The sequence below is a fragment of the Sorex araneus genome, chromosome 2, assembly GCF_027595985.1.
Source record: "Sorex araneus isolate mSorAra2 chromosome 2, mSorAra2.pri, whole genome shotgun sequence".
NCBI lineage: Eukaryota > Metazoa > Chordata > Mammalia > Eulipotyphla > Soricidae > Sorex > Sorex araneus.
In genome coordinates, this window is record NC_073303.1 from 532304 (window position 1) to 665976 (window position 133673).

The 133673-nt window shown below is 67.3% G+C and overlaps 5 protein-coding genes and 1 long non-coding RNA gene across 10 annotated transcripts; 3 read left to right on the forward strand and 3 right to left on the reverse strand.

The window, feature by feature from the left end:
• Window positions 1–14780: 14780 nt before the first annotated feature.
• DSP (desmoplakin) lies at window positions 14781–45406 on the forward strand. Of its 2 annotated transcripts, none has more exons than XM_055129265.1 (24): window positions 14781–14983; window positions 22586–22688; window positions 22929–23077; window positions 23947–24115; window positions 27052–27180; window positions 27697–27747; window positions 28222–28383; window positions 28532–28636; window positions 29181–29276; window positions 29562–29687; window positions 29767–29919; window positions 30745–30899; window positions 31523–31649; window positions 32680–32881; window positions 33256–33482; window positions 34757–34923; window positions 35006–35144; window positions 35378–35571; window positions 35818–35980; window positions 36274–36357; window positions 36735–36842; window positions 37117–37215; window positions 38980–41265; window positions 42069–45406. In XM_055129265.1, the coding sequence occupies exons 1-24, from the start codon at window positions 14781–14783 to the stop codon at window positions 45321–45323; spliced, it is 8652 nt and encodes a 2883-aa protein (XP_054985240.1). In that variant the 3' UTR covers window positions 45324–45406. The 2 variants fall into 2 exon arrangements, with proteins under 2 accessions (XP_054985240.1, XP_054985241.1); XM_055129266.1 differs by having other exon boundaries at window positions 38980–39477.
• LOC129402494 (uncharacterized) lies at window positions 18819–28388 on the reverse strand. The gene is made up of 2 exons (XR_008628675.1): window positions 28249–28388; window positions 18819–20104 (listed from the first exon to the last, which is right to left on the reverse strand). It is a non-coding gene; the product is annotated as an uncharacterized LOC129402494 (long non-coding RNA).
• A 3046-nt stretch (window positions 45407–48452) lies between the features above and the next one.
• Window positions 48453–55914, forward strand: SNRNP48 (small nuclear ribonucleoprotein U11/U12 subunit 48). The gene is made up of 9 exons (XM_055126313.1): window positions 48453–48640; window positions 49933–50043; window positions 50222–50282; window positions 50867–50941; window positions 53100–53288; window positions 53385–53506; window positions 53595–53680; window positions 53785–53952; window positions 54379–55914. The coding sequence occupies exons 1-9, from the start codon at window positions 48491–48493 to the stop codon at window positions 54425–54427; spliced, it is 1011 nt and encodes a 336-aa protein (XP_054982288.1). The 5' UTR covers window positions 48453–48490; the 3' UTR covers window positions 54428–55914.
• A 16809-nt stretch (window positions 55915–72723) lies between these two features.
• BMP6 (bone morphogenetic protein 6) lies at window positions 72724–104572 on the forward strand. 4 transcript variants are annotated; one of them, XM_055128406.1, is made up of 7 exons: window positions 72730–73619; window positions 90530–90722; window positions 102098–102246; window positions 102319–102513; window positions 103625–103670; window positions 103919–104029; window positions 104121–104260. In XM_055128406.1, exons 1-6 carry the CDS (start codon window positions 73226–73228, stop codon window positions 103995–103997), a joined length of 1056 nt encoding a protein of 351 aa, XP_054984381.1. In that variant the 5' UTR covers window positions 72730–73225; the 3' UTR covers window positions 103998–104029; window positions 104121–104260. The 4 variants fall into 4 exon arrangements, with proteins under 4 accessions (XP_054984380.1, XP_054984381.1, XP_054984379.1 ...); XM_055128403.1 differs by having other exon boundaries at window positions 72796–73619; window positions 103625–103701; window positions 104121–104572; XM_055128405.1 differs by lacking the exon at window positions 102098–102246 and having other exon boundaries at window positions 72724–73619; window positions 104121–104572.
• A 147-nt stretch (window positions 104573–104719) lies between these two features.
• Window positions 104720–114810, reverse strand: TXNDC5 (thioredoxin domain containing 5). Its single transcript, XM_055128408.1, is given in 11 exon segments — window positions 104720–105759; window positions 105848–105977; window positions 106752–106834; window positions 107228–107371; window positions 107549–107635; window positions 109400–109515; window positions 110443–110545; window positions 112440–112504; window positions 112507–112544; window positions 112681–112830; window positions 114558–114810. Coding segments are annotated over 11 exon segments (1242 nt in total). The 5' UTR covers window positions 114761–114810; the 3' UTR covers window positions 104720–105636.
• Window positions 114811–129272: 14462 nt separating this feature from the next.
• Window positions 129273–133098, reverse strand: BLOC1S5 (biogenesis of lysosomal organelles complex 1 subunit 5). Its single transcript, XM_055127193.1, has 5 exons — window positions 132958–133098; window positions 132257–132339; window positions 130460–130586; window positions 130233–130291; window positions 129273–129670 (listed from the first exon to the last, which is right to left on the reverse strand). The coding sequence occupies exons 1-5, from the start codon at window positions 133058–133060 to the stop codon at window positions 129491–129493; spliced, it is 552 nt and encodes a 183-aa protein (XP_054983168.1). The 5' UTR covers window positions 133061–133098; the 3' UTR covers window positions 129273–129490.
• Window positions 133099–133673: the final 575 nt, after the last annotated feature.

The window sequence follows — 133673 nt, forward strand, 5'->3', positions numbered from 1 at the left end:
TCATCCCGGCCACCCTGGGACACGACCCCACTGTCGCTGCTTCCAGGGAGCCCCTGGGCTTGCCGCCCGGGGAGGTCTCAGGCCCCCGGGCTCCCCCTCGGCCCCCCACCCCGGGGCCGGCGCAGTCCCTGAGCCGGGCCGTGTGGCCCAGCCCACGGTGCATTGTCTGGACACGGTCCCCGCTGGGCGACTGTGTCCACGGGGTCTGCCACGCCCCCGCCCAGCGCCCCCCCAGGCCCACGCTCCCCGGAGCTGCCCCCGCGGGGACCCCGGCTCTGACTCTCGCTTCTGTAGTGGGGACGGGGCCTGGAGCCGGGACCTGGTGACGGCTCTCGGCCTGCTGGGCCGCTGGCTCCACGTGTAGGCCTGAGCCGGGGCAGGGCTGGGCGGGGGGTCCCGGTCACCTCGGAGCTGCCGGAGCGTCCAGGGCGGCACTGGCCGTGCTCGGGCGACCACCAGGTGCTGGGGACCAGTGGGGCCAGCTGCACAGGGCCTTTGCCCGTGCTACGGCTCCGACCTTGCCTGCTGCGAGGGTCACGCCGCTCCCGTGGTCCTGTCCGTGGGCACTCAGGGCTCTGGTCAGTGCTCGTGGACGTGGACGGGGGCCACGGGGCAGGGCCGCACCCTCCCCTGGAGAGGGCTCGGGCCTGGCACCTGGAGCCCGATTTCCATCTCGCTGGTGCCACCGCGAGTTGCCCGGGGGGACAGTCCAGACGCTCTGCTGGGCCCCGCCCGGAACAGGTGAGTCAGAATCCCTGGAAACAGCCAGCGCCGTGCTGCCCGTCCCCGCCCGGGCCTGCTGGGCGCCAGGGGTGCTGGGCAGGGGAAGGGGTGTGAGGGGCAGACACCGCAGCCACGAGCCCGCTGTGACCACGCCACCGTCCCTCCCGCCGCGAGCCCGCCACGCCAGCCCGCCCGCTCCAGGGTGCCCCCGCTGCCCCGCAGGCGTCCCCCGCCGCCCCGCTCCTCCGGGCCTGCTCTGACGGCAGTGGAGGAAACATTGTAGCACGGCCGCTGTTCCAGCCAGGAGCTTGGCAACAACCTGCTCTCAGCAGAGTCCTGGGGGCAGAGAGGCGGCAGGTCGGCTCGGCCTTGCCTGCACGCGGCTGACCCAGGTTCAATCCCCGGCAGCCTGTGTGGTCCCCCGAGCACTGCCAGGACTAGCTCCAGGAGTGGCCCCAAAACAGACAAAAGAGACTCGGGCTGGCGCAGCCGAGCAGCGGGCAGGCACCCGTCCTGCACATGGTCAGCCCGGGCTTGATTCCCACACACCATTGGTCCCCCAGAAGCGAGGGAGGGAGGGAGGGAGGGAGGGAGAGGGAGATGGAGACTGAGAGGGGGGAGGGAGAGAGGGAGAGAGAGAGGGAGGGGGAGAGGGAGAGGGAGAGAGAGAGGGAGGAGGAGAGGGAGAGGGAGACAGAGAAGGAGGGAGGGAGAGAGGGAGAGGGAGACAGAGAGGGAGGGAGGGAGAGAGGGGGAGAGAGGGAGGTAGGGTGAGGTGAGAGGGAGGGGGAGAGGGAGGGAGGGAGAGAGAGAGGGAGGGGGAGAGGGAGAGGGAGAGAGAGAGGGAGGGGGAGAGGGAGAGGGAGAGAGAGAGGGAGGAGGAGAGGGAGAGGGAGACAGAGAAGGAGGGAGGGAGAGAGGGAGAGGGAGACAGAGAGGGAGGGAGGGAGAGAGGGGGAGAGAGGGAGGTAGGGTGAGGTGAGAGGGAGGGGGAGAGGGAGGGAGGGAGAGAGAGAGGGAGGGGGAGAGGGAGAGGGAGAGAGAGAGGGAGGGGGAGAGGGAGAGGGAGACAGAGAAGGAGGGAGGGAGAGAGGGAGAGGGAGACAGAGAGGGAGGGAGGGAGAGAGGGGGAGAGAGGGAGGTAGGGTGAGGTGAGAGGGAGGGGGAGAGGGAGGGAGGGAGAGAGAGAGGGAGGGGGAGAGGGAGAGGGAGAGAAAGAGGGAGGGGGAGAGGGAGAGGGAGAGAGAGAGGGAGGAGGAGAGGGAGAGGGAGACAGAGAAGGAGGGAGGGAGAGAGGGAGAGGGAGACAGAGAGGGAGGGAGGGAGAGAGGGGGAGAGAGGGAGGTAGGGTGAGGTGAGAGGGAGGGGGAGAGGGAGGGAGGGAGAGAAGGAGAGAGAGGGGAGAGAGGGAGAGGAAGACAGAAAGGGAGGGAGGGAGAGAGGGAGGGAGGGAGAAAATGAGGGAGGGAGGGAGAGAGACAGAGAGACGGAGGGAGAGAAAGAGAGGGAGGGGAGAGAGGGAGGGGGAGAGGGAGAGAGAGAGGGAGGGGGAGAGGGAGAGGGAGAGAGAGAGGGAGGAGGAGAGGGAGAGGGAGACAGAGAAGGAGGGAGGGAGAGAGGGAGAGGGAGACAGAGAGGGAGGGAGGGAGGGAGAGAGGGGGAGAGAGGGAGGTAGGGTGAGGTGAGAGGGAGGGGGAGAGGGAGGGAGGGAGAGAAGGAGAGAGAGGGGAGAGAGGGAGAGGGAGACAGAAAGGGAGGGAGGGAGAGAGGGAGGGAGGGAGAAAATGAGGGAGGGAGGGAGAGAGACAGAGAGACGGAGGGAGAGAAAGAGAGGGAGGGGAGAGAGGGAGAGGGAGACAGAGAGGGAGGAGGGAGAGAGGGGGAGAGAGAGAGGGAGTTAGGGTGAGGTGAGAGGGAGGGGGAGAGACTGATAGGCAGACAGACAGACAGAGAGACAGACAGAGTCCCCCAAAGCCACAGGCAAAGGACCCGCGGGGAGGGGAGAGGTCCGGCCCGAGACCCTGCAGGCCCGTTGCTTCTCGGAAGGAGCAGGCTGTGGGCCCACGATGCCGGTGGCCGGAGACATCAGGCAGGACACGATGGCGGACGCGGAAACTGGGGCTCACGGGACTGGCCTGAAGCTGCAGCCCCGAGAAGGACCCTCGGAGGGCAGGAGCCCGGCCAGAAGAAGGAGAAGACCACAGCCCAGCTCACCCCCACCCCTTGGCGACACTCAGGCAACGGCCAGCCCCGAGTGGGGGCCCTCATGAGGCCAGCGGGACCCTCCCGCTCCCTGTCACCCCGGCCCTCCCCTCTGGAGAATTCCCTCTGGGACACGCCCCTTCCCCCCGACCTAGCGGTCCAGGGCCCAGTGCTCAGGACCCTCCTGTGTCCAGGGCCCAGTGCTCAGGACCCTCCTGTGTCCAGGGACGGGCCTGAGACCCTCCTGTGTCCAGGGCCGGGCCAGGGACCCTCCTGTGTCCAGGGACGGGCCTGAGACCCTCCTGTGTCCAGGGCCGGGCCAGGGACCCTCCTGTGTCCAGGGATGGACCTGGGACCCCCCTGTGTCCAGGGCCGGGCCAGGGACCCTCCTGTGTCCAGGGATGGACCTGGGACCCTCCTGTGTCCAGGGCCGGGCCAGGGACCCTCCTGTGTCCAGGGACGGGCGGGGCTGGCTCGGGGCCAGCAAGCGCCCTGCCCCCCGCCCCGCCCCCTGCCCACGCCTGGAGAGGTCTCGCCTGCGGCTCTCCGAACAGCTCTGCAGCCCCCCCTCAGTTTGCTGGAAGAGGCTGGGTCTGTGCAGCCCCGGCGCGCACTCCTTAATTCACTCATTCATCCAATCACTCCTGGCCTCAATCACTCATTCACTCCCGCACTCACTCACTTGCTCATTCACTCACTCACTCACTCACTCACTCACTCACTCACTCACTCACTCACTCACTCACTCACTCACTCACTCATTCTTCACTTGCTTATGCATTCACTCATTGATTCACTCCCTGCCTGCCTCCCTCCCTCCCTCCCTCCTTCCCTCCCTCCCTGCCTCCCTCCCTCCCTCCCTCCTTCCCTCCCTCCCTGCCTCCCCCCTCCCTCCCTCCCTCCCTTCCCCCATCCATCTCTCACTCCTCCACTCGTTCCCTCCCTCACTCACTTGTCCGTTCAGTCCCTCTCCGTCCATTCACTGCCCGCACCCGGAGGCGAGTGGGCATGGGGGGGCAGCCCAGCCCGGCCTGGCCTAGAGCTGAGCCGCAGGTGCCCCGGGGCAGATGTCTTTGGGCTGTTTCTGGGGTCGGTGAACAGGCCCCCAGCCCCACCTCTCTGCGGACAGGGCTGCTGGCAGTGCCCTGCCTGTCCCACTCTGCCCTGGGCCGGGGGCGAGCGGGCGGCCCTCTGGGCACCAGGAAACGCTCTCCAACTGGACAGGGCAGGGCGAGCCTCAGGTGGCTGCCAGACGGCTCCTCGCACCCGTGTTCCCCCGAGGCGCCCGCCTGCAGCTCCCTGTCAGCCCAGGGGCTCGCCCCGGCCCTCCCTGTGACGCGGAGGCCGACCTGGGCCGTGACCTCACCCTCCACGCGCAGCCTGGGGTCGGCAAGCCCTGACTCAGGGGTCTCCGCGCCTGGCCGGGACGAGGGCTGGGGGCGGTGCCCGGGACGGCCGTGAGCCGGGCGCCCACACACGCTGCCTCCACAGCCACGGCGTGAGGACACGCTTTCGGGACACGCTGCCAAGTGCATGCCCCGTGCTGTGGGCGGCTGCCGGGGCCTCACGACATCCGTGCAGACCTGCAGCCCTGGGGGTGGTGCCGGCGCGTTTGGGCCACGCCGGGGGTGCGGGGGGACGCGGGCAGAGCCTGGGCAGGTGCAGGCTGCCTTGCAGCCCCCGCCCTCCTGCGCCTCCCGGCAGGCCCCACCGGCAACCCTGGGCAAGGCCTGGGGGCGGGCACGTGCTGCTGGGACGGGCCCGGGGTCTTCCTGGGCGGGGCCATGCCCGGCAGGCCCTCTCCCAGGTCACCATGCGTCACCGGTGGGCGCTGGGGCCTCAGCCAGGGGGGGTGCAGAGGGGATGGTCAGCCCCTCCTCAGACGGTCGCCCAGGCTGTGAGGGAACACACAGGGCGGACTCAGACCTCATCTCGGGCCTCGTGATCGCACGAGGGGCCTGGGTCCAAGCATGTCCCAGGGAGAGCAGAGGGGACACGCGGGTGGCCCCAGGACCTTAGGAAATGGCCTTAGGGCAGGGGAGATAATACAGCGGATAAGGTGTTCTCCTGGCATGTTGTTGGCCCAGGAGTGACTCCCGACATCTCACATGGTCTCCTGAGCACCACCAGGTGTGATTCCTGAGGGCAGAGATGGGAGAAACCCCTGGGCATCACCAGGTGTGGCAGGCAGGGGCACGTGCACACACACACACACACACACACGCACACACACATACACACACGCACACACACGTACACACACACATGCACACACGCACACACACATACACACACATGCACACACATATACACACACGCACACACACATGCACACACACGCACACACATACACACACACGCACACGTACACACACACACACATGCACACATTGTTTTAAAGGAGGGCTGGAGCAATGGTGCGATGGGTAAGGCACTTGCCCTGCACATGGCTGACTCGTGTCCGGCCCCCAGTGGACGGTCACCACGTACAGTCTCCCAAGCCCTCCCAGGAGGGATCCCTGAGCTCAGGGCCAGGAGTAAGCCCTGAGCACTTCTGGGTGTGGCCCCAAAATCAAAATTAAAACAAGCAAAAAGGTTTTGGGGCTGGAGCGATAGTGCAGTGGGGAGGGCGTTTGCCTTGCACACGGCCAACCTGGGTTCAATCCCCAGCATCCCACAGGGCCCCCCCAGCCCGCCAGGAGTGGCTCCAGAGTGCAAAGCCAGGAGTCACCCCTGAGCATTGCCGGTGTGGCCCCAAACAGAACAAAAAAACCCCAAAGATTGTTTGAAAAGAGAGAGGCTGGGGGCTGGAGCGATAGCACAGCAGGGAGGGCGTTTGCCTTGCACGTGGTCATCCCGGGTTCGATTCCCAGCATCCCATATGGTCCCCTGAGCACCACCAGGAGTGATTCCTGAGTGCAGAGGCAGGAGTCACCCCGGTGCATCGCCGGGCGCGACCCCCCCAAATGAGAGTGGGAAAGAGAAGCTGGGGAGTGTGAACAGGAGCTGTGGAGACTGGGGTGGACTCCGTGGTCAGCGGCCAGGTCCTCTGGGGCGGGAGAGGGGGTGTGGGAGGGACACCGAGGCGGGAGGGTCACCGAGGCGGGTTTTTATGGCCCCTGCTAATTGCCCCAGTGACCGCGGAGGCCTGCAGCGCCCTGTAACCGGGGTGACACCGCTCGGCGCCCTGCTGTGAGCCCGCGGTGAGCAAGCCCCACTCGCCCTCGGAGGAAGCGGCTGCGTCTGCCGCGCGCGGTGCCCGGCCGGGAGGGACAGTCCTGCCAGAACCGAGCCCAGCATCTGCCGCCTCACCGGCCTGAGGAGGAGTGAGCTGGGTGGACGGGAGGAGGGAGAGCGGACGGGACCAAGGGGGAACAAGCCAGGGGCCAGGGAGAGGGGAACTGCCTCCCGCCCCCGAGGACCCCGAGCACCTCTAGGAGGGGCCCACCCCGCAGGCGTGCCCCTAACGGAGCCTAAAAGAGACAGCAAAACTGGCAGAAAGCAGAGCAGGGGCGGGCGCGCGGGCAGGGGCAGGGCGCTGGGTCCCCGGAGTCGGCCCATCCCCCATCCCCCGAGAGAAGGAAGCAGAGCTCTGGGGGTCCCGGGAGAGAAGTGTGGGGGTGCAGGGAGAGGGGTCTGGGGGGCACGCGCCACGGGGGCCGTGCCCGTGGCTGGGTGCTGGCGGGATCAGGCTGAGTCCTGCTGAACTCTCAGGAATTTGGCATGAAAGACAAAGTCTACACCCCGTGGTTTCCGGAGCTGGTCACCTGGGGCCTTCGGGCTTGCAGTGACCCAGCCCCAAACCCGTGGCCGGCTCCCGCGCCCCCGTCACCCCCACGCTCCCGTCCACCCTCAGGCCAGCTGCTGAGGATTCGCTTCTCGGTTCCTCCCAACTCGTGCCACGTTGGCTGAGGTGCCTGGGGGTCTCCCTGCACCCCCGGCCCCCCAGGCCCTGCCCCCTGCTCAGGCAGCCCCCACCACTGGGGTTCTTGGAATCGAGACCCAGGGGGGGACGTGTCATTTTCAGCACGTCGGACCAGGTCACTAAGAATATGTGGCTGAGGGCCTGCCGTGGCGGAGGCTTAGGCGTGGTTGGAAAATGGGAGAGAACAGCAGGGGAAGGTGCCGCGGTGGAGCGGTGGGGTGGGAGTATTGAATGCAACAAATTGCTAAACCACAGTGTTCACATGAGGTGTGGGGGAAAATAAAATTTAAAAAATTTAAAAATAAACTGCAGCACACCTACACAATGGAATAGTATGCAGCTGTTAGAAAGGATGAAGTCATGAACTTTGCATACAAGTGGATCAACATGGAAAGTATCATGTTAAGTGAAATGAGGCAGAAAGAGAGAGACAGAACACAGAAAGGTTGCACTCATCTGTGGAATATAAAGTAACAGAATAGGAGACTAACACCCAAGAATAGTAGAGATAAGTTCCAGGAGGTTGGCTCCATGGCTTGGAAGCTGGCCTCACATGTTGGGGGAAAGGCAGCTCAGAGGGAGAAGGGAACACCAAGTAAAGGGTGGTTGGAGGACCCGCTCGGGAAGGGAGATGTGTGCTGAAAGTAGACTACAGATTGAACACAATGGCCACACAATACCCCTACTGCAAACCACAACACCCAGTCGGAGAGAGAGAACAAAAGGGAATGCCCTGCCACAGAGGTGGGGTGGGGTTGGGGGGTTGGGGTGGGGGGTGGGAGGGATACTAGGTTCATCGGTGGTGGAGAATGGACACTGGTGGAGGGATGGGCTCTCGAACATTGTATGACGGAAAAACAAGCACGAAAATGTGTAAATCTGTAACTGTACCCTCATGGTGATTCACTAACTAAAAATTAAAAATAAAAATTAAAAATAAATGTTTCTCACGAGGGAAAAAAAAGAATGACTTAAATTTTGTTTTTTAAAGTGGCTAGAGAGATATGACAAAATATAAGGCCCTTTATTTTATCTTTTTGCTTTTTTTTGGGGGGTCATACCCTGCGATGCACAGGGGTTACTCCTGGCTCTGCACTCAGGAATTACTCCTGCCGGTGCTCGGGGGACCGTATGGGATGCTGGGACTCGAACCCGGGTCGGCTGAGAGCAAAGCAAATGCCCTCACTGCTGTGCTATCGCTCCAGCCCCAGGAATATAAGGCTTTTGCCTGGCATGCAGCTGATCCCAGTGTGACCCCTGAGCACTGCTGGGAACGATCCCTGAGCACAGAACTGGGAGCAGCTCCCAGCACCGCTGGGTGTGGCCCCCAAACCAAAGAAACAATGGCTCTTTAAACCATTATGGCGTGTTTGCCGTCTCCACATCCATCTCTCTCGACACACCCATCTACTAACTTACATTTATTTAGTTTTTGGCACGGGCGACCCGGGGCTCGGACCGACAGAGGAGGGGCTTCCCACGGAGCCGCATTCCAGGTCTATGAACATTTATTTTTATGCTCATCGTCACTAATTAGCAGGGGAATGTGAATCAGGCTGACGGTGTAATATCACCTCACTCCAGAAAAATGCCTCCGTCAAGAAGGCCAGGTGCTGGGGGTGGGGGGAAGGCCCCTCGTCCCGCGGGTGCCGGGCGGGCTGGTCTGGCCACGGGGAGGACATTCGGGGCTGTCTCGGAAAATCCGAGGGAGACCCGACCAGAGTCCCCTCCAGCAGCCCGGGCCCCGCTTCGGAGCACAAACGTGGTAGCTCGAAGGGTATCTGCACACTCGAGCTTGCTGCAGTGCTGGGCCCAACCCCACGGCCGGGGAAGAGCCCGCCCACCGCCCAGGTGGGCCGAGGGGGATGGAAATCCTGCCTTTTGGGGAGTCCAGGGTGGTGCTGAGTGGAGTCAGTCGGAGGAGAAAGAGATACTGTGACCTCACCCGTCTGGGACGGGAGAAACCGAGGCGGAACAGGGCCAACAAAAGCAGGGAAGCAGGCCTGGACTCTGGCTGCGGGGCTGCGCTCACCAGGGCCCGGGCGACTGGGTGCGAGGGACAGTGGTGGGGGACAGGGAACCCAGCGGTGGGCGTGGCCAGCTGACATTGCACGCCTCAGACACACAGACCTTTGCGTTTCCGTGACCAGTGTGACTCCAGCGTTTAGGATACAGGCGTCAAGAAAACAGAACGACTTCACCCAGGTGCATTTCCTAACAGTGGAAATCCCACCTGTGAGGACAAGTCCCTTGGTGGCCGAGGGGCTTCAAGACCCCCCTTCAAACCAGGAGACAGTACCAGGTTTAAGGCACGCATCCTGGCTGACAGTCAACCATAACACTGCACGGGGTTCCCAGAATCCTAAGGATTCTCAGAGCCCTGAGCACTGAGCCGGGAGTGAGCCCTGAGCACAGAGCCAGGAGTGAGCCCTGAGCACAGAGCCGGGAGTGAGCCCTGAGCACAGAGCTGGGAGTTATCCCTGAGCACAGAGCCGGGAGTGAGCCCTGAGCACAGAGCTGGGAGTCATCCCTGAGCACAGAGCCGGGAGTGAGCCCTGAGCACAGAGCTGGGATCAGGCCTGAGCACAGAGCCGGGAGTGAGCCCTGAGCATAGATCCAGGAGTGAGCCCTGAGCACAGAGCTGAGAGTGACCCCTGAGGACTGAGCGGGGAATGACCCTGAGCACAGAGCCGGGAGTGAGCCCTGAGCACAGAGCTGAGAGTGACCCTGAGCACAGAGCCGGGAGTGACCCCTGAGCACTGAGCCGAGAGTGACTCCTGAGCACTGAGCCGGGAGTGGCCCTGAGCACAGAGCTGGGAGTGGCCCTGAGCACAGAGCAGGGGTGACCCCGGCCGCGCGTGGCTGCTGCCCCTGCGCTCTCCGTTGGCTCGGGGAGGCTCACGTGGCCCCACAGGATCGGGGCTGTACCACGTGGGGCAGCTCTGAGGGGCCTTCGGGCTGGGACCGGCCGGGAGCCAGGGGACGGGGGACAGGTGCTGGCTCGCACCTGAAACCAAACTGCTGATCCTTGGGCCCGGGCGAGCGGCTGGACCGGCCGGGCGGGCAGGACCTGTCTGCCCACGCCCGCCTGCCCTCCGCCCGCCTCCCGCTCCGCCGCGCGCCCGGCGTCCTGCTCTCCTGCTGGACGCGTTTCCGCCTGACGTCAGCGCACGTCCCTGCAGAGGAGGACAGCGGCCGGCGGGGTCGGGGGTCGCGGGGTCGCGGGGTCGCGGTCAGCCCCCCTTCCCCGGCTCCCAGCAGCAGCTGGTGGACCCCAGGGCGGCTCTGAGCCTGGCTGGGGGGGCCGCGGCCCCTGGGCCCTGCTTCCCCCTGTGCCCTCGCGGGTCCCCTTCTGCGGCCTCCCTCTTGCTGTGCCCCCTCTCGCGGCCCCGTCCCCCCCCCTTTGACAGCCTCTCAGGGAGCCCCAGGGGGGCGGGGAGAGCTTCTCCCCGCCCATTGCCGGCTTTCGGTTTCCTTTGACACCTGGGAGAACAGGGGCGGGCACTGGCCTTACCCCAGCCCCAGTCAACCCTCTCATCCCCCGAGCCCGCCAGCTGTGACCCTGAGCACAGAGCCAGGAGGGAGCCTCACGGCCCCTGGGTGTGGCCCCCTGCCCGCCCCGCCCCCGCTGGTGACCGTGAAGGTGTCCAGGAGCAGAGTCCCGGAGTCCTTAGGTCCAGCTTCTGTGGGGACACGGGACTGGACAGTGTCCTGCAAGCAGGCGCAGGGCAGCGGGGCAAGGATCTGGGTGGGGGTTGTTTCTTTTCACACCTGGCAGAGCTCAGGGCTACTCTGGGCCCAGTGCTCCCGAGAATGCGTGGTGCTGGGGATGAGAGCTGGGTGGTGCGTGCTTGCCTGCCCCCAGCGCACTGCGCTCTGCCCCACCCTGCCAGGGGTCTGTGTTTCTGGTGTGTGTGTGCATGCATGTACATGTGTGCATGTGTGTGCATGTGTGTGCATGTGTGCATGTGTACATGCATGTGTGCATGTGTATGCAGTACATGTGTGTGCATGTGTGCACATGTGTTTGTGTTTGTGTGTGCGCGTGTGCATGTGTATGTGTGTAAGTGTGCATGTGTGTGCACATGCATGTGTACATGTGTGTTTGTATGTGTGCATATGTGTGCATGTGTGTGTGCATGTGTATGCATGTGCATATGTGTGTGCATGTGTATGTGTGTGCATATGTGTGCGTGTGCATGTGTGTGTGCTGGGGATGGGAGCCTCATCTTGCGTGGTGCAGGACGGGCGTGGCACAGCACTGGGTCCCGGCCGAACTCTGCTGGGATGCGGGCACAGGCGCACAGAGCCCCAGAGCACTGCGGGGGGCCCTGGAGGTGCCGTGTGCCCAGCACCGTGTCCTCGGGTCCCGAGGCAACCGCTGGCCTGCTGGCCTGGGAATGGCCGGAGGGACCCCCGAGCGCAGCTTGGGGGCTCCTGAGACGAGCGAACGGGCGACCCCCGCTGAGCTGAGCGTGCGTGCAGGAGGGGGCCGGGCTGGCCTCTGCGGTGGCCGCTGCCCAGGCCTGCGGGTCCGGGCGAGGGGCAGGAGCGCGGCAACGCCTCCCCTTTGCTGGGCTGCCTGAGGAAACTGGGGCCGGGTCCACACGGGGCCCAGGGAGGGGCAGGGATGTGCCCGAGCCGGGGGTGCCCCCGTCCCGCCCTGCGGACCCCCCCCCCATCTACACCACAAGGGTCTCCGCGTCTCTGCTGTGTGGGGGTCGGGAGGTGGTGTCCGGTCAGACTGGCCGGAGAGCCGGGGAGGGCGGGGTAAGCCGCCCCTGGCACCATGCTGGGTTCACTGGGGCCTCCGAGCAGTGCCAGGTGGGCCCCGAGTGCCACCAGCTGGGGCACACGCAGGAACTAGTAGCTACACGTGTGCGAGCTCTGGAGGCAGCTTCCAGCTCCAGGATCCCTCAGAAACGCGGATTTTGAATTTTCCTTTTTTTTTTTCCGAGGGGGGGGCTCAGGGCTTCTCCTGGCTCTGCTCAGGGCTCACTCCTGACGGTGCTTAGGGGACCGCAAGTAGTGCCAGGGATCAGACCCAGGTCAGCCGCGTGCAGGGCAAGCGCCCCCCACCCGCCCCGCTGTGCTCAGCGGCCGTGTCCCCCCCGCCCAGCTCCGACCAGCTCCGGCCCACACTCCCCGCAGAAGGACTCAGAGGCTGCCGGTCTCTGCTGGGCCCAGGGATTCCACCAGCCCTGCAGAGGAGGGAGCCCCTCGGAGCCCCCCCCGCACCGGGCCCTCTGCTGAGATCTAACGCAGGCCCAGGACGTGCCGGGGGGCCTCGAGGCAGCTGGAGCGGGCGCCGCATGTCACGGAGCTGTTCCCGACAGCTCAGCTATCTACAAGTGGGGGAAAAAATAGCCGCTTTCCCGGGTCAGCTGGGGCGAGGGGCCGGGAGAGGCAGTGCCCCTCCCCCGCCCACTGCACTGGACTCCTGGGTGGGCGGGGCCCTCAGAGGCCCCTGTGCAGATGCCAAGACTTCAGGGGGGTTCTCAGTGATTGGACACAGGCCCTGCATCTTGAGAGCGGCCACTCTCTCGCGGCACGCAGATGAAAGCGGCAAGGGTCACGAGGTCACCTCTGCCAGGAGCGGTGGCCTGGTGGGGTGGCACCATCCCCGCTTGCAGCCCGTGTGACCTGTGCGCCCTGGGGCCATCTGCATGGCGGGCCAGCAAGTCGCACAGGCCCACCAGCACGGAAGGAAGTTGGGCTCTTGCCCAGCGACCCGCGGTTCTGGACTGGGAGCCTGTGAGCTGCTGTCTTCGGGGACCCGGGCCTGGCCGAGGGGCTCCGGCCGCCTGCCCGCCTGCCCGCATTCCTTCGCGCCTGTCGATCTATTTATTGCGTCTCTTATCTTGATCATCCGGAAGGAGCCTTGCTTGAAAGTGGCGTCCCAGTCCTGACGTGTTAGTAGCTGGAGGCCACTGCATTCCCGGGAATCGCGGACAGCCGCCCGCTGCAGCTGTGGGCAGCGTGCCCTGCCACGCACCGCTGGGGAGTAGTGCGGTGGGGGTGTCGGCGCAGAGGGCCCCTGACTGCCCCCCACCGTGAGGCTCAGTACTCGGGTGACAACAAGAGGGTCCCCGCTGGGGTGGTCTGCAGGAGAATCCCAGCGACCACGAGGCCCCTCGGACGCCCAGTGCACTAACAGGACCACCAGGGAGCACAGCTCTGCGAGTTTAAACCAGCGCCTGGGCCCTCCCACGCTGCATTTTCCACCTCTGCCACCTCCCGCCTCCCACCCCCCCCCCCGCCCCGCTCCCGGTGATTTGCCAAACAAATGAAGACCAAATGCTCTCCGGACTGTGGTGACGCACCCCCAGAGACCCCTCCCTCCAGCGGGTGGGTGTCTGTTTCTGCAGCCAGCCCTGGTGCTCGGCGGCCTTTGCTCAAGAGGGGAGACTGAGGCAGGGCCCGGCAGCAGCAGGTACCAAGGGTGCCGCTGGCTCCCTCTCGGGGTCTGGAGCTGAGCAGACTGACTCTGGCAAGCGGCAAGGACGGACGGGCCGATGTTTGAGATCTGACCCCGAAGCACCAAGTGTGAAGGTGGGGCAGTCAGGCTCGGACCGAGCACCTGCGTCTGTGCTTTGGGCCTGCCCGTCTCCGAACTGGCTCCTGAAGAAGGGACGCAGGCTGACCCCGTTGGGGGAAACAATGAATATTTATCCCAAACACCTCTGTGTGTGGACACACCCAGGGTAGTCAGGGCTATTTCTGGCTCATCCTGGTGGGCTCATCCTGGTGGGCTGTGTGGAGGACCCTGCCCCCTCAGGCAAAGTGAGTGCTCCGGCTGGCTGGCGCGGAGCCCCTCCCCACCCCAGCTACAAACGGTGTCTGTCACCTGGTAATAGTCCCCGTGTTCCAAGCCACGGAGACAGCTTTTTATGGACGGTGTGATTAGGTCCCTACACCCGACTCCAGGGTTGTTCCCACTCAGTCACTCACTGGGAGGGGCCCAGGAGAAACTTCTGGAATGTTCTAGCTCACAGTTACTCATCTGTAACCAAGGATGATCTCTTCGCTGCCCAGGAGAGACTGAAGTCCCCGGCAGGGCCCGTCCTGGGGCGGGGCGGGGCGGGGCACCGGGGGTACCCAGTTTCTAGGGGGTCCTGGGGCAGGATTTCAGCGGTACCATCTGGAGGCTGGATTTGGGGGTTAACAATCATTGCAGTTTGTCATTTTAGTGGTTACCCCCCAGACCCCCCCCCCCCCCCGCCGACGCAAGAGGCACGAAATAGTGTCTGCTGCGTGGGGAATGGCCCAGCAGGAGCCAAGGAGGGGGACTCGTCCCCACAAGGGCCGGTTCTCTGGAAGAACTTTTGCACACTCCCCCCGCCCCCGGCCCCGGGAAAACGGGGTTCCCTGGGAATCCGCCCGAGCCCTGGGGGAGACGAGCGGCGACCGCCCCCCTGCAAGGCCTGCAGGGCACTGCGAGCGGCGGCGAGCCGGGCTCGGCGTCTCCCGGGCCGGGGAATCCTGAAAAGCAGGGCCGGGCCGCGCCGCGCTGAGCCAGCCGCCCCCCGAGCGCGAAGGCGCGGCCGGCGCGGGGCGGAGCGCGCGGCGCAGGTGGGGAGGGGCGCGGGCGCGGCGGCGACACCGGGGGGCGGGGACGCGCCCCGCCCGGGGCCGAGCCGGGCCAGGTGTGGCCGGGCGCCGCGGGCCGCGGGGAGGAGACTCGGCGCCGCCGACCCACACCAACACCCCGACGCCGCCCGGCGTCTCTGCGCTCCGGCCGCCCCGCGCGCCACTGCTCCGCTCCCCGCGCTCCCGCCCGGCGCAGCCCCCGCGGACCCCGAGCGCACGGCCCGGCCCGGCCCGGCCCGGCCCAGACCCAGACCCAGAGCCCGGAGAGCGCGGCCCGGCCCGGCCCCCCAGCGCCCAGTCCGGCCCGGCCCGGGGACCCCCGGCTGCCCAGCGCGCCGACATGAGCTGCAACGGCGGGTCGCACCCGCGGATCAACACGCTGGGCCGCCTGACCCGCGCCGAGTCCGGCCCCGACCTGCGCTACGAGGTGACCTGCGGCGGCGGCGGCGGCGGGGGCGGCGGCGGCGGCGGCACCACCACCACCAGCAGGATGTTCTACTCGCGCCGCTGCACCGTGGCCGACCAGAACTCCGACGGCTACTGGTGGGTCCGGGGGCGCGGGCGTCGGCCCCCGGCCGCGGCCGGCCAGCGCGGGGGGGGGACCCGGGAGCGCGGGGGGCGCACCGGACACTTGGGGCGCGCGGGACAACTGGGGCGCGCGGGACACTTGGGGCTCACGGGGGCGCGGGGGCGCACGGGACGCGCGCGGGGGGCGCACTGGGACCTCCCGTGCCGTCGCGCGGCGCTGTCAGACCCGGGTTAGAGCCCAAAGGAAAACCTTGAAAGGCCGCGGCGGGGTGCGGCGGGGCCCCGGGTGTGGGCACGGCGGGCTCAGCGCGCTCTCGGTCCCCCCAGCTCACCCGCCCCCGGGGCGCGAGGCCGCGCGTGCCCGAGGGCCCTACCCGGCGCCCTTCGCACGCCCCTCCGGGCTTGCCTAGGAGCCCGGGCTGGTGGCACAGCGAGGGCGCAGGGGCGTGTTGCCCGTCCCAGCGCCTGAGCAGGTGGGAGGCGCGCGCCTCCGCCTGGGCGGGGGGAGTGAGAGCCGGGCAGGGGGCGGTCCGACCGGCAGAGTCGCCCCTGCAGTCCGGGGCAGGAGGTTGCAATTCCTTCCCAGCGAGGGCTCCAGCTGGCTGCTTCTCCCAATGACGTTATCAAATCAGGACCTAGTCAAGCCCCGAGTGGGCCTTTGAACCCCGACCCTGCCCTCTCTGAGCGCAGTTTTGGGGGAGTACGGGGGCTTCTGTGCTCGTCCTGGCTCTGAAACCCGGGCAGGTTTGGGGCAGTGGTTCTCGGGGGCATGTTTATGGACCAAGTGGCTTGGTTTAATTTTCCTTCCTGGCTTTGGGGCTGCAACTGCCTGTCCTCAGGGCTGGCTCCTGGCTCTGTGCTCGGGGATTGGTGCTGGTGGTGTCCCTGGGACCAGGTGGGGCCTTACCTGCCCGCTTCTCTCCCCAGCCCCTGACCTGTGTTTCTGAAAGCGTGCTGGGTGGCCCCTGGAGGCGCTCCCTCAGTGCCTCTTCTCAGGGCGGGTTTGATTGGTGGGTGAGCTGGGTGCGGGCACTGGGTGTGTGGGGCGCGGGGCGGGCCCTGTCCCCCACGAAGTCCTGCCCGGATGCCTGTCGGGTTTCGCTTCCCCCGGGAGAGAAAACAGGAGAGCGCCCGTCTGCGCATGGAGGCCGGGGTGCCAGCCCGGTGCCAGGCTGGGCTTGAGTCATCCTGAGCGGAGCCCGGCTTCCGGGCCTTGCCTGGGCCTGCTGGGCACGGCCCCCTCCTGGGGGGCAGGGAGCACCCACACCGCCAAGCGCTGACTTCTGCGTTTCCCAGGGCAGGCGCTCGGGCGGGGGGCACGCCCACCTGCCAGGGCCCGCGGGAGCCCCTCACTGCTGGCCTCCAGCAGAGCGGGCCAGGCCCTGAGTACAGGCTCTCTGGCGCTCGGGCTGTGCTCGGGAGCACTGTGCTGTTTCTGCGTGTCTGTGTGAAAAGCCGCCCAGCCCTTGGTGGGCCGGGTCGGGCGATGTTCCTGGGGGCGGGGGCGTCTCGGGGCCTGGGAGGCCTGTGTCCCGCCGCCCTTGGGGCCGCTGAGACGCCGTCCCCTGCCGCCCTTGGCTGGAAGGACACATGCCCATTTTAGGACAGGGCATCTGCCGCGGCCCCCTCCCCCGCCGGCCGTGTGTCCTCGCCCACACGCCTCTTCTCACGCTCCGCCCGGCCGGGAGCGCCTGCGGGACCAGGTGCGTCTCCGGACCTCGGCCCTGCTGTCTGGGCCATCCCGAGAGGCGAACGCGTGTCCCGGTCGGGGGCCGGGGCCGGCAGGCCACTCGTGGCACTTGGCGGCCCGGGCCAGCCCCGGCCGAGATCAGAGCGTGGGTCTTGGGGTGACAGGAGCCAGGACAGGGCCTCAGGGGCGTGCGTGCCGGGACGCTCCCCCACTCGCCCAGGGGTGGGGTTTCGGCTCGTTCTCGGGGGCCTGTAGACTCCCCGCGCCCGCTTGCTCCTGCCCTTCGGAGTGGGGGGAGCAGCCCCAGGAGGCGGCTGAGGCCTGGCAGCCGCCTGTGCCCGCTGGCCACTGCTGTCCCGTGTGTGCATGTGTGTGTCCTGCACACGCGTGTGGGGGGGCTCTGCAGAGATGATGGGGTGGGGGGTGGCACCGGGGCGGTGCAGCGGGGGCCCTGAGAAGCCTGCAAGGGCGGGACCAGGGGAGACTCTTGACCCCGGGTGGGCCGTCTGAGCACTGGGGGCTGATGGGGCGTCTTCCCTGGGGACCAGGAGCCCTGCAGCGCCTTGGGCACGCAGAGACCCCCGTGGCCCTGCAGGCCTGCTGGGCGCGGCCAGGAAGAGGCTCCGCCCTCTGCTCGGTGGCGGCTGGGGGGGGTTGAGGAGGCGTCCGGGGTGGCGGCCGTGGGAACGGTGGACGGACAGTGGAGTTAGCTGGGTGGGGCGGGAGAGCAGGAGCGGAGGGAGGGTCTGAGAAACAGGCTTCCCGGCGGTGATTCATCCAGGAGCACCGCGTGTTTTCTTTCTGGGGCAGATGGCGGGGGAGATGCCCGGGGCGCCCCCGGGCAGATAACCGGCCGTGTCATTAAGTTTGAGTCAGTTCTGTGTCTCGGGGAGACTTTCGGGGGAACTTGGATCACAGCTGCCCCGTGGGACTGGAGAGGTAGCTCAGGGGCTTCACCTGGGCGCTGCTGGCCCCGCAGTGGTCCCCGCGCCCCCCTGAGGGCCCCCAGCACCGCCAGGAGTGATGCCTGAGTGCGGAGCCAGCGTCAGCCCTGAGCACCCCTGGGTGTGGGCCCCAAACCAGAAATTAAAAAATAAATAAATTGCAGGGGGCCTCGGGGTGGCCCCCGGGGTGGGGGTGGGGAGTGTCCTCTGCTGGACACGGGGCTGCTGTGCACCCTGTGAGTATTCGCCCGTAACCCTTGCCCTCTTTCCCAAGAGCTCCAGAGGAGGGGGCTGTCAGGGACCCTGGTGTGTGACAGGAGCCGTGGGTCGGGGTCTCCTGGGCAGCCTCCTCTCTGCAGAGCCGGCTGCATCTTGGGAAAGACAGAAACTGCTGATGCCCACCTCCGCCTGCCCCCGGCCCGGGCGCCTGGAGAACCAGTCTTTCCTGCCCGAGGAGGGGGCTGTCCTCCTCCGGGGGGTGTGGTCTACTGGCAACCCCACCTGCTCGGCCCATTGTGCGTGCTGGTGCTGGCCGGCGGGCCCCAGGCTCCCAGCAGGGCTGCCACGCCCTGTGTGTGCCCCTGACTCTGCCCCAGAGGGGCCTCGGGGTTCACCCCCAGCACTTGCAGCCCACTCTGGGGTGAGGCTGCTTCAGAATGAAATGTTCACCGGGGAAGTAGTTCAAAATAGGAACTGCAGTTTGGCTTTGACTTTTGTAAGCCCCAGACACTCCTGCGGGACCCCCTGGGCACCAAGGGCAGGAGCCCCTGCTGGGAATGCTCTGCCTGGTCCCGTGTCTCCGCACGGTGGGTGGGTTCGAGTGGGTGCCCCCGGGGGCGTCGTCAAAGCTCGCTCCGCTTCCCAGCACTTCTCTCTGACCCTCGTCTTCAGTGCTGGTTTTGTTTTGCTTCTCGACTCGCCCTCTTCTTTATTTCTTAAGAAACAGAAAGGAGTCTTTATTAACGGGCAGCACAGTCATATGCGTGGACGTTCCTGTAGCATTCACACACAGAGAAGGTTCCTGTAGCATTCACACACAGAGGCTGAGTGAGGGTGTCTCCCTGCGAGACGCTGTCCCTACATCAGCTTTATTTGAGAGGAGCAGCGAGTACTGGAAGATGAGAACATTTAAGCAAAATTTTACAGCAGTAAAGACAGTACCTAACACAGTCCCACCTGACACACAGAAGACACCAGTAAACAAGTGTCGTGTGGCTGTTGTGGAAGCGCGGTGTATCTGAGCTATCGATTTATTGCAGGATATGGTTAACATTCAAAGACGGGGCAAAGTCCAACGTTCTGCTGGGCAGAAAAACACCCAGCCAGCTCAGGAGGCTGCCCGGGCCCGTGGCTCGGAGGACGGCCCTCCCGGGGGGCGCCACTGGGGTGGGCACACCCCACACTGCAGGGCGGCTGGACTCTGGGCCTGGGGGTGCCTCCGCCATTCCCCGGGAGTTAATGATTCGCCGGCAGCTGCCTCCCTAGCATAGTTTACACGGCGTGGAGGCCGGCGCGGCTTTCGGAGTTCCCCCAGAGACAGGCTCAGCGGAGGAGAAACTGTCTTTCTGAACCGCGCAGGGGCAAGAAGCCCCTTTCTGCACCGGGAGACACAGTCCCTGATGGGGTCTTTGTGAGGGTCCCGATGGCCCTATGGGCCCGGGCGTGGTGCTGAGGTCCTGTCCGACTGAGCCGGCAGGCCTGGAAGGGTGACTTCCGGGTGTGAGGCTGTCGAGGGGAGGGGGTCTGCAGGTGGGCGCAGGACGGGGCCGGGGGCCTCCCCACTGGGCAGTGTAGGCAGGGGCTGGAGGCTGGGAAACGGCAGCTGATGAAGAAGCAAAACCTCCTGGGGGAAATAGTCACGGTGCTGTTTCCCACCTCTCCTGGGCCCTTGAGTGGGACTCCCGAAGTCAGCCCATGTGACAAGGCCCTGGGGCCCCCAGCAGCTGTCTGTGCCAGGGCAGGGGGACGCGGAGGAGCCTGTGAGGGGGTGGGGAGGGAGGAGCAGGCGGCTGGGAGGGCGATGGAGGGGAAGAACTCCTGCGCGGTGGATGTGTGGATGACCGCGGGCGGCTGGATGGACGGATGGACACTGAGGAGGGCGGGAGAGAGGACAGGGGGAGCCGGAGGGGAAGGATGGGCACTCAGCCAGGAGGACCAAGTCTTTCTCCAAACTGAGCAGTTAGACTGAGTATTTCAGGTGTCTCTGGCCTTCTGGGTGTCCCCCACCCACGCCCCGCTGAGAGCCGACGAGTGTGTGGGCTCTCTTCCCAGCAGCCCCCTCTCCCTCTCCCCTGCAGGTGGTGGGCTGCTGTCAGCCCCCAGAGGTGGGCACTCTGCCCCCCGGCTCCCTCCGGGGACGCGACTCCGCTTCGGGTTTTCCAGGCGCCCGCCCCGCCTTGCCAGCGAGCCGGGAGTGATCCTTGTCCAAACAGGCTCAGAGTGAACTTCCAGAGCCGGGTCTGTGCAGGCTCTTTGTTGTGTGAGTCACCCAGTGCTCGTGAGCTGGAAGATAAAACGTGGAATTTCAGAAGAGCGGAAGAGCGGAGTGCTCCTGAGGCCGACGCTCGGGCTCCGGGGGCTCGTTAGCTTAGCGGGCACTCTTCCCTCCCGCCCGACCGGGCTTACGGGGGGCGTCACCGTGTGGAGCAGCTCCCCGGGCTCCGGGAAGGGTTCTCGGAGGAATGAACATCGGGCACGCCTTCACCTGAGCCGAGTTGCCCCCCTCAGCCCGGACGCCCCGCGGGGGGCCTGGGCTGGGCTGGCTTCTGGGTTGTTCCGCTGAGAACAGGGTCTCAAGGCACGCAGCCAGCAGCCACCCGCGGGCAGTGCTCGGAGTCGTTAGGGCCCCAGGGAAGCAGGTGGTCTCCAGACGCCCCACTTCCCGCAGGGCCTCTGCACCCTGAGACCCCCGGGGGGCCCCTGGGTGCCCCCCAGCCCTGCTCCTGCAGGCAGAGACGGGTGTGGATGGCTGGGCCCTCCCCCCCAGGGTCTCTGGGAAGTGGCCAGTCAGCGATGCCCCAAGCAAGCAGGCCCCCGGGGGAGTCGGGGCCTCGAGCAGACGGAGCCCCTGAGCCCAGCCCCGGCCTGAGACCACGTGCTGCTCCCTGGAGCCAGCCGGTGCCCGGGCAGGGGGTCCACATCCTTGTCCTCCTCTCGCTCCCCTACTCCGCTGCCAGACCCAACTTCACCCTCCACAGCTGCAGGGCGTGGCCGGCCGCTGTCCCTTCCCTGTGTGTTCGGGCTGGGGAGACCTGGGGGCGCCCCAGGGCTCGCTCCCCTGGGCTGCGTGTCTCTCGGCCCCTCCAGGGCGCCTTCCCCCTCAGGGGCCACCCTGCCGTGCATCTCCCCCCCCGCCCCCCCCCGAGGGTGCCGGGCCCTGGCTGGGGCTCAGGTGAGGGCGCGGCGTGTCCTGGCCCGGCACCCCGGGCGTGCCCCCTGCAGCGAGTGACGGAGGCTTCTGTGTGTCTTCCCACCCTTTTGTCCCGGTGTTTTGGAAAGGGGCCTGGCCCGGAGCCCGCTGGGATCCTGCACAAGTTCGGACAGCCGGCCCGGCCCGGCCCGCCCGCGTCAGCAGGGCCCGCTCCCGGGAATTCCACGGCGGCATTCACGGCGGCGGGCGGGTGTGCCCTGCTGGGTGGGCAGTGAGGTGCCCAGGCCTGCCTGGGGAGTGGTGGCAGGTGGGCGCGCCCAGCCACAGGGGAGGAGCCGGAGGGGCGGGGCCCGCCCAGCCTGCAGGGGTGGAGCCGGAGGGGCGGGGCCCACCCAGGGCTTTGTATTGGAAAAGACCCATTTCGATTTTTCGACTTTGGGGGCCACGCCCGGTGGTGCCCGGGATGGAGCTGGCACCCCTGCCAGCCTCGCCGGGGCCCGTCCCCCGAGCCGCCTCCCAGCCCCCCCCCTCGCCTCAGGGGGCTTGACACGCGCTCCCTAGCACCCGCCAGAGCCAGGCTGGGGAGCCCCCCACTCCTGGCCGCAAGGAGGGCCGGGCCTGGCCGTGGGGCGGGTGGGCCCCGTTGGTAGCCCACCCTCCGCAGAGCCGCGTCCTCGTCCTCGTGGGGCTGCTGAGGGAGGAGGCGTCGTCTCTGGCCCTCTCCCTACCCGCCGTCGCCGGGTTCGCCTCTGGGAGGCCGTAGGCGGAAGAAGCACGTTTGCTGCCTTACGTGGAGACGCCGCGGCCCTGCTCTCGCCGCGGGCACCAGGGTCCCGCGGGGCAGAGGTGCCGTGTGCACACCACACCTGGGCACGGGGCGGGGCCCCTCTCTCGCTCCCTCGCCCAAGTCCAGGGGCCCCTTCCCGGGACCCGTGGACGTCTCCTGCAGGCCGCGGGGCTGGTCTCCCGGCCCGGGACACCTCTGCCGTGGGTCCCGGAGACACTCCGGGGGGGAACTTCTCTCTCCCGCCCCCGGCTTCCCGCAGGGCCACGCTCGGCTGGGCTCCGGCCCTGGGCGCGGGGTTTGTTGGGCAGCACGGAGCACTGTCTTGGGTGTCTGTGGGACCGGGAGGGCCGGAGCCGCCCCATCCAGGGTCCACTTGCGCCCAGGTCCACACGCACCTGGGGGGCTGCTGGCTGGGCCTGTGGCATAAAGACGCATAGAGCTGGCCAGAACGTTGGGGAAACTGTCGGCCAGAGAATCGTGTGCTCAGTGGGGAACAGCCGTCTGGCCTCCGGGGGGTCTGTCCGGGGGTCTGTCCGAGGGTCTGTCCGGGGGTCTATCCGAGGGTCTGTCTGGAGGGTCTGTCCCAAGGGTCTGTCCGCGGGTCTGTCCGGGGGTCTGTCCCAAGGGTCTGTCTGGAGGGTCTGTCCGGAGGGTCTGCTGGGGGTCTGTCCGGGGGTCTGTCCGGGGGTCTGTCCGGGGGTCTGTCCGGAGGGCCCTTCTTGGGGGTGGGGCCCAGCCGCCCTCCGGTGCCCTCCAGGGCCAGGCGGGGGGCGGGCGCGTCTCTCTGCAGTCTGGGGTGACGCTGGCTTCTGTGCTTGCCCCACAGCCAAACCGGGACCATGTCCCGTCACCAGAACCAGAACACGATCCAGGAGCTGCTGCAGAACTGTGCCGACTGCCTCATGCGGGCGGAGCTCATCGTGCAGCCGGTGAGCACGGGGGGAGGGGCGCCAGGCCAGCCGTCCGCAGTGACCGCTCCTCACGGCTGGCCAAGGCCCCACTACCGGGAACTGCGGGTGGCTTCCGGCTAGTGCTGGGGCCGGGGGCGGGGCCGTGTTCTCTGCCTGTCCGTCCGTCTGTCCGGCTGTCTCTGTGGGCTCCGGCCCCTCGCGGCTGTGGGGCAGCGCATGCCGGACACGTGTCCCAGCCCCGTGCGTCCCCGCCCCCAGGAGCTGAAGTACGGCGACGGCGTGCAGCTGGGCCGCAACAGGGAGCTGGACGAGTGCTTCGCGCAGGCCAACGAGCAGATGGAGATCACGGACGGCCTCATCCGGGAGATGCGGCAGATGGGCCAGCCCTGCGACGCCTACCAGAAGAGGTGCCGGGGCCGGCTCTCCCGGGGGGCCCTGACAGATGTGGGCCACGTCCTTGCTTAAGAGAGTTAGTGAGACTAGGAAGGAGGCTCGGGGCCAAGGCAGAGGGGCCCCCGGGGGCCACCAGCAGCTGTTCCCGAGCACAGAGCTGGGAGCAGCCGAGGGGTGTGGGCCAGAACCAAGAGAAAGAAAAGGAAGATGAAGCGGGGATTGAGGGAGCACTGTGAGTTGGAGCACAGCTGGTCCACCCTGAGGTGGGGCTGGAGGGAGCACTGTGCCTTGGAGCACAGCCAGTCCTTCCCAGAGCGCCCACCAGCTGCAGGGCCCACAGGGCATCTGCTTGTGACCCCTGTGTGTGGCTGGGCGGCCGCCCCAGCCCTCACACCCTGGCACGTGCCTTCCCACCTACCAGCTCCCACCCCTGCCTCGGACACTGGGTCCGGCCGCCCGAATGGGCCAGAAAGCGGCTCTGAGAGTCAGCTGTGCCACAGCCTCGTTTGGCGCCCACAGCAAACCCGGGGGTTCCAGAAAGTTCCAGGGGGAAACCGAGGGAAAGTGTAGGTGCCCCCAGGTCAGCTAAAGGTCTCGGGACTGTCCAGGCCATTCCGGCTCTGGAGGTCAGAAACGGTCCCAACAAGGCCCTTCCCGGGAGACCCGGCCAGCTCCTGCTTACTGGTGCGGAAGCTTCTGGAAGCTCAGGCAAGGCCCGGGGAGGGACCAGCGGGGAGGGTCGCGTGTGCCGACCCGGTTGGATCCCCGGCACCCGCATGGTCCCCCGAGCAGCGCCAGGAGTGACCCCTGAGCGCCACCGGTGTGACCCCAACGCAGACGGGCCAGTGCGCAGGCAGGCGGGCAGTGACCGTCCCTCCCGCAGGCTGCTGCAGCTGCAGGAACAGATGCGGGCGCTCTACAAGGCCATGAGCGCCCCCCGCGCGCGCAGGGCCAGCTCCAAGGGCGGCTACACCTGCCAGAGCGGCTCGGGCTGGGACGAGTTCACCAAGCGCCTGACCGGCGAGTGTCTGGGCTGGATGCGGCAGCAGAGGGTGAGTCGGGCCGAGTCTGGGCCCGGGGGCAGCACGAGGGGTCCTGGGGTGGGGGGCAGGGGCCAAGCCCGCGTTCTCCACCCGCCTCCTCCTGGCCCCCGGGGTGGCGACCGTGCTCGGCTGCTCCAGAGCCGGAATGGCCTGGACAGTCCCTCTGTCCGCTGAGGGACTCAGCTCGGGCTCCCGCCCGGGGCCGGCCCGACACTTTGTCCCTGAACTCCAGCACCGACCCTTGGCCCTGTGTCCGGGCCTGTGCCCTCAGCCCTGCGGGGGCCGGGGCGTGACCCTCGTGGGCCCTGGGCCTGCTCATCCTCAGCATGAGCCAGAAGGCGCCCGTCAGTCCCTTTAAAGTGCGAGGGGGGGCTGGAGCGGTGGCACAGCCGGGAGGGCGTTTGCCTTGCACGCGGCCGACCCGGGTTCGATTCCCAGCATCCCCTGGGGTCCTCTGAGCACTGCCAGGAGTAACCTGTGTGCATGGCCGGGTGTGACCCAAAAAGCAAAAACACAAAACAAAACACAGTGTGAGGGACTGGGCTGGAGCCAGGGCTGGGCGGGGGGCACTCGTCAGGGCAGACCAGGGTCCCCCGAGCCCACCAGCGGTGACCCCCGAGCACAGAGCCGGGACTGAGCCCGGAGCATCACCGGGTGTGGCCCAAACACTAAAGAGGAGGGAAAAATGCAACGGACAGAGAGTCCAGGAGGAGCATGTGGCCACGTCCCGTGACCACAGCAGGACCCCGAGCACTGCCAGGGGTCGCCCCAGAGCACGGACAGGTGTGACCCGAGCCCCGCCCCCCTGAAAACAAGAGTGAGCGGCGAGTGGGCGTCTGCTGTGGGCGGGAGGAGAGCGGGTGTGGAGCAGCCGGGAAACTGGTCCTTCCGCTCCGACCGCAGGGCTGAGCCGGCCCCCTGGCTGGCTGGCGGGAGGCGGGACCGAGGCGCCCGCGGGGGCAGGGCGTCCGGCTGATTAGGGCCTCGTCCTGGGTGGCGATTAGGCGCCCTAATGAACAGGTGCGGCTTCCCCCGTGGGAGCGCGAGGGATCCCAGGCCTGGGGGGATGTGTCCCGGGCGCTGGGTGAGACGTTCTGGCCTGAAGCACAGTGGGGGGCGCTTGCCCTGTGCTGGCCGACCCGGGCTTGACCCTGGCCCCCGTGTGGTCTCCCGGGCCCACCAGGAGTGATCCCCGAGCACAGAGCGGGGAGTCAGCCTGCACGAAGGCAGGAGTGCCCTCCCCCGGGAGTAAAGAAACAAACCCCATAAGGACACCGGGTGCCTCTGCGGGATGGGGCGTCGGGGGCGGACACGGGGGCTGCCCCCCACCCCTGCACGCAGACACGCTCCACTGCATAACCCAGCCTTCCCTGCTGGACTCTCAGGCCAGTTCCCTCGCCTGGAGGGGCCCTCAGTGGGAGCACTGGTTCGGAGGGATGGTGGGCGGCCACTGACGTCCCGGTCCCCAGTCAGGCGCTGGCCGGGGGCCCTGAGCACCGGAGGGAGAGGAGCCTGGGCAGAGCTGCCAGGGGCGGACCCTTGTCCAGGGCCAGTCAGAGGTGGAGGCACCTTCAGACCAGATCATGGGCGAAATATCCTCTCCCCTCCTTTCTCCCTAGTGGGATGGAGGGGGAGATGCTGGCTGTGCCCAGCTGTGCTCAGGGCTGACTCCTGGCTCTGTGCTCAGGGCTCATTCCTGGCTCTGTGCTCAGGGCTGACTCCTGGCTCTGTGCTCAGGGTCACTCCCAGCTCTGTGCTCAGGGCTGACTCCCGGCTCTGTGTTCAGGGCTCACTCCTGGCTCTGTGCTCAGGGCTCATTCCTGGCTCTGTGCTCAGGGTCACTCCCTGCTCTGTGCTCAGGGCCACTCTCGGCTCTGTGCTTAGGGGTCTCCCCGGCAGTGCACTGGGGACCACCTGTGCTGGGGTTCACACTAGGTCCATCACGTGCAGGACAGGTGCTCTGACCCCTGCCCTAGGTCTGCACGCCGCCCCTGGGTCACTGTTCCATCCCTCGCCCCGCCCTGCACTCGAGCTGGCTCGGCCGCACGCAGACCCTTTGCTGCAGACGTCTCTGCCTTCCCCAGCGTCCGGCCCCTGGCCCCCTGCCTGTGTCCGTGTGACAGGTGGCCGCCGGCCTCTGAGCGTGCTGGGGTTATCAGAGTGTGCGGGCCCCGACAATGGCCGCGCCCCGTGTCCTCCCAGGAGAGTCGGCTGCCTATGGGCACTCGGCCAGGCGCTCTCTCTCTCTCTCTCTCTCTCTCTCTCTCTCTCTCTCTCTCTCTCTCTCTCTCTCTCTCTCTCTCTCGTCTCCGGCCAGCGGGAATGAGTCCCGCCCACCCGGGCGCCCGGCTCTGCAGGGGCCCTGGAGCTTAGACCCGGGCGGGAATGTGCAGGGCTGGGCTGGGGGGGCCAGAGCGGCACCAGCCCAAGCGTGTGGGAGACAGCGGGGAGGGGGCTCCGGGGCCCAGCTGAGCCCAGGCTCCTGCTCGCTCTCGCACAGCCACGCTGGGAGCCCGGGGGCTGGAGCCTCGGCACGCGGAGGGTGCGTGGCTGCCGGCTCCCCCGCCGGGATCCCCGAGCGCAGGGCCGGGGACGCCCTCGCCGATGTGGCCCCTAAGCCAGAGAAGCCAAACAAGAAAAGGAAGTCCCTAAAGAGAAGGCCACACGTCACGTATGTGCACACACGTGCTGCCTGTACATACGTGCACGTGCATATGCCGTGCATGGAGCACACGCGTGTCTAGGAGCGTGTGCTCGTGCATCTGGGGGCCCTCACAGCCCTGGCGGGGTTTCTCGAGGCCCGTCCTGAATCGTGTCCGGCCGGGGCCAGCGGGGATGGGCGGAGACACACGTGGGCCCACAAGCCGGTCGGAACTGGGTCCGTGCCGCCTGGGCCGGGAAGCCGGGCTGCGAGGGCGCCCGTCCTGACAGCTCTCTCCGCGCAGGCGGAGATGGACGCGGTGGCCTGGGGCGTGGACCTGGGCTCCGTGGAGCAGCACATCAACAGCCACCGCAGCATCCACAACGCCATCGGGGACTACCGCTGGCAGCTGGACAAGATCAAGGCCGACCTGGTACGGCACCGCAGGGCTGCGGGGCGTGAATGGAGTGTGTCCCCGGGAGGGGGGGGGCGTCCACAGAGCGTGTCCTTGTCCCTGGGAGATGGGGCGTCCACGGAGCATGTCCCCAGGAGATGGGGGCGTCCACGGAGCGTGACCTCGGGAGTATGACCTTGGGGAGCCCCAAGGTGACCCCCAGCGGTGTCCTTGCCCGCCCGCCCTGGTGGCCTGGGCAGCGTGTGCCTGCACCCCTTTCTCCGACTCTGGGCGGTGTTTTCCTGCCCTTGCCTTGGCGGGACGTGGGGTGTGATGGGTTTGTGAGGGACGCGTCCCCCTTCAGGGGGGCGGTGGGCAGATGGGGGCTCCCGGGCTGTGGGCTCTCGTGGAGGGAGGAAGGTCACCGTGTGAGGCAGGCTGGGCCCGGGCGGGCGCCAGGGGTCCCGGCGGCCCCCCTGGCCCTGCCCCGGGGTCGGGGTCACAGCGGGGTGGGGGGCTGCGTCCTCAGACCTCACGGCCCTGCTTGTCTTCCAGAGGGAGAAATCCGCCATCTACCAGCTGGAGGAGGAGTACGAGAACCTGCTGGTAGGTCGGCCCCGCCCCGGGGCCCCGTGTCACCCCGCCTGGCCTGTCCCTCCCCTCGGCCCGGACGTCACGCTCCAGCCGGCAGGGGTCCGGGTGCTCTAAGGTCCAGGAGAGCCCGAGGGACAGTGCCGGGGTCAAGGCGCTGGCCTCGCACACGGCTGGCCTGAGTTTGGCCCCCGGCATCCCACAGGTCCCCCGAGCATCCCACAGGGTCCCCCGAGCATCCCACAGGTCCCCCGAGCATCCCACAGGTCCCCCGAGCATCCCACAGGGTCCCCCGAGCACCGCCGGGTGTGACCCCAAAGGAAAAACCCAACCCCCCCCAAACCAAGACGCAGGCCAGGAAGATCCACCCTCCCACGAGGGTCGCAGACTTTAGCACGAGCACCCGGCCCCAGGGCCCCCCCCCCGCCCCCCTTGCCCCGGGCTGTGGCCTGCCTGCGCCCGCGCCCACCGCCCGCGCCCGCCCTGCAGAAAGCGTCCTTCGAGAGGATGGACCACCTGCGCCAGCTGCAGAACATCATCCAGGCCACGTCCCGGGAGATCATGTGGATCAACGACTGCGAGGAGGAGGAGCTGCTGTACGACTGGAGCGACAAGAACACCAACATCGCCCAGAAGCAGGAGGCCTTCTCGGTGAGCCCCGCCCCGCGCCCCGCGCCCCCGGCCCCGCCGGCCCCGCCGGCCCCGCCGGCCCCGCCCCCGCGCCCCGCCGGCCCCGCCCCCGCGCCCCTGGCCCCGCCCCCTGCGCCCCCGCGCCCCGCCCTGAGGCTCTGCTCTCCAGGTCCGCATGAGCCAGCTGGAGATGAAGGAGAAGGAGCTCAACAAGCTGAAGCAGGAGAGCGACCAGCTGGTCCTCAACCAGCACCCGGCCTCGGACAAGATCGAGGTAGGCGGGCCCCGGGCGCGCCCCGCGACGAGGCTGGTCGGCCCTGCCGTTTCGGGATGGGCACCGGGACCGGGCGGCCGGTGTCTTTCCCGATTCTGCCAAGCGGCCGGCCGGAAGCTCGCAGCCCTCGAGGGCTGGGTTGGACGGGTGGGAACCAGCCGTTGCCCCACCGGAGCCACCGCCCAGGGCCCAGGGAGCGAGCGGGCACCCCGCGTGCCCGGGAAACTTGGTTTATAGACACAGGCGGGGGCGGCCACCTCTGCCCCAGCCTCCCTCTCTGGGCCCTCAGTGGCCTGCAGTGAAGCTTCCCGGGCCCTCGGGCAGGGCGTCCCGGGCGGAGGAGCCCAGCCTTGGCGCGGGGCGTGGGGGGGCTCCGGCCTCAGCGAGGGTCTGTCACAGCGGGGGCCTGGGGCCAGTCCTGCTGGCACCTGTTTGGGTGGTGGCACCACGCCTGCCCCGTGGGCAGTTCTGTTCCCCGCGCGGGGCCGGCCGGGGTCAGCGTTGGCTCTGGCCGGCTGGACACGGGCGGGCACTCTCACCGCAGGCATACATGGACACGCTGCAGACGCAGTGGAGCTGGATCCTGCAGATCACCAAGTGCATCGACGTGCACCTCAAGGAGAACGCCGCCTACTTCCAGGTCAGCCGCGGCCCGGCCCCGTCCCGGCGGGCTCTGCAGTGCCCGCGGGTGGCCCGCTAACTGGCCGGCGGGGGGCAGTTCTCAGGGTCCCAGCGTCATGTGACGCACGTGGTCGTGCCACAGGGCCTCCGGAGCGGGCACGGCTGTGCCGGGTTCTGTGACCGTCTCTGTCGGGTGGGGTGGACCCGGGCCTGGCCGGTGCCCCTCTGTGCTGCGTCACGGGCGCCCGGTCAGCCCGAGCCGCTGTCCCTCGGGGCGGGGCCGTGACGGGTCTGTCGCTGGCAGTTTTTCGAGGAGGCGCAGTCCACGGAAGCCTACCTGAAGGGGCTGCAGGACTCCATCCGGAAGAAGTACCCGTGCGACAAGGGCATGCCCCTGCAGCGCCTGCTGGACCAGATCAAGGAGCTGGAGGTGGGCCGCCGCAGACCCCGCCCGCTGCCCGGGCCCGCCCGCCCCAGCGCCAGTCCTGAGCCCCCCGCTGTGCCCGCAGAAAGAGCGTGAGAAGATCCTGGAGTACAAGCGGCAGGTGCAGAACCTGGTGAACAAGTCCAGGAAGATCGTGCAGCTGAAGCCGCGGAACCCCGAGTACCGCAGCAACAAGCCCATCATCCTCCGGGCGCTCTGCGACTACAAGCAGGACCAGGTGCGGCCCGGGCCGGGGCGAGGGCGGTGGCCGTCTCTCGGGGGCCCTCCGCGCGCACCTGGGGCGAAGGGACGCGGGCGGAGCAGGAGCAGAGCAGAGCCGAGCTCGGGCTCCTCGCAGAGGCCAGAATTCAGGGCTCTGGAGTGTGGGCCGGAGAGACAGCACAGGGGCCGAGGTGCTGCCCTGCAGGCGGCCGGCCCGGGTCGATCCTGGATTCCGTATGGTCCCCCGAGCACTGCCAGGAGGGATCCCTGAGTACAGAGCTGGGAGTGAGCCCTGAGCACAGAGCCAGGAGTCAGCCCTGAGCACAGTGCCAGGAGTGAGCCCTGAGCACAGAGCCAGGAGTCAGCCCTGAGCACAGTGCCAGGAGTCAGCCCTGAGCACAGTGCCAGGAGTCAGCCCTGAGCACAGAGCCGGGAGTCAGCCCTGAGCACTGTCAGGTGTGGTGTGAGCCCGGAAGAACCCTAAAATCCCCTCAGCTGCCCAGAGAGGCCACTGCCCTCTCCGTGGGTGGCACTCGATGAACGCACACGTGTGGAAGAGACACACATGTGGCCCCTAGCAGTGGTGTCACCCGGCGTCCCCGGCCAGGGGCCTCCCGGGACAGGCCGGTCGGGCCGGTCGCTCTGTCGGGGGCTCCCGGGCCCGGCTCCCCTCGTCCGCTCAGCTTGTCCGCAGGGGCCGGGGTCCCACAGGCTCGAGGCCCCGTGGGGGCGACGGTGCCACGGCCCTGCCTTTGGGAGAGGGACACAGAGGCCCCTGGGCTGGGGAGAGCCCGCCCGGCTCCTGCCCGTCGCCCTAAGGGCCGCCGCTGCCCCCCTGCAGAAAATCGTCCACAAGGGGGACGAGTGCATCCTGAAGGACAACCAGGAGCGAAGCAAGTGGTACGTGGCCGGCCCGGGCGGCGTGGACATGCTCGTGCCCTCCGTGGGCCTCATCATCCCGCCCCCCAACCCCCTGGCCGTGGACCTCTCCTGCAAGTGAGTGACCCTGGGACCCTGCTCCCCCAGTCCACGACCCCCGCCCCCCGCCGTGCCCACTCGCCAGAGGCCTGGGTGCCCTGGCCCTTCAGGGGCGGCCCTTGGGCCCTTGGTGCAGGCCACAGGGGCAGAGGGATGGACACGTGTCACGGACGGGAGGGGCCCAGGAGTCTTGAGGCTGTGTGTGTGTGTGAGAGAGACACTAACCTCTATGCATAACACAGCAGGAGGGCCTGGGAGGTGGCTCAGTGGTTAGCACAGCCTTGCATGTGTGAGGCCCTGGATTCTAATCCAAGGGCTGGAGCCATAGTACAGCAGGCAGAACAGCGCTGGCCTTGCTGTTTGGTCCGGGTTTGGTCCTCAGCACCTCATATGGTCCCCTGGGCCCTGCCAGGACTAAGTGCAGCACCAGGAATAAGCCCTGCGCTCAGCTGGGTGCGACCCGACACCAAACTGAAGGAAAAATGAGTCAGTCCTGTCCCGTATCGCTGGGGGAGGTGCGGTCGGGCCCTCGTGCGTCTTGGAGCCGTGTGGCTCGAACACTCGGGGACAGGCCGAGGGGCGTGTGTGGCGCCCGGCGTGGCGAGAGGGGCCCGCGGGTTAGCAGTGGCCTGTGTCCGCAGGATTGAGCAGTACTACGAGGCCATCCTGGGGCTGTGGAACCAGCTGTACATCAACATGAAGAGCCTCGTGTCCTGGCACTACTGCATGATCGACATCGAGAAGATCCGAGCCATGACCATCGCCAAGGTGCGCCGGCCCCCCGCGCCCCCGCGCCCCCTCGCCCCCGCCTGACCCAGGGGTGTGGCCTGCAGGGTCTGTGGGAAGCACTTGGCCGCTGCTGGCCTGGGCCTTCGGGACACGCGTGGGCTGGGGCAGTCAGGAGACGTCTCAGCGCGGCTGTTTCCTGGCGGGTCTGCAGCCCCCTGAGGGCCCCGGGGGCGGGGAGTGGGGACCCCCAGGGCTCAGGCTCTCGGGGTTGGCTCCAAACCCCAGACCTTTCCCCCACAGCCCTGCCTCGGCCCAGGGTGGGCCAGCAAGTCCCTCTGTCCCTCACTCATACACGGTCAGTGTCACGCGTGGTTTCACATGCTCACACGTGGTCACCCATCAGTCTCACATACTCATATGTGGTCATACATCAGTCTCACATGCTCACACATGGTGATTGTCACAGTCTCACATGTTCACACGTCACTGTCAGTCTCACATGCTCACACGTGGTCACTGTCACAGTCTCACATGCTCACATATGGTCACTGTGTCTCACATGCTCACACATGGTCACTGTCTCACATGCTCACACGTGGTTACTGTCACAGTCTCACATGCTCACACGTGGTCACTATGTCTCACATGCGCACACATGGTCACTGTCTCACATGCTCACACGTGGTCACTGTCAGTCTCACATGCTCACACATGGTGATTGTCACAGTCTCACATGTTCACATGTGGTCACTGTCTCACATCCTCACATGTGACTGTCACAGTCTCACATGCTCACACGTGGTCACTGTCAGCCTCACATGCTCACACGTGGTCAGTCAAATGGGGTCACACACAGTTGCGTGTGGTCACAGGCCCACACAGTGACGATCACCTAGTCACAGTCACGTGGTCGCACGTGGTCTCCATCACGTGGCCTCAGCCACAGATCACGCGTGGTTGCATTTGGCCGCAGCGGTCAGCCGCAGGCTGGCTGTGTGACTCCGGCCAGTGTTCAGCGTCACGTGGGCGGGCGTGTTGTGGCCGTGCACCCATGCCCCGCCCCCCGCAGCTGAAGACCATGCGTCAGGAGGACTACATGAAGACCATCTCGGACCTGGAGCTGCACTACCAGGAGTTCATCCGCAACAGCCAGGGCTCCGAGATGTTCGGGGACGACGACAAGCGGAAGATCCAGTCCCAGTTCACCGACGCCCAGAAGCACTACCAGACGCTGGTCATCCAGCTGCCCGGCCACCCCCAGCACCAGACCGGTGGGTCCCGGGTCCTCCCCCAGGGCTCGACTCTCCCCGAGGCCACCGCGGTGGCCGCCAGTGGCCCCGGAACCCAGCGGCCCCCGCGACCCCCGTGCCCATGGCTGGTGCGGGCGTGAGTGCACCGGACTCGTGGCCTCGCGCCTCGCGGTGGGCCCGGCCCTCCCGGCCCTCCCCGCCCTGCGCGCTCCGAGCTGTGCGGCCATTGCCCAGCTGTGTGGTTCCCCCCCCCCCCCGGAAAGCCCGAGGCACCAATTCCTGGCCCCCCGCGCGGGCGGGCGGCCCTGCAGCCCGAGGAGACGGGAGCCGCCGCGGCCGCCAGTCCCTCCCGCGGCCCCGGGGGCGCTGAGCCGCGGTCTGCCGTGTCCCCGCAGTCACCACCACCGAGATCACGCACCTCGGCGCCTGCCAGGACGTCAACCACAACAAGGTGCTGGAGGCCAACCGCGAGAGCGACAAGCAGGAGGCCTGGCTGCTGCTGGAGCTGCAGAAGGTGCGCCGGCAGATGGAGCACTGCGAGGGCCGCACCGCGCTGAGGAGCACCCTGCTGGCCGACCAGAGCTCCTGCCACCACATCACCGTGAAGATCAACGAGCTCAAGGTACCGTGGCACGGGCGGCCGCACGGGCGCTCAAGGCTCACTCGACTCAGTGCTCAGGCTCATGCCCGGCTCAGTGCTCAGCATCATGCCCAGCTCAGTGCTCAGTATCACTCCCAGCTCAGTGCTCAGTATCACTCCCAACTCAGTGCTCGGTATTACTCCCGGATCAGTGCTCAGTATTACTCCTGGTCAGTGCTCAGTATCACTCCTGGCTCTGTGCTCAGGGATCATTCTTGGGTCAGTGCTTAGGACTCACCCTCAGCTCAGTGCTCAGGGCTCACTCCTAGCTCAGTGCTCAGTATTATTTCCAGCTCAGTTCTAGGTCACTGTCACTGTCACTATCACTGTCGTCCCGTTGCTCATCGACTTGCTCGAGCGGGCACCAGTAACGTCTCCATCGTGAGACTTGTTGTGACTGTTTTTGTCATATCGAACACGCCACAGGGAGCTTGCCAGGCTCTGCCGTGTGGGCGGGACACTCTTGGTAGCTTGCCGGGCTCTCCGAGAGGGACGGAGGAATTGAACCCGGGTCGGTCACATGCAAGGCAAATGCCCTACCTGCTGTGCTATCGCTCCAGCCCCAGTTCTAGGCATTACTCCCAACTCAGTGCTGAGTATCACTCACAACTCAGTGCTCAGTATTACTCCTGGATCGGTGCTCAGTATCATTCCCAGCCCTGAGCTCAGTATTACTCCTGGCTCAGTGCTCCATATCACTCCCTTCTTTGTGACCTGAGGTCACTCCCGGCAGTGCTCAGGGACCATATGGGGTGCCAGGGACTGAACCCCAGTATGCCACGTGCACAGTGAGTGCCTTGACCCGGGTGCAGTCTCAGCCAGTGGGCCCGGGTCTCTAGGAAAGGGCCGCAGGGCCTCAGTTTCCTTCCCACACACCCGCCTTCGTGGAAGGTCCGTCGGCTGCCGGGGCCGAGTCTGGCCCTTTGTGGGTCCCGGGCTCAGTGCTCAGTATCACGCCCAGCTCAGTGCTCAGTATCACTCCCAGCTCAGTGCTCAGTATCACTCCCAGCTCAGTGCTCAGTATCACTCCCAGCTCAGTGCTCGGTATTACTCCCGGCTCAGTGCCGTCTGCATGCTCTGTCGGCACGGGGGGACACGGCCGCACCCCGCCCGCTGCTGGCTCGGGCCCGCGTTGCCCTGCGGGTACCGCCTGAGGCTCTGAGCCCCGGGGGCTTCCCCTCGCGCTCAGTGGCTCGGGGAGGGGCGGCCTCGGCCCCGCCGCCTCCCGGGCACCCACCGCCTCCCCCCGCCGCCAGAGCGTGCAGAACGACTCCCAGGCCCTCGCCGAGGTCCTCAACCAGCTCAAGGACATGCTGGCCAACTTCCGCGGCTCCGAGAAGTTCTGCTACCTGCAGAGCGAGGTGATGGCGCTCTTCCAGAAGCTGGAGAACATCAACGGCGTGACGGACGGCTACCTGAGCAGGTGACGGCGCGCCCCGCCCCCGCCCCCCCATCCCCCCCGCTCCCCCCCCCCGGGCTGGCGCGGCTGACGCCCTCCCCTGCAGCCTGGGCACCGTGCGGGCCCTGCTCCAGGCCATCCTGCAGACCGAGGACATGCTGAAGGTGTACGAGGCGCGGCTCACCGAGGAGGAGACCGTGTGCCTGGACCTGGACAAGGTGGAGGCCTACCGCTGCGGGCTGAAGGTGAGCGGGCGCGCGGGGCGGGCGCACTCGCGGGGGCTCCGGAGTCCGCTTCCTGCCAGTGCTCGGGCCCTCCCAGTCGGCCGCGAGTGCCCGGCTCCCTTCTGAGTGGCAGGAGGCCCAGGTGTCCTTGCGGGTCCTGGCACGGGCCTCGTCTCTGCGCGGGGCGGGGCCGTGTCCGCCTCGGCCGTGACGCTGACCGGCTCCTGCTCCTGCTCCTGCTCCCGCCCGGGCAGAAAATCAAGAGCGACCTGAACCTGAAGAAGTCGCTGCTGGCCGCCATGAAGACGGAGCTGCAGAAGGCGCAGCAGACGCACGCGCAGGCCAGCCAGCAGTACCCGCTGTACGACCTGGACCTGGGCAAGTTCGCCGAGAAGGTGACCGTGCTCACGGACCGCTGGGGGCGCATCGACAAGCAGATCGACTTCAGGTGAGGGGCACGGGGGACGCCCCATGCAGAGACGGGTCTCCCCTGGCTGCAGCTGGGCGGGGGCTGCCCTCCCCGGCTTCCAGGGCTCGGCCCGGCGGGTACCGGAACGTTCTGCATTCTGGAACGCTCCGTCCCGTGGCCCTCTGCTCCGTGCGGGATGGGGCCACGACGCTCCCTCCCTGGGCGGGTGGGGGGCGGGCGAGGGCTGAGTGCCGGGGCCCTGGTGACGCCCGTGCGCCCGCCCAGGCTGTGGGACCTGGAGAAGCAGATCAAGCAGCTGCGGAACTACCGGGACAACTACCAGAGCTTTTGCAAGTGGCTGTACGACGCCAAGCGCCGCCAGGACGCCCTGGAGTCCATGAAGTTCGGGGACACCAACACGGTCGTGCGCTTCCTCAACGAGCAGAAGGTGGGCGTCCCCGTGCCCCCGCACCCTGTCCCCCACCTCGGGGGGCCGGGCAGCGTCCCAGCTGCCCGCCTGGGCCTCCCCGGGAGCATCACCAGCTCCTCACGGGCTGCGGGGTGGAGCCCGACGGCTTCCGGGGTCCCCGGGACGGGCCTCGGGGAGAGGGGGGCCCCAGCTGGAGACCCCTGGAGACCCCTGGAGACCCCTGCCGAGCCTCTCCGGGAGGGCCCGGCAGCGGCGTGGCATGGCCGGGCGTGTGTGCTGCCCACGCCTGACCTTTGCCCCCGTCCTTTCAGGCCTTGCACAATGAGATCTGCGGCAAGCGGGACAAGTCAGAGGAGGTGCAGAAGGTGGCCGAGCTCTGTGCAAACTCGATTAAGGTGCGAGGGTCTCGCGGGGCCGTCGCTGCTGGGGGGTGGGGTGCAGCCGCCGCCTTTCCGTGCTCACTTTGTGAAAATATATAGAGAGAGCGGTTTGTTTGGAGGCCTCACCTGGCAGTGCTCGGGCCTCCGCCGGGGTCTGTGTCCAGGGTCTGGGGGCCCGGAGCGGCTGCGCCCCCGACTCCCACACCCGCGCTGGGTCCTCCAGCCCCTCCCGAGCCCCTCCGGGTCCCCCCAGCTGAGGCCAGAGCCACGACCCTGCTCGGCCACTGCTGAGAGCCGGCCCGTGTGGGCGCCGCCCCGGGGGTGCTGGGGTGACCCGCCCCTCTGCCCTCCGAGGTGGCCCAGCCCCCGACCCCAGCCGCCCCCTCCCGCAGGACTACGAGCTGCAGCTGGCCTCGTACACGTCCGGGCTGGAGACGCTCCTGAACATCCCCATCAAGAGGACCATGGTGCAGTCGCCCTCGAGCGTGATCCTGCAGGAGGTGACGGCCGGCCCTGACCGGGGCGGGGGGGCCGAGCCTGGGCCTGCTGTGGGCTCGGGACTTGCAGAAACGGGGCTGGTGGGCTCGGTTTGCCGAGGAGTCTTCCGAAGCAGGGTCTCGGGCTTCCTAAGGAGACCCCCCCCCGCGTGCCCGAGGCCCCGCCGGGTGCTCTGGGGGGCACGGAGAGCAGGGCTGGGGGATACCGCCACCAGGCTTCGGCGTTGGCCCTCGGGCGAGGGGCCGTCCACTCAGGCTGCCCGCTCCCTCCCCACAGGCGGCCGACATCCACTCCCGCTACGTGGAGCTGCTGACCAGGTCCGGGGACTATTTCCACTTCCTCAGCGAGATGCTCAAGAGCCTGGAGGACCTGAAGGTGCGTCCCCCCCCACCCCTGCCTGCAGCCCCGGGCGCCCTGGGCCTCGGGTAGGGCCGACTCGCCTGGCCCACGCCCCCACGGACACGCGGCTCTGGGCCCTGCCTGCCCGCACTGCTCACTCCGGTCAGCCTCAGTCTCCGGTCAAGCCCCGGGCGGGCTGTCCGCTCCGCGCCGAGGGCTGCGTCTGCTCTCATGTCCAGTGCTCCCCTGGATGCTTTCCACTGTGAAAGGGAGGGAGCACGGGGCGGGCAGACGCTCAGGGAAGGGAGGGAGCACGGGGTGGGCAGACGCTCAGGGAGGGGAGGGAGCACGGGGGGCAGACGCTTAGGGGAGGGAGCACGGGAAGGGCAGACGCTCAGAAGCGTCGCAGCTTGGGGCTTCCAGACGCAGGGGCTCAGCGGTGACGCGTCACTGCCTGCACCATCCAGCCGAGGGACACTGGCGAGATACCAGGGTCTTGGGTTTGGTCTAGGTTTCCCCTCATGCCTTTGTGTGTGTATGCCTGCATGTGTGTGCACATCTGTGATGGTGTGTACGTGCATGTGTGTGTAGTCAAAGGGCGAGTATATGCACACGTGTGTCCATAAAAGCATCTGTACCGCATGTCTATGCACGTGTGTCCATAAATGTGCATGTGTGTCTGTGTATCTGTGTTGTGTGTCTATGCACATGTGTCCATATAAGTGTGCCTCTGTATGCATGTCTATGCACGTGTCCATATAAGTATTTGTATCTGCTGTGTATTTATACACACGTGTCCATGTGTGTATCTGCATGTGTGTCTATGCACATGTGTGTCCATGTAAGTGTGTATCTGTGCTGTCAATGCACATGTGTCCACCTGTGCATGCGTGTCTGTGCACATGTGTCCATGTATCTGTGCATGTGTCTATGCACATGTGTCTGTGTAAGTGTATCTGTGCATGTGTGTCAGTGCACAAGTGTGTACACCTGTGTGTCCATGTAGGTGTACATCTGTGCATGTGTGTCCATGCACATGTGTGTCCATATAAGTGTGTATCTGTGCTGGTGTCTATGCACATATGTGTCCATATATTTACATACATTTGTGCATGTGTGTCAATGTACACGTGTGTCCATATAAATATGTGCATCTGCATGCGTGTTTATGCACACGTGTGTCCATGTGTGTACATATGTGCATGTGTGTCTGTGCACACTTGTGTACATGTAAGTGTATCTTGCTGTGTCTATGCACACATGTCCATATAAGTGGGTGCATCTGTGCATGTGTGTCTGCACATGTATCCATATATATGCATACATCTGTGCTGCGTGTTTATGCACATGTGTCCATTAAGTGCAAAAATCTGTTCTGTGTCTATGCACACATGTCCATGTGTGTACATCTGTGTATGCGTGTCTGCACATGTGAGTCCATGTGTGTATATTCTGTGCTGCGTGTCTATGTACATGTGTCCATATAAGTGTGTGCATTCTGTGCTGCGTGTCTATGTACATGTGTACATATAAGTGTGTGCATTTGTGCTGCGTGTCTACGCACACGTGTGTCTGTGTGCACGTAGCCACATGTGGGTGTGAATGGCATATCCTGCAACACGTGTCCATGTGTGCACACGGAAAGGTGGGTCTGCACACACGTGTCCATATGCATGTGTCCCTCCCGTGTACACACATGCCTCGGTGCACGCGTGGGGTGTGCGAGCCCTGGTGTGAGTGGGGAGGCGGCTCCCCCTGGGGCGTCCCTCCTCCCGCCCTCACTCCTGTTTCCGCCCGCAGCTGAAGAACACCAAGATCGAAGTCCTGGAGGAGGAGCTGAGGCTGGTGCGGGACGCCAACTCGGAGAACTGCAACAAGAACAAGTTCCTGGACCAGAACCTGCAGAAGTACCAGGCCGAGTGCTCCCAGTTCAAGGCCAAGCTGGTGAGCCTGGAGGAGCTGAAGCGGCAGGCGGAGCTGGACGGCAAGTCGGCCAAGCAGAACCTCGACAAGTGCTACGGCCAGATCAAGGAGCTCAACGAGAAGATCACGCGGCTGACCTACGAGGTGGAGGACGAGAAGCGGCGGCGCAAGGTGGTGGAGGACCGCTTCGACCAGCAGAAGAGCGACTACGACCAGCTGCAGAAGGCGCGGCAGAGCGAGAAGGAGAGCCTGGGCTGGCAGAAGCTGGAGTCGGAGAAGACCATCAAGGAGAAGGAGTACGAGATAGAGCGGCTGCGGGCGCTGCTGCAGGAGGAGGGCGCGCGCAAGCGGGAGTATGAGAGCGAGCTGGCAAAGGTAAGAACCCGCTATAACGAGGAGATGAGTAATTTAAGGAACAAGTATGAGACGGAGATCAGCATCTCCAAGACCACCATCAAGGAGATCTCGCTGCAGAAGGAGGACGACGCCAAGGCCCTGCGGGGGCAGCTGGACCAGCTGTGCAGGGAGAACCTGGGCCTCAAGGACGAGATCGTGCGGCTCAACGACAGCATCCTGCAGAGCTCGGAGCAGCGGCGGCGGGCCGAGGAGCAGGCGCTGCAGCAGCGGGCCTGCGGGTCGGAGCTGGCGCAGCGGCAGCAGCAGCTGGAGGCCGAGCTGAAGCAGCTGACGCAGCAGCGCGCCCAGGACAACGCCCGCCACAAGCAGTCGCTGGAGGAGGCGGCCCGGACCATCCAGGACAAGAACAAGGAGATCGAGCGGCTGCGGGCCGAGTTCCAGGACGAGGCCCGGCGGCGCCGGGAGCACGAGCGCGAGCTGGCGCAGGTGCGGAGCAGCCACGACGAGGAGATCATCAGCCTGCGGAACCAGTTCGAGGCGGAGATCAACGTCACCAAGACCACCCTCCACCAGCTGACCCTGCAGAAGGACGAGGACACCAGCGGCTTCCGCGCCCGCATCGACGGCCTCACGCGCGAGAACCGCGGCCTGGCCGAGGAGGTGCAGCGGCTCAAGGCCACGCTGGCGCAGAGCTCGGAGGCGCTGCGGCGGGCGGAGGAGAGCGCCCAGCAGCACAGGGCCAGCGGCTCGGAGCAGGCGCAGCGGCGGCAGCAGCTGGAGGCCGAGCTGCGGCAGGTGGCGCAGATGCGGGCCGAGGAGGGCGCCCGCTACAAGCAGTCGCTGGACGAGGCGGCCAGGACCATCCAGGACAAGAACCGCGAGATCGAGCGGCTGCAGCAGCTCGTGGGCACGGAGGCCCAGCAGCGCAAGGGCCTGGAGGAGGAGAACGCGCGGCTGCAGCGCGTGCAGCAGGAGCTGCAGAAGGCCCAGAGCAGCGCCGCCGAGAGCCTGGGCCGGCTGAAGGGGCAGGAGCAGGAGCTGGCGCGGCTGCGGCTGGACTGCGAGCGGGCGGCCCAGGAGCGGGCGGCCCGGGACCAGGACGTGGCGCGCCTGCAGGCCTCCGTGACGGAGCTGCGGGCCCAGAAGGCGGAGGCGGAGGAGGAGCTGGGCCGGCTGCAGCGGGCGGCGGCCGAGGACAGCGCCCGGCGGCGGCAGCTGGAGGCCGAGCTGGAGGCCCTGCGCCGCGCGGCCCAGGAGCAGGCGCTGAAGGTGTCCGGCCTGGAGCAGCAGCTGGAGCAGGCGGCCGCCGGGCAGCGGCGCAGCGAGGACGACCTGCGGCAGCAGCGGGGCGCGCTGGACGGCCACGTGCGCGAGAAGCAGCGGCTGCAGGAGGAGCTGCGGCGGGCGGCGGGCGAGCTGGAGGCGCTGCAGCGGCAGCTGGCGCAGGAGCAGGACGCGGTGCGGCAGGCGCAGGCCCGCAGCGAGCACCTGCAGCGCGCCATCGAGGACAAGAGCCGCGGCCTGAACGAGAGCAAGATCGAGATCGAGCGGCTGCAGTCGCTGACCGAGAGCCTCACCAAGGAGCACCTGCTGCTGGAGGAGGAGCTGCGCAACCTGCGGCTGCAGTACGACGAGCTGCGGCGCGGGCGCGGCCAGGCCGACAGCGACGCCGTCGCCGAGCTGCGCGCGCAGCTGCAGACCAGCGCCGACCGCACCCTGGAGCTGCAGGGGCTCATTACTGAGTTACAGAGAGAGAGGGCAAACTTGAGACAGGAAATTGAGAGATTCCAAAAGCAGGCGTTAGAGGTACTCACAAATATTTGCTCCGCCTCGCCCCGCCCCGCCCCGCCCCCGCCTGCCACCCGCCCCGGCTGGCACGGCCCCGCCCCTCTCCGCACTAACCACTCCGCTCCCACGGTGGCCGGACCCCCGCCCGCTCGGCGCCCACCCTGGCCCTGGGGAATCGCTCTTGCTTCGGGGCCCGAGACCCGCACCGCCATGCACGAGTCCCCCCCCCCCGGGAGTCAGGATGACCTCCCCCTCCCGCCCCTTGCTGCGCCCCCAGCTCCCCCCCTCCCCCCGGCATGCGCCCTGGTGGTCTCCCGGCTCTGCTTCTCCTGCGTCTGCTCCTCCTCCCTCCCCGCCCGGGTGCGAATCCCCTTCCTTGACTCCTAATCCGTGTGATTTCTGTAGACAATATTTGTGTGTGGGCAGGGCGTGGGGGCGGGGGCGGGGCGCGTGTCCCGGGGGGGTCACGTCGGTCCATCTGACGTGCACGTGTGGACGTCTGTGCGACGCGGATGTGGGCACAGTCGGTCTCGTGACCGCCGACCCCGTGGTCTCCCAACCGTAACGGCCGTTGGAGGCCGAGTGGGCCCACGTTCTAGTGCCTTCCGGGGCGGGGGGGGGGGGCAGGAGGTGTCGGCAGGAGCCGTTTCTCGAGGTGGCAGCGGACACACACCGTCTCTGGGCGTCTGCGAGACGCGAGAAGCCTGGGGGGCGGGTGGGCACGGGGGGCCGGGGCCGGGTGGGCACACGCGCGCGCAGGGGCCTGGCGGACGCGCCCCAACCGCCCCGCGCCTCTCTCCTCCCTCTTCTCGCCCCTGCAGGCCTCCAACAGGATCCAGGAGTCCAAGAGCCAGTGCTCCCAGGCCGTGCAGGAGCGGGAGAGCCTGCTGGTGAAGATCAAGGTCCTGGAGCAGGACAAGAGCCGGCTGCAGCGGCTGGAGGACGAGCTGGGCCGCGCCAAGGCCGCGCTGGAGGCCGAGGGCCGGCTGAAGCAGCGGCTGGAGAGCGAGAAGCAGCAGATCCAGAACGACCTGAACCAGTGGAAGACGCAGTGCTCGCGCAAGGAGGAGGCCGTGCGCAAGAGCGAGACGGAACGGGAGCGGAGCGAGCGGGAGAAGAACGGGCTGCGCAGCGAGGTTGAGCGCCTGCAGGCCGAGGTCAAGCGCATCGAGGAGCGCTGCCGCCGCAAGCTGGCCGAGTCCTCGCGCGAGACGCAGACGCAGCTGGAGTCGGAGCGCTGCCGCCTGCAGCGGGAGATCGAGCGGCTGCAGCAGCGGCCCTACAGCTCGCACCGCGAGACGCAGACCGAGTGCGAGTGGGCCGTGGACTCGGCCACGCTGGTCTTCGAGGGCCTGCGCAAGAAGGTGACGGCCATGCAGCTGCACGAGTGCCAGCTCATCGACAAGGCCACGCTGGAGCGGCTGCTCAAGGGCAAGAAGTCGGTGGAGGAGCTGGCGGCCGAGATGCAGCCCTTCCTGCGAGGCGCGGGCGCCATCGCGGGCGCCTCCGCCTCGCCCAAGGACAAGTACTCGCTGGTGGAGGCCAAGCGCCAGAAGCTCATCGCGCCCGAGGCGGCCGTGATGCTGCTGGAGGCGCAGGCGGCCACGGGCGGCATCATCGACCCCCACCGCAACGAGCGGCTGACGGTGGACAGCGCCGTGGCGCGGGACCTCATCGACTTCGACGACCGGGAGCGGATCTACACGGCCGAGAAGGCCGTCACCGGCTTCGACGACCCCTTCTCGGGCAAGACGGTGTCGGTGTCCGAGGCCGTCCGGAAGAATGTCATCGACCGGGAGACGGGCCTGCGCCTGCTGGAGGCCCAGCTGGCCTCGGGCGGCGTGGTGGACCCCGTCAACAGCGTCTTCCTGCCCAAGGACGTGGCGCTGGCCCGCGGGCTGCTCGACCGCGACCTCTACCGCTGCCTCAACGACCCCCGGGACGGCCAGAAGAACTTCGTGGACCCCGTGACCAAGAAGAAGGTGAGCTACCTGCAGCTGCGTGAGCGCTGCCGCGTGGAGCCGCACACCGGGCTGCTGCTGCTGTCCGTGCAGAGGCGCAGCATGTCCTTCCAGGGCATCCGGCAGCCCGTGCCCGTGTCCGAGCTGGTCGACTCGGGCATCCTGCGCCCGTCCACCGTCAACGAGCTGGAGTCGGGCCAGATCTCCTACGACGAGGTGGGCGAGCGCATCAAGGACTTCCTGCAGGGCTCCAGCTGCATCGCCGGCATCTACAACGAGACCACGCGGCAGAAGCTGGGCATCTACGAGGCCATGAAGATCGGCCTGGTGCGCCCGGGCACCGCGCTCGAGCTGCTGGAGGCGCAGGCGGCCACCGGCTTCATCGTGGACCCCGTGAGCAACCTGCGGCTGCCCGTGGAGGAGGCCTACAAGCGGGGCCTGGTGGGCATCGAGTTCAAGGAGAAGCTGCTGTCGGCCGAGCGCGCGGTCACCGGCTACAACGACCCCGAGACGGGCAGCATCATCTCGCTCTTCCAGGCCATGAACAAGGAGCTCATCGAGAAGGGCCACGGCATCCGCCTGCTGGAGGCGCAGATCGCCACGGGCGGCATCATCGACCCCAAGGAGAGCCACCGCCTGCCCGTGGACATGGCCTACAAGCGCGGCTACTTCAACGAGGAGCTCAGCGAGATCCTGTCCGACCCCAGCGACGACACCAAGGGCTTCTTCGACCCCAACACGGAGGAGAACCTGACGTACCTGCAGCTGAAGGAGCGCTGCATCAAGGACCCCGACACGGGGCTCTGCCTGCTGCCGCTCAAGGAGAAGAAGCGGCCGCTGCAGACGTCGCAGAAGAACACGCTGCGCAAGCGCCGCGTGGTCATCGTGGACCCCGAGACCGGCAAGGAGATGTCGGTGCGGGAGGCCTACAAGAAGGGGCTCATCGACTACGACACCTTCCGGGAGCTGTGCGAGCAGGAGTGCGAGTGGGAGGAGATCACCACCACGGGCTCCGACGGCTCCACGCGCGTGGTGCTGGTGGACCGCAAGACGGGCAGCCAGTACGACGTCCAGGAGGCCATCGACAAGGGCCTGGTGGAGCGCAAGTTCTTCGAGCAGTACCGCTCGGGCGGCCTCAGCCTCACGCAGTTCGCCGACATGATCTCGCTGAAGAACGGCGGCGGCGGCGGCGGCAGCCTGGCGGGCGACGACGTCTTCAGCTTCTCCCGCCACGAGGCGTCGGCGTCCTCGTCCTCCTCGTCGGCGTCCAAGGTGGTGTCGGCGTCCAGCGTGCGGAACCTGACCATCCGCAGCAGCTCGCTGTCCGACACGCTGGAGGAGGCCGGCGGCCCCATCGCCGCCATCTTCGACACGGAGAACCTGGAGAAGATCTCGGTGACCGAGGGCATCGAGCGCGGCATCGTGGACAGCATCACCGGCCAGCGGCTGCTGGAGGCCCAGGCCTGCACCGGCGGCATCATCCACCCCACCAGCGGGCAGCGCCTGTCGCTGCAGGACGCCGTGGCGCAGGGCCTCGTCGACCCCGACATGGCCACGCGGCTGAAGCCGGCGCAGAAGGCCTTCCTGGGCTTCGAGGGCGTGAAGGGCAAGAAGAAGATGTCGGCGGCCGAGGCGGTGAAGGAGAAGTGGCTGCCCTACGAGGCCGGGCAGCGCTTCCTGGAGTTCCAGTTCCTGACGGGCGGCCTGGTGGACCCCGAGGTGCACGGCCGCATCAGCACGGAGGAGGCCATCCGCAAGGGCTTCATCGACGGCCGGGCGGCCCAGCGCCTGCGCGACACCGGCAGCTACGCCAAGATCCTCACGTGCCCCAAGACCAAGCTGAAGATCTCCTACCGCGACGCGCTGAGCCGCTGCATGGTGGAAGACGTGACCGGGCTGCGCCTGCTCGAGGCCGCCTCCGTCTCCTCCAAGGGCCTGCCCAGCCCCTACAACATGTCCTCGGCCCCCGGCTCCCGCGCCGGCTCCCGCTCCGGCTCCCGCTCGGGCTCCCGCTCCGGCTCCCGCGCCGGCTCCCGGAGGGGAAGCTTCGACGCCACGAGCAATTCCTCCTACTCCTACTCCTACTCCTTCAGCAGCAGCTCCATCGGGCATTAGTCCCGGGGCCGCCTTCCTGCCCCGGCCGCTGCTTAGTGAGTAAGGGAACAGAGAGAGAGAGAGAGAGAGAGAGAGAGAGAGAGAGGGAGGGAGAGAAAGGGAGAGAGAGAGGGAGGGAAAGAGAGGGAGAGAGAGGGAGAGGAAAGAGAGAGAGGGAGGGAGAGGGAGAGAGGGAGAGGGAGAGGGAGAGGGAACCTAGTGCTTGCAGTAGAACTTCCTGTGCTTCAGAAGATAGGGCCTGCTGACGTTGCGTAGGAAAAGCCTCTTCTCCTCGGCATCCTTCCCGAGCCGAGTCCTGGGTGGGGGTGGGGGGTGGGGGGGTGCCTGCGGGGGGAGGGGGGTGGGTCCCGAGCCAAGTCCGTCTACTCCGTGTCCCCTGGGTTTAGATTTCTGGTAGGTGCTTCCCCAGCCTCTCCGGCCTCGCCGTGCAGACCGTGCTGTTCTCGGAGCTCAAGATCAAGCGAACGTCCGAGTCGGAGTGGTTCGCTCTCCGGGCCAGGAAACGTCTCTCCTGCGTGGCCCGCGCCGGCTGCCCCCACCGGCTCTGCCGCCCGTGGCCGTGTGCTTGGCAGCTCCCGCTTTTGCTCTCCCGCTGGGTTTTCCATGTGCCTTAGGAAGAGCCTCTGTGAAGTCGCGATTCCGGCAATAAACTTGCAGATGGCAGCCGTGTCCGTGTCTGACTTCTCTGTCCCGTGTCTGTGTCTGAGTTCTCTGCCCCGTGTCCGGGGGCTCCCTGGGTCGTGTGCAGGAGGCTGGTGGCTCCTTCCCCACCGCAGTGAGCCTGAGACTCCGTGCTGGGCCCCCAGAGGTGGGTCTCCCGTGTCCCTTCCCGACACTTGTCCCGTCCGTCTTGAGCAGGGCCCTGGGCAGTGCCGGGTGGTGGGCACAGGTGGGCGCCCGTCACAGTTTCTGATCCCCCCTGTGCCCAGGGTCTCCCGGAGCCCAGGGGCCGCTGGCTCTTCCCTCGGGGGACAGGCAGGGCCGATGCACCAGAGCCTCCCTGCGGGCTCATCAGGACCCCCACCCCCACTGCATCAGGACCTCAGCCGGGGGCCTGACCTGGGGCTGCTACGTCTCCCAGGGGCCCCATCACAGAGGGGGGACCCCAGTCTGGGACGGGGCGGGGGTGGTCCCTGCAGTGACACTCAGAAGCGGGGCTGAGGGCGTTCTCCAGCTGGAACTGCACCGAGAGACGTTCCCTTAAGCAGCGGGCAGAAGGGCGTCCCGGGGGAGGCGGTGCCTGAGCCGGGCAAAGGGAACCCGGCAGCTGTTCACTGCTGCACCCCAGGGCAGCCCTGGCTCCGTGAAGCTGAGCCGCCCGTGGGGTGCCTGTGTGCAGCTGCCCCCGGCCCCCCACCCCGGCGCTGAGAACCCGACGGTGAGTGAGGTCCTGCCTGCAAAGACAGCCTGACTGTGCCAGGGGAAACGTGGGAGGGAGCTGGGGACAGGGCAGGGCAGGGCGCCTGCCTTGGGGGGGCCGGCCTGGGCTTGGCCCTTGTGCCCGATGTGGTGTCTGAGGCAGAGCCAGGGCTGGCCCCTTGCACTGGCTGAGGCGTCGCACACGCAGGATCACGCTGCCTCGGGGTCACCATCTGGGTGACCTTTGCAGAGGGCCGGTGGCTGCAGGTCCCGGGTGGGAAATGACCACGTGCCCGAGGGTGCTTCAGAGGCAGGACAGAGCCAGCATCTCACACGGGGGGCGGGTGGGTCACCGGCAACCCCGAGTGTAGAGGACGGGCTCTGGGCCGGGATGCCCGAGTCGGGCACGGCCACCCCTGGGCTCTGGCTGCTCTCACAGGGGAGGAAGGACGGGTCAGTGCTCCCTGGGATCCGCCTCCGGGGCTGGACTAACAACACCCACGCCAAGCACTCAAGCCCCCCACTCGTTTCAGCACCCGAGAGGGGCTGTCCCGCCCACGGGGAAACAGCAAGGCGGGGACAGACCCCCGGGGGGCGGGCACGGGGGGTCACAGGCGGGCACAGGGGGCACAGGCGGGCACGGGGGGCACAGGGGCCACAGGCGGGCACAGGGACCACAGGCGGGCACGGGGGCACAGGCGGGCGCGGCAGACACAGGCGGGCGTGGGGGGCACGGGGGACACAGGCGGGCGCGGCGGGCATGGGGGACACAGGGGCCACAGGCGGGCACAGGGGCCACAGGCGGGCACAGTGGGCACAGGGACCACAGGCGGGCATGGGAGCACAGGCGGGCACGGCAGACACAGGCGGGCGCGGGGGGCACGGGGGACACAGGGGCCACAGGCGGGCACGGGGGCACAGGCGGGCACAGGGGCCACAGGCGGGCACGGGGCACAGGCAGGCACGGGGGGCACAGGTGGGCGCGGGGGCACAGGCGGGCACGGGGGACACAGGGGCCACAGGCGGGCACGGGGGGCACAGGGACCACAGGCGGGCACAGGGGCCACAGGCGGGCACGGGGGCACAGGCGGGCACGGGGGACACAGGGGCCACAGGCGGGCACAGGGGCCACAGGCGGGCACGGGGGCACAGGCGGGCATGGGGGACACAGGGGCCACAGGCGGGCACAGGGGCCACAGGCGGGCACGGGGGCACAGGCGGGCACGGGGGACACAGGGGCCACAGGCGGGCACAGGGGCCACAGGCGGGCACGGCGGGCACAGGGACCACAGGCGGGCACAGGGGCCACAGGCGGGCACGGGGGCACAGGCGGGCACAGGGACCACAGGCGGGCACGGGGCCACAGGCGGGCACGGGGGCACAGGCGGGCGCGGGGGGCACAGGCGGGCACGGGGGGCACAGGCGGGCACGGGGGCACGGGGGGCACAGGCGGGCGCGGGGGGCACTGCCCCCCCGGCGCGCCCCTGCAGCAGGGGAGCCGCGCTCGGGGCGAGGCCGCGGCGCGCCCGGCGGGGAAGGGGCGCCGAGAACCTTCCAGACTAAAGAGCCGCTCGCGGCGCAGGGGACCCCGACAGGCGAACGGACCCGCGGGTCGCGCGCGCGGAGGGTCGCGGGCGGCCGGCGCGGCCGGCGCGAGAGTAACAGGCGCGGGGCGGGACGGCAGCGCGCGCTTCCGGCCACGTGACGCAGGCCCCGCCCCGACACCGCTCTGTCCCGCCACGTGACCTCCCGGCCCGCCCCTTCCGCTTCCGCTCGCGCGTGCGCGCCGGGGGCCGGGCCGGGCAGCCATGGCGGACGCGCTGCCCCCGCTGGAGGAGCGGCGGCGGCTGCAGGCCGAGCTCGGGGACTTCGCGGACAGCTGCCGCCGCTCGCTGGAGCAGGTCGCGGCGTCCCTGGGCTGGAGCCTCGACCGGCTGGACTCGGAGGAGGCTGCGGCGGTGCGGACGCGCGGGCCGGCGGGCCGGGGTCGGGGTGGGGGTGGGGGTGCAGGGCCGCGGGATGCGGGGTCGGGGTGCGGCGTCCCGGGGTCGGGGTGGGGGCGCAGGGCCCCGGGGTCAGGGTGGGGGTGCAGGGCCCCGGGGTGGGGGTGCAGGGCCGCGGGGTTGGGGTGGGGTGCAGGGCGTCGGGGTGGGGGTGCAGGGCCCCAGGATGCAGGGTGGGGGTGCAGGGCCCCGGGGTCGGGGTGCAGGGCCCCGGGATGCAGGGTCGGGGTGCAGGGCCCCGGGGTCAGGGTGGGGGCGCAGGGCCCCGGGGTGGGGGTGCAGGGCCGCGGGGTTGGGGTGGGGTGTAGGGCGTCGGGGTGGGGGTGCAGGGCCCCAGGATGCAGGGTGGGGGTGCAGGGCCCCGGGGTCGGGGTGCAGGGCCCCGGGATGCAGGGTCGGGGTGCAGGGCCCCGGGGTCGGGGTGGGGCTGCAGGGCCCCAGGATGCAGGGTGGGGGTGCAGGGCCCCGGGGTCGGGGTGCAGGGCCCCGGGATGCAGGGTCGGGGTGCAGGGCCCCGGGGTCGGGGTGGGGCTGCAGGGCCCCGGGATGTAGGGTGGGGGTGCAGGGCCCCGGGATGCAGGGTCGGGGTGCAGGGCCCCGGGGTCAGGGTGGGGGCGCAGGGCCCCGGGGTGGGGGTGCAGGGCCGTGGGGTTGGGGTGGGGTGCAGGGCGTCGGGGTGGGGGTGCAGGGCCCCAGGATGCAGGGTGGGGGTGCAGGGCCCTGGGGTCGGGGTGGGGCTGCAGGGCCCCGGGATGTAGGGTGGGGGTGCAGGGCCCCAGGATGCAGGGTGGGGGTGCAGGGCCCCGGGGTCGGGGTGGGAGTGGGGGTGCAGGGCCCCGGGGTCGGGGTGGGAGTGGGGGTGCAGGGCCCCGGGGTCGGGGTCGGGGTGCGGGCCCCTGTCCCGGCCATGGGCCGCCGCAGAGGGATGCGGGGGGTCCATGGGCCTCCCGGGTCTTGGGTCCTGCTCGCGGGACACAGCCCTGGGCTCTCCGCGCTGGGCCTGGTTCTGCCTGTTTCGGGCGGGGCAGGGGGGGCGGGGAAGGGGCAGGGAAGCGTTTGGGCCGCAGCAGCGCCCGGGGATGCGTGTCAGCCCGCCCTGTCGGGGGGCCGGCTCGGCTGTGGGCAAGGCCCCTGGAGGCGGCCGTGGGGTGCTGGGGCCCTGGGGGAGGGGCAGGGGCCGGCGTGGGAAGGGGGAGGGCCGGGCACCACCGGGGCCGAGGGTCACTGCCCGCCCTGCCGCCCTGCAGGAGGTCGTGGTGTGCCCGTTCGACCCCAACCACCACATGCCCCAGACGGCGCTGGCCAAGCACGTGGCGTCCTGCCGGCTGCGGAAGCTGGGCTACTCGCGGGAGGAGGAGGTGAGCGGGCCGGGCGGGCTGGGGGGAGCCTGTGCCCAGCCCAGAAACCAGCAGTTGGAGGTTTGTGCCGGGCAGCCCTTTGGGGGAGCCATCGACTGCCCGGAAGTTTCAGGCTTTCCCTGTCGCTGGTCTTGTAGGGTGTGTCGGGAACACTGATCTTTTGTTTTCCCTTTTTCAGGACAAAATGTACGATTCTGAATTTTTCTACGAGAACGCGAACATCCCCTCAGTTACTCTGAGTAAGTGTCTGTCGGTTGGAGCAGAAACGTCTTCACGCAGGAATTGACTTCTCGCTTGTGAACCAGTAGAGTTTGAGCTGTGTGTGTGTGTGTGTGTGTGTGTGTGTGTGTGTGTGTGTGTGTGTGTGTCTGGACGGTGCCTGTCGTGCCATGAGGGGGTGAGGCGCGAGTGGCAGTAGCTTTAAACCAGTCGGGACATCTGAGTGTTGTCCCCGGCCCAGGTACTTGAGCAGCGTGGGCACCGTGGCCCGCCTGCCTCGGCCTGGCACAGTGAGCCCCACCCTGCGGGCGAGCGGCCTGTGCATCTCCTTCGCTCGGTGGGACTCGGTGCTGCCATCGGTGCCGGAAGGCCGAGCCTGCCCGCTGCCCGCGCCCGTCTCTAACGTGGTGACAGCTGCGGGTCCGTGCAGCCGACAGCCCCTGACCTTCCTGGCCTGTGGGGGGCGCTGCCTTTCCCGTCCCTGAGGCGGTGTCTGAGCTGAGGGGAAGGCAGGGGGGCTGCTGGGGCGTCTCCTCTGCCCCGCCCCTGGACCCTGGTCTGAGAGACGCCCTGACGGCCCCGTGTGTCTCTCCTCTCTCGGCAGATAAGGACTTGCAGTTCCAGATCCTCGAGCAGGCGCGAGCGGCCGCGGGGCAGGATGCTGGCTGTGGGCACCAGAGTGAGTGGCCGCGAGGGCTGAGCTGACTGACCCGCCCGCCTTTCTCCCCGGAGCTCGTGGCAGGAAAAGGTCTCACTCCCGAGGGAAATCGTAGGAAGGTGGTTTCTTCTGGGACGCGAGTCTCGGGGGCGACACCGTCTGCCACAGCTCAGGCTCCCCCGGTCACGCTGACCCGCCCTTCCCCGGCACAGTTCCCACGACCACCCCGTGCGCGACCTCACGCTGGGGCCTCGGGCCCGGTGGGAGGGGGAAGTACAACAGCAAGGAACAGCCTCGGCACGGCCCCACACACGCATGTACCACGTACACCCGGCACGGACACACACACATACCCACGTGCACCATGCGCATCTTCACACACATGCACCATGCACGCCCCATGCACTCACACACACCCCCACACACACTCATGCACACGCACACCAGCTCCCCTGTAGCTCACACAAGTCCCCAGGCCCGGGGGACCCTGCTTCAGAGCCTGAGCTCAAGGGGAGGAGGGAGCCAACCCAAGCAGCCCACCCCCCCGCCCCCTCCCCCACCGGGCCCCGGCAGGCCCCGGCGGCTGTCCAGGCCCTGCACCGTGACCGACAGTCCGATAGGCCGCTCCTGCCCAGGGGCCTGGTCTGGTGGAGCGCAGGCCGTCAGCGGCCTCCTGGGCATGCCGGCGTCCCCCGGGAGAGCCGGGGGCTGCGGTTGGGGGTGTCGTGCGAAGCTGCCTCTGTCTGTGCTCGCCCAGAGAGGGTTCCCTGTGTGTTCGCCGCTGGGCTCGGGGTGCAGATGTTTTGAGATACTCCCGAGGGGCTTCTCGACACGAAGGGACTCGTGGCGCTGAGCTGGCGCAGACTTGGCGATGGCCTGGACAGTGCGGTTCACGCCGGGGGCCTTGCGTCGCTCAGAAACCTGAAGAAGCGCTGTTGAGGGTGATCCTGGAACTCGGGTTTACCGCTGAGCCTGCTGGGGTTTGCACCCGGGAATGCGCGTGGTCAGGGGTGTGGGCGTTTCCACGCAGGCCGCTTGTGTGCTGGCCTCAGCCACCGCGTGTGGGCAGATGGAACCTGAGAGTCTTGTGAAGGGCACGCCGTGTCCTTTCACGGAGAAAGGCTTGGAAGGGGCTCAGACTCCTGAGCCTGCCTCTGGTCACTGTCACGGTATCATAATCTCGGTCTGGAATCTGGTTGGTTCTCAGGAGCTTCATCCTGAAACATAAGCTCGGAACACTCCGGAAGCAGCCGGCCGGGGTGGGGGGCTCCGGAGCTGGGGTGGGGGTCTCGAGGTGCCGCGGGGCTTCTGCTCTCACCCCTATCCTGAGCTGTCGGGCTCACCAGGCCGGCTCATGTCACAGTCCAAGTTTGGCGGTTCAGGCAGCTGCTTTCGCGGGGCCTCGAGTGCGAGTGAGCGGGAAGGCTGGTCCTCCTGGGCCGGGGGCCGGCCCCGTCCCGCTGCCCTGCCCAGTCTGTCCCTGCTCAGCGTGTACCCGGGTCAGCCTTGTTCTTGGCCTGCATTGGTGAACACAGAGTCTAGAGTCGTCTTGAGTTTGCGGTTACAGTCTTTTGAGGTTTAAGAATTTTTTTTTATTATTTTTTTTTTTGCTTTTTGGGTCACACCCAGCGATGCACAGGGGTTACTCCTGGCTCTGCACTCAGGAATCACCCCTGGCCGTGCTCAGGGGACCCTATGGGATGCTGGGATTTGAACCCGGGTCGGCCGCGTGCAAGGCAAACGCCCTACCCGCTGTGCTATTGCTCCAGCCCCGGTTTAAGAAAATTTGAATTAAAAAAAAATTTTTTTTTCCCCTCTGGAGTTCAGTACGCTGCCTCTGTGTGTTGTCTCCATGTTCTCGAGCAACAGACCCTCCTGCAGCTCCGGGCGGGCTCCAGGCTGGGTGCTGGGGTCTGCTTCCCGCCCAGACCCAGCATCTCGGCCTTGCGCTGGGGTCTGCGCGGTCAGCCTGGCGTGGCGGGTACCGGCCTCGGCGCCCTGGGGGTCCCTGTCTCAGCTCTCTCCCGACCCCGGGGCCGCTGGCCCCTGCAGAGTTCCGGGGGGGGAGGGGGGCCGCCCTCAGCCCCTGCTGGACGCGGCTCCCTTGCAGGGGTGGGGCGGGGGGTGGGCGTGCGTGTGGACCCGGGACATCGCCCGTCTTGTCCTCCCCCGGGCGCAGGGCCTCCCTCCTCGCTGCCCGCCGAGGTCCCCCTGAACCACAAGCGCTGCGTGTGTGACCTCAGCCAGGCGGACCGCCTCGCCCTCTACGACTTCGTGGTGGAGGAGACCAAGAAGAGGCGCTCGGGCTCCCAGATCTCGGGGAACGACAGCGACCTCTTCGTGGACTTGGCCGCCAAAGTCAACCAAGGTCAGGCGCCTGGGCGGGGGGCCGGGGGGCCGAGGGTGGGGGCCGGGCCGCGTGTGCTGCTGGACGCCGGCCTCAGCGCTGACCTTCTCCGCCCAGACACGAGCCGGAAGAGCCCCAAGTCCTACCTGGAGATCCTGGCCGAGGTGCGGGACTACAAGCGCCGGCGCCAGTCCTACCGGGCCAAGAACGTCCACATCACCAAGAAGTCCTACACCGAGGTGCGGGGGGCTCCTCTCGCCCGGGACGCGCCAGCCCGCGGCTGGTTCCCGCCTGAGCCCCTCTGCTCCCCCCACCCCTCCCCCGCAGGTGATCCGGGACGTGATCGAGGTGCACATGGAGGAGCTGTGCCGGCACTGGCAGGAGGAGCCGCGGGCGGAGGGGGACGCGGGCAGGTGAGGGCGGGGTGGGCGCAGGGCGGGGCGGGGCCAGGGTGGGCAGGTGAGGGCAGGTGAGGGCGGGGCGTGGCGGGCCCTGACCGTGTCCACCCCCCCCCCAGGAGCGAAGGGCGGCGCTCGGCCTCGGTGGGCTCGCGGCCGTCGGGCGGGAGCGACGCGGAGGCCGAGGGCTCGGGGCACAGAAGGAACCGCAGCCGGAGCCCACCGCGGCGGAAGCGGGCGCGGGACAAGGACAAGAGCCGGGACGCCTCCCGCAGGCGGAAGGAGAGGTGCGTGGGCCCTGCCCCTCGCGCTGACCCCGACAGACACTGGGGCCCCCCTCGGCCTGCACAGACCCTCTGTGCTGGGGGCCGCCCCTTCCCCCGCCCCCGCCCCGTCCTGTGGTGTCTCCACACGCCCCTGCAGCCCGGCCCCCAGCGCCCCCCCCCCCCCCATACCCGGCTGTGGGCCTGCAGGAGCGGGTGGGGCCGGGCGGGGTCTGGGGCGCCGAGTTGTTGGTGGGGCCCACTGGCTCCTCCTTGGACTCGGGACGTTGAGCCGCGAACTCGAAGCTCGTGGCAGAGGCTGGAACTGGCCACTTGACCCCCGTCCCCGTGTTGACCCTCCGCCGTGGTCACTCCCAGGTGGCGTCTCCCCAGTCCTGCTCTCTGCTGACCGTCCCGGCCTGATGCTCCTGTTTCTCTTCCCTGCTGCAGGGACGGGGAGCGACACCACAGTCACAAGAGGAGGAAGCAGAAGGCGTGAGTGGGCCCGGGGGCAGGTGGCCGCCCAGCCCTGCCCAGACCCCGGCCCTGCCCGCGCTGCGCGGGCCGCTGCTTCCTCCAAGGATCCGGGCTTCTGGCGGACGGTGCGTGTGCGAAGGTTCTCTGAGCGCCAGGACTGAAGTCGTGGACGGCTGCGCCCCGTGGGGTCACCACTCCGGCCCCCCATCCCTGGGAGGACGCTGCCCCTCCCGCCTGCTTCTGGGCCTGCAGTGTCCGCTCCGTGTGCCCCCCGGCCCGGGACAGACCCACTGGCTGATGCTCCCCCGGGAGGCGCCTGTCCGTGCCACCTCCTCCGGGTAGTGCCCAGCTGGGTGCGTGGCAGGGAACGGACTTGGGGACGCTCGGCCTAACCGAAGGCAGAGTCCAGGTGCCCTGTGGCCAGTCTGAGGCCCTTCTGTGTGGGGCCTGGGCAGCTGTGTGCTGCCACCTTGTGGCCACGGGCACAGGCCGTGTCTGTTCGTCTCCGTCCCTTGGGTCCCCCCTCCTTGGCCCAGCACCTCCCTGACGGTCCCGTGCGCGCGTGTAAAAACACAAAAAGGAAAGGGGCGAGGAGGGGAGCACCTCACCGCACCGGGCACTGGGCACAGGGCAGCGGCGCTGTCTCTCCCGCCGCCCGCGTCCGGTAGTCTCCGGCCACTTCCCCCACCCCGGGGAGGTTGATGGCGATGACGAGGCAGGCGAAGGAAGGGACGGAGCCAGGCTGGTGGTCTCAGTTGCAGTTTATTCCATTCCCGTCTGCATGCTCCTCTGAGTCTCCTCCTGCTTCTTCTTCTCTCTCCCCCAGGCTACTTCATTCTTCTCGCTCTGGGTCTGGGTCTGGGTCTGGATCTGGATCTGGCTTCTCCAGATCTGGCCCTGGGACTGGGGGTGGGGGGGCGCCCACTCTCGCAGCCTAGTTAAATCCCCCAGCATCAGGGATCAGGGCTACACATAAGTGTGGTCACCATCAGTAGGGGTAAAGTTCTTTCCCTCAGGGGATGCTCCTTCTAGGACAGAATCTCTCAGCAGGACACGCACCCAAGAGCGGAATCCCATGGGTGTGTTTCTCTCCTCATCCAACTAACATAAGTATTCATATTAATCATTTTGTATGGACATAGCAAGAGATGCATTAAGCTTATAGAATTGCTCTCCTGGGGTCATCTCGATCTCAGACTACAGTGCTCAGCCCAGATTAGTCTTTCCTATCCCTAGCAGGGTCCTAGTCTCGTTGCTTTTGGATCATGACATGACATGACCATGACCAAGCTCTTAACATATAGTTAAGCATTAGGCGCTTTGGCCAGGCCCATCTTGATGCCAGGGTAGCACACAACTCACCGCTTGCCCTGGCTCCGTCCCGTCCCTCGTTGGGACCCTGCTTTTGGGGGTGCTAGGAAGTAAGGGCAGCTGAGGCTTAAGTCGAGAAAGCAGATGCCTGGGAGTGAATAATATTTAAAGCCAATTAAATCCCATGTTACCAAAGCATATTAACAATTGTCTTTCTTTGCCCGTACAAAAAGGACATTGTTTTAAAGTAAACTATTCAAAAGACACGAGGGGAGGAGAAAGGCAATATTAACTCACAATACAAGTTCAGTGTCCTAGCAAGGTCTGACCTTACAAATTAACAGTGATGAGGGGAAGAGCTGATTGACTAGTGGGGAAGGGAGCATGGAAGTGACGACATACAGACAAAGGTGTAAGCCCAAACCCTGGCAAGGGAGAAAGGACAAACCAATGATACCCAGCACCCGGGGTCTGACCTGGGCTGACACGTGGAGCACCTCTGCCCTGGGGGGTGCTGGCTGGGCAGGCTGCCCTCCTGCAGCTGCACACGGGGCGGGGGGCTCAGGCACCCGAGTCACACCGTCCCCTTGGGGTCCTGCCCTGAGCCGCCAGCCTTCTGGCCCTTAGGGAAGGGGGAAGGGGTTGGGTGCCCCCCCCCCAGGGCTGTGCAAGCTGAGGCACCCGGGGCGGGGGGCGAGTCTCAAGTCCCCCAGCCCCAGGGTCATCGGGTCAGTGCTGGCCCGGACGTGCCCTCCACGGTGCCCGCATGGCCCTGCAGGAGGTGCAGCACCCTCAGGGATCAGAGTGGCCTGGTGCAGGGGTGAGGGCGGCAGGCACCCGGCCCGGTGCCGTGCGAGAGCCCGTTCCTAGCTCAGCCTGGCTGGGTTGGGGGGTGGGGAGGCCCCAGGACGGTTCGTGTGAAACACCCGTGAGAATGACCAGGGGCCGTGACCTCACGGGTCCCTGAAGGTGTCAGCCCTGGGCACGACCCTGCCCTGTCCTGCTCGGTCGGAACCTTCAGAGAATTCCTGGGAGCATAGAAGCTTCTGGGGCCACCCGCGGGTCAGACCGTCTCCCCTCAGCAGGTGCCCCTCAGGCCGCCCCCCGGAAGCTCCAGGTAGCCCTGGGGCCCGCGGTGGCCTCGCCCTTGTAGGCGCCTTCTCGCTCTCGAGGCTCAGCCACACCATGAGGCCAGGGGACGGGTGCCAGGGTGGCCGTGGCAGGCACCTGGGCAGAACACGGGAGAGAGCCGTCGGCCCCGTCGTGACACGGGCGTGTGCATGCATGAGCAGGTTTGCACACCTGCATGAGGATGGCTGTACACGTGTGTGCACCTGCACGAGGATGGCTGTACACGTGTGTGCATCTGCATGAGGATGGCTGTACACGTGTGTGCACCTGCACAAGCATGGCTGTACACATGTGTGCATCTGCACGAGGATGGCTGTACACGTGTGTGCACCTGCACGAGGGTGGCTGTACACGTGTGTGCATCTGCACGAGGGTGGCTGTACACGTGTGTGCACCTGCCCGAGGGTGGCTGTACACGTGTGTGCATCTGCAGGAGGATGGCTGTACACGTGTGTGCACCTGCCCGAGGGTGGCTGTACACGTGTGTGCACCTGCCCGAGGGTGGCTGTACACGTGTGTGCATCTGCAGGAGGATGGCTGTACACGTGTGTGCATCTGCAGGAGGATGGCTGTACACGTGTGTGCACCCGCACGAGGATGGCTGTACACGTGTGTGCACCCGCACGAGGATGGCTGTACACGTGTGTGCACCTGCATGAGGATGGCTGTACACGTGTGTGCATCTGCAGGAGGATGGCTGTACATGTGTGCACCTGCACGAGGATAGTTTTACACGTGTGTGCATCTGCATGAGGGTGCTCACGTTAGTGTACGCAATGCATGTTCGTGTGTGTGCCCTGCATGAGTGCGCGCACATGTCCACACCGAGCGTGTGAGCACACGTGTTCATGTCGGGCGTGTGGGCGCACAGGTGTCCGCGCGAGGGCCCTGTGCTTGTGTGCACAGTCCCGGCTGTGTGTGCGGGTGAGACATCGCCCCCACCCTCCTGGCTCGAATCCTCAGGGTCTATTTTCCCGGGGAAGGTCAAAGCCTGAGGCTCCCCCTGGGCGGGTGGTCTGGCCGGGGCTGCCCCTCCAGCCTTGTCCTGTGGCCTTGGGCGGGCGGAGCTGCTGGGGGGCTGCAGTCCTTATGGCCACCGCGGGGCCTGGGCACTGCTGGGCTCTGGCTGCTGTGCCTGGAGGGTCTCAGCCCGCCGGTGCTGGCCGGCCTGTCCGTGCCGAGCCCGTGGGTCCAGCCCGCTGTGTCCCCAGCAGATGGCGCAGCCCACGGTGCCCGGGGAGCCCCCACCCAGAGCTGAGACAGCAGGAGCCAAGGCCCTGAGGCAGGTGCCCACAGCCGCTGTGCCCCACCGGGCTGCCTCTGTCCCCCCTGGGCCCCCGCCACGCCTGTGCCTGGCCCCAGCCACACGGGTGTTCCCCCTCTGTGTCTTCGTCAGCCCCGGCCCCGCCTGTCCCCAGGACACGGGCGGCTAACGGTGCCCGGGGCCTTCCCCACGGGGCCTGTGACAGACAGGGAGGCCCCACGCCCCTGCTCCCGTGAGTCACGTCTGCCTGGCGTGGCCGTCTGCTGACCACGGGCTCTGCCTGTGCTCGCCGGGTGCTGGGGAGGCAACGCTGCCCGCACCCCAGGCCCCCCGAGGGGCAGAGGCCCCAGGCCCCGCGCTCGGCGCCACCCCCACCCCGGGCTTCCCTGGGGCAGCGCTGGGGTGGGGTCCCCGTCCCAGGGCAGCCGTGCCGGTGGACGGGGGCTCTGGGCGGGGTTTTCCTTCGGGCCCTGAAGGCAGGCAGGACACACCTCGCAAAAACAAGTGACACATTTCACTCGGCGTGACCCAGCCCAGGAAAAAGTGACTGCGGGAGCCGAGCACGGCCCCGTCCAGCGTCACCCAGAACTCGAGGAAATGAGCCGCCCGTGGCGGGTGCCAGGAAGCGGGAGGGACACGGGGTCAGCCCGGAGGCCACGGGGGTCACGGGGTCAGCCTGGAGGCCACGGGGGTCAGGGAGTCAGTGGGAAGGCCACCCGGGGGTCTGCTCTCAGGAATCCCTCCCGACGGTGCTGGGGGCCCGGGGACCGGGAGGGCTGTGGGGTGTGCGGGCGTCGCCCTCCCTGTCTTACTGTTGCCCCTCTGCCGGCTTCTTAGTTTGGACTTTTCTCACGAGCTGCTCGTGGCCGGCTTCCCTCTCGTCTCCACAGCCCCGACCTCGTCCTTCGTTCCCGACGGCGTCATTTCTCCGTGTCACTCGGCCCCTTTGGAGCGTCGCTGCTCCTGACCTCACTGGACACCCTCGGGTGACCGAGGGCTCCCAGAGGTGCTGGCGGCGTCTCTGTGCTCCTGCTGGGGGCGCTAGTGAGCCCGGGGCCTGCCGGGTGGGGAGGGAGGGCTCGTCTCGGCCAGGGGCTTTGCTCTGTTGGGGTCCGGCGGGCAGGGGCGCACAGACCCTCCCTGGCCCCTCTCCCCTGCACTGCTGGGCTTTTCCTGTCTCCCTGCTCATCACCACTCCAGGGAGAACAGCCCAGCCTGAGCCAGGGGGACCCCAGTGGCCGCCGGGACCCCGCAGGAGGGGCTAAGGCACTTGTCCTACACGAGGCCGACCCCAGCTCCACCCACAGGGCTGCGAGGTCCTGAGTGCCGCCCGGCGTGGCAGCAAGCCCTGTTCCCAGCCCCTCGAAGCACGAGGTGGGAGTGGATTGGGGGTGAACCCCGGGGTCCCGGGACAGCTGGGGGAGCCGGGCACCCCGTCCCCTGCAGGCGAGGGCCCCCACTCTCGAAACCTGTGTGTGTCAGGATGGAGGTTCTTAGAAGCCGGCTCTCCCCCTCCCCTGGTGCTCTTCTGCGGAAACCCCAATGGGCCTGGCATGGTAATCAGGCACCCTGGCAGGGAGCACCGCTGAGTGCCCGAGCACAGCCCACCCTGGCAGGGGAGCACCACTGAGTGCCCGAGCACAGCCCACCCTGGCAGGGGAGCACCTCTGATGCCTGAGCACAGCCCACCCTGGCAGGGGAGCACCTCTGATGCCTGAGCACAGCCCACCCTGGCAGGGAGCACCGCTGAGTGCCCAAGCACAGCCCACCCTGGCAGGGAGCACCACTGAGTGCCCGAGCATAGCCCACCCTGTCAGGGGAGCACCTCTGATGTCTGAGCACAGCCCCCATAGGCAGGGGAGCACCACTGAGTGCCGGAGCACAGCCCCCATAGGCAGGGGAGCACCTTTGATGCCTGAGCACAGCCCCACTGGCAGCGGAGCACCTATGATGCCTGAGCACAGCCCACACTGGCAGGGGAGCACCTCTGATGCCTGAGCACAGCCCCACTGGCAGGGGAGCACCTCTGATGCCTGAGCACAGCCCCACTGGCAGGGGAGCACCACTGAGTGCCGGAGCACAGCCCCACTGGCAGGGGAGCACCTCTGAGTGCCCGAGCACAGCCCACCCTGGCAGGGGAGCACCTCTGAGTGCCTGAGCACAGCCCACACTGGCAGGGGAGCACCTCTGATGCCTGAGCACAGCCCACCCTGGCAGGGGAGCACCTCTGATGCCTGAGCACAGCCCACCCTGGAAGGGAGCACCACTGAGTGCCCGAGCACAGCCCACCCTGGCAGGGAGCACCACTGAGTGCCCGAGCACAGCCCACCCTGGCAGGGGAGCACCTCTGATGCCTGAGCACAGCCCACCCTGGCAGGGGAGCACCACTGAGTGCCGGAGCACAGTCCCACTGGCAGGGGAGCATCTCTGATGCCTGAGCACAGCCCCCATAGGCAGGGGAGCACCACTGAGTGCCGGAGCACAGCCCCACTGGCAGGGGAGCACCGCTGAGTGCCCGAGCACAGTCCCACTGGCAGGGGAGCACCTTTGATGCCCGAGCACAGTCCCACTGGCAGGGGAGCACCGCTGATGCCCGAGCACAGCCCATCCTGGCAGGGGAGCACCGCTGAGTGCCTGAGCACAGCCCCACTGGCAGGGGAGCACTGCTGATGACCGAGCACAGCCCATCCTGGCAGGGGAGCACTGCTGAGTGCCCGAGCACAGCCCACCCTGGCAGGGGAGCACCGCTGAGTGCCTGAGCACAGCCCCACTGGCGGGGGAGCACCTCTGATGCCTGAGCACAGCCCCACTGGCAGGGGAGCACTGCTGATGACCGAGCACAGCCCATTCTGGCAGGGGAGCACTGCTGAGTGCCCGAGCACAGTCCCACTGGCAGGGGAGCACCGCTGATGCCCGAGCACAGCCCATCCTGGCAGGGGAGCACCGCTGAGTGCCTGAGCACAGCCCCACTGGCAGGGGAGCACTGCTGATGACCGAGCACAGCCCATTCTGGCAGGGGAGCACTGCTGAATGCCCGAGCACAGCCCACCCTGGCAGGGGAGCACCGCTGAGTGCCTGAGCACAGCCCCACTGGCGGGGGAGCACCTCTGATGCCTGAGCACAGCCCCACTGGCGGGGGAGCACTGCTGAGTGCCCGAGCACAGTCCCACTGGCAGGGGAGCACCGCTGAGTGCCTGAGCACAGTCCCACTGGCAGGGGAGCACCGCTGAGTGCCTGAGCACAGTCCCACTGGCAGGGAAGCACCGATGAGTGCTTGAGCACAGCCCCACTGGCGGGGGAGCACCTCTGAGTACCTGAGCACAGCCCACACTGGTCCCATTTTACATTTTAACCGCGGCCGCCGTAAATACCAGAGCAAATATTTGTCGAGGGCCTGAAAGGTGCCAGAGTCCACCCGGCTGAGAGGGTGTGTGTGGCGGGGGCGGGGGGCAGGAGGGCAGCTCTGTGGTCAGCAGCAGGCAAGGGCGGCCAGAAACAAGTTCCAGAATATTCCGGGACCCTGCCTCTCGGGAGGGGCCCTTCCCAGCACGGGGGTGGGGGGAGCTGGACAGGGGGAGCTGGGACGGGCAGGGACGGAGTCTCGAGCCCTGGCACTCCTGCTCCTCGGAGGGGCCGAGGAGGGTCGGGGTGGCGAGGCAGCACGCCAGCCCTCCCCGAGTCGGGGCTCAGCTCAGACGAGCAGGGGGGCCCTGGGCGCCCCTGGGGAGTCTGACCCGCCTGGTCGCCTGAGCTGGTGGCCCGGGGCAGGGACCCAGGAGCACAGCTGCCCCAGCGGGAGCTCAGGACGGCAGGTCTGGGCCGCTGCCCAGCTTCTACTCGGCACCTGCCAGGTGGGTGAGTGGTCAGTGCCGGGCAGGCCCAGTGGACCGGGCACAGCCGGTCAGAGCCAGCCAGGGCCAGTCAGGGCCAGGCACAGCCGGTCAGAGCCAGCCAGGGCCAGTCAGGGCCAGGCACAGCCGGTCAGAGCCAGCCAGGGCCAGGCAGGCTGGGGGTGTGCGGAGGACCTGGGCCAGCCGGCCAGGCTCCCCTCCCCCCGGCACTGGCAGGACCACCCTGACGGGGTCCTAAGCTGCCCCCAGGGCTGCCCGGCGCGTCCCTGATGGGGTGCTACCGCGGGCTCGTGCCAGGAAGCGAGTGTCCCATGGGGCCGGCACACGCTCCCTGGCGGGGGCAGCCTCGGGCCCCTCTGTGGGTCACTGTGCTGTGCAGCAGCCCAAGGCGCCCATGGGTGCTGAGGTGTGGGGGTGGGCACAGACCCGCCCCTCTGCCCCCCGGAGACCCAGACACGGAGCCTGAGGGTTTGCACTCGGCTCCCGGACTGGGACTCGAGGCTGAGCCGCCCCCGCCCCGGGCAGCGGGGCCCCGTCTGTGCCCATGTGCGCCCTGGGCTGCTGGGGGGGTCTGCAGCCTGGGGAGCTCTGGCCCCCACTCCCAACAAGCCTTGGGCGCAGGTTCGGGATTCACGGACCGAGCCCACAGCTTAGAACGAGCAAGTGAGCGAGCTGGGGACCCGCCGTCACGCCCGCCCGGGCAGCGCCAACCAGCACGACTCGCCCGAACCTTCGTTTCCGGGACGTTTGGTCGGGGGCCGTGGCGTTAAGGGGGCGCGTGGCTTGTTTCCTGGCCCAGGAGGGGGGCTTGCGGCCCCTCGGCCTGGCGGCCGTGTCCTCGCCTCTTTCAGGGTGTGTCCGTGTCCGTCTTCACCAGGACCCGTCCACACCGGGAGGGAGACACAGGGTGGCAAAGCCACGGAGGCGTTTGCTCCCCCGGGCGGGAAGGGGGTGCTCAGACAGCGGGGGCGGCCTTGCCCCCCAGGCTCCATCCCTGGCACCGCCCTGTCCCCCGGGCCCCACCAGGAGTGACCCCTGAGTGCAGAAACGAGCCCCGGAGCACAGGCAGGAGCCCGTGTGGCGTGTAGCATGTGGCGTGTAGCGTGTGGTGTGTGGCGTGTGGCGTGTGGCAGGCCTGGGGCAGCACCAGCGAAACTTCCGCTTCCGATGCGTGTGGGTGACGCTTACCTGGTTCAGACCCCTTAGATCTGTTCTCCCCCCAGCTTCCCCCAGCAAACTGGGTTTGGGACGCAGTGTGTGGGGAACTTCAGGTCGGATGGTGCCACTTACACCCTCTGGTGGTCGAGGCCTCGTCCCACGTCTGCGCCTCCCCTGAAGTCACCGTCACGCTTCGTCCTCGTTACAGCTGGAGGTGCAAAGGCCCCAGAGCTGAAGTGTGGCTCAGGCTGGCGCCCGAGGAGCCCCCCTGGGGAGCCCCCCTCCCTGCCCCTCCCCAGCCGCCCCTGCACCTTCCCGCAGGTGTGGGCTGACGTCTGAGTGATGCCGTGGAGTGGAGAGAGAGAACCCCGTGGGCGTTGCTACAGTGCTCTGGGGCGTCCTGACGAGACGGCTGACTGGGCCTCGGGGGAAAGAACCCACACTGGACCCCGACGCCCTCGCGGCAGCAGATGCCGTCCAACATGTAGAACAAACACACCTGGACCGCGGTCGCTGCCGCCTGCAGGTGCGTGTGCTGGAGAGTTCCGGCACTTTCCCGAGCGTTCCTGGGAGAGTGAAAACTAGAGGGGCCGGGGGGCAGGACGGGGGCTGAGCACTGCACACCCCTTGCCCCTTCCGGCACCTGCACCTGCCCCGAGTGACCACGTCCCTCCGTCCCTGTCCTGGTCCCGTCCCTGCCCTCCGTCCGTGTGACTCCCCCCCTCGAGATCCTTACTGAGCACGTCTCCTCTTGTCTCTGTCAGCATCTCTGGGGGGGTCGTCTTGAGCCATCTCTGGGGGGTCGTCTTGAGCCATCTCTGGGGGGGTCAGCTTGAGCCATCTCTGGGTGGGGGTCGGCTTGAGCCATCTCTGGGGGGTTCGGCTTGAGCCATCTCTGGGGGGGGTCGGCTTGAGCCATCTCTGGGGGGGGTCAGCTTGAGCCATCTCTGGGGGGGGTCGGCTTGAGCCATCTCTGGGGGGTTCGGCTTGAGCCATCTCTGGGGGGGGTCGGCTTGAGCCATCTCTGGGGGGTGTCGGCTTGAGCCATCTCTGGGGGGTTCGGCTTGAGCCATCTCTGGGGGGTTCGGCTTGAGCCATCTCTGGGGGGGGTCGGCTTGAGCCATCTCTGGGGGGTGTCGGCTTGAGCGAGAGCCGGCGTTTGTATGATGCAGACTGTTTCCTCGCGTGTGGAAAGAGGCGCCTTCCACACGGGACAGGTGCAGACACCAGGGCCCGGATGGTGACGGCAGGCCGTGGGACGGACGGGCAAACCCCCATCTTCTCAACCCGCAGGGCGGTGGACGGCGGGTCTGGGTGGGTCTGGGTGCGTCTTCCTGGACACACGTGTTTCTTGCTCTTCTTCAAATTTTGGCTTTGGGGCCACATCCAGCTGTGCTTAAGGCTGACTCGCGACTCTGTGCTCAAGGCTGACTCCCAGATCAGTGCTCAAGGCTCACTCCCGGCTCTGTGCTCAGGGCTCACTCCTGGCTCTGTGCTCAGGGCTCACTCCCGGCTCTGTGCTCAGGGTGGTTCCTGGTGGGGACCGGGGGACCGTATGTGATGTGGGGAATGGAGCCTGCGTGGGCTGTGTGCACAGCAGCACCTTCCCCTGCACGGTCTCTCCACCCCCCAATGTGTTTTCTTTGGAGCAAACTGGGTCTCCCTCATGCATAGGGGAAACCCGGTGAGCTGAGCGGGTCCCCAGTAAGACGCCGTGGGTCTGGCCTGGCTTCTGGGGGTCCCGCATGCCCACCCAGGCGTAGACGGCTTTTAAGTATTTCTTTTCCCTTCTCTGTGACTTCTCTTCATGGAAGTGGATGGGGTGATCCAATATCTCGGATGCTCGGAAAAAGTGAGGCCGCGGGGAGTGGCAGCCGGTGGGTGTTGCCAATCCGAGTCAGATGTGGGGGTGTCGGGGCGTCAGCCTGAGGATCGTCTCCCCGGCGGCCGGCCTGGCTGAGGGGGGTCTGCAGCTTTCTAAGGGGGCCGGGGGCCGTCTCTGAGAGGCCACTGTGTGTGTATGTGTATGTGTGTGTGTGTATGTGTGTGTATGTGTGTGTGTGTATGGTATGTGTGTATGTGTGTGTATGTGTGTGTATGTGTGTATGTGTATGTGTGTGCGTGTGTGTGTGTGTATGTGTGTATATGTGTGTGTATGTGTGTGTATGTGTGTGTGTGTATGTGTATGTGTGTGTGTATGTGTATGTGTATGTGTGTGCGTGTGTGTGTGTATGTGTGTGTATATGTGTGTGTATGTGTGTGTGTATGTGTGTGTATGTGTGTGTATGTGTGTGTGTATGGTATGGTGTGTATGTGTGTGTGTATGTGTGTATGTGTATGTGTGTGCGTGTGTGTGTGCGCGTGTGTGTGTGTGTGTGTGTGTGTGTGTCTATAGGTCGAGGGCCGGGGAGACGGGGGGAGGGCTAGCAGGGGCAGACGTCCATGCCACACAGGGACTGGCCCGTGACCTTTGCAGCAGGCCGTGTTATTTTTGGTGCAGGCATCAGGGACCACGGCTGTGACCAAGAAGAGCGGCCAGAGCCAAGAGTGAGGGCAGGGACGGCCCAGGGTGTGGGACCCCCCGGAGCCAGCAGCGGGAGTGTGGACGGTCCAGCACGTGGGGATGGCCTCTGCTCACCTTGCCAGCTGGCTGCAGGAGCCCACGGCTGTGGTGGTGGACGCCAGCCCCAGCCTGGGACGAGCTGGCTTCCCCCCCTGCTGGCCTGACGTGAGCAGCCACGGGCCCCTCAGGCTGAAGGCGTGTGGCCGCGTGTCTCTCACTCAAACAAGCCCAGGATAGGCCCAGCCTGAGGAGCTGCTGGCCGGGCTCGGGGTGAGCTGGGCACTGCCTGGCCAGAGGCCTGGTGGCCTTGGGGGCAAGGCTCCGTCCGCTCCCGAGCTCCACTGCCGTCTCCCGCCCCCCCGCGCCCCCAGCACAGGGCGGGCAGACCCCCCCCCCCCCGCCCCGGTCTGGGGACAGGGAGAGGCTCTGAGCCCACTGAGAAAGTGTCAGAAAGTGTTGGTGTGTGTGTGGCCGCGGGGGCCAGGCGCTGGCTGGGGGCAGCGGCCCTAGGCCAGTCCCTCACCGCGCGGGCAGCTGGGGCGCCCAGAGCAGACGCACATCTCGGGCCCTGCCAGAGCCACAGGGGGGCGCCCCCGGAAGGCTCAGCGGAGGGAGGGAGAAACAGCCCCGGGCCCCGGGGTCTCGCTGCTTCCAGCGGCTGGTGGCCGGCCGGCACATTTGCACGAGGAAGCCAAGGCTACGGCTGCAGGGCCACCGCAGTGGCCACCGTGACATCCCGTCCTCGCCGCCCCGGGGGTGCTGGGCTAGTCTCTGCGGGTGCTAGAGGGGAAGGAAGGGGGAGCGAAGGCGCTGAGTCGACAAGTAAGAAACCGGACCCCAGCCCGGGGGTGGCAGAATCTCAGCAGGGCTGGAAGAGGCTCCAGGCGGGAGGCCCTGCACCGCGGCTGCCCCACTGGGCCGGGCAGAGTGAGGAAGCACTACCTCGTCATCACCGTGTCACTGTCACTGTCGTCCCCTGCTCATCGATTAGCTCGAGCGGGCACCAGTCACGTCTCCACGGTGAGACTTGTTACTGTCTTTGGCATATCGAATATGCCACGGGGAGCTTGCCAGGCTCTGCCATGCGGGCAGGATACTCTTGGTAGCTTGCCGGGCTCTCCAAGAGGGATGGAGGAATCGAACCCGGGCTGGCTGTGTGCAAGGCAAACGCCCTACCTGCTGTGCTATCGCTCCATCCCACTATCTTGTAATGCAGTTAAATTTTTATTTGATAGCGCCAACTATAGTTTATAGTTTTTTTTATAGTTGTACTTGAATTCTAGGGAAAATAAAAGGGGACATGGTATTTTTTTAGTTTTTAAGGTGGGATTCTGAGGAACGCTGTTAGGGACCCGCTTTTCCCCCTGGACATCCTCTGGGAAGTGACTACTGTGCGGCTCAGAGTGTTGGCAGTTCTATCTGGGCCCTCCTTGGGCTTGGAGACTTTTGCTTTCTGTGTGTTTGTTTTGATATCGAGCTATACCCCGGGGCGCGTTCACCCCTGCTCTGACTCTGGGATCACTCCTGACAGTGCTCGGGGGGCCCTCTGGGGTGCTGGGGATGGGACCCGGGTTGGCCAAGTGCAAGGCAAGCGCCCTCCTCACTGTGCTGTCACTCAGGCGAGCCTCTGAGGTGACCCCACACCCGGGCACAGGCGCCTGGAGGGTGCGGAGGGAGCGGCAGGGCCAAGGTGATAAACCCCACCTGCACGCAGCCCCGAGGAGCTTCTCCCGACCGTGCGGACGGTTGTCGGATCCGCTCAGTGAAAGCCGAGTCTGGGGGGGCGGGGGGCGTCCGTGGAGAGGGAACAGTGAAGGGCGAGAAGGGAAAGTGCCTTCCACTCCCCGCCCAGGGGCCGGCCCCAGGCCCTTGTCGCCCCCGCAGGGCCGGAGTGGAAACAGGTGGTGAGGCGCCAGCGCGGAACAGAGCCCCATTCAGCGCAGGGCGGCTGACGGGCAGGGCCGCGCTATTCCTGCATGAAAGTCCCCTTATGGGGGTGCGGTGGGCACTCACTTGGGCAGGAGAGGTCACGGCTAAAATTAGCCTCTCGGCCCAGGTCTCGGCCTCACCCCCGCCCCCGCCCAGGCGGCTGCGGTTCTGCTGGGCAGAGGCTTGGCCCAAAGCGCACCGTCCCCCGTCCCCCCAGACTCTGGGACTCTGGGAGGCGCAGAGGGAGAGCCCTGCCCCCCCCCACCCACCGCCTCAGCTGCTGCTCCCGGGAGCCGGCCCCTCCCAGGGAGCACTCGCGCGCCCCTTCTCTGCCCTGGACCCCCCTGCCTCCTCTCCCGCTGAACCCTCAGGCCCATGTGAGCCTGAGCCTTGTCTCCTTAAAAGCACACGGAGCCGAGGGGCCACTGAGCCGGCCCCCAAGGGCACCTGGGGCGGTGCTGACTCCTTTCCGTGTGCCGATTGTATCCCCCCAAGCACCCCCAAGCCCACCCCCCAGTCTCCCGGCCCATCACCTCCCTCAGCAGCTGGCCCTGCCGCGCCCCCTGGCCTCTCCCAGTCCTGCCTCCCCCGTGCCCCCGGTGTGGGCCCCAGGGCCTTTGCATTGCTGCTCCACCCTATGTCCGGTTCCCCCCATGGCCATTTCTCCTTCCTGACTCCTCCCCGGGCCTATGAGGGTGGCAGCTCTCACTGTTTGGAGACCCACACTTACACCCTGGGGGCCAAAGCATCTGTGAGTGAGAGTGAGAGTGAAGGCACAGTAATGAACAATGAGGAAACATGTGTGAGTGAGGGAGTGAGCGAATGAGTAAGGAAGTGAGTTAATGAGTGAATGAATGAGTGAATGTATAAATGAGTGAATGAACAAGAGTGCAGGTACAGTGATGCATGAGTGAGGAGTGAATGAGTGAGTGAATGAATGAGTGAATGAGAGTGAAGGCACAGTAATGAGTGAGTGAATGAGGGAGGGAGTGAATGAGTGAGTGAATGAATGAGTGAGTGAGTGAATGAATGAGTGAGCGATTGAGTGAGTGAATGAGCCTGTGAGTGAATGAATGAATGAGCGAGTGAGTGAATGAGTGAGTGAATGAATGAATGAGTGAGGAATTGAGGGAGTGAGTGAATAAGGGAGGGAGGGAGGGAGGGAGGGAGCGAGCGAGTGAGGGAGGGAGGGAGCGAGAGGGCAGGTGTAGAGGCGTAGAGCTGACCCCAGGCCCCTTGCACACGCCCTCCCCAGGGAGCCCTGGCTCCCCTGCATCCTGATTTCACTGGTGCCTGCCCCGGCACCACCCGAGGGGAGGGCTGGACAGTGTCCTGTGTGGTGGAGTGTCCTCGTGACCCCTGTGGGCACCTGGGCGAGGGGCCGGGGAGCGGGGGTGCTCAGGCCCTTCCACAGGGCCGACTCCCCAGGGACACGCGCGGGCACTGCTCTGTGTGTGGCCATGTCTGTCAGTCTGCGCACGTCCCTCCTCAGGGGCCTCCGAGAGGACCCACGGCCGCGTGTCCCCAGGGCGGCACAGGTGGGTGCGGGACAGAGCCGGGACCAGCCCCTGCACGTGCCCCGGAGCAGCAGCTGGGGGTGCGGCCCCCGCTCGGCTGTGGAAACCTCTGGGCCGGGCCTCTCCGCCAGCAGGTGTCCTTCACGAGTCGGAAAATGTGATGGCTGCCGCGTCCTGGCCGAGAGCGAGCGCGTGTGTGTGTGTGCGTGTGTGTGTGCGCGTGTGTGTGCGTGTGTGTGTGCGTGTGTGTGTGTGCGTGTGTGTGCGCGTGTGTGTGCGTGTGTGTGTGCATGTGTGTGTGCGCGTATGTGTCCGTGTGTGTGCACGTGTGTGTATGTGTGTGTGCATGTGTGTGCGCGTATGTGTGTGTGTGTGCACGTGTGTGTGCGCGCGTGTGTGTGTGCGTGTGCGTGTGTGAGTGTGTGTGTGCGCGCGCGCACATGCAGGGCGCAGCCGCCTCCTGGTGAGGAAAGTGTGAGTGGTGCAGGCTGGGGGTGCGGGGGGGGTCCACGCGCGTCGGGAGACGCCTCCCAGGTGTTTGCTCTGTGGCCCGTTTCCAGTCCTCGGGCCAACATTGACTCAGCGACTTTCCTCTCGGCTCCAAGTGGGTATTTTCGAGCTTTGAGCAAGCGACTCTGTTCAGAGCCGCGTGTGGAGAATCCTCTCCTGGCGCCCGTCTGCAGGGACAGGCTGCTGTCTCCGGCTGCCCCGGCTTCAGGGCTGGGCACAGACCTCTCGGACCCCGAGTTCTCGCGATGGCGTGTCCGGGAAAGCCTGGAGAAGGCGCTGGTGTCCCAGTGGGAGCCGGGGGAGGCGTCTCCGGGACCGGCTCTGGGCAGGGAAAGCAGGGGAGAGGCTGGGGGGGGAATCGGCAGCAGCTCCCAAACTGGAAACTGGGATGGAGAAACTCAGGTGGGGTTAAGGCACTCGCCTCGCCCGGACCGACTGGCTTGATTCCTGAGCCCCCCCGGGGGTGAGCCCCGAGCACTGCAGGGTGAGCCCCGAGCACTGCAGGTGTGAACCCAAAGCCAAAAGCAGAATAAAATTAAACAAAGCTGGAAACTGCTGGGGCGGGTGCTGGGAGCCGCCCTCTGCCCCCACGTGCCCGTGGGGACTCCCCCTCCCCAAGTCCCGGCACAGGGGACACCGGCTTCCCACGCCTTTGCCGGCACCCGGTTTCCGGACAACCCAAGGCCCCGCCGGCCTGTCAGTGGAGGGGAAGCCACGGCGGGAGATGCCGCAGACGGGGCCCGTGGGCCTGGGGGTTGGGCCGGGGTGGGCCTGCCCTGCAGGGACAGTGGGGGCGGCAGGGGCGGGCAGGGCCCAGACTGCCCTGCTTCCTCAGCCCTGCCCGGTGGGAGGGGCGAGGGGCGAGGGGCTGTCTCGCCCGAGGGGCACCGGCTGTCTCCCAGGGCCCGCGGGAGAGCGGGAAACGGCCGTTTGGGTCCTCCCGGGTCTGTCCACTGTCCGTGTCCGGCCCTCGCTTCCTCCTGGGCTCTGAGGAGGGCAGGTGGTCTCGGCCCCTCCCCTGCACTGCACAGACGGGCCCCCCGAGGGCGCCCAGAGCTCTCGGTCCCCAGCAGCCGACAGCGTTGACTCGCCAGCCAGTGGGCAGCCTGGCCTGCCTGGGGGCGGCCCCACGGAGCTGCGGGAGAGTGCTGGGGACGGCCCGGGACCAGCCGTGTGCAAGACACGCCAGCTGCCGCTTAGCCGTGCCATATGACCCCCGCGCGCCTGCCCACGCCAAGGAGGGTGCGCTGGTGTGTGCTGCGGCCTGTGTGTAGGCGTGGCAGCTGCCCTGGTGTGTGTAGACACGGCAGCCCAGTGTGTGCACGTGTGTAGTGAGTGCCCTGTGTGTGGCATGGTGTGTGCATGCAGAGAGCACGCGTGTACCTGTTCCGATGCACATACACGCAGCCGTGCTATGTGTGCTCTTGGTGGCTTTGTGAACACATGCCGTGTGTGCACGCGTGGCTTCACCATGTGACTACATGCCTGGTGCACAGCCGAGTCCTGCATCCGGGTGTTTAGGTGCTGCCCAGATGCCTGGCAGGAGCCCGGCTGTCACGGCTCTCCGGTCTCTCCCTCCTGTCCTCTCACTGGCGTCTCTGGAGACCAACAGCTGGTGTGTCAGGTGCAGCAGGGGGGATGGGTGGAGAGCAGCAGGGGTGATGGGTGGAGAGCAGCAGGGGTGATGGGTGGAGAGCAGCAGGGGTGATGGGTGCAGAGCAGCAGGGGTGATGGGTGGAGAGGAGCAGGGGTGATGGGTGAGAGGAGCAGGGGTGATGGGTGAGAGGAGCAGGGGGGATGGGTGAGAGGAGCAGGGGTGATGGGTGGAGAGGAGCAGGGGGGATGGGTGAGAGGAGCAGGGGCAATGGGTGAGAGGAGCAGGGGTGAGGGTGAGAGGAGCAGGGGTGATGGGTGGAGAGGAGCAGGGGTGATGGGTGAGAGGAGCAGGGGTGATGGGTGGAGAGGAGCAGGGGGGATGGGTGAGAGGAGCAGGGGTGATGGGTGGAGAGGAGCGGGGGTGGGCCCAATGACAGGTGCTCACTGAGATCCAGCTCTTCCGGCTGTGACCTGCAAGCTGGGACGGCATGTTGACCCATCAACACCATACAAGAAGCACACGTGTGCACGTATGAATGATGTGCACGTGTGCCTCCATGCGTGTTGTGGGGCAGCACTGGATTTCCAGGGCCGGGCCCCACGGACGCTGGGGACTCTTCCAGCCGAGTCCCTGCGCCTGCTGAAGGCTGGGCCGCCCAGCCCGCAGAGCCTGAGAGCAGGGGGAGAGGAGGGCCCCTCTGCACGCAGGGAACCTTCCGGAACAGCAGGACTCAGGGTGGGCGGGGCCCTGCCGCACAGATCCTCCGAGCCAGGGGCTTCCCCGAATGGGTTGTGCCCCGTCTCCTCCCGTGGAAGGCGGCCTGGGCAGGGACTAGAGGGAGGAGGGGGGAGTCTCTTCTGAAGGAGGAGCATTTCTCCGGGCAGGGGGCATCGTCTGTGTGATGCTGACTGTACCCCCCCCCCCCCGCCCACTTAAGGTGGCCTGCAAGGCAATGCCGCTGGGGGGGAGGGGGGGAGAGGTAGGGGAGGGGAGGGGGTGGATTGGAGAGGGAGGGGAGGGGGGAGGAGGGGCGGGATGGAGAGGGAGGGGAGGGGATGGGGGAGGGATGGAGAGGGAGGGGAGGGGGAGGAGGGGAGGGATGGAGAGGGAGGGGAGGGGAGGGGGGAGGGATGGAGAGGGAGGGGAGAGGGGGGAGGGAGGGGAGGGGAGAGGGGAGGGGGAGCCGGAGGAGGAGCCTTGACTCGGAGACAGTGAAGGGAAGCCGAGTCCGGGGAGGAGGGGGCCTCGGGGCCGGGACCCCTCGCCGCAGCCGCTCCTGGGCCGCCGAGGGCCGCCCCGGGCTCGGGCTCGCTGCGCGCCCCGCGCTCGGCGCTCACCCAGGCCCGCCCGGCGCGCGGCGAGGACACGCGGCCGACGCCCCCCGCGCGGGGCCGCGACCTCCGGGCGGGCGCGTCCCGGGAGCGCCGGGCGGGGCTATGCAAATCGGGCGGGCGGCGCGCCTCGCCATTGGCCGCTGCCGGTCCGCCCGGGGGCGGGGCCCGGCCCGAGCGGTACCTGCGCGAGCGGCGCGCGGACACCCACGTTGGCGGAGCCGCGGGTCACGGAGCGCGCGGTGCCCGGCGCTGCCCGGAGCCGCCCGCCCGGTGCCCGGCGCTGCCCCTGTGCCCGCCTGCCCGCCTGCCCGCGCTGCCCCGGTGCCCGCCTGCCCGCCTGCCCGCGCTGCCCGGCGCTGGCCGTTCTGCCCGGCGCTGCCCGCGCTGCCCGGCGCTGACCGTTCTGCCCGGCGCTGACCTCCCTGCCCAGCACTGCCCGCGCTGCCCGGCGCGGACCGCCCTGCCCGGCACTGCCCGCCCTGCCCGCGCCCCGCGGACCCCCCGAGTTGCGCGAGGAGAAGTTGCGCGGCGCGGGGGTCGGCGGGCGCGCGCGGGGCGATGCCGGGCACCCCGGGGCGCCCGACGTGAGCCGGGTCCCGGGCCATGCGCGGGCCGGCGTGAGCGGCGCCTGGGGCCGAGGCCGGGCGGCGCGGGGATGCGGGCGCCGGGCCGCCGCGCGCGCTGGCTGTGCTGGTGGTGGGGGCTGCTGTGCGGCTGCTGCGGGCCCCCCGCGCTGCCCGGCGCGCTGGCCGCCGCGGGGGGCGCGCTGCCCGCTTCGCCGCCCGCCGCCCCCGGCCTCCCGGCGCGGCGCCTGCGGACGCACGAGAAGCGCGAGATGCAGCGGGAGATCCTGGCGGTGCTGGGGCTCCCGCACCGGCCGCCCGCGCCCCCGCGCCCCGGGCCGCTGCCGTCCGCGCCGCGCTTCATGCTCGACCTGTACCGCAGCCTGGCGGCCGCCGACGGCGCCGAGCGCACAAGGGCCCCGGCGGGCGCGCACGACCGCGCCTCCCTGCAGGACGCCGACCTGGTCATGAGCTTCGTCAACCTGGGTGAGCCCCGCGGGCCGGGCGCGCGGCGGGCGGGCGGACTCGGGGGTCCCCGGGGCGCAGCCGCGCACGGGCGCACGGGCGGCGCGCAGGGGGCCAGCGCCGGCCCTCGCTCGCGTGCCCTCGCGCCGCTGCCCCTGCGCGCGCGGGGCCCAGCTGGTCCGAGCCGGTTGCCAGGCGACAGGATGGAAATTCGAGGCTAAATCGGGCGCCGCCGCCGCAGACCGGCCGTCGTGGCCGGCCCGGCCGCCTTCCGCTCTGCCCGCTTGGACACCGCCTGTCCGCGGCTGTGTGCGGAGCGGGAGGGTCTCTGTCGGGCGGGCGCGGGCCCCTCGCCCGGGCCTTCCGGACTTCCCACCCGAGGGGCTCCGTGCCCGCGCGCGCCCCGTCCGGGATGCTGCGGGCTCCGCCGCCCAGGAAGGGCCCCGCCCCCCAGCGCCGCGCCAGGAAGTCCCTGAGCTGGACCCTCCCGGCGTGGCGCGGCGGGTCCGAGGGCGCTGGAGCCGTAGCCCAGGCGCGGCGCCTTCCAGGGAAGCGTCCCGCAGCGGCTGGGGTGTCCGTGTGCGGGTCCGAGCTGCGCCCCGCCCCACCCTCTGCTGCTCCTGCCCTGCCAGGCCCCCTCCTGCCCGCCCTTGAGGTGGAGGCCCGGGGCTCCTTGGGCATAGACCCCTGGGAATCACCCCAGAACTTACTTGGACCCTGACCAGCAGGGCTGCTGTGAGCACCCGGCCCCTTGGCTGTCCACGAGCCCCACTGGGGACCACTAGGGAACTCAGGGGGCCTCCTGGGGACAGAGTGGGTGCACACAGCCACGTGCGTGCCAGAGGCCTCGGGTGATGTCCTCGGAGTTGTCCTCCCCGGAAGCCAGGAGGGGCCGTTGCTGAGGCCACTCCAGGAGCAGCCAAGCCCGTCTCTGAGGATGGCTTCCTGCGGCTCTGGAAGCTTCCAGGGTGTCACGCTCATGGTGCAGAGCAGCGGCTGAGGGAGGGGTGCCCCCTCAGTTCTCTCAGGTCAGACAGCAGTTCAGGCGCTGACTTTGTCTCCCTGGCATAGGGCCCCCCAGCTCTGGCAGGGGCCACTCCCGAGCACAGAGCCAGGAGTAGTCCCTGAGCACTGCCGAGTGAGCCCCTCCCAGTAAGAACCCAGCAGTCTTGCTGCCCTGTGCTCAGTGTTGCCGAGCTCGAAGGGGGTGGGGGGTGGGCAGAGGTGGGGCGGTCCCGTGGGACTAGTCAGCCATGGGCTGGAAGGCGGGGTCTGTCTGGGGGGTCCCGGGGGTGGCCAGGGGTCCTTGGCAGGGGGTGTCAGCGGGAGGGCGGGAGGCCTCTGGCAGGCACGGGCCTGTGTGCCAGGTCCCTCTGTCCTTGGCCCCGCGCGTCCGACCTCCAGGCTCTCACCGCGGCAGGTGGGACTGGCACCTTCCCTGGCACAGTCTCCCTGGGGTATTTTCATTCTTCAGCTAAGAGGGTTTTTTTGTTTTCGTTTTTTTTTTTTTTTAAAAAAAAAGACAGAGAAAACGTTTCACGCAAAGTTCCCAAGGCAGCATCAGACTCCGGGCCACACTGGCTGCTGGAGAGGGAACCTGAGACCCCCTGGGACCTGCCACGGATCGCCATGCCCCGAGGTCGAGCTCTCCTGCCCACGTGCAGCCAGGGCCTGGGCAGGCCGCAGGGGTCCCGGGTCCGAGGGCATTCCCGCCCGAGAGGCCAAATCCATCGCGTCTGCTGATTCGTGGCCGGCAGGACCACAGCGGCTCGCAGGAGGGGAGAGTGCGCTTCGGGAGGATACTGGGGGGCCCCGGCTGGGACACGTGTGCCGCGCAGCCCCGGCCCAGGTGTGAAAGGTCCTGCAGCAAGAGGCGGGGCAGGACCACCAGAGCGTAAGGGACAGTGGGGTCAGCTCATCCCCGGCCGCCCGGGCTGCAGAGGGCTCTTACGAGAGCCCGCCTCCTCCCCGCCCCTGGGGCCCGGGTGTCCCCGTGCTGGAGGGTGTGAGCCGGCGTTCCACTCATGTGCCGTCATGCCGGTGGGGTGTCTGGCGTGGAGGGAGGCGGGCGGCCAGCCGCGTGACCTTGGGGAGAAGCAGCCTGGAGACCCTTCCGGCCCGGGCTCCGGCCGCCTTGGAGAGCCACGTGCTGCCACTCTCGGGGCCGCCCCGCCCCCGCCCAGCGGCCACCACGCCACCCTGTTATTTCCTGGGCTGGGCTTACGGCCAGCAAGCATTTCCCCGTGTCTGTGAGCTCACGGAGCTGCCGGGAGTTGCAGCCCGAGACCCCCAGCCCCCGACACACGGTGGGCAGAGTCCAGGGATGGAGAGGAACGCCCCCGGCCCCGGCCAGGTGCCCAGCTCGCTTAGGAGTGATGGGCACACCGGCTCTGCCGGGCTGCGAGTTCGGCCAGAGGACTGAGGGTGGTGGGTTTGCAGCGGGAGGGCGGGGGGCGCTTTCCTGCACCCCCCCTTCATCACGCCCTGCAAAGGCGAGTGGGCTTGCAGTGAGCTGCGCCGGCTCTGTGAGAGCTCAGGTCTTGCCAACTTGCTTTGAGTTTCTGAAGTGCTGCTCTGGGGTGCTCGGGCAGAAGGAACAGCACCCCACTCACAAGCAGGGGGAGTCGCTTGGGTCACTGTCCTAAGAACACCGACAGCCTCCGGAACAAAGTCTCTGCGGGAGCAAGAGTTAGAAGAGAGGGGGAAGGAGGGGGGACCCCCGCCTCGCGTCTGTGGCCAGGTCCAGCAGGCTGTCTGCTGCTCGCAGGGATGGGCTCCGTGGTACCGTCTCTCAGGGGGTCACGGGCTCCGTGGTACCGTCTCTCACAGAGGCTACAGGCTCCGTGATACCGTCTCTCATTGAGGTCACGCGCTCTGCGGGACCACCTCTCTTTGAGGTCATGGGCTTCATGGTCCCATCATTCTCTCACAGAGGCCACGGGCTCCGTGGTACCACCTCTCTGAGCTCACGGGCTCCGTGGTACCGTCTCTCTCTGAGCTCACGGGCCCCGGGGCAGCAGCAGTGGAGACGCCGGGGCCCCGGTGGGCTTCTGGGCTCTGTGGTCCCTGCAGAGCTTCTCGGGAGGAATGTGGAAACTCTCAGAGTGGAAAACATCCCCAGCTGTCCCTCGGCTGGAGCGAGGGGCGGGCGAGAGCGCTGTTTGCGATGGCTGCTCCTCCCCACCCCCACCGCCGCCCGCTCAGGTCCAGGGGCCGGCGAATGTGCTGATTCATGGTTGGTGCCTCCTTGGGCCGGGTTTCCGTGTGATTAGCCGGGAGGAAGGGTTCCTGCGATACGGACATCGGAAACGAGCCAAACACAAAACAACCCGGGGGCTCGGACCACGCTTCCCCCCGTCTCTCTGCCCCTCCGGCAGGGCTCGCCGTGAGGGGCCGGTGCAGGTCTGGGGTGCTGCCAGGATTCCTGCCTCCCCGTGCCCGTCCCCTCCCGCAGCCTCTGGGGCTCGGAGACCCTCGGGACGGCCCTGCAGCCAGGACGAGGGCCGGCCTGTCGGGGCCAGAGCTGTCACCTGCGGCCCCGAGATTCCTTCCCTGCGCAGAGACCCCACGTGGGGATGGGGTGCGGATCCTGCTCCTCTGGGCCCTGCGCCGTGGAGCCAGAGACAGGCCCCTGCGGGTCCCAGAGCCCAGAGTGGCCGGGCCCGGGCCCGGAATCCCACCTGTTCCCTCCAGGCCGAGAGCGAGATGCTCCAGCCACGGGGCTGCGGCCAGGCCAGGAGGAACCAGCCCAGCTGCCCACAGCACCTCGGGCGGGAGCCTCTCTGGGCCCCGCGGGCTGCCCCTTCGTGAGCTTCTGTCTGGGGCGTAAACACCCACTGCCCTGGGCGGCTCGCAGGGGCGGGCCGCACTGGCCCTCGTGCGGGGGGTCGGGGAGAGGCCCCGGGGGGGCTTATCTCCAAGACATCGGTGTCCTTGACGATTCCCCGCCGGCCTGGTATCGCAGGCCCGGGCCCAGCTGGCCGGCTGGCAGCGGCTCCTGCCAACATTCCTGCGGAGTGAGGTCCGGGCTGGGCGGGGAGGGGCCTTCCTGAGTCAGGTTCAGGGCCGGCCGGCTGGCGGCTCTCGCCCGATAGCGCGGCCGGCCGTGCGCTGACTTCACGCTCAGATTGTTTTCTCATCATCGGGGGGAGGGGAGGGGGGCGGCCGAGGAGAGCCCCCCCCGCTCCGCCCAGCACTCCCGTGACCCCGGGCCGCGTGGCCCGGCCCCTGCGCTGACCCTCCATCTGCTCTGCGGGTCCCTGCAGCCGTGTTTACCGTCTTGCCGGCTTCCTGTGTGCAGCTGCTGGCGAGGGCCCGCTGCCGGCCGGTCAGCGTAGCCGGTCAGCGTAGCCGGTCAGCGCCCAGGCCCCTCGGAGCTCGCTGCGGTCAGCTTCCTCTCCCGGGTTCCTTTCTCGCTCCCCTTCCGCACTCCCGAAGGGGCCGCCGTGTCCCGCCACGACCCTCCAGCCCCGTCCCCGGCAGAGTCAGGCAGCAGCCGCGAAGTCACCGCTGGAAGGACGGCTGGGGCGTCCCGAGCTGGCAGCCTGGACGGGTCCGGGGAGGGCTCGGGGCAGGTGAAGCTAGACTCCGTCTCTGTGGCCCCCTGATCCCCGCCAGAAGTGCTCCCTGAGCACCGCTGGGTGTAGCCTCAAGCCCCGACTTCCAAAAGGCCCAGGAGGTGCTGGTTGCGATTCTCTGTCTCGGGCCTCCCCGGGCACCTCGGGGCTCTCGGTCCGGCCGGCCGGGCCCCCACGGGTGCTGCTGGCGGGGGATGACAGTGTCAGAGCATCACGTGGGCGTGTCTGCCCGTCTGCTGCGGCGGGACAGTGGGGATCGTGGGTAGGAAGGGGCGTGTTGGTGTGGACACGGCACCCGGTGGCCCGTCCTTGCTCTCTGCGTCTCTGAGCTGACCGCCCGGACCCTCGGGACCTGGCAAGCTTGGCCTGCGCCCAGGACGGGGCCTCCCTCCGCCCAGTGTCCCGGGGCAGGGATGGGCAGTCCAGCGTCCCCAAGGCTGTGCCCCGTGGTCGGGGCAGTGGGGGCGGGTGGGGAGGGCAGAACCCAGGCCTGCGGTCACTGAGTGGGCGGGAGGGTTTCTCTGCGCTGCCCCGCGGGGCCCACACCTCCTCGGGCTGCCGAGGCCCCGGAGAGAGGCAGCTGACCGGTGGGCAGAGGTCAGGGCCTCCGCACAGCACGTGCTCGTGCCCAGCCCGGGGGCCTTGGGGACACTCTCGGAGGCCTCCCCGCTGGCGGCTCCCAGCCCGACTCCCACCCAGACCTGCCCGCCCGAGTCGCCAGGCCCGAGAGTCTGAGGCCCCGAGTCCTCCGACACTGGCCGGGCCTGTCTGTCCGTGCATGGGCCTCGCGGGGCGAGGAGACTGACCGCTCGTGAGGGCGCTGAGCCTGGGTCTCCGCGGGGCCCGTCTGGGAGGTGCCCTGTGCCAGCCCTGGAGCCCAGCTCAGGCAAGCGGGGGGGGACTCGGGCTCCTGTGCTGTGCCCGCCTGCCCCCGGGTCAGGTTGGCATGTGTCCACTCCCCATGGAGTCGGCCCTTCCCACGGAGAAGAGGTCGGGGCTTGTCTTGTGTGAGGCGACCCCAGATCTAGCCTCTGAGCCCCACCAGGAGTGACCAAGGGCACTGAGCCGGGAGTGAGCCTGAGCACTGAGCCGGGAGTGGCCCTGAGCACAGAGCTGGGAGTGACCCTGAGCACAGAGCTGGGAGTGACCCTGGGTACAGAGCTGGGAGTGACCCTGAGCACAGAGCCGGGAGTGAGTCTGAGCACTGCCAGGTATGGTGCAAACCCGAAAGGAAAGCCCCAGGCAGAATGCCCGCTGACGGGGGTCACAGCAGGGCCTCGGCCTTCCGGGGGCCAGATTGAGGCCTGGTGCTTGCCGGGCGGGAGCTGGAGCCGTGGCCTGCCCGGTGCTGCAGTGACCGCGTGTCAGAGCCAGCACGCGTGGAGGAGGCTGCCTTCTTGCTGGTGTGGAGTCCTGAGCGTCAGACTTGGGGCGCGTCCGCGGGGTCATGGCCCTGGGCCCTGTCCTACCCGCCAGACGCGTCACTGGGTGGCTTGGCTGCACCTCCTCGAGGGTCACTGCCGGCGAGCCGCCCCCGAGATGCCCATAGGGGACAGTTCCCAGCTGGCTGGGTCCTCAGCCCTGCTCCTCTCCCTCCTCCCCTGCTCCTCTCTCTGCTCCTCCCCCTGCTCCTCCCCCTCCTCCCCTGCTCCTCCTCCCCCTGCTCCTCCCCCTCCTCCCTTGCTCCTCCCCCTGCTCCTCCCCCTATTCCTCCCCCTCCTCCCCTGCTCCTCCCCCTCCTCCCCCTATTCCTCCCCCTCCTCCCCTGCTCCTCCCCCTCCTCCCCCTGTTCCTTCCCCTCCTCCCCTGCTCCTCCCCCTCCTCCCCCTGTTCCTCCCCCTCCTCCCATGCTCCTCCCCCTCCTCCCCCTGCTCCTCCCCCTCCTCCCCCTGTTCCTTCCCCTCCTCCCCTGCTCCTCCCCCTCCTCCCCCTGTTCCTCCCCCTCCTCCCATGCTCCTCCCCCTCCTCCCCCTGTTCCTCCCCTTCCTCTCCCTGCTCTTCTCCCTCCTCCCCCTGCTCCTCCCCCTCCTCCTGCTCCTCCTGCAGAGCTCCCGACGGCCCCTCCTGGCACGCTCGTGCCCTCATCTCTGGGAGCCTAGGAGCACCCCTGGCTCTGTCCCCGCACAGCTGGTGGAGCCGCCACAGGAGCCAGTGACTCAGCCCGTGGTCACCAGCATGTTTGCGAAGCCGCTTCTGAGCTCATATGTTTGTGTCATGTACAGCCTGTCTGCTGGCCCCATGGCCTGCTGGTGGCACTTGCCTGCCGTTCCAGAAAGTTCTCCAGCAGAGGGTTCCGGATGTTGAAGTGTGTGTGTGTGTGTGTGCGTGTGTGTGCGTGTGTGCGTGTGTGTGTGCATGTGTGCGCGTGTGTGTGTGCGCGTGTGTGTGTGTCTGTGTGTGCGCATGTGTGCGTGTGAGTCTGTCTGTCTTTGGGTCACACCTGGCTGTGCTCAGCGGTTCCTCCTGGCTCTGCACTCAGGAATTACTCCTGGTAGTGCTCAGGGGAGCGTACGGGGTGCCGGGGATCGGACCGTGGCGGACCGTGTGCCCGACGAACGCCCTCCCCGCTGTGCTCCCGTCTCTCCCGCCCCGAGAGCTGCTTCTCTCCCCGCCTCCCGCCCTCCTCTCTCTCTTCCTCTCTGGCTTCCTTGTGGCCCGCCGTGGCCCTGGTCCTCTCTGGTCTCTGGTCGCGGGTGCAGTGGCTGAGAACCAGTCGGGGCAGGGTCCTGCGGTGTCCCGGGCTGGGGGCCCGGCTGCCCCCCGGGCCCAGCCCCAGCCCCAGCTCTGGTCGTCCCTGCCCTGCCCTCCAGCCCCCCTGAGCACCTCAGAGGCCCCCCAGCCTGGCGTGGTGGGGTCGGGCACAGCCGTCCTGAGCACGTGGGGGCAGCCTGGAGGCCCACCCGCAGGGCCGAGCATACCGGGGCTTTGCCGTGATCCCTGCCCGTGTGGCTGAGGGTCCCGGCCGTGTCCACTTGGAGGTTCCCCGGGCCCCTGGGCCTTGTCACTCCTCCCGCCCCCAGGGCCCTGGTTCCCGATCGTGTTTCTCTCTCTTGTGTCCGAGGGACAGGGTCCGCAGGCACCAGACCCGGGGCTGCCCTGAGGGCAGGGGTCCAGTCCAGGGGGACGGCCCCCGAGGCTGCGGCCTCCCCACGCGGGTGGGCTCAGGCCCCGAGAGTCCCGCCCGCCCCCGCTGGCGACTGGCCGGGTCTCCCCGCCCCCGTTCTCAGGGCCCCTCCCGGCCCGGAGAAAGCGCCTATTCTTAGCCCTGTTCCTGCCGCTCTCACCTGGGGGCGCCTGCAGCAGGTCCCTGCAGCCGAGTGTGAAGGGCAGGGCAGACTGGCCGCCCCGGGCCAGGCCAGCACACGGCCCTGCCTCCCGCTGAGCCACACCACACCCAGGCTGCGTCCAGGAAGCCGGGGGTCGGCATCCCAGACCCCCAGAAGGGGCGCCGTGAGCAGGACCCTCCCCTGACCCTGCCGTGCCCGTCTGGGCAGGCCCAGGTGCCGAAATGCCCCTGCCCTGGGAGAGGGGTGCCCGTCCACTCAGGGCAGAGGCTCCCGTGCGGGCCGAGGGCCACAGGCGGGAGGGGCAGTGCCTCCAGCCCCTCCGGGTCCTGCAGGGCGACGCTGCCCACCCCTCTGGGAAGGGGGCTCCATGGGGACCCTGGACCTCAGGGCCCAGACCCCTGGGGGCCAGACCCACCCACTCGGGCGGGACCTGTACATGAGCACTGTGGGTAGGGCCACTGTGGGTACACAAACACACATGCACACATGTACATGCACACACTCCCTTGCACACACACGTACACGCACACTCTCATATGTACACACTTGCTCATGCACACACGCTCTCCCATACACTCGTATGCATGCACATGCTCACATGCATTCACACGCATGCACACATGCTCATATGCACACACACACGCAGCGTCTGCCCGTGGGGCCCAGCACGGGACACGAGTGACGGGAGCCGAGGGCGGACGGGGGGCCTGGCGGGGCGAGCGTGCAGTGGGGTCCCTGCGTGTCTGCAGGGCATGGCACTGGGGCACCTGCGGGGGCGGCTGTGGGGCCTGAGGTGGGCTCCCCAGCTCCCTCCGCCCTGGCCTTGCTCGTGCCCTGCGGCGGCGTCTGGGGCTGTCTGGACTCAGGAGCACTGGGCCAGGCCGTCGTGCCTCTCCCTGGGACCCCTGGCACGGGCACCCGCCCCCTTCCCGCCTGCCAGTTTGCGTCCGTGAGTCCGGCCGCAGCCCGCCTGCCACGTGAGCACCGACTCCAGGGCCCGGAGCAGCCTCCGTCCGCGCCGTCTCCGGGGGCTTCCGCGACCCGACGGGGCGGACGGTGGAGCAGAGGCCCGGGACCCCCCGCCTCGGTCCCTGACTTCTCCCCGACTTCGTGCCTGCAGAGTCCTTTGAACTTCAGAGGAGGGCAGGGAGGCGGGAACATCAAACGGCCGTGCGGGGAGGCTGACCCCAGCCCGCGGCCGTCCCTCCTCCCGGCCTGCGGCCCGCTGAGAGTCGGGTCCAGCCGAGCTGGATCTTGGACAGTGCAGGCCCACCCTGTGAGGGGCGGCACGCAGCCCCCGGGAAACCAGGCCACGCCGTCGCCATGGTGACGAGAGCCTCCAAGGCCGGGTTCTGGAGCGAGGAAACACTTCCCCCGACACCTGGGTGAGGTGACAGGAGCGGCGGCGGCGCAGGAAGGTCACAGGCGGCCGCCGGGGCACATACCCCTGGGCTGCGCTTCTGGTAGGGACACACACAGGAGTGCTCAGGGCTCCCTCCTGCAGGGCCTGGGGGACCCCGTGCCAAGGACCGGGTCCTGGTGGGCGTGTGCAAGGCCCGCGCCCGCCCAAGTGTTTCTTTATTTCAGTTTTACTTTTGGTGTTTTGGGCCATTCTTGGTGGCGCTCAGGGCTCCCTCCCGGCAGGGCTGGGGGGCCCTGTGGGGTGCGGGGGGTCGAGGCTTGCAGGGCCAGCGCTCTCCTGGGCGTGCTCTCTCCGGCCACTTCCTTCTAACTGCACTTGGGAGGCCAGAGAACCAGGATCAGCAACGGGCAGGGCGTGTGCTCTAACCACTGTGCTCTCTCCCCGGCCCCCCTCTGCTTTGCTTCCCCATCAGCCCTTCTGCTCCCAGGTGAGTCTACGGCACGAGGCGGCCGAGGTCACCCACGGTGCCCAGAGAGGGGCCCGAGCGGGTCTCCGCCTGCTCCCCTCCCCGGGAAGCCCCATCCCTGTGAGGTCCTGTCCCCTGCGGCTGGCCGGTGTGGGGCGGCCAGCCTCGGGGCTGCAGTGCAGCAGGGTCCCCAGCCCTGGGCTCCAGGGAGCCCCCTCCCAGCAGGTCTGGCTCGCGCTGGTGCCTTCGGTGCCTGGACTCTGGGGCGGGGAGCCGGGCCGCCCTCTGGAAGTTGAGGCCCCTTTAACGCTCCTGGGCAGGGCCGGGGACCGCACACCAGCCGCAGCCGCCCCTCCCCTGCTGCCGCCGCTGGTCCTCTGTGTTTCGTTTCTGGCGCCTCACCAGCCCGGCCAGGGAGGACCGTCCCGTCCTGTGCCAGCCTGCAGCCCCCGCCGGCCTGCCTGCCCGGGCGCTGGGCCCCTGGAGTCTGCAGGAGGCCCCGGCCTCCCCGCGGTTCCCCGGAGTGTGCTGAGGCCGGGGGCGGTGGGGGGGGGCCGCAGTGGAGGGTCTGAAGGAGCGTTTCCCAGGGCCCCTTGCTGATCTGGGGTCCCCTCCCCGCCGCCCCTGACCCTGCAGCTCCCCCCGCCCCACCCCGGGGGACGGCTCGGCGCTGCTCGCCCTGTCCCAGAGGCTCTGGCCGGGACCCAGGAGCTGGGCTCAGTGTGTCCCCCCCCCCCCCCCCGCCCACTCTGTCAAGGCTTCTGAGAGGGCGGCCAGTGGGGGGTGGGGGCGGCCCGGGAAGCAGGCCCGGGTGCGGGCCCTGTGCTCCGTCTGTGTGCTGAGGATGGGGTGCTGGGGACAGGGCGGCCAGTGCCCACCACGCCGCAGGGCCCGGGAGACCGAGGTCCCGAGGCCGGCTTGGCCGGGGCTCAAGAATGCGGGAGTCTGGCCACCAGCAGGCCCAGCCGCCAGCAGCTGTGTGACAGACGAGCGCGTGCAAGTGGCCGAGGGCCCTGGGGCTGCCCTGGCTCTGCCGCTCCAGGGGGCCCAGGGCTGTGGCCTCTGGCCTCTGTCGGAGCTTGGGGTCCAGGGGTTCAGGCGATCGAGGCTCTGGGTTGGTGCCAGGATTCCGGGCTGGTTACTGGGATTCCGGGCTGGCTACTGGGATTCCGGGCTGGTTACTGGGATTCTGGGTGGGTTACTGGGATTCTGGGCTGGTTACTTGATTCCGGGCTGGTTACTGGGATTCCGGGCTGGTTACTGGGATTCCGGGCTGGTTACTGGGATTCTGGGTTGGTTACTGGGATTCCGGGCTGGTTACTGGGATTCCAGGTTGGTTACTGGGATTCCAGATTGGTTACTGAGATTCCGGGTGGGTTACTGGGATTCCGGGTGGGTTACTGGGATTCTGGATTGGTTACTGGGATTCCGGGCTGGTTACTGGGATTCCGGGCTGGTTACTGGGATTCCGGGCTGGTTACTCGATTCTGGGCTGGTTACTGGGATTCTGGGTTGGTTACTGGGATTCCGGGCTGGTTACTGGGATTCCGGGCTGGTTACTGGGATTCCGGGCTGGTTACTGGGATTCCGGGCTGGCTACTGGGATTCCGGGCTGAGTACTGGGATTCCAGGCTGGTTACTGGGATTCCGGGTGTGTTACTGGGATTCCGGGCTGGTTACTGGGATTCCGGGCTGGTTACTGGGATTCCGGGCTGGCTACTGGGATTCCGGGCTGGTTACTGGGATTCCGGGTGTGTTACTGGGATTCCGGGCTGGCTACTGGGATTCCGGGCTGGTTACTGGGATTCTGGGTGGGTTACTGGGATTCCGGGCTGGTTACTGGGATTCTGGGTGGGTTACTGGGATTCCGGGCTGGTTACTTGATTCCGGGCTGGTTACTGGGATTCCGGGCTGGTTACTGGGATTCCGGGCTGGTTACTGGGATTCCGGGCTGGCTACTGGGATTCCAGGCTGAGTACTGGGATTCCGGGCTGGTTACTGGGATTCCGGGTGTGTTACTGGGATTCCGGGCTGGTTACTGGGATTCCGGGCTGGTTACTGGGATTCCGGGCTGGCTACTGGGATTCCGGGCTGGTTACTGGGATTCTGGGTGAGTTACTGAGATTCCGGGCTGGTTACTTGATTCCGGGCTGGTTACTGGGATTCCGGGCTGGTTACTGGGATTCCGGGCTGGTTACTGGGATTCCGGGTCGGTGCGGGATTCGGGGTGGCAGTGTGTGCACCCCACGGCTGCTGCCCACACAGGTGCAGGCCTGCAGGCGCCTCCTCTCCCCCGGGAAGCCCCTCCAAGACGCCCCCAGCAGGTTCTCCACGGGGAGACGCCGGGCAGCGGCCAGCACTGCAGGAGGACGTGCTCCCCGCCAGGTCACCCTGACATCATCCCCGCGGTGCCTCTGCCCAGCTCCCCCCCGCAGGCCACTTACTCGCATTTTCCAAACTACGCCCCCAGTCTCTGCAGCGACCGCCCAGGGGCTGTGCCCGGCTCGCGTCCTGGGCTGCCACCAGCACCTCCCGCAGCCCCGCCCCTGCTCTCGGCCCGTCCAGCCAGGGTCACCGTCAGGTGCTCCAGGATCGGCTCCGTGCTCAGTGCTCCGGGGGGCCGCTCCTGTGCGGTGCTGGGCTGGGCGGATGGTGGCTGAGGCCGTGGAGCCGGGAGGAGAGCAGGTGTGCAGCGGGCAGGGCCACTGGGGCCCCCCTGACCCGCCCGGGTCAGAGGTCAGGCCGTCTCTGGGGCAAATCACTGATGTACTGACAGTCCCCTGGCGTGGGGGCCGTGGGGCTCGTGGGGCTCGTGGGGTCTCTGGGGTCTCTGGGGTGTGGTCAGGGTCCTCAGAGGGCCCGAGAGGAAGCTTCCTCCTGCCAAGTCAGCCAGGGCCAAAGAGTCACCCAGAGCAGGAACCACCTCCATACCCAGACCCACGCGGGCGCTGACGTGAGACCCCAGACCCACGCGGGCGCTGACGTGAGACCCCAGACCCATGAGGGCGCTGACATGAGACCCCAGACCCACGCGGGCCCTGACGTGAGACCCCAGACCCATGAGGGCGCTGACATGAGACCCCAGACCCACAAGGGCACTGATGTGAGACCCCAGATCCACGCGGGCCCTGACGTGAGACCCCAGACCCACAAGGGCACTGATGTGAGACCCCAGATCCACGTGGGCGCTGACGTGAGACCCCAGACCCACATGGCGCGTCACCAGGTGGGGGCTGTGTCTCTACTACCAGGAGCCCCCCGGCAGGTGAGGAGCAGAGGTCACAGGTCACGGGTCACTGCCTGCATCTGGCCCTGCCCCGCCCACCCTCTGGATCCTGGATGAAGATCAGGGCTCGCAGGCCCCCGGGCCCACAGGCCCCTGCTCGGGCGGGGGACCCTGGAGCCAGGACCCCGGCAGCACAGGGACAGGAGGGGCGGGGCCAGGAGCACCCCCACAGCTGCCCCCGTCCCCGCTGCTGTTCCTCTCACTGCTGCTCCTGCGGAGTGAGGGCCACTGCAGGCCAGTGGCCAGGTCCTAATGGCCACAGTGGGTCAGTGACCGGGTCCTGATGGCCACAGTGGGTCAGTGACCAGGTCCCGATGGCCACAGCGGGTCAGTGACCGGGTCCCACTGGCCAAAGTGGGTCAGTGACCGGGTCCCACTGGCCTCAGTGGGTCAGTGACTGGGTCCCACTGGCCTCAGTGGGTCACTGACCGGGTCTCGATGACTCAGCGGTCAATGACCAGATCCCACTGACCAAAGTGAGTCAGTGACCAGATCCCAATGACTCAGCAGGTCAGTGACCAGGTCCCGATGACTCAGCAGGTCAGTGACCGGGTCCCACTGACCTCAGTGGGTCAGTGACCGGGTCCCGATGACTCGGACGTCAGTGACTAGATCCTGCTGGCCTCAGTGGGTCAGTGACCGGGTCCTGATGACTCAGCAGGTCAGTGACCGGGTCCCAATGACTCAGCAGGTCAGTGACCGGGTCCCAATGACTCAGCAGGTCAGTGACCGGGTACACGGTTGATTTCTGTTGGACTCTGGGGTCCTTTGAGACCAGAGGTGCCCGGGTGGTTCTGGAAGTTTCTTCTCTTTCCGTTCACTAGAAACCTCAGCCCGTGTCACTTCACACACTCGTGTGTCCCTGCGGCCACTGGCCACGCGGCAGCGCACATCCTGCTGGCTGGGCCGCGTGTCCTGTCGCGGCTTTCTGGGAAGCCCGTGGCAGCACCCGCGGCCTGGGACGTGCCCACGTGTCCGGCGAGCCCATCGCACCAGCTGGCTCCAGGCCAGGCCTGCGGGGCCGGGGAGTGGGTCAGGGCTGAGGACTGGCCTCGCGCGTGGGCCCGGGTCTGTCCTGCACAGCGTCCCTGGCCGCCTGGGCCAGCCCTGCCCAGCGCCGGGCGTGGCCCCTCCCCCCCCCCCCGCCCCGGGAAGATAACGGGCGACTCCGGACGCCAGATCCGCTGACTCTTCGGCTCTTCCTGGGCCGGGTCACCTGAGAGGCTGCGAGCTCGGGCCTGGTCCCCCCATCCCTGGCCTGGGAGGGCACAGAGGGGAGGGTCTGACCCCTCCTGAGCTATCCCGGGCTGTCCGGGCCAGGCAGGGACAGAGCCACGTGTCTGCAGCCTGCCTCTGGACCGTGGGACCTCCCAGGGCGGGAGACCCCGCCCCGCCCCCAGGGCCCACACTGACCCCCCCAGGCCTAGAGGTCGGCGGCCATATTGTCACTGGGGCTTCCAGGCCACACCCTGCGGTGTTCAGGGGCTGCTCCTGGCTCTGTGCTCGAGAGTGACCCCTGCAGTGCTCAGGGAACCCCTGGGGTGCCAGGGGGGAGTAGGGTTGCTGCCGCCAAGTCACAAGAGAGGCAGAGACAGGTGCCTCCCCTCCCCTGCACTGTGTGAGGGCCCTCCCCTCCCCTCCCCTCCCTGCACTGTGTGAGGGCCCTCCCCTCCCCTCCCCTCCCTGCACTGTGTGAGGGCCCTCCCCTCCCCTCCCTGCACTGTGTGAGGCCCCTCCCCTCCCCTGCACTGTGGGGGTCCCTCAACTCCCCTCCCCTGCATTGTGTGAGGGCCCTCCCCTCCCCTCCCCTGCACTGTGTGAGGGCCCTCCCCTCCCCTCCCTGCACTGTGTGAGGGCCCTCCCCTCCCCTCCCCTGCACTGTGTGAGGGCCCTCCCCTCCCCTCCCCTGCACTGTGTGAGGCCCCTCCCCTCCCCTGCACTGTGGGGGTCCCTCAACTCCCCTCCCCTGCATTGTGTGAGGCCCCTCCCCTCCCCTCCCCTGCACTGTGTGAGGGCCCTCCCCTCCCCTTCACTGTGTGAGGGCCCTCCCCTCCCCTCCCCTGCACTGTGTGAGGCCCCTTCCCTCCCCTCCCCTGCACTGTGTGAGGGCCCTCCCCTCCCCTCTCTGCACTGTGTGAGGGCCCTCCCCTCCCCTCCCCTGCACTGTGTGAGGGCCCTCCCCTCCCCTCCCCTGCACTGTGTGAGGGCCCTCCCCTCCCCTCCCCTGCACTGTGTGAGGGCCCTCCCCTCCTCTCCCCTCCCTGCACTGTGGGGTCCCTCCCCTTGCTGACCGTCTTTCGGGCCCTGGAGTTGCTGAAGTCAGTGGAGCCCAGGCGGTTGCCCGCTGGTCTCGGTTCTCCAGCCCCCGCACCTCCCCCCTCGCTGCTCAGCCACGGTGCCTGCAGCACAGGGGTCTCTGGGACCCCCTGCCCAGAACAGGGTCCCTGTGTCAGAGCTGCAGGGCACGCAGGCTGAGCCCAGGGCGGGACCAGGCTCACAGCCACCAGCTGTGCGGGAGTGAGCGGAGAACCGTGTCCCAGAGGCTCCCTGGGGCCCCCTGGCGTCCGCGTGGGATGGCTTTGCCTGGGGGGGGGGGCAGCAGGGCGCCCGGGTAGGACGGGCCAGCTGGGGTCGGGGACTGTCCAGGCTCCAGTGCAGAGGACAGTATGGGTCGTCAGGGGTGGGTGCTCCCAAGGAGAGGAGTGGGTGCTCCCTAGAACAGAGGGGTGCTCCCAAGGAGAGGAATGGGTGCTCCCTAGAACAGGGGTGGGTGCTCCCCAGCACAGGTGTGGTGCTCCCCAGGACGGGTGTGGGTGCTCCCGGGACAGGTGCTGGCCGCCCCGTGGTGGGAGGTGGTGCAGCCCTCAGCGGGGGCTGGGGTGGCCCCTGACCTGTCCTCTGTGGCTCCCGGCCCGCGAGGAGGGACTGGGGGGGCCAGCAGCCCTGCGTGGGGGCTGCTCCCGGCTCCTGGTGCCAGCCCACACGCCCAGTCCGTGACGGGCAGGTGCCACGGGACGGTCCACGTGAGGACGCAGCACAGCGCCCGGCATCACCCGCCCCCCCACCTCTGCTGGAACCCTGGGCGCCGCCGTGGGGCTGCCCGGGGTCTGGCCACGAGCTGCTGCAGCCACAGCGGCCGCGTCTGGCCTGGGGGGGTGCCTCACCCCCCAACCTGGGGTTTGGGCCTGGGGTCTCGGGGCCACCGTGAGGGGCTGCCTGTGCCCTCCGGAGAGCTGAGGCCGCCCTCCGGGAGGCCCTGGTGCAGCCTCGGCCCGCGTGTGGGTTCTGGCCGGGCCTGGCACTGAGTGTGACCCCGGCCCCGCCTCGGGCAGCCCAGCGGGTCCCATCTCCGGCCACACCACCCTGCGTGTGGCGCCATCACGGCAGCGCGGCAGGGGGAGGGGAAGTGTGTTCTGACCCACAGGCTGTTTCCCACCCCTGCCCGGAAGCGTCGGGACCGGCCCGGGAGCCTCATCTGCCGTCCCGAGTCGGGCTCTGTGGCCCCAGCCGGGGTCTCCTGGCCTGCGGAGGGTCCCTGCGTGTGGCTCAGGCGTCCCCACGTGTGGACCAGGCGTGCGTGGTTTGCTCTCGGCCGGGCGTCCGGGCTGGCCCGGTGTGCACCCACAGCTCAGCTGCCTGCGGTGACCCGGAACCTCCCTGGGCCCGGGCTGGCCGGGGCGGGCGCCGTCAGCCCAGCGGCTCCCTGAGACTGGCCCTGCGGGGCGGGGAGGGCGTCCCCTGGGGGCACGCGGGGCTGCGTCCTGCCCCCGCAGGCGTCTGGCCAGGCTGCGCCGGGGCGAGGGACTGAGGGGCCCCGGGAGACTCTCCTCGCCGTGCGGTGAAGCTGGCAGGGTGGCCGCAGCCGGGCCCGGGCCGCGTCTGAAGGCCGGGCGGCTCTGTGGGCGGCCCCGGTGCCTGCGCCCGCCTGACCGCGCCCTCTCTGGTCTCGCAGTGGAGCACGACGAGGACCCGTCCCCACGCCCACGCCACCACAGGGCCTTCAAGTTCAACCTGTCCCAGATCCCCGAGGGCGAGGCCGTGACGGCCGCCGGGTTCCGCATCTACAAGGACTGCGTGGCCGGCGGCTTCGAGAACCAGAGCTTCGTGGTCAGCGTCTACCAGGTCCTGCAGCCGCAGCCGCACAGGTGGGCGCCCACCTGCCATACCCGGGGCCGCAGGCGTGCGAGGGCGGTGTGGGCAGGTTTGTGAGCGTGAGGATGTGTGCGCGTGTGTGCGTGTACGGACTGTATGAACATGTGCATGTACAGACTGTATGAACATGTGTGTGTAAGGACTGAGCGTGTGTGCGTGTACGGATTGTATGAACATGTGCATGTACAGACTGTGAGCAGGTGTGTGCATGTACGGACTGTATGAACATGTGCGTGTAAGGACTGTGAGCAGGTGTGTGTGTGTACGGACTGTATGAACATGTGCGTGTAAGGACTGTGAGCAGGTGTGTGTGTGTATGGACTGTATGAACATGTGCATGTAAGGACTGAGCATGTGTGCGTGTACGGACTGTATGAACATGTGTGTGTAAGGACTGTTTGAACATATGTGTGTAAGGACTGAGCGTGTGTGCGTGTACGGACTGTATGAACATGTGTGTGTAAGGACTGAGCGTGTGTGCATGTAAGGACTGTGAGCAGGTGTGTGCGTGTACGGACTGTGAGAAGGTGTGTGCGTGTACGGACTGTATGAACATGTGCATGTACAGACTGTATGAACATGTGTGTGTAAGGACTGAGCGTGTGTGCATGTAAGGACTATGAGCAGGTGTGTGCGTGTATGGACTGTATGAACATGTGCATGTACAGACTGTATGAACATGTGCGTGTACGGACTGTATGAACATGTGCGTGTAAGGACTGTGAGCAGGTGTGTGCGTGTACGGACTGTATGAACATGTGTGTGTAAGGACTGTTTGAACATATGTGTGTAAGGACTGAGCGTGTGTGCGTGTACGGACTGTATGAACATGTGTGTGTAAGGACTGAGCGTGTGTGCATGTAAGGACTGTGAGCAGGTGTGTGCGTGTACGGACTGTGAGAAGGTGTGTGCGTGTACGGACTGTGAGAAGGTGTGTGCGTGTACGGACTGTATGAACATGTGCATGTACAGACTGTATGAACATGTGTGTGTAAGGACTGAGCGTGTGTGCATGTAAGGACTATGAGCAGGTGTGTGCGTGTATGGACTGTATGAACATGTGCATGTACAGACTGTATGAACATGTGCGTGTACGGACTGTATGAACATGTGCGTGTAAGGACTGTGAGCAGGTGTGTGCGTGTACGGACTGTATGAACATGTGCATGTAAGGACTGAGCTTGTGTGCGTGTACGGACTGAGAGCAGGTGTGTGCGTGTACGGACTGTGTGAACATGTGCGTGTAAGGACTGAGTGTGTGTGCGTGTATGGACTGTGAGCAGGTGTGTGCGTGTACGGACTGTATGAACATGTGTGTGTACGGACTGAGCGTGTGTGCGTGTACAGACTGTATGAACATGTGCATGTAAGGACTGAGCGTGTGTGCGTGTAAGGACTGTGAGCAGGTGTGTGCGTGTAAGGACTGTGAGCAGGTGTGTGTGTGTACGGACTGTATGAACATGTGCGTGTACGGACTGTGAGCAGGTGTGTGCGTGTACAGACTGTATGAACATGTGTGTGTAAGGACTGAGTGTGTGTGCGTGTACGGACTGCGTGTGAACAGGGGTGTGCATGTACGAGCTGTGTGGCCACAGCCCTGACCTTGCCGTTTGTTCTCTGCCGGGAGCCAGTCTGAGGAGGGGTGTGGTGCCCCAAGCCCCCCGCCCCCTGCGTCCCTGTGCTGAGGCCAGCCCCCCGCCGGGCCTGGTAACCCACCCTGGGGGAGGGCGTGCCGGGCCTCTCCAGGGCCTCAGCCGGGCAGGGCCCAGGCTGTTCCGTGGGTGCCCCCGCCCTGGCGCAGGGGCGAGAGACGGCCCGTGTGGTCTCAGCGCCCCCCTCCCCCAGACCCCTCCTGTGGCAGGAGCCGAGTCCATCAGTGTCCACACCGCAGCCTGTCCACCCCTGCCCGCACCGCAGCTCCCGCCGGCCCCTCCACGCCGCGCCACCGTGGGCCTGCCCCGCCCACGTGCGGGCGTCCTTCCCCCTGCAGGTCCTTCTGCGCGTCCCCCACCCCAGGGGGGTGACCGCTCGCGTTCCGGTTTGCTCTGGGCCCTCCCGGCTGAGCGCGGGGCTCGCCCTGCCCAGCCCTCTGCAGCCCCGCTGACCCCGCTGACCCCTGCGCGTCCTCCAGGGGGCGCTCCGCTCCTCTGCCTGCTGTGTTCGCGTCTCTGCTCTTGGGCTCTTGAGGGAGTTTCTCGGCCCTGGGCAGCAGCCGGGTGGGCAGCGCCTCCCCTGGCCGTAGCCCGTGGCTTTGCTGTCCCACCCGCTGGCTCAGTTTTGCTTTTCTCCCTCAGTGGTGGAGCCGGATCAGGTGTGTCCTGCCTGCGTCTCGCGTCTCCGTCCTGGTTAGTCTTGGGTGGACGTGAGCGGCTCCCGCCCCGTGCTGCGTGGGGGACTGTCCAGTGCTCCCGAGCCCACCCGGACTGGCTCCCAGCCCCGCCTCGTGCTCCCGCCCAGCTGGCCTTGGCCTTACCTCACACCGATCCTCACCCGCCGAGACTCTGGGGCCAGAAGCTTGTTTGGGAAAATCCTTTTGCTTTCTTATGACGAAGCCTTGGCACGACAGCCGGGGGGGGGGGGGGGGGAGCTGGGAGACCGTGGAATCTTCCGGAATAACGAGGAGACTGGGCTGTGGTGGGCGCAGGCCCCCGGCAGGGCCGTCTCCTGAGCCAGGTGGGCCCTCCCCCACCCACCCAAAACAGGCTCAGCAAAGTGAGGGTTGCTGCTACCGGCTTCTTACTGTCAAGCTCGGCACTGGACTTGCAGAGTGCTAGTGAGTCTCGGGTGAGCAGGTTCCGACTCTGCGTGTGTGCATGAATGTGTGTGTACGTATGTGTGTACGTGTGTGTGCATGTGTGTGCATGTGTGTGTGCCTGTGTGTGCATGTGTGAGCATGTGTGCATGTGTATGCGTGTGTGTGCGCGCGTGTGTGTGCATGTGCGTGTGTGTGCGTGTGTGTGTGCGTGCATGTGCGTGTGTGCGAGTGCATGTGTGTGTGTGTGTGTGTGTGTGTGTGTGTGTGTGTGTAGGTGGCAGCAGTCCTGGGCCTGGCTCTGGGCCTGATGCCTGGTGCTGGGGGTCACCTGCTGTGCCCCGGGATCATGTGCTCAGTCCCCCAAGCCCCTGGGGCCCGAGCAGGTTTTCAGAAGTGACCCGGCAGCCACTGAGGGGATGAGGCCGAGTCCCCCCAGCCACCGGGACAGCCCCCGCCTGCCAGGGGCTCGGAGGGGTCCCGGGAGAGGGGCCTCCTGGGCCGGCCTCCCCGCTCCCCCAGAATTGGGCGGAATGGTCCCTGCAGCTGCCGTCTCGGGCACTCCTCCAGGCCAGGGGTGCGAGCTCGTCTCAGGGTGTCTCTGAGACACGGGACACACGCCACGGGACGCGGTTTGCGTGGAGAACAGCTGGCTCCAGAGAAGGGAAACCGAGGCGGGTTTACTGGCCAACGCTCTGCAGCGGCCACGAGGGGGCGAGGGGCTGGGCTGCGAGGAGGAGGAGGGGGCGGGAGCTGTGGGGCCCTTCCCTGGGGGGCTCGGGGCCAGCGCCAGATGCTGGACCCTCGTTTGGGCCCCAGTCCCAGGGGCTCCCCCAAGGCACCGTCCGGCTCCCCGGGGGCCCAGCCTGAGACCTGAACCGTGACCTGCTGGGCACCAGGGCACGTCTGCAGGGCCGGGGTCACGGTGGCCGCGGCCAGGCTGGCTGTTGGCGGCTGTCCCGGCGTCCATGCCACTCCCAGGAAGCCTTTGCCCACCTCGCGGCCAGCTGCTGTCGAGGCCGCCGGCTCAGCAGGGCGGGGGAGGTAGGCCAGGACGGGGGTCCCAGAGGCCCTTTCTGTTAGTCTCCCCCCAAAGCAGATTTCTCCGAGTCTGGTCTGGAGAACACGCCACGTCCCTGAGCGTGTGCTCACATGTAGTAGCATGTTGCCATCCCTGAGCATGTTCTCACATGCAGTAGCATGTAGTTGTTCCTGAGCGTGTGCTCACATGCGGTAGCATGTTGCCATCCCTGAGCATGTTCTCACATGCATTATCATGTTGCTGTCCCTGAGTGTGTGCTCACATGTGGTAGTATGTTGCCATCCCTGTGTGCTCACATGTTGCTGTCCCTATGCATGTGCTCACATGCAGTAGTGTGTTGCCATTCCTAAGCATGTGCTTACATGTGGTAGTGTTTTGCCATTCCTAAGCAATTGCTCACATGTGGTATCATGTTGCTGTCCCTGAGTGTGCTCACATGAGGTAGCATGTTGCCATCCCTAAGCATGTGCTCACATGCAGTAATGTGTTGCCATTCCTAATCAATTGCTCACATGAGGTAGCATGGTGCCATCCCTAAGCATGTGCTCACATGCGGCAGCACACGTAAGCGTGTGCTCACATGTAGTAGCGTGTTGCTGCCCCTAAGCATGTGCTCACGTGCAGTAACGTGTTGCCCGTGACGGCACGAACATGGCCCGTTATGCCTGCAGCCCTGGGTCCCCGAGGAAGCCTCTGCTCTGTGCTTCCGGGCTGGGGTTCTCGCTGGCTGCGTCTCGCCCCCGTCCTGCTGGCCCTGGGGCTGCCCTGGCCCTGGGCCTCGTCCCCGTCGCTTCCGGCCCCGCTGTCCTCTCCGTCTTGGCAGCCTGTGCCCGGCCCCTTCTCCGAGTCTGCTCTTCAGGAATGTTCCGGGCTCTCGGTGGCCGCTCAGTCCGGTGCCAGTTGGCGGGCCGGGACTGAGGTTTCCACCAGGGAGAGCCGCCAGGATCCGGATGAGAGTGGCGCGGACTCCTGGGCTCGTCTGGGAGAAACGCCTCTCGAGGGTGCTCCCGGCCAGCACGGCCGCCTGCCTGGCCTCTTCAGTGTCAGCGCTCACATCCCCGCTTCCCTCCCTGGTTTCAGTGAGTCCCGTCCGTATTCTCAGCTGGAATCCGCACCAGACCCCTGACCAGGGGGGCATCCCCGAGGAAGGGGCCGCGAGAACCTCTCGTCTGGGTTGAGGGAACTGCCCTAGTTTGCTCAGAGTCTTCTGAACTACCAGCTGCTGTCGGGCTGTCGTATTGCCCTGAGCTTGGCGGGTGGGATGAGCCCCCCCGTGCGCTGTTATTGCGACGCTAAGGGGTGGTCCCGGCCCGGCCACCTGACGCACGACTAGTCCTCACGGGAGAAGGGACGTGACGAGAGCCTCCAACAAGGCTGTTGTCAGCCGGCTCTGGGTCTGTCTGTCCCGTGATCTGTTGTCCCTTTGGGCCCCTCCGGTTCTGTTTCCTGGCACACTAGTCGCTGTTCACGTTCAGTTCTGGGCTGTTTGAGATGAGGAGCAGCCCGAGGGTGTGAGTGTGCCTGTGTGAGTGTGCCTGTGTGGGTGTGCCTGTGTGGGTGTGCCTGTGTGGGTGTACCTGTGTGAGTTTGCCTGTGTGAGTGTGCCTGTGTGGGTGTGCCTCTGTGGGTGTACCTGTGTGGGTGTGCCTGTGTGGATGTGCCTGTGTGTGCCTATGTGTGCCTGTGTGGATGTGCCTGTGTAGATGTGCCTGTGTGAGTGTGCCTGTTTGGGTGTACCTGTGCAAGTGTACCTGTGCGAGTATACCTGTGCGAGTGTACCTGTGTGAGTGTGCCTGTGTGTGCCTGTGTGGGTGTGCCTGTGTGAGTGTACCTGTGTGGGTGTGCCTGTGTGGGTGTGCCTGTGTGAGTGTGCCTGTGTGAGTGTGCCTGTGTGAGTGTGCCTGTGTGAGTGTACCTGTGTGGTGTGCCTGTGTGAGTGTACCTGTGTGGTGTGCCTGTGTGTGCCTGTGTGGGTGTGCCTGTGTGAGTGTGCCTGTGTGAGTGTGCCTGTGTGAGTGTGCCTGTGTGAGTGTGCCTGTGTGGGTGTGCCTGTGTGAGTGTACCTGTGTGGTGTGCCTGTGTGTGCCTGTGTGGGTGTGCCTGTGTGAGTGTGCCTGTGTGGGTGTGCCTGTGTGAGTGTGCCTGTGTGGGTGTGCCTGTGTGGGTGTGCCTGTGTGAGTGTGCCTGTGTGGGTGTGCCTGTGTGAGTGTGCCTGTGTGAGTGTGCCTGTGTGGGTGTGCCTGTGTGAGTGTACCTGTGTGGGTGTGCCTGTGTGAGTGTACCTGTGTGGTGTGCCTGTGTGTGCCTGTGTGGGTGTGCCTGTGTGGGTGTGCCTGTGTGAGTGTGCCTGTGTGAGTGTGCCTGTGTGAGTGTGCCTGTGTGAGTGTACCTGTGTGGGTGTGCCTGTGTGGGTGTGCCTGTGTGAGTGTACCTGTGTGGTGTGCCTGTGTGTGCCTGTGTGGGTGTGCCTGTGTGGGTGTGCCTGTGTGGGTGTGCCTGTGTGAGTGTGCCTGTGTGGGTGTGCCTGTGTGGGTGTGCCTGTGTGAGTGTGCCTGTGTGGGTGTGCCTGTGTGAGTGTGCCTGTGTGAGTGTGCCTGTGTGGGTGTGCCTGTGTGAGTGTACCTGTGTGGGTGTATCTGTGTGGTGTGCCTGTGTGTGCCTGTGTGGGTGTGCCTGTGTGGGTGTGCCTGTGTGAGTGTGCCTGTGTGAGTGTGCCTGTGTGGGTGTGCCTGTGTGTGTACCTGTGTGAGTGTGCCTGTGTGGGTGTGCCTGTGTGGGTGTGCCTGTGTGAGTGTACCTGTGTGGGTGTGCCTGTGTGAGTGTACCTGTGTGGTGTGCCTGTGTGTGCCTGTGTGGGTGTGCCTGTGTGAGTGTGCCTGTGTGGGTGTGCCTGTGTGGGTGTGCCTGTGTGAGTGTGCCTGTGTGGGTGTGCCTGTGTGAGTGTACCTGTGTGGTGTGCCTGTGTGTGCCTGTGTGGGTGTGCCTGTGTGAGTGTGCCTGTGTGGGTGTACCTGTGTGGGTGTGCCTGTGTGAGTGTGCCTGTGTGAGTGTACCAGTGTGGGTGTGCCTGTGTGAGTGTACCTGTGTGGTGTGCCTGTGTGGTGTGCCTGTGTGTGCCTGTGTGGGTGTGCCTGTGTGGGTGTGCCTGTGTGAGTGTGCCTGTGTGAGTGTGCCTGTGTGAGTGTACCTGTGTGGGTGTGCCTGTGTGGGTGTGCCTGTGTGAGTGTACCTGTGTGGTGTGCCTGTGTGTGCCTGTGTGGGTGTGCCTGTGTCAGTGTGCCTGTGTGGGTGTGCCTGTGTGAGTGTGCCTGTGTGAGTGTGACTGTGTGGGTGTGCCTGTGTGGGTGTGCCTGTGTGAGTGTACCTGTGTGGTGTGCCTGTGTGTGCCTGTGTGGGTGTGCCTGTGTGAGTGTACCTGTGTGGGTGTGCCTGTGTGAGTGTACCTGTGTGGTGTGCCTGTGTGTGCCTGTGTGGGTGTGCCTGTGTGGGTGTGCCTGTGTGAGTGTGCCTGTGTGAGTGTGCCTGTGTGAGTGTGCCTGTGTGAGTGTGCCTGTGTGGGTGTGCCTGTGTGAGTGTACCTGTGTGGGTGTGCCTGTGTGAATGTACCTGTGTGGTGTGCCTGTGTGTGCCTGTGTGGGTGTGCCTGTGTGGGTGTGCCTGTGTGAGTGTGCCTGTGTGGGTGTACCTGTGTGGGTGTGCCTGTGTGGGTGTGCCTGTGTGGGTGTACCTGTGTGGGTGTGCCTGTGTGGGTCTGTCTGTAGGGGTGTACCTGTGTGGGTGTACCTATGTGAGTGTGCCTGTGTGGGTGTGCCTGTGTGAGTGTGCCTGTGTGGGTGTGCCTGTGTGTGTACCTGTGTGAGTGTGCCTGTGTGAGTGTGCCTGTGTGGGTGTGCCTGTGTGTGTACCTGTGTGAGTGTGCCTGTGTGGGTGTGCCTGTGTGAGTGTGCCTGTGTGAGTGTGCCTGTGTGGGTATACCTGTGTGAGTGTGCCTGTGTGGGTGTGCCTGTGTGTTTACCTGTGTGAGTGTGCCTGTGTGGGTGTGCCTGTGTGAGTGTGCCTGTGTGAGTGTGCCTGTGTGGGTATACCTGTGTGAGTGTGCCTGTGTGGGTGTGCCTGTGTGTGTACCTGTGTGTGTGCCTGTGTGAGTGTGCCTGTGTGGGTGTGCCTGTGTGAGTGTACCTCTGTGGGTGTGCCTGTGTGAGTGTGCCTGTGTGAGTGTACCTGTGTGTGTACCTGTGTGAGTGTGCCTGTGTGGGTGTGCCTGTGTGAGTGTGCCTGTGTGAGTGTGCCTGTGTGGGTATACCTGTGTGAGTGTGCCTGTGTGGGTGTGCCTGTGTGAGTGTGCCTGTGTGAGTGTGCCTGTGTGGGTATACCTGTGTGAGTGTGCCTGTGTGGGTGTGCCTGTGTGTGTACCTGTGTGTGTGCCTGTGTGAGTGTGCCTGTGTGGGTGTGCCTGTGTGAGTGTACCTCTGTGGGTGTGCCTGTGTGAGTGTGCCTGTGTGAGTGTACCTGTGTGTGTACCTGTGTGAGTGTGCCTGTGTGGGTCTACCTGTGTGGGTGTGCCTGTGTGTGAACCTCTGTGGGGAGCACCTGTGTGGGAGCACCTGCGTGCAGGCCTCTCCTTGAGGGCTTTAGCCCTTTGTCCTTGCTGTGAATTCGGGGTTCACAGCCGGTGGGGGGCTCCTGGGTGCTCTGCCGAGTGGGTGCTGTGCACCCTTGCCCCGGCACTGCCGCGGGCTCTGGCGGACTGGGAGGCTTGGTGCCGCGGCCGTCGCGGGGGAGTCCTGGCCTGGCTGCGTGGCTGGCGGCACCGTGACTTGCCGTCCCAGTGGAGCGTCTGAGGCGGATCCTGCCGAGACTCATGGGGACCCAGCGGCACACTCCGAGCCCTGGAGCCGCCGCGGGAGCCAGAGAGGCTCGTGGGCGTCTGCCGGTGGCTCCGGCTCTGCCCGCTGAGAGCGGGGCTGTGCCAGGGGGTGGCTGGTGGAGGAGAAGGCAGAGCCAGGGCCCCGGGGCCGGGCTCGGGCGGGTGAAGCCTGCGGGCGCAGCCTCGGCCCGTGGGGAGAAAGGCCGGATGCGGGCTCACGGCGCGGTGCCGGCGGCCGGCAGCCCTGGGTGTGGGTGCCCAGGGTCAGGCGGGGAGACGCCTCCCCGAGTCCCAAGTCCACAGCTGCCCCGTGGGCTGCGGGGTCGGCCGCAGGACCCACGCCCGAGTGCGAGATGGAGCCGCAGATCTCGGCGGGGCGGGACTGGGCTGCACAGCCGTCCCCCTCCCCTCTCTCGCCGCCGGCCGCCAGCTTGTCTTCTTTCCGGAAGGTTCCTGGCTGGCTCTGTGCGGGGTGCAGGCCTCAGCTGCTGCCCCTCTCGCTGTCCCTGAGGTCAGCAGGGCGACACGGCTCGGGGGTCTGGGCCTGGGACTGCGCAGCTGAGTCAGCCTGGGCGGGGGAGGAGAACCTTCTAGAAGCCTGGAGCCCGCCTGCTCCAAGCCCGAGGCGCCCCGTGGTGTTTGCTGACTGACCTCCGGGGGGAGGCGGGGGCTGTCCACCTGCCCCCCCGCGCCCCCCCGCCACCGTCTTTCCAAGGGACCCGCCAGCCCCTTGATCTTGGTGGGAGACGCTGGCGGGCAGCTCGAGAGAGAGCCTTTGATCTTGGCTGGTCTGTCTCGGTTTCTGCAGCTGGACGCTCCGGGCCGGTCTGGCTCCCTGGGGGATCCGGGAGGGAGCCAAGGGTCTGAACGTGCTTGGGAAGGGGCCGGAAGCTTCCAGAACCTGTCACAGTGCTCGTCTGAAATCTAGTGCTTGGAAGCTTCTGGAATCTGTTATAGTGCTTGTCTGAACTCTAGTGCACAGTTCTGGGAAGTTCTCATTGGGAAAGGGCCGGAAGCTTCCAGAATCTGTCACAGTGCTCGTCTGAACTCTAGTGCTCAGTTCTGGAAAATTCTCAGACCCAATCTGATTCCTCCTGCTGCAGATGGTCCCAGCACGGGGGGCTGGAGTCGGAGGGGCCCAGGGCACTCCAGGGGGCTCCCACCTGTCACCAGCCATGGGTCCTGGTGACCCGGCTGGTGGCCGGCCCACACTGCTCCTGGTGACCCACGGAGTCTCCGTCCTCTGTGATTACAGACATACTCAGCCACACACACAGCGACTCCTACACACTCACAGCAACACACACTCACATCCATACACACTCAGGTACACCCGCACACACAGCCATACATGTACACACTTGGACTCACACACGCACAGAAACACAGACACATTCACACACCTACACACACCATACTCATGTACACACCCACACACTTACTCAGACACATACAGAGCTTGTACTCACCCACACCTGCACACGCAGACACACTCGGGTTTGTGGCCCGTGTAAAGGAGGGGCCTCGCAGCCCTCAGGGACCCTCAGGAACGCTGCAACGCCTTAATTTAACAAAAATAAAGCACAAGTCTGCCGAGCAGTCTCACCCTGATTTTAACATTTGCTTCACTCCACTCCCCCTCCACCTGCTGTGCAGGACAGACCTGTGACGGTCACTCCCTCCCTCCACCTCCTGCCCGCGGCCACCCTCTCCCACCTCTGTCATCCCTCACGTTGTCAGTGTCTGCCTGGATCCAGCCCATACGGGTTTATCTTCTACTGACTAATCACCTTTACCCAATTTCGTATAATTTACCATCTGGCAAGTGGTCACACGTTGGCATCCATCCATCCTGCTAACCGGTCGTGTCTACGGATGCTTGTATCCACCGCTCGCCATGTAGACCCCCACTGCCAGCCGTCTATCCACCCACCCACCCGTCACCGCCCCCCTGACCGCCCAAACTCCACCGGTCACTTCACATATCTCTTCCTCCATCCTTCCGTCCATCTACCCAACCATTTACCCAACCAGCCGCCATCAGCCATCGTCAGTCCACTCATCCGACCATCAACTCATCCATCCATGCATCCACATATCTATTCATCCACCCACCCACCCATCCATCCACCCACCCATCCATCCATCCATCCATCATCCATCCACCCACCCATCCATCTATCCATCCACCCACCCATCTATCCATCCACCCACCCATCTATCCATCCATCCATCCATCCATCCATCCATCCATCCACACATCCACCCACCCACCCACCCATCTATCCACCCACCCACCCACCCATCCATCTATCCATCCACCCACCCATCTATCCATCCATCCATCCATCCATCCATCCACACATCCACCCACCCACCCACCCATCCATCTATCCACCCACCCACCCACCCATCCATCCATCCACCCACCCACCCACCCATCCTTCCATCCATCCCCCCACCCATCCCCCCACCTACCCATCCATCTATCTACCCACCTACCCATCCTTCTGTCCATCCCCCACCACCCACCCACCCGTCCATCCTTCCTTCATCCCTGTCACCTCCTGGGGCGCACTCCCAAGCAGCCACGTCAGGCTGGGTGGCCTGGACCCTGCGCCCGCCCCTGCCCGCGGTGTTTGCCTGCCCACAGCCTGCCCACAGCCTGCCCCCGGGGCGGAGTCGGTCACACCGTGCTCTCTTGCAGGGAGCCCGGCCTGTTCCTGCTGGACAGCCGCCCGGTGTGGGCCTCTGAGGAGGGCTGGCTGGAGTTTGACGTCACGGCCACGGGCAACCTGTGGGTGGTGGCCCCCCAGCACAACCTGGGGCTGCAGCTGGGCGTGGCCACGCAGGACGGTGAGTCCACGCTCCCCTGCCCCCGCAGCCTGGTGGGGCGGCTGGCTGAGCGCGGCGGCTCTCTGTCCGCAGGCCTGGGCGTCCACCCGCGCGCGGCCGGCCTGGTGGGCAGGGCCGGCCCCTACGACAAGCAGCCCTTCCTGGTGGCCTTCTTCAAAGTGAGCGAGAGTCGCGTGCGCACGGCCCGCTCCGCACCCCGCCGGCGCCCGCACCCCCGCACCCGCTCGGGCGCCGCCCAGGACGCGCCCCGGGCCAGCAGCTTGGCAGGTAGGTCCTGGGGCCGGGGCTGGGGCCGGGGGGGCCGCAGGGGCTGTGGGTGGACGGACTCCGGGCGGCCCTGGGGAACCCTCGAAGGGCCCGGGCACTGCAGGGTCCAGGCGGCCACCGTGCCCTCCGGGGGTGACCCTGAGCCTCTCCGGGGGTGGCCTCCAGAGACTCCAGAAGCACCTCTGGGGTGGGCGGGTCCCGGCAGGAGGCCGCCGGCTCAGCAGTGCCCGTGGTGGTGTCTCGGGGCCCCCTGCGGTGTCTGTGGGCGGGTCTGTGGCTGTCCCCAGCAGGCGGTGAAGCCTGGGGTCTCGGGACCCCCCCACTGCCGTGCCTGGGGCTGGGCGAGCTGCCCCACCCTGCCCTCCCACTGCCCAGCCAGCATCAGGCGTGCCCAGGCCAGGGAAGCCTCGCCGTTCTCTTCTAGAAAGTTCCCACTCGCCCATGGGGCCGTCTCCCTCTCCCCCACGCCCCTCCCGCACGCCCTCGGCCTCGGTGGTCTCGGGCTTGTGGGGTCAGGTGCTCCCTCTGTGCTGGCTCCCAGGGTCATTCTCAGCAGGTCAGCCTGTGGCCAGGGTCCATGAAGCTGAGTGGCGTCTGCTCGGGCTGCTCGCCCGTGGCCAGGGACACATTTATCTGCTTGTTATTTTATCTTCTGGGCGTTCCCAGGCGGTGCTCAGGGGCCCCGTGGCCCAGTAGTAAGACAGGGCCGACAGGGCCGCCATGGCTGTGGGGCCCGTGGACACAGGGCCTGTGGCTGTGGGTCCCGTGGCTGTGGGGCCCGTGGATGGGGGTCCCGTGGCTGTGGGTCTCATGGACGGGGGTCCCGTGGCTGTGGGGCCGGTGGACGGGGGTCCTGTGGCTGTGGGTCTCATGGACGGGGGTCCTGTGGACGCGGGTTGGGGCCTCTCCCACCCGAGCTCTGGAGCCACGTGGGGCCGGAAGGGGCCTGGTCCCGCCTGCTCTGCCCCTCGGGGCGGGTTTCCTGGGCCGTGCCCGCTCCCTGGGGTGGGGCGCCTGGCGGGTGGGCAGGTCCCTCCCAGGTGAGCCCACGGCCCAGAGGCCGGTGTCTGCGGCCGTCGGGTCCTGGAGCTGAGGGCGCCTGTGTCCCCAGATCCCGGCAGCAGCGAGCTGAAGGCGGCCTGCAGGAGGCACGAGCTGTACGTCAGCTTCCAGGACCTGGGCTGGCAGGTGGGCCGGGCGGGGCGGCGGGGGGGGGGGGGTGCGGGGCTGCGGGGGGTGGGGTGGGACGTGCCCTGGGCCAAGGGGGCCCCCCGCGGAGCCTCACCCCTGGCCCTAGCCGCCCAGGCCTCCTCCGGGGTGACTGGCGGGCGGGGGAGGGGCTCCCGGCCCAGCGGGGTCCGGGCTGGTTCTGGGGGCTCAGGCCGGCGCCCGCCGCTGCCCGCAGGACTGGATCATCGCGCCCAAGGGCTACGCCGCCAACTACTGCGACGGGGAGTGCTCCTTCCCGCTCAACGCACACATGAACGCCACCAACCACGCCATCGTGCAGACGCTGGTGAGCGGCTGGGCGGGGGGCAGCCCGGGCGGCAGGGGGGCAGGGGGGGCGGGCCGCGCTGACCCCCCGCGCTGACCCCCGTCTGCACCAGGTGCACCTGATGAACCCCCAGTACGTGCCCAAGCCCTGCTGCGCGCCCACCAAGCTCAACGCCATCTCCGTCCTGTACTTCGACGACAGCTCCAATGTCATCCTGAAGAAGTACCGCAACATGGTGGTGCGGGCGTGCGGCTGCCACTAGGACCCCCCGCCCGGGCTGGGGCCCCCCGCGGCCCACCCGAGCCCTGATGGGTCGGGACGCCCAGGGCGGTGACACGGGGTCTCTCGGCCCCAGAGATGACGCCCTCGGCCCCCACCCTGGGGATTTCCCGGGTGTGTGGGGGGGCGTGCCCAGGCACTCGGGGGCGGCTCTGGGAGGCCCGGGACCCCCCCCACCCCCCGCCGACCTGCGGGCTGGGGCGCAGGGCAGAGCTGAGAGGACGGGCACCGCCCACGAACCCAAACCTGTTTTTCTTGTAGAAACACAGCTGAAATGGTCGACTATTTTTTAAGTGTTCTTTTTCACGACCGTGTACCGGCGACCTGATTTCGTACTAAACCGATTAAACGACACGTTTCTGAGCTCTGGGGCACCGACACCTTCTTTTGGAAATATATAGTTTATTGTCTGTTTTGTCACTGTTCCTGCAACTCGAAGGCAAGGTCAGACCTGTCTGTTTAAAAAACAGTTTACTTAGAAAGTCTCAAAGTGTAAACAGATTGTACCACGGATTCTCCTGCGGCAAAGGCTGAGCCACGCCGGAGGGAGAAACTTCCAGGAAGTTCTCTGGAAAGAGCATCTGCGTGGGGAGAGACTCCCTTTAAGGCAGGCCCGTCCCGCTGCCAGTCTGGGCACGGTCCCCGCGTGACCCGTGTCCTCCGGCCTGGCTGGGCTCGGGCTCGGGCACGGGGTGACGGGCGGTGGGCGCTGGGGCTGGGCCAACTTTGGTTTGGAGTTTGGTCTCGCCCTGGGGTCCGAGGGCGGCGGGCGGCTCGGGGCACAGGGGACATCGGTCTGGCCGGGACGGGGCGTCGTGCTGGCCCGGGGGCTGGCAGCTCCGTCTGTGTGCACTCACGCATGCAGACGCGGACGAGGCTGCAAAGGACCCGGGGCCGGCGCCCACCGGCTGCCCGAGGGGTTGCTGACGCGGGCGCTGCCCACTGTCCCGGCCCCGCGTCCCGCGTGCAGCCAGCGCCTGGGGCTCACGCAGAGACCCTGGGCCGGTTCCTTCCCTGCGGGAGGGGCCGGACGGGGGACCCGGCCAGTGTCCAGAGGCAGCAGCTGCTCCTGGGCGGACAGGCCGGTGGCCCCGCTCCCGGGGAGAGAGATGCCCCCCTTAGAGGGGGCAGGCGCGGGGCTCGGAAACAGCAGGGCGGGGAGGGGCTGCAGACCACAGGCCCTCCCCCCGCCCCGCCCTGGGCCTTCCCAGGGACCCCCGAGGATGCCCTGAGCCCTCCACCCCGGGCGGCCCAGGGGCCGGGAAGACTTTGGCAATCTGACTTTCTTCCACTCTATTTCGTCTCAAAGGAACCATCCAGGTGAGGCGGGGGCCGGGGGGCGTCACCGCCTACAGCTCGTCGCGGGCCTGCGCCAGGACGAAGCGGTGCAGCGAGTCGAGGTCCCGGCCGCCACTGTGCTCCGCCACCTGGCTGCCCGCCCGGAACAGCAGCAGCGTGGGGTAGCCGCGCACCTGCAGACAGACCCGGCAGTCGGCCCGGGCCCCACCCTCGGGCCCCGGGGGCAGGGGAGGGGCGGGCAGGGGCGTGCCCGGCACCCACCGAATACTTGCTGCAGAGGCTCTGCTGGGCCGTGCAGTCCACCTCGGCCACCTTGACCCCCGCCATGCCCGGGAACTCCTGGGTGGACAGCTTCTCCCACGTGGGCGCCAGGTTCTTGCAGTGACCACACCTGCCGGCCAGCGGGGCTGGTGAGGGGTGCCCAGCACACACGCATACACGCACGCGTGACGTTTACACGGGCTCACACACACCCAAACTCACGCACTCACGTCCAGGGACAGGCCCCAACCCAAGTCTCACATTCCCCCATCGCACACCTGCACACACGCACATGCTCGTGCACACACGCGCACACACTCACACATTCACACACGTGCATTCACACACGTTCAATGACATGCTTACACGTTCACTCACATTAACACACATGTTCAGACACGCTTACATGTTCACTCACACACACAGGTGTTCAAGCATGCTCACACATACGTTCACTCACAGCCCACCCGCCCCCAACACACACACACACACACACACACACACACACACACATTTGGTTACCGTAAGATCAGGCCAGCTTGGGTGGCTGGTGGTCTCGGGTCCCCGACCCCTGGAGCCCCAGTGCCCTGCCCGGAGCGTGAGCCCGGCCCCGGCCATGCTGACGTCCAGCCAGCCCAGCTACCCCGCCCCACTGGCCGGCCAGCTCTGAGGACGGCTGACACCGGCTGGGCGGCGGGGGGCGGGGCGGGTGCTGCGGGGTCTCAGCCCGGAGGCTGGAGGGGAGACTGGCCTGGCAGTGGCCTCGGGGCTGGTGGACCGGGCGGCCACACTGGCCTTTCCCTGATGCCCAGGGCGGCCCTGGGGGGGACCTGCATCTCGGGCCCCCGGGGTTCGGCTCCGGGTGAAACACGGGGGGGCGCTCAGAGCCGAGAGGGACCCTTACCACGGGGCGTAGAACTTGACGAAGGTCACCCCGTCCGCCACCGTCTCCTCGAAGTTCTGCTCGGTGAGCGCCAGCACCGCGCCCTGTGGGCAGGCAGACCGTCAGACACGCCCACCGCCCAGCCCCTCCTGCCGGCGTGGCAGTGGGTGCCCGCCCGGCCCGGGGCGCGGGCAGCTGGGTCCTCTGTGCCCTGCGGGGTCCCTGAGGGTCCCGATCCGCACGGCCCTGGGAAGCGTGAGGAGGTCGGAGCCCCTGGGACCCTCCGCAGAGGCCCGAAGGCCGGGTGTGGGGCGGGGCGGGGCCACAGCTGTCCTGGGAGGTGGCCGGCCCCTGGAGCCCTCTGCTGGCCACGCCCCGAGCTGCCCTGAGCTCCAGCCGAGCTGCTCTCCTTGGCTCCCAGGGGCCTCACGCAGCGTGGGGGTGAGCCCCGCCCAGCCCGGGAGGGGTCCTGGAGCCGACGCCCTGGCGGTGCCCACCTGGCTGGCCGCAGGCTGGGCGCCCAGCATGGGGGCCTCCGAGGGCTGCTCGCTCCCGGGCGCTGCCTGGTCCGCACCGCGGAGCTGCGTGTCCACGTACTCACGAAGCGACTCCAGGTCCCGCTTGCCCTTGTACTGGTCGGTCTGCGGACACGGTGGAGGGGACGTCAGTGCCGGGGTCCCGGGGGTGCCGCCTCACCTGGCCGCCCGCGGGCGCGGCCTTGCTCTGTCCGTGGCACGCCCAAGCGAGAGGCGAAGGGGGCTACGAGTGTCCCCCACAGTGACCTTCCGCGACCCAGCCCTGGGCCCGTGGCCACGCACCTTTTTGCCGTCCCGGAACCACAGGAGCGTGGGGTAGCCGCGGACCTGGTTGCCCGAGCAGAGCTCGTGGTGCTCGGTGCAGTCCACCTGGAACGGGGCGGCCACGGTCAGCCAAGGTCATGGGCCTTCCTGCCCAACGCGCCAGGTACACGCAGACGGGACAAGGGAAACTTCCAGAACTTCCCAGCTATGCCCGCATCTGCTGTTGGCAGAGTCCCCAAGGACCCCCAGGGTGCACCCGGGGTTGGCCTGTGACAGGTGCCCACCTGGCACAGGCCCCGGGCTTGGCCCCACCCCTCGCAGGGCCGGAAGCCAGGCTGGACCTGAGCAGCTGAGCAGACGGGGCAGTGCCCGCCCCCCACTGTCCACCCCTCACTGCCCGCCCCTCACTGCCCACCCTCACTGCCCGCCCCTCACTGCCCACCCTCACTGCCCGCCCCTCACTGCCCACCCTCACTGCCCGCCCCTCACTGCCCACCCTCACTGCCCGCCCCTCACTGCCCACCCTCACTGCCCGCCCCTCACTGCCCACCCTCACTGCCCGCCCTCACTGTCCACACCCCTCACTGCCTGCCCCTCACTGCCCGCCCCTCACTGTCCACTCCTCACTGCCCGCCCCTCACTGTCCACCCCTCACTGCCCGCCCTTCACTGTCCACACCCCTCACTGTCCACACCCCTCACTGTCTGCCCCTCACTGCCCGCCCCTCACTGCCCACCCCTCACTGTCCACACTCCTCACTGTCCACACCCCTCACTGACTGCCCCTCACTGCCCGCCCCTCACTGTCCACCCCTCACTGTCCACCCCCCTCACTGTTCACACCCCTCACTGTCCACACCCCTCACTGCCCGCCCCTCACTGTCCACACCCCTCACTGACCACCCCTCACTACCCGCCCCTCACTGCCCGCCCCTCACTGTCCACACCCCTCACTGTCCACACCCCTCACTGCCTGCCCCTCACTGTCCACACCCCTCACTGCCCGCCCCTCACTGCCCGCCCCTCACTGTCCACACCCCTCACTGTCCACCCTTCACTGCCCGCCCCTCACTGTCCACCCCTCACTGTCCACACCCCTCACTGACCACCCCTCACTGCCCGCCCCTCACTGCCCGCCCCTCACTGTCCACCCCTCACTGTCCACACACCTCACTGCCCGCCCCTCACTGCCCGCCCCTCACTGCCCGCCCCTCACTGTCCACCCCTCACTGTCCACACCCCTCACTGTCCACACCCCTCACTGCCTGCCCCTCACTGCCCGCCCCTCACTGTCCACACCCCTCACTGCCCACCCCTCACTGTCCACCCTTCACTGCCCGCCCCTCACTGTCCACCCCTCACTGTCCACCCCTCACTGTCCACCCCTCACTGTCCACACCCCTCACTGTCCACCCCTCACTGCCCGCCCCTCACTGTCCACACCCCTCACTGACCGCCCCTCACTGCCCGCCCCTCACTGCCCGCCCCTCACTGTCCACCCCTCACTGCCCGCCCCTCACTGTCCACACCCCTCACTGTCCACACCCTCACTGCCCGCCCCTCACTGCCCACCCCTCACTGCCCGCCCCTCACTGTCCACACCCCTCACTGTCCACACCCTCACTGCCCACCCTCACTGCCCGCCCTTCACTGTCCACACCCTCACTGCCCGCCCTCACTGCCCGCCCCTCACTGTCCGCCCCTCACTGCCCGCCCCTCACTGCCCGCGCCCTCTAAGTGGCTGTCGGGTCTCAGCCATGGCCTGGGCGGAGGCGGGGGCCGTCACGCGGCAGAGCCGGACACCCGAGCGGCGGGAGGACCCTCCCCTTTGCCCCCTCGCCCTCCCGCCCGTCTCCGGCCCGGCCCTCACCTTGCCAATCTTGACGGCGTCTGACTGCTCCAGGCCCAGGGCCAGCTGCTCCCACGTGGGCGCGAGGGCCTTGCAGTGGCCACACCACGGGGCGAAGAACTTGATGAAGTGGTCGCCTGCCGGGGGAGCAGCTCAGAGGGCGGCCCCGCCCACGGCGGCCCCCCAGGAGCGGACGAGGGGTTCAGAGGGCAAAGTGCATGAGGGCGGGGCGAAGGGGGAAGCTCCCTGCATGTGGAACCGCACCGGGTCCCCCAGCCCATAGGAGCACCGAGCCGGGAGTCGGCCCGAGCACCACTGGCCACGGGCTCCAAACCAAAACCGAAATCAAGCAACGTGAAGGCAAAGGGATAAAAACGGTCGGAAATGATCAGCTCAGCCTGGAGCTGAGTAGGTAAAGGGATACACGAAACCTTCCTGTGTCTGCACTGCAAACCCAGAGGGGGAGAGAGTCGGGGGCAGAGGGAGGGAGAGAGAGCGAGGGAGAGGGAGGGGGAGAGGGAAGGAGAGAGAGGGGGAGGGAGAGAGAGGAGGGAGAGCAGAGAGAGGGAGAGAGGGAGGGAGAGAGAGGGGGAGGGGAGAGAGAGGGGGAGGGAGAGAGAGGGAGAGTAAGAGGGAGGGAGGGAGAGAGAGGGAGGGAGAGGCAGAGGGAGAGAGGGAGGGAGAGAGAGGGGGAGGGAGAGAGAGGGAGAGGGGGGGGGGAGGGAGGGGGAGAGGGAGAGGGAGGGGGAGAGGAAGTGCCTGCCACGGGGCCTGCCGGGAGGGAACCTGGGGACACAGGTGCTGGGTTGCAACACTGTATGACTGAAACCTGACCACAAACACTTTGTAACTGTGTATCTCACTGAGATTCAACCTAAAGAAGAAAAGGTGAAGGGGCGGGTGGGTGAGTGGTTCTGTGTGAGGCAGGGCGGGACCCCGCTCTCCCCGAAGACCCCCCCACACACACCGTGACTCCAGCGCGGAGCGTGTGACCGTCCTGCCAGCTCACAGGACGAGGCCACAGCCACAGGCCGGGCTGTCGGGGATGGTCCCTCGGCACCTACCCTGGGCCACGTGTGTCGCGAAGTTGCCGGCCGACAGCTCGTACAGGCCCTGCTTGCGCTCGGGGGCCCGCGGGCGCCGCCCTGCCGCCTCTGACTCCGCCGCCTGTGGGGCCGGTGGGACACGAGCTGCACAAGCCGCCCCTCACGGAAGGCTCCGGAAGCCACAGCGAGGAAAGCAGGGAGGAAGGGAGGACGGACGGAGAGGGGAGGGGCGGAGCAGGGAGCAGGAGGAGACGCAGCCCAGCACGCGCACTCACACCGCCAGTGCTCAGTCTCGCGCTCACCGCTCTGGTGCTCACACTCGCACCCTCACTTACACTCAAGCACTCACGCTCACACTCATGCTCACACCCTCACACTCTCACTCACATTCACACTCACACTCATGCTCACACTCACTCATGCACTCTCCTACTCACATGCATGCTCTCACACCCTCACGATCACACTCTCACTCTCACACACTCATGCTTACACACTCACACTCACGCTCACACTCAAACTCATGCTCACACTCACACCCTCACTCATTCACACACTCATCACACTCATGTTACATTCTCACTCTCTTACACACACTCACACTCACACTCTGTCGGGTGTCATTGTTTGTCCGTCCCCCTTGCCACGGGGAGCTCAGGTCTATCACGTGCTCCTGAGGCACTTCTGAAAACTCCTCTCTGCGCTCTTCCCAACCGGCCTATCACCTTCCCCCCAGTCAGACTCTGCTACCTGCACGGTCAGATTCCTCAGAAGTCTGTGATTTTAGATGTGTGAGTGAAATGCTGCTTTCTCCTCTCCTTGTGTCTTTTGCGTAGTTGACTTCAAAGCAATGTCCTTTTTGTTCGGACACAGGAAGACAGTTAATCTTGTGCTTTTGTAACTTGGGAGTTAAGACTCCGAAAAATATTCCCTCCCGGGCATCTGCTTTCTTGACTTAAGCCTCAGTTGCCCTTAGTTCCTAGCACCCAAAAGCAGGGTCCCGACGAGGGACTGAAGGGACCCAGGGCAAGCTGTGAGCTACCCTGGCATCGTGGTGCCAAAGCACCACGATACTTAACTGTAAGTTGAGAGCTTGGTCATGGACAAATGCTGTCATGACCCAAAAGTAACGACAAGACTAGGACCCTGTGAGGGCTAGGAAAGACTAATCTGGCCTGAGCACTGTAGTCTGAGATGGAGACGGCCCCAGGAGAGCACTTCTATAAGCTTAATGTATCTCTTACTGTGTCCATACAAAATGATTAACATTACGGATGCTTGTGTGTTTGCTGGACGAGGAGAGGAGAAGCACGCCCATGTCTGCCATTAGGCCAGTCGTCCTGCTGGGTAAGAATCCGTCCTGGAAGCAGCTTCCCCCGCGGGAAGGACCTACACCGCTGACTGTATGGTGACGCCTGTGTGTCCTTGTCACCCCAACCTCACGAGGGGGATCTAGCTAAGTGGGCAGGGGGGCAGGTGAAGCCAGAGGAGACGGAGAAGCGAGCGGAGAGGAGACCGGAATAATCCGCTCTTGGGACCAGCCAGCCTGGCCCTCGCGCCTTCCTTCACCTGCCCATCGCCACCGGCCGGTGGGGGAGGGGGGGAAGCGGCGAGAGACCACCAGACGGGCGCGGCGGAGACAGCGCCGCTGCCCCATGGATATATAACACTCTCACACTCACGCTCACCCTCACACTTTCACCACACACTCTCACACTCACCACTCACACTCACTCACACCTACACTCACATTCACTCATGTTCACACTCACACTCACACTAACATTCACTCATGCTCAAACTCTCACACTCACTCTCACACTCTTACATTCACACTCACCTCACACTTACACTCACTCTCATGCTTTCACTCACATTCGTTCACACTCAACACTCACCGTCACACTAGCTCTCACTCACTCGCTCACACTCTTACTCAGACTCACTCTTACGTTCTCACACACTCACGGTCACACTCATAGTCACACTCCCTCTCGCCCCACCCCCACTCACGCCGTCGGCTCCTGGCCGAGGGTCCGCAGCATCCAGCTCTCCAGCGCCTGCAAGTCCCGCGGCCCTGGTACTTCACCGCCTCCTGGCCCGGCCTGAAGAACTTCAAGCTGCGAGGGCGAGGGCGGTGGGTCAGAGCCGGAAGGTGGGACCCCGCCCACAGCCCCCGGCACTCACGTGGGGAGCCCCGCATGCCCTGGGCCCCGCCCCTCCCCCCGCCCCCCCCACGCAGCCCCCGGCACTCACGTGGGGTAGCCCCGCACGCCCTGGGCCGAGCACACGTCCGCGTCAGCCGTGCAGTCCACCTTGGCCACGTAGACCTGCGCGTCCTCCCTGCTGTTGTACTTGTCGCCCAGCTCGTTCCAGGTGGGCTGCAGCCGCTGGCAGTGCCCGCACCTGCGGGGGGGGGGGGTCCTGAGCGTCCCTGCCGCTGGCCCGCAGAGGCCAGAGCAGCGGGTGCCACAGGGCACCGCTCACCTCGCAGCGGGGCGCTTCGGGGCCTCCCCGGTGGCTCTGGGTCAGGGTCAGCTGGCCAAGGCCGAGTGTCCGGCACCCTGGGTCACTCCTGGCTCCCTACACCGCCAGGCCCCGCTGCCCTCTGCACCCACTGAGGAGCTTCCTGGAGCTGGACACTCGGTGCCACCCGCAGGTGAGGCCCTGTCCCCCCTCCTAGGCCCTGCACCCACGTGAGCCCACCGAGCCCGGGACAGATCGGGGTCTCCCCACGAGCAGGGGAGGGGGTCGGCGACGGGGTCCTGCGGCACGAGAACCGAGGCAGGCGCTGACCCGCTCATCTGTGGCAGGGGCACCAGCGCTTGGGAAACAGACACCCTGGGGGCAGAGGGCAGAGGGCAGAGGCCAGGGTGCTGGCTTCCTGGTTCCGGCCTGGGGGTGGCGGGGGCCCTGGGCCCTGCAGTGACGCCCGACCTTCCCTCCATAGCGCTGGACCTGCCGCGAAGCCGGGACTGGCCACGACCCAGAGTCCAGTTTGGCCCAATCAAGGCCAGCCCGGACCCGAGTCCCGGCTCCCTTCAGGGCTGGCCACCCCGTGGCCTTCCCGGAGCTTGGGCCCTGCGCCCCGCTGGCCTCCGCGCCCAGGACTGGCCACTGGACCCTGCAGGCTAGGAGGCGGCCAGACCGTTCCGGGAGGGGACCAGGCAGGGGCTCAAAGGGCAGGACCCCGCGCACCAGTTCTGCTGGGTCCAAGCTCTGGACTGTCCCGTCCAGGGCTGAGTATCCAGGGGCAGTGGTGGGTCCCCCCAGACAAGCTCTGGAGCACCTCCTAGGAGCCCCGACCCCCAAGCAAACTAAGGGCAGAGCTCCACTTCCTGGAGTGTTGGTGGAGTCTCAGAGGGGGGCGCGGTGCGGCCTGGGGGGTCCCACGCACGGGGCGGGGGCGGGGCGGGACCCACAGGCTCGGTCCTGGGGAAGGACGTGGGCGGGGGAGCATGTGCGTGTCAGTCTGTGCCCAAGGGCGACAATTAACCCCGAGGTGCTCTGGTGCCACCAAGTCACCCGCCCCCGCTCCCGACATTCCTGCCGGGCCGGGTCCCAGACCCGGTTACTCAACGGCACCGCGCGGGCCGGACCCAACAGCACCAGCGGCAAACTCTGCGCGGTTGCGGGGCGACCCCGCCTCTCCGGGTGGGCCAGACCCCCCAGGTGGCCGGGTGGCTTCCGCCGTCCAGCGGGGCAGCGCAGGGATCCCAGCGCTGACCCGAAGGGGACACCCATGTGCGGCCAAACCCGGCGCCGGCCAGGAGACCCGGCAGGGCCCGCGGGCGACCCGCGCTCTCCTCCCTCCGTCCGTCCCTCCGTCCGTCCCGGGGTCCCGGGTCCCGGGGTCCCGGGGCCAGGCCGGGGGGAGACGCGGCCGGGCGGCCTTTCCCGGCGCTCCCCTCGGGGACCGCCCCCGTGCGCGCCGGACGCCCCGGCCACGTCACCGCTGCGCCCCGGCCCGCCCCGCCGCCGCCCGGCCGGATCCCGGCCCCGACCCGGCCCGGCCCCCAGACCCCCGGTCCGCGGCGCCCACGCCCCTGACCCCAGAGCCCCCGCCGCGAGGCGCGGGACCCCCGAGCGCCGCGTCCCTGGGACCCCCCGGCGCGCGCCCCGCGCGGCCTCACCAGGGCGCGAAGAACATGACGAAGTGCGCGGCGCTGCGGATCCCGTGCGCGAACATGTCGCCCGTGTACAGGTGCTTGGCGTGCGGGTCGTCCCCGGGGGTCCCCGGCGCGCCCGGCTCCGCGGCCCGGCCGCCCGCGCACAGCAGCAGCAGCAGCAGCAGCGGCATCGCGGCGCCGAGCGGGAGTGCGGGGCGCGCGGGCATCGCGGCGGGCTGGGCGCCCTCCCCGCCGGCCTGGGCCCGCCCGCGCCCGCCCCCCGGCCGCTCCGCCCCCCGCGCGCAGGCCCGGCCCCGCGCGCCTGAGTCCCAGCCCCCTGCGCGCCCCCGTCCAACCGAGCCCGGGTCCGGCTCTGTGCGCGCTCCCGTCCACCCGAGCCCGAGTCCAGCCCCCTGCGCGCCCCCGTCCACCCGAGCCCGGATCCAGCCCAGTTCCAGCCCTGGTCCCAGTATTGCACCCTCAGCGCAACCCGGGAGCAGAAACTCCTGGCAGCGTAGGAAGATTGGGGATCACCTCTGCACCTCCCAAAGCCCGCGGGGGCGGGCCGGCACTGGGGGTGGCGAAGCACCTGTGCCCCAGGGGAATGGAACCCAGGATCTGGGACCCTCGAGGAGAGACCCTGCCACCAGCACAGCTTTGGGCATGAGTCTCACCCGGGGAGCTGGGCTCGGCCCGAAGCTCCGCGTGGCTGGTTCTGGGTGGCCTGAATTGTTCTGGGCCTCCCGGGACTGGGGAACTGGCTCCCGCATACACCAGCCTGGGGTGGGAGAGACGGGACGGGGCTGTCTCTGTCCACCCCGGCACCCCCAGGGTCCCCTGAGGGCCGGGCGGGACCCTCACACCGAGTGAGGCAGGCAAAACGCTGACGAGCGCCCGTGGGCACAGGTGGCGCCAGGAGCGTGTCAGTCACAGCCCGGCCCGGTGCCCCTGGAGCCGAGGGCTGCCGAGACCAGCCCCTCCTCTGCTGAGTCATCGTCCGGCAGGGCAGGGCGGGGGCCTCGTGACTCCCACCTGTGCACACACCTCGTGGTCCAGGAAATGATGGGGTCAGGCCTCGCCCGCCCGGGGATCTGACGCTGATTAGGGCAAATCAGGGGTTGCTCCTGGGGTCTGAGATGGTATCAGTCGGGGGCCCCGGGCAGTTTCGGGGGGGCGTGCCGCGACTCCCTGGCTCCAGCCTGAAGGGAGCCTGCCTGGGTCGCCCTGCCGCCTGCTCAGGGGGACCGTGGTCTCTGCCTTCCCCGACCCAGTCCTCCCTGCGTCTCCCGCGTCCAGTGGCTCGGCCTCTGCTGCCTTGGCAGGCCCCGGAAGGACCCGTGCGTGGCCGTGAGTCAGGGTCCACAGGGTCCCCCTGCCGTGCCAGCCGCCCCGCTGCTCTGGCCTGTCCGTCCGGCCAGCTGCTGGCCCAACGCCTGGACTATGCCCACCCTGAGGCCAAGCGAAGGGGTGAGGGGGGCACGGTGCTCAGCGGTGGGGTCAGGGCTCGAGCTGGGCAGCCCCGGCCAGGCCGTGAGAGCAGCCTCGTCCCAGCCTCGCCCCGGGCACCCACGCAGCAGGGGCCCGCCCGTCCCCGCTCTGTCATCCCGCACCCCCCGGAGCGGGCGCCAGCGGCTGACCGGAGGCGGCCTCTGTCCCTCGGGGCCGCCCTGCTGGGGCCTGACCACCCCGACACGCCGCCTGACCAGCTGCCCAGAGCAGAGCAGAGGGCCCAGTGCTGTGGCCAGGCCGGGCCCCAGGACTTCCGGCTCCCGCAGAGACCAAAGCACCGCGGCCCCTGCGCCCGCTCGGAGTCAGGGGCCACCAGAGGGCCGGGTCTGGGCGGCCAGGACTGCCCTCCTCGCACGGGGTCCTGGGAGGCGAAGCTCGGGAACTGACCAGCCCCCAGCTCAGGACAGGTGGGGGGCAGATTGGGAGGGGGGCTGGGCGTCGCCCCCAACAGCACCGCTGAGACCACAGGGGTGAGCGCACTCAGAGACACGGACAGAGACAGAGAGACAGAGGGAGACACAGAGACACAGACACAGAGAGAGACACACAGAGACAGAGAGATAGGGAGACACAGTGACAGAAACAGATACAGACAGAGACAGAGAGGGAGATGCAGACACAGAGACAGACAGACACAGACACAGAGATAGAGAGATAGGGAGACAGAGAGACAGAGACAGACAGAGAGGGAGACACAGATACAGACACAGAGACACAGGCAGACACAGAGACAGAGATACAGACAGAGACAGAGATAGGGAGACACAGAGACAGAGATACAGATAGAGACAGAGATACAGATAGAGACAGAGATACAGAGACAGAGATACAGACAGAGACAGAGAGACTTGGGACTTCACAGAGACGGGCCCCGCGAGAACAGGCCCGGCACGAGACCTGCTCCGTCGTGGGCCTTGAGGAATGAGGCCCCCCCAGGCGCCCGGGCACGAGTGTCCCAGGAGTGACACCAGCAGGGCCCTGGTCTGTGGGGGACCCCGGGCGGGGGGAGTGGGGTCTTCCAGGGAGCTCGGCCACACGCCTCCAGGCCCTGTGTTTGGGGCGACCCCAGGAGCAAGGGCACGCCTGACCTCAGCCTGTGCCAGCTGACAGGAAGCTGCCCCCACACCCTGCACTCCTCACCCCTGCCCTCTCACCCCTACCCCCGGCAGCCCTGCACCCCTCAGCCCTGCCCCCCTGTGGCCCTGCACCCCCACCCCTCCCCCACCGCACCCATGCACCCCTCCCCCTCCCCCCTCCCCCTACCCCTGCAGCCCTGCACCCCCAGCCCTCCCCCCTCCCCTCCCCCCACCCCTGCAGCCCTGCACCCCCCAGCCCTCCCCCCTCCCCCTCCCCCCCACCCCTGCAGCCTGCCATTGCACCCTGACACTCTGCACTGAGCCCCCCGCCCCCACAGCCCCTGGCCCTCCGGCCCCTACTTCAGTCTCCTGCCCCCTACAGTCACGGCTGGGACAAACAGCTGGGGTGGCTTCCTGAGGGCCGAGAAGGAGGACCCGGACCCCACGTGTCTACACTGTGTGTGGGGGGGGCCAACACAGCCTCAGGGCGGGGGGAGGAGGGCTGAGGTGGCAGGACCCGGAAAGGAGCCAGGGGCCAGCAGGAGATGCAGAGGGAGGGGCCACACCCGGCACCTCCAGGAGTGGAGCCGGGCGGGGCGGCGGGTCAACACGGAGCCGGATTTAGCCTGTGTGGACAGACCAGGGCGGGGAGGGCAGGCCACGTGTGTGCTGTGCTCACCCATGTGTGCGTGTGCGTGTGGCAATACACGTGTCTGTGTAGGAATGTGTGTTCGTGTACATACCTGTGTGTGCCAGCATCTGTATATGAGTGTGTGCTCATGTATGTGCACGTGTGAGCGTGCACATGTCTGCGTGTGAACATCCACATGCCCGTGTAAGCATATATGTTTTTGCGTGCATTTATGCATCTGTGTGCCCGTGTGCTTGCGCTGTCTGTGAGCACGTGTGTGCATGTGTGTGTGCTGTCTCTCTACATGTGTGTGCCCATGTGTGCGCTGTCTGCATGTGTGTGCAATGTGCCTGTGCTGTCTCTGTACATGCATGTGTTCCCATGTGTGCGTGCTGTTTCTGTGTGCACATGTGTGTGCCTGTGTGTTGTGCTCTGTGAACACATGTATGCCCATGTGTGTGCACTGTCTCTGTGCATACATGTGTGCCCATGTGTGTGCATTGTGTCTGCATGTCTGCATGTGTGCCCATGTGCGTGTGTTATCTCTGTGCATGCGTGTGTGCCCGTATGTGTGCTGTCTCTGTGCATGCGTGTGTGCCCGTGTGTGCACTGTCTCTGTGTGCATGCGTGTGCAGGTGCCTTGGACAGCCTTCTCCCCCGCCCCCCTCTGTGTCTCACTTCTCAGAACTGAGGCGCTTCTGAAGTGTGTGAGCGACTCTCCGTCGGCGCTGTGGTGGGCACGCAGGGTGGAGGCAGGGCAGGAAGCCCCGCCTGACGGTCACCGAGGCCCCGAGCAGACTCCGGGTGTCTCTGGGGTGTGACTGGGGCTGGAGGCGCTGGCCCGGCCCGTTTGAGCGGGTCGCTTCTTGTTGTGCCTCTGCCTTCTGCCCTGCAGTCGGACGTCGAGGGACACGGGGTGGGGGGGGCGGGTCCCCTCGTGACTCGAGCAGAGCGACCGGGTGGGCCGGGCTCGCGGGGCCGTGTAGCCGGGAGTGGGCCAGGCTCTTGGGGCTGTGTAGCCGGGACTGGGCTGAGCTCACAGGGGCCGTGTAGCGGGGAGTGGGCCGGGCTCGTGGGGACGGTGCCCGGGCACAGGCCCGCGTCCTCACGTGTGCTAGTGTCTGGCTCGCCCCGGGGGCCACGTCCTGCCACGCCGGGCCCTCCCCGCCCAGGCCACCTCTGCCCCGAGACGGCACGCAGGGGAGGGAGGCACCGGGCCGGGATGGCCGCCCCCCGCACGCGCCCGGGGCAGAGACGCCGTGCACCAGCGCCGAGACCCCCTGGAATTGACCTGCAAAGCGTCCCTCAGGGCACCGGCCTCGCACCCGGCCAGCCGAGGTCAGTCCCCGGCATCGCGTGGGCCCCCTGAGCACTGCCAGGAGTGACCTGCGTGCAGAGCCAGGAGCAGTGACCCCTGAGTGTCACCGAGTGTGGCCCCAAAAACCCAAACCAAGAGAAACCCACAGCCCCAAAATAGAACAAAAACACACTCAACCACACGGAAAGGGCAGCAGCTGGGCTCAGCCCGAGGTCCCGGGGGGCCGGCCCAGAGGGAGACCGGAAGGACAGGTGCGTTCCCGAAAGCCGCGGGGACCAAAATAACCCGCCAAGAAACTCCCGTCAAGATGCAGATCAAAACAACCATGAGATACCACCTCACACCACAGAGACTAGCACACATCCAAAAGAACAAAAGCAACCACTGTTGGAGAGGATGTGGGGAGAAAGGGACCCTTCTACACTGCTGCTGGGAATGCCGACTGGTCCAGCCCCTTTGGAAAACAGTATGGACGATTCTCAAAAAACTAGATACTGAGCTCCCATTTGACCCAGCAATACCACTGCTGGGAATATATCCCAGAAAAGCCAAAAAGTATAGTCGAAATGACATCTGCACTTATATGTTCATCGCAGCACTGTTTACAATAGCCAGAATCTGGAAAAAACCCGAGTGCCCTAGAACAGATGACTGGTTGAAGAAACTTTGGTACATCTATACAATGGAATACTATGCAGCTGTTAGAAAAAAGGAGGTCATGAAATTTGCATATAAGTAGATCGGCATGGAAAGTATCATGCTAAGTGAAATGAGTCAGAAAGAGAGAGATAGACATAGAAAGATTGCACTCATCTGTGGAATATAGAATAACAGAGTAGGAAACTAACACCCAAGAATAGAAGAATAGTAGAAATAAGTACCAGGAGGTTGACTCCATGGCTTGGAAGCTGGCCTCACATTCTGGGGAGAGGGCAGCTCAGAGAAGGGATCACCAAGTGTAATGCGGTCGGAGGCCATGCGGGGGAAGGGTGATGCGGGCTGAATGCAGGCTAGACACCGAACACGGTGGCCACTCAACACCTTTATTGCAAATCACAACAGCTAACTAGAGAGAGAGAAGAGAAGGGAATACCCTGCCACAGTGGCAGGGTGGGGTGGGGGGAGACGGGACTGGGGAGGGTGGGAGGGATGTTGGGTTTACCGGTGGTGGAGAATGGGCAATGGTGAAGGGATGGGTTCTCAAACTTTGTATGGGGGTAACGAGCACAAAAATGTATAAATCTGTAACTGTACCCTCACGGTGATTCACTAATTAAAAATAAATAAATTTAAAAAAAAGGAGGCAAGTTAGCGGTGGGAACAAACCTGGAGACATTGGTAGAAAGCAATTGGCACTGGTGGTGAAATTGGTGTTAGAATATTGTCTGCCTTAAAACTATTGTCACTGTCACTGTCACTGTCATCCCGTGGCTCATCGATTTGCTCGAGCAGGCACCAGCAACATCTCCATTGTGAGACTTGTTGCTGTTTTTGGCATATCGAATATGCCACGGGTAGCTTGCCAGGCTCTGCCATGAGGGTGAGATACTCTCGGTAGCTTGCCGGGCTCTCTGAGAGGGGCGGAGGAATCGAACCAGGGTTGGCTGCATGCAAGGCAAATGCCCTCCCCGCTGTGCTCTCGCTCCAGCCAAAAACTCTATTATGAATCACTTTACCAATCATGGTGCCTCAATAAAAATGTTTTTTAGTAGAAAAAAAAAAAAGAAACTCCCGTTACCGGGGGCAGGCGGCTGAGACCACAGAGGCCTCTGTGAGCCCAGGAGATGGGGCTGAGGCCACTCGGCCACACAGCCAGTCGGCACACGCAGGCAGGGCACGGCCGGGACCCACGGGGTGGACGCTGCCCCGCCAGCAGCGCTGGCCACGTGTGGAAACAGCCCGGGGCCGTGTCTGTGCGGGAGCTGGACTGGACAGTCCACAGGGAACGGGGGCCAGGCAGGGCTCGCGCCAGCTGGCCCTCGGGCTCTGCCCCTCTGTGGGCAGCCGCCCTGGCAGCCACCGGTGAGAGGGAGCATCTGCCCGGAATCCCACCTGCCCACTCAGACGGGGAGGGACCCCAAGTCGGCCGACCTGACCCCTTAAGGCTTCGTAAGGGGACGGGGCAGCCCAAGTGCCGAGACTCAGGCAGTTTGGGGGTGTCCACGGTGCAGCGGCCGCGAGCAAGGACGGGACTCCGCAGCTCTGCGGAGGGGTCCAGAGAGAGTCGGGGGAGGGACCTCTCGTGGGGGGGATGGGGGCCCTGGGACGGTGGGGAGGGCTGGCGCCCCAGGAGCTGCGTCCACAGTACCCAAGTCACCTTCTGAAATAAAGACGGAGCCCCAGGCTGGGCCGAGGAGGGCAGAGCAGGGAGGGCCTTCGCCCCTGGCACCCCTGTGACTCCAGCACAGCGCCAGGAGTAAGCACTGGGCGCCGCTGGCGTGCCACCTAAAAATCAAGGTTTAAAGGGAAGTGGGAAGGGGGGTGGAGAGAGGGAGGAAGGGAGGGGGAAGAGAGATGAGGGAGGGAGAGAGGGATGGAGAGAGGAGAGGGAGAGGGAGGGATGGGGAGAGAGAGGGAGGGAGGGAGGGAGAGGGAGAGGAAGGGATGGGAAGAGAGGGGAGAGGGAGGATGGGGAGAGAGAAGAGGGAGGGAGGGAGAGGGAGGGAGGGAGGGAGAGAGAGGAGAGGGAGGGAGAGAGGGAGAGGGAGAGGAAGGGATGGGGAGAGAGGGGAGAGGGATGGAGAGGGAGAGGGAGAGGGAGGAAGAGGAAGGGATGGGGAGAGAGGAGAGGGAGGGAGGGAGGGAGGGAGAGGGAGGGAGGGAGGGAGGGAGAGAGAGGGAGGGAGGGAGGGAGGGAGAGAGAGGAGAGGGAGGGAGGGAGGGAGGGAGAGGGAGGGAGGGAGGGAGAGAGAGGAGAGGGAGGGAGGGAGAGAGAGGGAGAGGAAGGGATGGGGAGAGAGGAGAGGGAGGGAGGGAGAGGGAGAGAGGAGAGGGAGAGAGGAAGGGAGAGGGAGGGAGGGAGGGAGAGGGAGGGAGAGAGGGATGGGGAGAGAGAGGAGAGGGAGGGAAGGAGAGGGAGAGAGAGGAGAGGGAGGGAGAGGAAGGGATGGGGAGAGAGGAGAGGGAGGGAGGGCCTCTGGTGCCCGCTGTCCCACCAGCAGGCCAGGAGGGAGTCAGGGACCCTCCCCGAGGGAGTTGGTGAGAAGGCAGGTGTGGGCTGCCCGGGGAAAGGTCTGTCCTGGGCCCGAGGCAGCTCCCATGGGGGACGGTCCCATGGCCCCAGCAGCTCTGCCGGCTCCTGAGCGCCCCCTAGGGGCCACTCCCTGCGGCGCCCGCATCCGCGCTGGTGTCCTGGGGCACCCCCAGCCCCTGCTATGGCCCCTCTGCACTAGCCAGCAGCCCCCGCTGAGGGTCCTGCCCAGGACGGGGCAGTTCGGGGCCAGCGCGGGAGCCCGGCCTCTGTCCCCGCGGCCCCCAGACCCCGCAGGCCGCCGAGCCCGGGGCTGAGCAAGCACTGCTGGTGACGACGCTCGTCTCAGTGCCTTCGAGGACACGGGCAGAAGCCGCCAGGACCCTGGAAGGGCGTCCTCGGCTTGGGTCAAGGGCCCAGAGAGCGGAGGGCGGGGGCAGGGCCCGGACAGAGGGAGCAGGACCGGGCAGCTGCCTGCAGGGTAGGGACTGTCGTCCCGTCTCTAGAGAGGGGACAGGAGGGTCTCTGCCCAGCGGCCACTCAGGAGGGGACAGGGACGCCGTCTCCGCCCGGCGGTCACTCAGGAGGGGACAGGGACACGGTCCCCTCCTGGCGGTCACTCAGGAGGAGACAGGGACGCCGTCTCCGCCCGGCGGTCACTCAGGAGGGAACAGGGAGGGTCTCCGCCCAGTGGTCACTCAGGAGGGGACAGGGACACGGTCCCCTCCTGGCGGTCACTCAGGAGCCTCTGCTCCCTGACGGGTCCCTCCCAGGCCCACCCGGGCTGAGGGCGTCCGGCTCCCCCTCCCTCCCCGGCTGGGTTTAGTGCGGGAGCAGCGAGACGGGCACTCTTGCTCCGCTGCCCACGTCTGTGGTGTGGCCGTGGCCGCGTCTGTCCGTGTCCGTGGACACGCGGTGCCCGGCCATGCTGACGGGCAGCAGGGAAGTCAGACGGGCTGGTGGCCGCGGGCTGCCCTCCCTGGTGGCCGGGCACGTCCGGCCTGTTATCTGGCCGGTGGCGGCTCGTGCAGACGCTGGCAGGGCCGTGGTGGAGGCCGCCTGACCTCCCGCCCCTGCTGGGCAGCGGCCTTGGGCGGCAGCTCGCCCTCCTGAGTCACTGGCCGCAGGCCGAGGCCCCCCCTGCTCCCACACGATCCCAGCCACGCTCTGCCCGGGACAGAGTGGGCGGGACCCGCAGGGTGGGCACTGGTGTCCCCTTGGGGTCCCCAGCTGTCACCCCCGCTCTCGTGCCCGCCCGGCTGCGGTGCGGGGACCGTGGGCGGGGCCCCTGGCGAGGCCCTGGTGCTCTCCCGGGTTTGGCTGTTGGGGGGAGGGGGCGGGATCACTGGGGCGCCTTGACTCTGTGCCCCGAGCACTTTCCTCTGCCCGCGTGAGCTGCTGTGAGAACCTGGCTCAGGGCTGGGGAGGGCCCAGTGGGGGTCTGCGTGCGGGGCGCTGGGCGCGGGGCCCCTCGTGGACAGCTTCACAGCGCAGGGGCAGGGCTGGTGGTGCGGCGGGGTGGGGTCTGGCGGAGGTCTCGGGGGCCGCGTTCCCGTCCCCTCTCCGACGGGCGCCCCGGCTCCCCCCGCCCTCAGGAAGGATGTCGCCCTCCGAGTGGCTCCTGAGGACGCGGGGCCGCGGCTGAGCAGCCCAGGGGGCGGCCGGGAGGTCCTGCCCCGCATCCTGGCCCGCCGCCCCCTGGGCCACAGAACCGGGACTGGCTGGGCAGGACCTCAGAGCGGCCCTGGACGCTCCCGGCGTGCAGAGTCGGCCCCGTGCTCCCCACCCAGCCCGTGCTCCAATACTCAGCCCTGTGCTCCCCACTCAGCCCCGTGCTCCCCACCTGTCCCCGTGCTCCCCACCCAGCCCCGTGCTCCCCACTCAGCCCCGTGCTCCCCACTCAGCCCCGTGCTCCCCACCCAGCCCCGTGCTCCCCACTCAGCCCCGTGCTCCCCACCCAGCCTGTGCTCCCCACCTGGCCCCGTGCTCCCCACCCAGCCCCGTGCTCCCCACCCAGCCCCGTGCTCCCCACCCAGCCTGTGCTCCCCACCTGGCCCCGTGCTCCCCACCCAGCCCCGTGCTCCCCACTCAGCCCCATGCTCCCATACTCAGCCCCGTGCTCCCCACCCAGCCCCATGCTCCCGTATTCAGCTCCGTGCTCCCCACCCGTCCCCGTGCTCCCGTGCTCAGTGTGCACAGGGCTCCGTGGGCCGTGTCCTGGTGGGCCTCCACAGCCCTGTGGGCTCCTGGCCTCTGGCCTGCACACACTTCACACCGGCTACCCCGAGGCTGTGCTCCCGAGCACTGGCCCGGCCTCTTGCCTGCGGTGCCCGAGAGACAGCGCGGGGTCGGTGCCGGCCTCGTGTGCAGTCGGTTGAGGCCTGTCCCCGAGCCCCTCCCGGCGTGGTCCCTGAGCACAGAGCCAGGAGTAAGCCCCGAGCACTGCCGGGTGTGGCCCCAGACGAGGAAAGGGGGAGGGTAGTGGGTGGGAAGCGAGAGTCCAAGGGGGCTCCGGGGCGTGACTCGCCGAGTCCTCGCACCCGGGCCAGCCCAGCGGGGGAGGTGCGGCCTGTACCCCAGCAGGCCCGGGCGGTGCTGCCCGGCTCGCTCTGGGCCTGTTGCTGGTGGACGGGACCGAGCGCTTTGGCCTGCCCCCCGTGGACTCGCCCGGCGTGCCCCGGTGCTGGGGGCAGGCGTGTGTCCCTGAGCCGTGTCCCGTCCGGGCCGCTGTCTCCTCGCGTCCTGGCAGCGTGGCCAGCGTCCAGCAGAGCCCAGAGTCCTCCCGGAGCCCGTCGGCCCCGCCCCTCCGGCCTAGGGACCCCCACCCCGCCACGCAGGGGTGCGTGGGGGGGAAGCCCTGCGCTCCAGGAGGGCGGGGCCCCAGGAACACGGTGTCACGGGGCTCCCGGGGTTCTCCCTCGGGGGGGTGTCGTGGGGCAGAGAACAGCCGCCCCCGGGACGCCGGACGTGCTCCTGGCCCGGCCCACGCTCTCTGCACTGGCCCCGAGGCCGTGTGCCCAGAGCCCCAGGATGGGTCAGCTGTCCCGGGCGCTGGCCCTCCAGGCTCCTCAGGGGGATGCCTTGGCCTCGCCCTCGCGGGCGTCCATGGCACCAGCCCTGCCCCGGCACCGTCAGAGATCCACGTGTTCCCGAGAGGACGGCGGGAGTCCCACGCTGAGCCCCAGTGCTCCCCACTGGGGCATCTAAGAAGCCGGCCTGGGGGTCCTGCAGGGGGCAGCGCCCGCGCCTGGGGGAGCCCGGCCGTGCGGGCGCCCACTCCGGCCCCCATCCAGGCCAACCTTCCAGGGGGACCTTCTGGAAGCTTCCAGATCGCTACAGACTCCATGCCCAGAAGAATCCAGGTGTCCCCTGGACAGATCCCATCAGTGCTGCCTTCCCTGCCGTGGCGGAACCTTCCGGAAGGTCTAGGCAATGGCTTTTCGGTGTGGGACTGCGGCGGTGGCCGTGGGCATGGCCCGTGGGGCAGCACGGAGACGGCCGGGCTTCCTGCGATACCCACCAGCCGCCCGGACCCCCGGGCGCCCCCTTCCTGCCTCGCATCAGCATGGAAGATCCGCGCTGGCCGAGGGGTGGGGCCCAGTGCTGGGCGGACGGGGGTCCCGGAAGCCCCCGGGGGCCTCCCCACGGCAGCAGGCGTCCCCCCAGACCAAGCCCCCCTCCACAGGCCCAGGGGTCACGGCCCCTTGTCCAGCCCGGCCCCGGCCCCGACGACACCCCTCATGGAACTATTTTTTCCGGATTCCTTGGGAAGTCGGAGCCTGGAGAAGAATCTCAGGAACTGCTCCGGCCGTTCTGTGAGGAGACAGATAATGGCCTTCCAGCTCTCCCCGCAGGAAGCGTCTGGGGGGCATTGTTCCTCCCAGGGGGCCGGCCCCGGGGCCCGCATGCTTCTGAAACAAAGGCCAGTGGTCGTGCCCGCTGAACTCGGCCCCTCGGATCTGCCCGGAGATAAGGCCCGGCCCGGCATGCCAGCCGCATTCCTGCGCCCGCGCGATTACCAGGCGCCCGGCGGCCGCAGGGCCAGGCCGGGCAGGGGCCAGGCCGGGCCTCTCTCCGAGGCCGATCAAAGGCGGCCAGGCGCGCCCAGCCGGTGCCCGGCTCCGTGGAACATATGAGCCCGACTTCCTGCCGTGACCTCACTCCTGGCCGACAGACGCTGTGGGTCTGGGGATCACGGGGTCTCCTGCTCTGCCCCTGCCTCTGCGGGCCCCTGGGCACGTCCCTGGGTGGTCTCAGAGGCTGCCCCCGGTGGCCGGGCAGGGCTCACTGTGCTCAGCCGGGTCCCGGGGAGGTGTAGCGTGTGCGTGTGCATGTGAGTGTGTCTGTGTGTGTGTGCGTGTGTGTGCGCGCGTGTGCGTGCCCATGCAGGCGGGTGCCCTCGGAGGCCCTGCTGCGCCCAGGACGCCCCCAGGGCAGGGCAGTGAGGCACACCGCAGTGTTCCTTGGCTGGTGCTTGCGGGCGAGGGAGCCCCGTGCCCAGGGCCGCCCCGGGGACCCCCACCCACAGCTCGTGCCCCAGCACCCAGGCCAGCCCCACCTGGAAGTACCGACTGTCCAGCCGGAGGCCAAGTAAGTCACAGAGATGCCAGAGCCCAGCAGTCGGGCACGAGCTCGTTCAAAGGCCCTGGGAACCCATCACGCCACACCCACGCACGCACACTCACACATGCACAAACACACTCATGCACACTCACGCTCATTCTCACTCATGCAGACACATACACTTGCACACACGCTCACACTCATGCACGCCCACACGCACAAGCTCACACACTCACCCCCCGTGGCTCTGGCGGTTGGGTCCCCAGCCCAACCTCCTGTCCTGCAGGTGCTCAGGGCCTGGGCTGGGTCCCCAGCACCCCGGGAGACTCGGGTCAGTCACGGCCGTCCTGGGGCTGGGTCCACGCAGGGCGGCCCCACAGGAGACACGGGGGGGAGCGAGGGTCCTGCTCAGGACACTGGCTCTCAAGGGGGCTCCTGAGCCTGCGGCCACCGGCGGCGCCCAGGGCCCAGCTCCAGCCTGGACACTTCCTTGGACACTTCCAGCCTGCGGGGCCCAGGGCCGCCCTCAGGACCGTGGCCACAGCGACACCTGCTGGCGCAGGCGAGTATTGCAGCCGGCTCAGCTCCTGTCCAGTTCCTGCTCTTGGGCAGACACGCGGCCTGTGTGGCCGCCGGGGGAGTCACACCCCGTTGGCAGAGACCCCCCAGGGGCTCAGAACTGATGGCCAGGGAGACCTTTGGAAGGGTCAGAGACACACTAGAAAATGTTCCCATGACGGCAGGTCAAACGCTCCGCAGCCCCCAGTCTCCCGAGCCCACCAGGAGTGAAGCCCGAGCACAGAGCTGGGAGTGACCCTGAGCACGGACACAGGAGTCAGCCCTGAGCACAGAGCCGGGATTTACCATGAGCACTGAGCTAGGAGTCAGCCCTGAGCAGAGCCGGGAGCGACCCTGAGCACTGAGCAAGGAGTCAGCCATGAGCACTGAGCTGGGAGTGACCATGATCACTGAGCCAGGAGTGACCCTGAGCACTGAGCCAGGAGTCAGCCTTGAGCACAGTGCCGGGAGTGACCCTGAGCACTGAGCTGGGAGTGACCCCTGAGCACGAAGACAGGGGTGAGCCCTGAGCACAGAGCCGGGAGTAAGCTCAGAGCCCCACCAGATGTGCCCAACTCCGACCCCCGAAACCACCCCAGGGTCCACTGAGCTCAGGGCTACCACTCCCTTCGGTATTTTCATCCTGAAATGCAGCTTTTGGTGCAAAGGCAGAGACAGGCCCACGGGTGTGGTCTGAGACGGAGGCTCAGCTCCGAGAGATGCAGGGATCCCCGGACACTCACCAGGACCCGGGTCCATCCTGCAGGGCGACCCCGCCCCCCTGGGGGCTTCGAGCCTGCCGGAGTGTTGAGGGAGGGTCTCAGGCGGGCAGGGAGTCCGTCACGTGAGGGCAGAGGGAGACCAGCACCCAGCTATGGACCCTCCGGGCGCGGATGACGAGACCCTCAATCCTGACCCGTGTTTCAGGAGAAGCAAAGACAGGACCTTGTTTTGTTTTTTGGGTCCACTCCCAGCTCTGTGCTCAGGGCTGACTCCTGGCTCTGTGCTCAGGGCTGACTCCCAGCTCTGCGCTCAGGGCTGACTCCCGGCTCTGTGCTCAGGGCTGACTCACTCCTGAATCAGGGATCTCTCCAGGCTCAGGGGACACTCTGAGGTGCAAGGGATCAAACCTGGGTAAGCTGCGTGCAAGGCGAGTGCACAATGGTCACCTCTGTACCATCTCTCCGGCCCCAGGACCTTGGGTTTACCTACCACACGCGCGCACACACACACATACACACAAATACACGTACTGAACTTCTGAGTAAATGCAAAGATCAAACTGGGTTTCCACCCCCGGAACCAGCAGGCAAAGGTCCCAACGGCCCAGCAATGAAGGTGAAAGGTCAGGTGGAAACGCCGGGCCTGGCAAGGTGCCCCCTGGGTCCGGAACCTTCTTGGTGAAGCTGCAGTGCCACCGGCTGTCGGAACAGCCGCTTCCAAACCGTCGCCGCTGGGTCAGCCGCTGTGACCGCAGAGGAGACTCGTGGGCGCGGACAAGCGACTCGAACCCGCACGGCCCTGGCAGCAACGCACCACGGCAGCGGGAGAAGCCGAAACGGCACCATGAGCTTGAGCCGGCAGCCACCAGCCTCGTGGGCAGGGGAGCAGGGCCCGGGCCGTCCCGCTGCCCCCTGCCACGGCACCACCACGGGCCACGTCCGCCAGGCGGGCAGCCAAGGCAGGGACGGCCATGCTGACCCCACCGAGGCCCCGGGCTGTCGGCCCTCCCCGGGCCCCGACTCACGGCGCTGGCACGGGGGGCGCACTGCAGACCCTCCCGGCACCCCCAGACTCCGGGGCAAGGGCCACGTCCGGCTGGCGCCACCCTCCACGCGGACCTTTCCGGAATCAGGTCCAGCCCCGGCGGCGGGCAGGGAAGCACACGCACGGCTCGGCGCCCACCAGCTTTAATCATCCCCACACGCGTGGGGTCGCGTGCGCAGGGACTCCGGGGTGGGGGTGAGGGTGGGGTGGGGGCACTTCCTGGTCTTTCCCGGGGAGAAGCCAGGGAGCCGGGCTGGGCGCCTCAGCCCCGCCACAGGGCCGGCTCCCGCCGCTGACCAGCGCTGCTGACCAGCCGCTGACCGGCGCTGCGGGCGGGGACGGGCCCTAGAAGGCCGCGAACCTGCCGAGCTCCTGCTCCATGCGTGCGTACTGCGCCTGCAGCCGGGCCCGGGCGCGCTCCTGCTCCGCGTCCACGGCCGCCTCTCGGCCGCGCTGCTCCTGCCACAGCCCGTCCCGCCGCCGGGCCTGCAGCTGCTCGCGGGCCGAGCAGTGCTCCTGCTGCACCTGCGGGCGACCGGCCAGTGACCCGCTGCCCGCGAGCCGCGCTCACTGCCGCGTCCGCTGGGCGCCCGGCTCCCTCCACCCTGGCACTGGCCGCTGCCCCTCTCAGCCCGGCTGGCCGCCCCAGTGTCTGCACCGCCCACTGCCGGGGCCCAGGGGGGCTGCGTCTGCTCAGGGGCCGCCCCTGGCCGGGCCCCGCCCAGTGCCCCCGGCACAGCCCCCCGGCTCAGGAGGAAGCGCCCAGTGTCCGCCCACGTGGGCAGACGGAGGGGCCTGGACACACGCGGCCCGGCCCTGCCGTGACAGGTTCTGCCTCGCTGCCTCGGCCCGGGACGCAGCCCGCTGCTCCGGGCAGTCCCTCGGCCGCGCAGGGCGCGGAGCAGAGTCAGCTCCGGAGCACTGAGGAGTCCGTGAGGACGAAACGCAGGCTCTCATGCCTGGCGCACCTGCGCGCCGCGCCTCGGAGCAGAAAGACGAAAGACGGGAATGACACTGCACCAGCGTGCCGGGTGTTCCTGGGGCGGGGCGGGGGGCGCCCGGCCCGCGGGCTGCGACCCCGACTCACCCTCCGCCACTGCTGCTCCCTCCGCTGCAGCCTGTCCGCGGCCTCCGACGCCGCTGCCACTGCAAGGGCGGGACCCGCTCAGGCTGCGCGCCCCCCGCCCCCGCCCCCGCGGCCCCCGCCCCCGCGGCCCCCGCCCCCGCGGCCCCCGCCCCCGCGGCCCCCGCCCCCGCGGCCCCCGCCCCAGGCCCCTCCTGCCCCTTCCCGGCCCCCTCTGCGCCCGCACTCACGTCTCTGGAGCACCGGGCCCAGGTCCCGCAGCGCGTGGGCGCACGTGGGCAGCGTCTGCTCGCTCGTCTCCCCGATCACACTCTGCAGCTTCTCCAGGGCGCGCAGCTCCCGCAGGCCGCGCTTCTCCTGGACGGGGCGGGGGCCTCAGCCACACGCGCGGCTTCCCGGGAACTCGTAACATGGGGGGAGGGGTCAGGGATCCCGGAGGATCTCAGGGGATCCCAGCAGGGTCACGATGGGGATCTCGGGGGATCCCTGCTGGGTCACGGGGATCTCGGGGGAATCCCAGCAGGATCACGGGGATCTCGGGGGTCACAGCAGGGTCACGGGGATCTCGGGGATCACAGCAGGGTCACAGGGATCTCGGGGATCACAGCAGGGCCACGGGGATCTCGGGGGGCCCAGCCGTGTCAAGGGGATCTTGGGGATCCCAGCAGGGTCACGGGGATCTCGAGGGTCCCAGCAGGGTCACGGGGATCTTGGGGATCCCAGCAGGGTCACGGGGATCTCGGGGGAATCCCAGCAGGGTCACGGGGATCTCGGGGGTCCCAGCAGGGTCACGGGGATCTTGGGGATCCCAGCAGGGTCACGGGGATCTTGGGGGGCCCAGCAGGACAAGGCAAGGTCACAGAGGGTGCCCAGGGATCACAAGAGAATGTGAGGTCCCCGCAGGTCTGGCACAGACCCGTGGGCAGCTGGTGCCTGGACGGACGGAAGGACAGACGGACAGGAGCCATGTGTCAGGGTCCACCCACGGGGGCTGGCACGAGGGCTCAGGAGAGGACACCCACTCCCCACCCCCACAGGAGGGGCCGGGGCTGCCTCGCTCCTGCCCATCTCTGAGAGCACACCTAACCCAGCGCCCAAGGGCCATGATGGGGGCCACTGACGCCCCAGGGTGAGGGGACACAGGCCCCCCAGCCCTGTGGGCCCATCAGGAAGGGAGGGTCCTCACCCCCCACAGTGCTCCCCAAACACCTAGGACCTTCCTGGGCACTGCCCCCCATGGCCCGGGTGTGAGCACTGACCATGAGAGTCACTGGGCAGCCTGCGGGCCCATGAGAGTAGAAGGGCAGGGAGGGAGGGACCCAGCCACGACAGTGGGGCTGATCAGCACCGCGCAACCCAGGACACGTGGTGCTGCCCCGCCTCTGGCCCGGTCAGACACACGTGGGCCACTGGAGACAGCTCTGGGGTGTGTGTGTGCACCGGTGTGTGCATGAGAGCCTGTGTCAGCGTGTGCAGGGGTGTGTGCTGAGACATGTGTGTGCAAGAGGCTGTGTGAGCTTGTGCAGGGGTGTGAGCTGAGAGCCTGTGTGTGCATCAGCCTGTGTGTACATCAGCCTGTGTGAGCGTGTGCAGGGGTGTGTGCTGAGAGCCTGTGTGTGCATCAGCCTGTGTGAGCGTGTGCAGGGGTGTGTGCTGAGAGCCTGTGTGTGCAAGAGGCTGTGTGAGCGTGTGCAGGGGTGTGTGCTGAGAGCGTATGTGCAAGACGCTGTGTGAGCGTGTGCAGGGGTGTGTGCTGAGAGCGTGTGTGTGCATCAGCCTGTGTGAGCGTGTGCAGGGGTGTGTGCTGAGAGCGTGTGTGTGCATCAGCCTGTGTGAGCGTGTGCAGGGGTGTGTGCTGAGAGCGTGTGTGTGCATCAGCCTGTGTGAGCGTGTGCAGGGGTGTGTGCTGAGAGCCTGTGTGTGCAAGAGCCTTGTGAGCGTGTGCAGGGGTGTGTGCTGAGAGCCTGTGTGTGCCCCGCCGGCAGGAGCCCCGGGCAGTGCTGCACGGGGCGCGTTCCCCCACTCACCTCGAACTCCTTCAGGAAGTAGCGGGTCTCTCCCTGGATGACGGGCCTGTGGTCCAGCAGCCGGGAGTGGATCTCCCCGAGGTCTGCGGACAGAGGGGTGCGGTGAGTGTGCATGCGGGGGCCAGAGCCCTAGTTGAGATGCCCTGGGAGGGCGGCCTGACCGGGGTGACAGGTGACAGGTGACGGGCGCAGGAACACGAAGGGGGGGAGGAGCTGCCACCCAGGGGGACCCAGGTCCCAGGGCTGGGCGCAGCGGGGCTGGGGCCCGCAGGGGACGGGAGGACCCCGGGGGCTGCGGATCTGCGCCCAGAGCTCGGTCACAGCTGGGCGGGGGTCCCCGGGGTCCCTGCAGGGCGGCCGAGCACGGGCTGGGGGTCCCCGGGGGGGTCTCTACAAGGTGGCTGAGCCCGGGCCGGGGTCCCCGGGGTCCCTGCAGGGCGGCCGAGCAGGGGCTGGGGGTCCCCGGGGGGAGGGTCCCTGCAGGGCGGCCGAGCAGGGGCTGGGGGTCCCCGGAGGGGGGGTCCCTGCAGGGCGGCCGAGCAGGGGCTGGGGGCCCCCGGGGGGTCTCTACAGGGAGGCTGAGCCCGGGCCGGGGGTCCCCGGGGGGGTCTCTACGGGGCGGCTGAGCCCGGGCCGGGGTCCCCGGGGTCCCTCAGGGCGGCCGAGTCCCCCGCCCGCTCCCGCCCGCGTGGACACCGCACCCTTGATGACCAGGTGCGCCGGCCCGTCCCTGCGCGGGCCCCCCGCGCCCGGGGCCGCCTCTGCAGCCGCGGGGGTCTCGGCGCCGCCGCCGCTGCCACTCATCCCGCAGACCCCGCCCCCCCGCGCCGCGCCTGCGCGCTCGCCAGGCCCCGCCCCCGCGGCCCGGGCGCGGGTCTTGGACGTCACGAGGGCGCTGGGCCGCCGCGTCTCGGCCGAGCGGCGCGGAGTGAGGGCGCGTGACGCCGGGGCCGCCATGCCGGTTAGGGGCGGAAGTGGGCCTGGCTCGCGCCCCGCGGGGGGGACTCCCGGGCCGGCGCGGGGGGCGGGGCCTGCAGTGACGTCACGCGGCTGTTCCGGGCCCGCTGCTCGCTGCCCTCCCTCCGAGGGTGGGCAGTGGCCGAGGGGAGTCTGGTGCAGCGGTTAAAGCCTCGGAGCCAGACGGACCCGGAGCCGGTTCCGATGCACGCGCTGGCCTGCCGCCCCGTTCCCCGGCGGCGGTGCGCGCGGCTCGTGCCCGGGGGAGGCCGCAGAGCCGCCCCTCCTAGTCGGCCTTTGTGTCTTGCAGCCGCTCAGGCATTTTATCTATCTATTTATTTATTTATTTATTTGCTTCTACACGGAGCAAAGCTGTGGGTCTCTCGTTCCCCCAGTCTGGGGATGAGAGGGAAGGGCCACTGGGGGCAGGAGGCCGAGCCTGGGCAGTGGCTGGGGACAC

What these genes read in the sequence shown, in the direction of transcription:
- BMP6 (XM_055128403.1), top strand. Translation starts at nt 73,226, where the DNA reads ATGCGGGCGCCGGGCCGCCGCGCGCGCTGGCTGTGCTGGTGGTGGGGG. An exon ending in CTGCAGCCGCAGCCGCACAG is followed by an intron (nt 90,723 to 102,097) that starts GTGGGCGCCCAC and finishes GCTCTCTTGCAG; the next exon opens with GGAGCCCGGCCTGTTCCTGC. An exon ending in CCGGGCCAGCAGCTTGGCAG is followed by an intron (nt 102,514 to 103,624) that starts GTAGGTCCTGGG and finishes CTGTGTCCCCAG; the next exon opens with ATCCCGGCAGCAGCGAGCTG.
- SNRNP48 (XM_055126313.1), top strand. Translation starts at nt 48,491, where the DNA reads ATGGCGGACGCGCTGCCCCCGCTGGAGGAGCGGCGGCGGCTGCAGGCC. An exon ending in GCTACTCGCGGGAGGAGGAG is followed by an intron (nt 50,044 to 50,221) that starts GTGAGCGGGCCG and finishes TCCCTTTTTCAG; the next exon opens with GACAAAATGTACGATTCTGA. An exon ending in TGCTGGCTGTGGGCACCAGA is followed by an intron (nt 50,942 to 53,099) that starts GTGAGTGGCCGC and finishes CCCCGGGCGCAG; the next exon opens with GGCCTCCCTCCTCGCTGCCC.
- BLOC1S5 (XM_055127193.1), bottom strand. Translation starts at nt 133,060, where the DNA reads ATGAGTGGCAGCGGCGGCGGCGCCGAGACCCCCGCGGCTGCAGAGGCG. An exon ending in ACTTCCTGAAGGAGTTCGAG is followed by an intron (nt 130,587 to 132,256) that starts GTGAGTGGGGGA and finishes CGCCCCGTCCAG; the next exon opens with GAGAAGCGCGGCCTGCGGGA. An exon ending in GGGCCCGGTGCTCCAGAGAC is followed by an intron (nt 130,292 to 130,459) that starts GTGAGTGCGGGC and finishes CCGCCCTTGCAG; the next exon opens with TGGCAGCGGCGTCGGAGGCC.
- DSP (XM_055129265.1), top strand. Translation starts at nt 14,781, where the DNA reads ATGAGCTGCAACGGCGGGTCGCACCCGCGGATCAACACGCTGGGCCGC. An exon ending in AGAAGCAGGAGGCCTTCTCG is followed by an intron (nt 28,384 to 28,531) that starts GTGAGCCCCGCC and finishes TCTGCTCTCCAG; the next exon opens with GTCCGCATGAGCCAGCTGGA. An exon ending in GCCGTGGACCTCTCCTGCAA is followed by an intron (nt 30,900 to 31,522) that starts GTGAGTGACCCT and finishes CTGTGTCCGCAG; the next exon opens with GATTGAGCAGTACTACGAGG.